The sequence below is a fragment of the Rhyacophila brunnea genome, unplaced genomic scaffold (genome assembly GCF_057557595.1).
Source record: "Rhyacophila brunnea isolate RB1 unplaced genomic scaffold, BYU_Rbru_1.0 scaffold_22, whole genome shotgun sequence".
NCBI classification, from domain to species: Eukaryota; Metazoa; Arthropoda; class Insecta; order Trichoptera; family Rhyacophilidae; genus Rhyacophila; species Rhyacophila brunnea.
Window position 1 is genome coordinate 28824170 of NW_028232882.1, and position 118377 is coordinate 28942546.

At 34.5% G+C, this 118377-nt stretch overlaps 5 protein-coding genes across 5 annotated transcripts; 2 read left to right on the plus strand and 3 right to left on the minus strand.

The window, feature by feature from the left end:
* The first annotated feature begins 13681 nt into the window (after positions 1-13681).
* Positions 13682-15632, plus strand: LOC147070311 (chymotrypsinogen B-like). Its single transcript, XM_085949394.1, has one exon. It carries the CDS (start codon positions 13818-13820, stop codon positions 15126-15128), a length of 1311 nt encoding a protein of 436 aa, XP_085805520.1. The 5' UTR covers positions 13682-13817; the 3' UTR covers positions 15129-15632.
* A 3113-nt stretch (positions 15633-18745) lies between these two features.
* On the minus strand, positions 18746-30880 carry LOC147070312 (alkyldihydroxyacetonephosphate synthase, peroxisomal-like). Its single transcript, XM_085949946.1, has 4 exons — positions 30736-30880; positions 26466-27607; positions 21142-21225; positions 18746-18829 (listed from the first exon to the last, which is right to left on the minus strand). The coding sequence occupies exons 1-4, from the start codon at positions 30878-30880 to the stop codon at positions 18746-18748; spliced, it is 1455 nt and encodes a 484-aa protein (XP_085806072.1).
* Positions 30881-45697: 14817 nt separating this feature from the next.
* LOC147070313 (alkyldihydroxyacetonephosphate synthase, peroxisomal-like) lies at positions 45698-105460 on the minus strand. Its single transcript, XM_085949385.1, has 5 exons — positions 105430-105460; positions 51718-51800; positions 49471-50668; positions 48785-49067; positions 45698-46327 (listed from the first exon to the last, which is right to left on the minus strand). The coding sequence occupies exons 2-5, from the start codon at positions 51750-51752 to the stop codon at positions 46140-46142; spliced, it is 1704 nt and encodes a 567-aa protein (XP_085805511.1). The 5' UTR covers positions 51753-51800; positions 105430-105460; the 3' UTR covers positions 45698-46139.
* On the plus strand, positions 76127-100626 carry LOC147070314 (cytochrome P450 9e2-like). The gene is made up of 9 exons (XM_085949393.1): positions 76127-76419; positions 78578-78741; positions 83089-83232; positions 89302-89507; positions 93988-94195; positions 95696-95911; positions 97010-97110; positions 98127-98295; positions 100395-100626. The coding sequence occupies exons 1-9, from the start codon at positions 76205-76207 to the stop codon at positions 100568-100570; spliced, it is 1599 nt and encodes a 532-aa protein (XP_085805519.1). The 5' UTR covers positions 76127-76204; the 3' UTR covers positions 100571-100626.
* On the minus strand, positions 104194-118137 carry pyd3 (beta-ureidopropionase pyd3). Its single transcript, XM_085949395.1, has 8 exons — positions 118126-118137; positions 117833-117962; positions 113593-113855; positions 112822-112916; positions 111261-111578; positions 108178-108384; positions 107663-107843; positions 104194-105539 (listed from the first exon to the last, which is right to left on the minus strand). The coding sequence occupies exons 2-7, from the start codon at positions 117937-117939 to the stop codon at positions 107664-107666; spliced, it is 1170 nt and encodes a 389-aa protein (XP_085805521.1). The 5' UTR covers positions 117940-117962; positions 118126-118137; the 3' UTR covers positions 104194-105539; position 107663.
* Positions 118138-118377: the final 240 nt, after the last annotated feature.

Below are 118377 nucleotides of genomic sequence, written 5' to 3' on the forward strand. Positions count from 1 at the left end.
TTATTTTTATGAAAAAAAAAAACATTGATTTTATTATGTAAAAATCTTCAGAAAACTGCCGAGCGCTCCGGTTCGTAAATTTTTCCATTTCGAGCGCTGTTTACAAACGTTTTCAGTGAATGCGAATGACAGTCACGCTATTTTCATTTGCTTTGTAATCGATCTCAAATTAATAATGTTTTTAAAATTGAACCATGCAGAATACCCATACGCATTCAATGTTTTGTTTCAAGTATAAGTGCTTACCTAAATGATAGTAACATTATGTAAACTGAAACCGCCATACAAATTTTGTTAATAATTATCATTAAAATCGATTTAAAGCCCACTGATCCCCTTTGATATTGTGTCCGGAAATTTGTACGTATGCAGTTCACCGTATCGCACTTCACCGTGAAATATTTATCGGAAATATGGTCGTATATTAAAGACCGTCCATCCTCTTTGGGCCGTATAGTACTGAAATAATATTCATGTCAGGGCTCGAAATGGACCGGAGCGCACCGGAGCGCTGTTCCTGTTCGTGAAATCGGTAAAATTATCGCTCCGTCTTGTGGAAAAAATAATTTGACCGTCTGAGTTAGATAGGCCATATAATAGAAAATCTAACACACTTATTTTTATGAAATACACATAAAATTTGATAACTATGTCTTCTAACTATGATCACTATGTATTGTTCTTCAGAAAACTGTCGAGCGCTCCGGTACGTAAACTTTTCCATTTCAAGCGCTGATTCATGTCTAAATAAAACATGGTTCTTGTCGGTTTACAAGAAGCCATCGGCAAACAAACTTTGAAAATAGCCGATATACTGGATTATTTATAGTTTAGGATAGGTTAAGGTAGGTTAGGTTATGTTAATTTAGGTTAGGTTAAGTTTTCATTCTTGAATTCATGAATTTTGCTAAAATAGGCTATGAAAATTGAATTAATGTCCATATTATTGAATCTAATAAAATATAGTATACGGTTATCTCTTTCCGATAAGAAAGCTCACGTCGAACTGTGCTATGCTGAAATGTAGTACGTACAATTTACATGTAACCCTCTGATATTGCCTGATAATGTCATAAATTGCAACCTGAAACACACGATTTGTACACACTCTATCACAGGGTTGGCGAACCCTTTTAGGTACGCGTGCTAAAATTTCCCAAATATTGTTTTTCAACTGTCTGAGGTGCCGAGCAGTTTTTCATGGGGGGCAAATATTTTTTTAAAATGCTGTTAAAAATGAACTCACAGAACTTCTACAACGTGCAGAACTTAGCACACATATAGCTTTATCACTTCTTTCAATCATGCCATACATTCCGGTCCACCAATTTTGAAACTATCAGACAGAATTAATTACTAATAGGTAGGTACTAGCTATTGATTGCAATACCGAATGAAAATGTCAATACTGGTATTTCTTAAACATTAAACAACAGAAATAGGTGCTTATCAATAATAACATAGCTATTAAAATCTTTTTAAAATATTATTTTATAGCAAAAACCTCCATACCTTCATGTATTATGGTGACATTCAAAAAATATGTATTGATCATAATTGTAGAACTAGTAATGTTTTTCGATTAATTTGAATATATTGATAATTTTAATTAAAGCCCTATTAAGTTCATCAAGTGCAAATAAGTCCCGGTTGAAGGAAAAGGTTCTTAAATTCAACGCTTGTACAGTCATCAATAAAATTATAGAATAAATGATCATTTTTGTCACGGATGTTTTCTATTTCGAAATAATATTATGATAATTCATCACGACAATTACTTAATATAAATATATTTGATGAAATTTGTTTTATTATTTTAACACCTCAATGTTGGATTCACTCAATATATTTGCATTTTAGCAGCACATAACTTACAATTCATTTTCAAAAACTTAAACGAGTGTGGTTTTTTAATACCAAAAATTCCGGTATTTTTAAAACCGGTATTTAAGTATATATAAATACTGGAATACCGGTTTTGAAATACCGGTATTGCAATCCCTAGTACTAGCTTCACCAAGTTTTTGTTTCTTATTTGGTGCAGTCATTTTTGTGGGTAGAAATCAAATTGTTTGTTAGTGTATTATAGCAGTTAGATTGGTTCTTAGTTAGTTGGTTAGTGTATAAATTGACACCAGAATTTTTCCGATCAGATGAAGCATTCTCTCGTTAACAGTGGTCTCAAGCATTGTAAATCGATCAAAATTAGAGGTTTGCGGCGCTGCATCCCGATGAGTTAGTGTGATAATATTGTATGTGACTCATAAAGTCTAAGGACTGACCCATCCAATCATATAAATATTTACATTCAACGTAATATTTATTTTTAATGAGTATTTGTCTGCTATTTTTTATACAATGCGATCTGTCATTTATTATTATTATAGGTATTTTATTTCTTCAAAAGCGTGCCATGCAAAATTATCTCGCGTGGCACAGGTGGCACGCATGCCCTAGTTTCGCGACCACTGCTCTATTATTTACTATTATTATTCTGAAATTGTAGGGATGCACAGATACGTTATGAAGACAATCCCCAATGGTCTGATAAACAAATTCACAAATTTTCACAGTTGTTTGGTATTGGAATACATTTTTGGGTTTTCATGGTGTGTGCTTCCTCCTTCTTTCTTCGACGTTTGAGGCGTTGCAGAGGCCATTCGAAAAAGAGAATGTAATGATGAAGTAGGTAAGTTCTACGAAAGTATATAGCAATGCAAGGCACAGTGCTAATAGGATTATAATTAGTCATAATTTGTGCATAGTTAGAATTAGAATTAAATTCATATGCACTTTTCCAGCATGTCTTCATTCGAGACGACTGGCGAGTGACAGGGATTCTTGGAGGTACCGTGTGGTGACCATACTATTCTCTGAGGTGCAGATGTGGTCAAAGAAGATGAAAAATTTACACTGTACAGCAGGGTTAGCGAATCTTTTTACGTACGCGTGCCAAAATTTCCCAAATATAATTTTTTGGCTGTGTCGTCCCGAGCAGTTTTTCAATGGAAAAAATAGTTTTTCGCATATAGCTTTATCACTTTTTTCAATTTCGCCATAATAATATGGCGAATAATACGTTGTTAACTCTAATTACATATAATAAAGACTCCATATTAAGCGAGTTTATATGTATAATTTTATTTTTGTTAAAAAATAATGTTATAAAAGTAGGTACCTTGTAAGAGTATTATTAAAGACTAATATCTCATTAGTTAACCCAATTAATTATTTTTCTGAGAATTGACGATTTACACCTCTGGAGTGTAGTATTTTTATTGATATAAAGAATTTTGGCCTATTATTAGGTTTGACAATTTATTATAATACTATTCTGTCCAGTGAATTGTTATTAATAAGATAGGGTTTTTACTAATTAGGTTTTTTACTGGCACTTCAGCTATTCATAATTTGTTTATTGTATTTTTTGTTGTAACCTCTGACTAAATAGGTAGGTAATAGAGTTTTTACCTACTTTATTGTATTGATTTACTATATAAGGTAGAGTTAAGGGTGTTCGTTGTCAGTATGTGTTTGCCTTTGGAGAGTGTACACGACGCCTGAAGATGCCGAAGGGCGAAACCCGGGTCGCAAAAAACGACTTCAATGGAATAGTACAGAGCTTGAATCTATTAGAATTTAAATTCAAATTACATCAAGTACCTTCGGTCGAAAGTATTAATACCAATAAACTAAGATTACATTATTTACTGTAAAAAACCAATTTCACTCAAATTTTTCCGGGCACAGGGGTAGATTTTTAAAAACTGGCCGGAACGCTGTCTCCAAGAATTTTGCGAACCGGAACGGCGCTCCGGTCTTTTTCGAGCTTTGTTATACTCTCAATAATGAAGATAATTATTAATTTGTTTCATGAACCTTGAAATAATGGAGAACTCGTGTGAATATAAATGGGTATATTAAAAATTATAAAAAAATACACAAAGTAAGCTTGTAAGTTGTGACCGGTTATACTTGAAATCTAATGCTAATAGCTAAACTTGTCATAAAATTGAATTGTGTGTCTGATCTGTTGGATTTTTCTATTCTTAATCAAATATCAGTTTTTCAAATAACACGTTCTTGAGGTGTCACGATAAACGTCAAGCTTTCATTAATTCGAAAAACGTGCAGTTTAATTACATTACATTGATAGTGAATATTAATTCAATCATGGCCACAGTACTCAAGCCGGCAGTTTTGTTTTTTATGATAATACTATGTGAAATTATTCTATGTGATGGGCTAGCGGTCGTCGATAATCCAGAGATTTTTTTACATCCCTGTCCCAACTCAACTGACGTTAGTGAAGTACACGAAACAAATCAACCACCGGATCAATATAAATATACACTATCCTTACATTCAACTTTTTCATCCGGTTCCAAAATTCAACTTAAATTTGACTCTGATGCTAATGTAACTCTGCAAAATAAAATTGCACGTATTACTTATGATGGTGTTGGGAAAGTATTTAACCTAAGAGTCAATACACACAGTGATCATCTTTATGTCGATGTCCAGAGTGTTCCCGGTAAATTGTTTCCAAGTATATTAAGTGTTATTGTCGACGGAGACGAGCTCTGTTCTGGTGCATTACCAAAAAATTGGACCCAGTTTGTAGACAAACCAAGCGAATTCGCAACGTCTCTAAATACGTCGTCAAAAACGACATAAAAATTATATCTGAAATACTACATGTCGCGTTAGGAAAGCACAACATTATCGGAGGTGATATCGCACATCAAAAAAAGGGGATTTATGAAATTATATTACACATTGGATTATCAAGGAAAACACTAACCAACGATATAGCACTATTGAAACTTTCTTCTGAAGTAAGTTTCGGTGAGTACGTACAGCCGATCTGCATATTGTGGGATAAGTCTAAAAAAGAAAAAACTGTTATTGTTGGAAAACCAGGAACTGTTTTGTCGGGTGGGGTTTAACTGAAACCGGTGTTCTCTCTACTGAATTGGGACAAGCAACAATGCCAGTGGCGTCCGACCACGATTGTTTTCAAAGTTATCCCATCTTTTATGAAAGATTCTTGAACGAAAAGACATTCTGTGCGGGCTTCAGGAACGGAACCAGCGTGTGCAACGGTGACAGTGGAGGTGAAAATGTACATTTCAGAAGATGCTGACGATGGTGATGTAATTTAAAGCCTTCGAGGTCTAGTGTCAGTCAGTGTTTCCCAAAAAAACTCTAAAATGTGTGACCCTTCGAATTATGTTGTATTCACTGATGTTGCCAAGTATTTAGATTGAATAGAAAGTAAAATTCAATTACTTTAAATTTGATTGGTGGGTTATGAACGTCTTTTTCGCCTTTTCCTTTCTTTGATGATTGATATTAGAATGCAAACGTTGGCAACTAAATATTTAATCGAAATCCTTAATTAACTGATTTTATCCAACAAATAATATATTTATGTAATATTAGTTATAGAAATGATAAAATAATAAAATACAATTTGATATAATATGTGACTATTTAATTCGCACACTTTAATAATATCCTGAACCGGTTTCTTCGCTTTAGGTGACCATTTAAAAGAGCGATTTGTACAAAATATCATTATGCAAAAATATAGAAATATAACATCTTTACTTTAAAACGGGTTAATCATATTTTTATTAGGCAGAATATTATTTGATATTCAAAAAAATTATATTATAATTCTTTATCTTAATATTTTATTATGAAATGTTGCCAACAATAGATTTATATAATATATAGGTTATTAGTTTCTGTCATGACATCTAAGTTATTGTTAACTGTTTTTATTCAATAAATAATACATACTGTGAAATATTAATTGTAGAAAATAATGATGAAACATTGAAAAGAGCGAAAATTATATTTTTTGAGACAGCCAAAATTATGCTTAGATTTTCAAACAAATAATATCATATTTATCTATTTTATCTAAATATATTATTAATTTATATATGTAATTAGTTTCTGTCAGATTTCATGACATAAAATGATATTTTATAAAAAATAATTGTTATTAATTAACCTATTACAGTTTTTTGTTTTTGTTACTGGTTATTTTTCCCAATAGAATAAATTATTTTTAATAATAGTGAATTGTATATAACAATTCATAATGTAAGAACCTATGATGTATTAATTTCAATACAGTGTATTATGTATTTCATTGTTTAATAATTGTATAATTAGGAAAATAATAATTTAAAAGAAGACACAAATTTCTATTACATCATTGTAAGTTGGTTAATGATTTACATAAAGAAAATTTTGGATACTTTGGATATTTTAGATACACAAATAAAAAACAAACGTACCTACGAACAAAAATATATGAAAATAAAGATATAAAAAATGTTGGGGAACAAATAAAATAAATTTCAATCCATATTTGTATATAAGTAGACTTTAGGTATGACTCGTTATCAGCATTTCCATTAGGGAACACAGGTATGTATAATCTATGTAGCTGCATCTGATTATACACGTATTATAGGCATTTTTTTTTGTTTTTAGTAGGTACTAAGTGTTTAAAGCTAGTGATTTTAAGTTATTACTATACTAACAGCTGGAACGGATTAAATTTCAAATTACACTTATTATCGTAGGCAGGGCTCAAATTGACTGGAACACACCGGAGCGCCGTTGCGATTAATAAAATCTAGTAGGAAAATAATTTGACCATCTGAGCTAGATCGGCCATAAAACAAAAAAACCTAACACTTATTTTTATAAAATACTCATAAATTTAGATAACTTTGTTAATATTTTCGTAAAATCATCGAGCGCTCCGGTTCGTAAAATATTCCAATTTGAGCGCTGATCGTAAGTATGTAAATTTCTACAGATACGAAATTCGAAAAACCAGAAAACCACTTGTTTTATATGTTTTTGTACTTTTAACGGGCAGATCCAGTGACGTCCTATGGGGGTAGGCAGATTTAGTGTCGCTTGGGGGCGGCAGTTGCTCGAAGAGAGGAAAATCGAGGAGAATCATTAGGAATCCATAGAAATAGATACCTAAACTTAGTAATACGGGAATATCTTTCCATTAAAAAATTGAGCTCACTGGTTGGAAACAAGATGTAATAATTAACATGAAAGTTTTAACAGGGGTGTAATTTTTTTTGTCGGGTTCGCGATGTCTGGTTTATTTTTTTTGTCCTTACACGTCAGGCCCTAGATGACCAGCAATGACACGTGCAGATTTGCAAATTATATTGGAATTATGGGCAGGTAAGTATATAAGGTGGCCATACACGTACAGTTTGAGTAGCAGATTGAACATGAACAGAAAATAACTGTACGTTAGTGGACACACCACAGATCAGTTCAAACTACCCCATTTAAATCTATCGAACTATCAACAGACGTGCACATATACGTACAGTTATTTTCTGGCAGAGCAAGTGTCAAAAACTATGGAGGTTAGGTTCGTGGAGATAATACACAGGGGTAGTGTTTAAATTAGTTTTAAGTAGGGTATACTTGAATGATATTGATACACGAATAATTTTACTTTGAATTTATTATGATTATAATTGTTTTTATTAGAAACAAATTGACATAAAATACACACCGATGACGTTGGTAAAATAAATCATTATTTCACTAGTGGATTGTGTATTTTATCGATTCACCGAAACAATATTATACACATTCGTGTAAATATAAAATATTTTGATCTATAATCTTTTCTTTTGAATAAATTATTCCCTGCTTAACCCTCGTAAAAATAAATAAAATATAATATTTGCGATCTCCGCGTACATATTATTACACTATTAAGGGCGGACGTGCTCAGCGTTGGTCAAAATTGAGCTTTTATTGTATATTCAAAGCATGATCCTGGACATTCCTTAAACGTTGTAGATAATCTTTTTATATAATTTTGAAGCCTTACTATCTTTTATATTTATTTAAATATTTGTCGACTGCATAAAGTATTTAAGTAAGTACATAAAATAGTATTCTTTTAAACCTCTCGCTCTTATGTTTTAGAAAATAGTCATATTTCAGTACATACATGTGCAGTGGTGTTAAGATTTTTTACGTTTATTAATTTTTCAACGCACTTACAAAACCATTAGTATAATTTATGTTGAAATTATTTTAGTGAAATATTTACGATAAAAAATTATATTGATAATCTCTGTGATCCCAAATTTGACAAGAATTAGGCATTTTATTATTAAAAAAATGTGCAAAATTAACACATTTGAAGATAATTCTAAAGATACTCATTATAAGCTATGTTTTTAAACATTCAAGTTTAATAAATATCCTACGAATATTGATTGCCTTATAATAATTATTGACCTAAGAATAAGGTAGTGTTTTTTTGAAATATGCCATTTCTTTGGCATTCCCCAGTAGTTAAGCTACAGCATACGGCCATGGCCATAAATTGACTAACTATAATTGAAGTAGGGAGTAAAATGATGTTAACGCGCGTGTTTGAACATGTACCGTTTAAAAAAAAAAATTTAAAAAAATCGGTTAGGTATGCCAGTCATTCAGTTTTGAAAGTTGTCAGATGTATTTACAAATGTATCTAAAACCGCGAATCTGCAATATTATCTATTGAAGCAAAAATGGGATTTAGATTTTACATTTAGCGGTATATATTTTGTTACTAATGTATCCATAAAACACATTTCCTAAATATTTCAGTCATGAAAAGATGATAAAAAAATTGGTATGTGTACTTATGTACGCGCGTTAGAAGTTATACTTCTTTGGCGTTACCAAACAAAAACAAAACTTGAGATAAACTAGATTATTTAACTAGCTACTAATTATATTGTTAAATTACACACTCAAGAAAAGGGACCGCTTATTGGAACGCCGTTGGTTTATTTCTATACACTTTAACTTATACCTATTACTTCTTTTCTAGGGATTTTAAACTTTTAGGGGTAGTAATCGATGACAAACTAAATTGGTCAAAGCATGCGGACAGAATCTGCAAAAGAGCAGCGGTGACTTCGCTCAAACTAGCAAGAATGGCCAAACCCATATGGGGTGTATTTTCTGAAGCTCTTAGAATTCTCTACACTTGTACAATTGAGCCTATGATCACGTATTCTATGATCACTATGATCAGCATATGGTATGAAGCTGCCAAACGGAAAAACATAGCAAAAAAAACTCAATATAGTTCAGCGAGCACTAGCGATACGAATATGCAGAGCTTACCGCACAGCTTTGCTAAATTCAACGCAAGCTCTAGCAGGACTTATGCCTCTAGATTTACGTTTAAAACAAATCTCTCTCACTTACAAAGCTAAGAAGGGTGAGGAGGGCCTCGCAGGTTTTCTGCCTGACGATAGGTTTTTGGTGGACCAGCGCTCGAAATGGAAAAATTTACGAACCGGAGCGCTCGACAGTTTTCTAAAGATTTTTACATAGTAGAGTTATCAAAGTATATGTGTTTTTTTCATAAAAATAAGTGTGTTAAATTTTCTATTATATGGCCTATCCAGCTCAGACGGTCAAATTATTTATTCCACGAGATGGAGCGATAATTTTACCGATTTCACGAACAGGAACGGCGCTCCGGTGCGTTCCGGTCCATTTCGAGCCCTGTGGTGGACTAAATAAGGCTGTCACATCCGGCTAGACTATTTTCTGAAGTGGTTTCTCATCCTGCAACGTTGGAAAGCAACGAATGCAATAACATGCCGATTTTCACAGATGGGAGCAAAATTGATGGCGGTACTGGTGCAGGGTTTGTGGCATACATTACTGGCGGTGAGATAGCGGCTCATAAGTACCGCCTTGCAAGCTATTGTACGGTAATGCAGGCCGAACTCTATGCCATCCAATGCGCTCTGGAGTGGGCAGGCTCAGATCCAATCTAACGAAAGCTCACCGAAAACCATGGTATTTGTATTTATTCAGACTCCAAAAGCTCAATCCAAGCAATTGGAGATCCCTTTGTCTACTAATCCGATTGCCTTTTCTATTCACAGTGAGTCCGAAATACTGAGACGGCGCCACCACGAGGTGCACTTTAAGTGGATAAGGGGACACACCGGGATAGAAGTAAATGAAAGAGCCGACAAACTGGCTCGGCATGGTGCCTCTGAACCCAAGACCGCGATAGCTTATGACAAATTTCCTCTGAGCTACGCAAAAATTACAATTTCAGATATAGTGAAAAAAGAATGGAACTCACGATACATAAACTCATCGACAGGGGAGTTGACCTGAAAGTTTTTATTAACTTAATTTTGTTAATTTAAGGAATTGCAAATGGCCGACAATAATAAATTCGATGCCTAGGCAACGGAACAATTCTAAACTTTAATATTATACTCTATAATCGTCACGATTGTATTATCATACTGTGGCGTAAAGGTAGTGCGTTCGGCTGATAACTGAACAATTAGTGGTTTGAATCCTATTGTGTTTTTTTTTCGTGTGAAAAAATAAATCATTTGTTACATCTCACACGCCAAAAATACCCTCTGATCTGATTTTCCATACGCGTCTAAAGAAGTATAACTTCAACAATATTGTGTAAAAAATAGGGCGTCATTTTGGCGCTGTTCAGGGGCGGTATTATGTCTAGGGACGTCGCTGCTTCTATTCTCTCTATGGAGCATCCCATTGTGTGTATCGTGTATCCATAATATCTTTCTGTAATTAAACTGGTATTAGATTATACAATTTCACATAAATGCTGACCATATTAATTATCGTTTGTGTTTTTTAATTATTATTGTTGGTATTCGTCAGTATACCTTTTGTGCTCAGTTACGTTAATTAATATGATGTTTTAATGATTGCATTAATTTATTATTTTAAAAGTGAAAATAAGCACTTAAGTATGTTCCTACCCAACATTGTAATATTTATTTTTAAAATTTAAACAATCGCATTCGTTGGTGAGTGCGCATAGTGCCTGTAGATTCCGATTGGTGAAACCTATGTCGCAAAAAAATGCTCAAATTGAATCTCTTTGGGATATAATTATTAATATAAATTATCATTAAATCACTAATTCGTTTTAACTTCCAAAATTTTGCTTTACTGCAGAATATTTTGTAGACATCTGTGAAATCTGTTTCTAAGTCCATTCCTGTAATTATTTTGTCTGTGACACTATGAGCTTGCGTCTTTGGTTTTAAACTTGCATTTTTCTCTATTTGTTACTAGATGTCTGTAGTATAACTACACTATTATTATTACATCTCCATATCCCCAGATATAATACCTATCAGTGTTCTTTATAAATATACATTCATTCATATTGCTTGTGCAAAAAGGGATATGAGTATTTTTCTTTGGGCAACCATTTATATATGAACAACTGACATCATATTATTACATATATTTTTAAATCTAACATTATTTGAATAATAAATCTAAAAAGCTAGATAAACAGGAAATCTTCGAAATTAATTGATATAAATATAATATGCCCAATTTACAATAATATGTTGATTGAGCAATTGAATTTCGCGCTCTTCCATTATTATGTCCGATATAATGATAGATATATTCCCAGGGCTCGCAATGAACCGGAGCGCAAAGCAGCGCTCTTCCGGCTCATAAAATCCCAAAATTATTTGCTGCGTATTGTGGAAATATTGTTTTGACAAACAAAAAACTTAACACACTTATTCTTATAAAATACTTACACATAAAAGAAGATAACCATGTATCTATAATATATATAATATATCTATGCAAATAATATTTTCGTAAAATTATCGAGCGCTCCGGTTCGTACAATTTTTCATTTTGAGTGCAGGAGATTCTTTATACGTAGGCTTAGGGTTCTTACGTATTTAAATATTTTTTTTGAGCGGCCCCACAACAAAGTAGCAAAAATATCTATCTGTTTCGGAAAATTTTGAAACATGGCCTATTTTTCAGTAATTATTTTTAAATATTTTTGGATAATTTGTACATATTTTTATATATTCTACATTTAAGCACATATTTTCACATAAACACAAAATTTCAATTTCAATCACTACCCTCTCAACCCGTGATAAACAAGGTGGGGGACTTGGCTTAGTGCAGTAAATAAAATTACTATACTGCGAATTTGGAAAAATTACAAGAAGTTATGGAGATGCTTGATGAGGAAGATTCCAACTCTATTTCAATAGCAAAAGAAATAATTGGAAACCGTTACATAAAAAATGAATTGGCATTCATCATCTCAAATTATGGTCATCTGGTAAGCATAATTAAAATGTTAGAATAATCTACAAATTTACTAGTGGAGCAAATATATATTTTAAACAATACTGCTGCTGAAATAAGAAAGGTTCAATTGGAATAAAAATATGTACAAAGTTAAAATAAACAGTGTTTTAAATAAAAGTATTGGACTTGGAATGCTCCAGAATATAATAGCTGTTATGGAAAATCTAACAGATGCCTCAGATGTTTCAAATTTTTCTACTTCAGAAATAGGTTCATTTACATACGCAATAATAACATCTGTAGAAGTGGAAAGAAGTTTTTCGATGTGTAAAAATTAGATAGTAGATCAAATCGTCAAAGAGAAAATTTGAAGCATTATTTTATTATTGATTGTAATAAAGCGTTTTCTCTTTGTGAATAAATAATAAATTAAGTTGTTGAAATATATATATATTTATATAATTTATTGTAATAGGTATATCAATTTTTAGCTCCTATTTTTGTTTTTTATCACATAATTATGAAATTTTATTAACATTTTTAAATTATATTTACATATTTTAGGTACATATTATTCATTTTTAGCACCTAAAAATCCTAAGCCTACTAATAAGTATTCATTATGGAAGTATGAATATTCATTTTATTTAGCTAAGGGACCTAAATTCGATTAAAATAATGTTTTTCTGATACGCTAGGACGCTAGGTAAATGTTAATGGTATATAAGGTTATGATAAAAAGGTAACAGTTAGCCATTGTCAAAAGCAGCATCAGATATTCTATAATGCAGACTGTAGGGCAGCGCTTGAAATGGGAAATTTTATGAACCGGAGCGCTCGATTTGGTTAGCTCGAGTTCTCTGGTAGATACCGATGTCGCCTCGGGGCGTCATGTGATGCTGGATTTGCCTGTCAGATTATCTGAAAACATATCTAGACATATCTCTTACAGGCGATTCCAGCAACAAAGAAGAAGTCATACCCGTCAAGGGTATGTAAGGTATGTACCAAAATGAAGAAATGAGGCGAGACTCGGTACATGTGTTAAAAGTATGATGTTGTTGATGATATAAGGTTATTGGTAAGAATGTTATTGAAATTATTAAACTGTTTTCTGTTGTTTCTGAAAGTTTCATTTAAATAGTCCCATAAATAACCCAATAAACTAAGATTTACACTATTTACTATAAAAAACCAATTTCACTCAAATTTTTGTCTGGGCACAGGGGTAGATTTTTAAAAACCTGCCGGAACGCTCTCTCCAAGAATTTTGCGAACCGGAACTACGCTACGGTCTATTTCGAGCTTTGGAATACTCTCAATGGTGAAAATAATTTATAATCTATTTGATGAACTTTAGCATAATGATGAACTCGTGTGAATTTCAACGGGTATATTAAAATTATAAAAAAACAATACACAAAGTAAACTTGTAAGTTGTGACCGGTTATACTTGAAATCTCATGAAAATAGCTAAACGTGTCATAAAATTTAATTATGTGTCTGATCGGTTGGATTTTTTAAATTCTTAATCAAATATCACTGTTTCAAATAACACGTTCTTGAGGTGTCACGATAAGCGTCAAGTTTTCATTAATTCGTAAAAAGTGCAGTTTATTTACATTGATTATTATTACAGTGAATATTATCCAATCATGGCCACATTAATTAAGACGGAAGTTTTGTTTTTTATGATACTAATATGTGAAATTATTTTAAGTGATGGGCGAATGTTTAGTGATAATCCACAGAATCGTGACCATCCCTGTATCAACACAACTGACGTGAGTGAAATATACGAAACAAATCAACCACCGGATGGATATGAATATACACTATCCGTATCTACATTTTTTACATCTAGTTCCGATATTCAACTTAAATTTGACTCTGACGCTAATATAACACTGATAAGTAAAATTGGACGTATTACTTATGATAGTGTTGGAAAAGTGTTTGACATAAGAGCCTATACAGGTGGTAATCGTTTTAATGTCAATGTCCAGAGTGTAGGTAAATCGATTCCGAGTATATTAAGTATTATTGTCGACCATGACGAGCTCTGTCCTGGTGGGTCACCAAAGAAAAATTGGAATGATTTTGTAGACGAACCCAGCGATTTCGCTACGTCTCTAAACGCCCCAGAACGACAGGCAAAGGCATGTGGCAAAAAACAACTAGAGTTTAGTGAGTTGATAACAAGCGCACAAGGAACTAAGCCAGGAGATTGGCCGTGGCATGTCGCCATTTTTAGAACAAAAACTGTTTCTTCAGCAGAACAATCTTACATTTGTGGAGGGAGTTTGATCTCTACAAGAATTGTTGTAACGGCCGGGCATTGCGTCGTCGAAAACAACATAAAGATAATACCAGAAAGACTACACGTCGCACTGGGAAAGCACAACATTATCGGAGGTGATATCGCACATCAAGAAAAGGGGATTTATGAAATTATATTACACAGTGGATTTTCAGGGAAAACACTAAGCAACGACATAGCACTATTAAAACTTTCTTCTGAAGTAAGTTTCGGTGAGTATGTCCAGCCGATCTGCATGTGGGCTAAGTCTAAAAAAGATAAAACTGTTATTGTTGGAAAACCAGGAACTGTTGTTGGGTGGGGTTTAACTGAAACAGGCGTTCTCTCTACTGAATTGGGACAAGCAACAATGCCAGTGGCTTCCGACTACGATTGCCTTCAAAGTTATCCCGTCTTTTATGAAAGATTCTTGAACGATAAGACATTCTGTGCGGGCTTCAGGAACGGAACCAGCGTGTGCAACGGTGACAGTGGAGGTGGAATGTACTTTTCAGAATATGCTGATGATGGAGATGTAATTTGGAGTCTTCGAGGTCTAGTGTCAGTCAGTGTTTCCCAAAAAAACTCTAAAATGTGTGACCCTTCGAATTATGTTGTATTCACAGATGTTGCCAATTATTTAGATTGGATAGAAAGTAAGATGTAAATACTTTAAATTTGATTTGTGGGATATGAACGTATTTTTCGCCTTCTTTGATGATTGATATTTAAATGCAAACGCAACTAAATATTTAATCGAAATCCTTAATCAACTGATTTTATTCAACAAACATTTATGTAATATTAGTTATAGAAATGATAAAATAATAAAACACAATTTGATATAATATCTAACTATTTAATTCGCACACTTTAATAATATCCAGAACTGGTTTCTTCGCTTTAGATGAACATTGAAAAGAGCGATTTGTAGAAAATAATACCATTATGCAAATATATTATAATAACAACTTTACTTTAAAACGGGTTATACATATTTTTATTATGCAGAGTATTATATTTAATTATATTTTTTGAGATACAGCCAATTTTTGGTTTTGATTTTCAAAAAAATTATAATATAATTCTTATCTTATTATTTTATATAAAATGTTGCCAACAATAAATTTATGTATATAAGTTATTAGTTTCTGTCATGACATCTAAGTGATATATAAAAAAAAATGTTAATAATTTAAGTTTTTTATTTTCCTATGTTTTTGTAACTGCTTATTTTCTCTAACAAAGAATAAATTATCAGTAATAATAGTGAATTGGGTTTTAAAATTTATAATGTACCTATAATATATTGAATTTAATAAATGTTATTGCGTTGTTAATTTTAAACATAAGAAAATAATATGGTAATTGTGCCGCAGCTGTCATGAGCTTTTATAATATTTTTTTTTATGAAAAGAGTTTATTTCATGTAGACAATTATAATAAATACCTTTTTCTGTCGGCGCATAGTAAAGCGAACTAAGATTCTATTAGGTAAAATTAGGTTCAGGTAGGTTAGGTTAGGTTTGGTCTAAAAAGAAAGCTATAAAATCTCATGACGGCATCTGCGGCACATTTACCAAATATATTTTTAATATTAATGGCATAATATAAATGTGACCTTCGTAGTCCGATGCTTAAGGCATAAGCTCATCTTGGGGCTATTCTGAGTTCGATTCCGGAGGTGTTCCAGCGTTCGAAATAGAAAATATTACGAACCGGAGCGCTGGATGTTTTTTTTCCATAGAAGTTACCTATTTTCAACTTCATGTTCCTCTCACTTAACTGGTCGAGTCACCAGGCCACCCCCTACCAACGCCAAACCCACCCCCCCTCCAGGTAAGAGCCCTATCAGTGCCAATTTTTTTTAATAATTTACATTTTAATATATTTTAATTTTAAAAACACGAAAAAAAAATACTTAAATAAATACTTACTTTATGTTTAAAACTTTCACGATTGTATGCTATCGTAATAGAGTATTTTTGGTTTGAGGACCCAAAAATTTATTAAGATAATAAAAAAGAAAGAAGAGGATGAACACGCGGTTACAACCCACAAATTTATCACGATAACTGACAATCGTAAGTATATTAACATTATAATACAATGGAACTACTTTAGAAGTGAGATGGAATAAGGAACAGGCAGGATAGGTTGGTTTGACACCCTAATGAATAACTCAGAATTTGGTGCGTGAATGAAATGAACCCTGGTTTTATTATCTCCTTCCAAATAAATATCAATTCAATTATTACAGGTAAGTTTACAGATTATAATTTACATGAGTGAAATCACGGGAATGCGTTCTGATGAATTGCGATGTTCGATCGGGCGAGGCGTAACGATAACCTTACGGCTTAATCTTTGATAACTGAAAGACCATGTTGCTTTCTTCTACTGAGTGTTTTATATTGATTCGATACAATAGAAAATGCTGCTATCAACTACTTGAATATTTTTGATAATCGTGCATACGAGGTATAATGTGCAATGCATGACTCGTTTCGTATATTGTAAACAATTAATTTTAATTTGAACAATTATGCAGTTTTTAATAATTGAGCAAAATTGATTTTCATACAAACAACTTTTGTGCATATCACATAGCATTATTTCCTTATTTGCGATATTATTGATTGATTGAATTATTATATTATTTTGTTAAATTAGCTTTCTGTTGAAATTTGATTGACTCACATAAATCGCTTGTTTTGGAATTTTAACAATATTATGTTGCAAGTTATATTGTAGTTATAAATTAATAGTTTCCTGCCAAGTCATGCTGGATGGTAGGGTATTCACTCTACACTACGATCTACCGTTCTCGCATAGATCGTTTATTTTTTAAAACCCGCCAAACACCCATAAGAACAATTAAACAATCCCGCATTAACCGTTCCCCGATTTATCGTTTTCCTCAATCTGTTATCTAAATATTATGGTCCCATCACCAATATTACCCCGATTGACCGTTTTTGATAAATAATTTTCATTTCATTTTCTTAGAATTGTTTATGATACTTACAGACCTTTCAGTCGCGTCGCTTTGTTTGCACAGGTCAGTCGGCGCTCAGGCTTGCCTCGCTCGTGATATGAGATGCGAATAATTATTGACGTCGCAAATAAAATGTCCCACATGAAGAAAACTAGAATTCTAGCTGAGAAACTGAAAATAATTCAAAACGTCGAAAAAAATCCAAGAGAAAAACGAGTTTTTTTTAAAATTATATATCCCGCATTTATCATTTTTAGGGTCCCTTGAAAACCGTAGAATCGGGATTTCACTGTATAGGTAACTTTTTTTATATTTCTTGTGGAATCAAAATTATAATATTATAATTTGTTAAACGGTTGGTAACACTGGTTGACAATGACATTTAATATTTATACATAAAACAGGTTAAGTACGTTAAAATCATGAATTATTACGTACTGATAATTAATTAAAACATTTTATAATATTGTATTTTTTTTTATCTAAACGAAAAATTCTAGATATCTGTTTGACAATATCTATTATCGTGAAGCCTTTCTGCTATGCTAACTTGTTGATTAGTTTCTTTTGCGGTCGTTCCACGTTATATTTTCTACATATTAATTAATATTTTCACCGATAATATGAAACAACCGATATATTAAGGACTGGGAAGGGTAAAAAGTACTAGGTACGTAGTAGAAGCCTTCATATGGCAGTAGATCAACGTCCAATGATGACCCTGACATAAAACTCATATTTTTAATAAACCATTTCGTTTATTCAACGAATAATTCACAAGATTTTAAGAATGTAACATTCCATATATTGAACATAATTATGTTACTTGAAAACACCTCAGATATACCCACTAGAAAAAATCATATTTGAAAAAAATACGAAGCTCGACTAGATTTGAACCCGTAAAACCACTGATATCGCGCTAACTGTTGCATTAACCAATTAATTAAAGTAATTAATATTCATTGATTTAATACACAAAAACAGATAGTCAATAATGATGGAATTTGATAGGCATATCATGTATGACCTACTAGTTTAAATTATCGCAATTAGACAGGACGCTCGTAGCATAATTGGTTAATGCGACAGTTGGCGCGATACCAGTGGTTATACGGGTTCAAGTGTTCTGAGGTGTTTTCAAGTTATGTATGTAAAACTCATATACTTCGATAAATGCTTTCACAGTTTACAAAGTGTTTTGTTGGCTACTTCCATAGTATTTTCAAATAGGTTCGAGACCGAGAAGATATTATTTGGATCTAATATCGTCTTGGATGATTTCATCAGCTGAGCACCAGGAGAAGAGACGAACTCCTCGTAGAATTGACGACGATGTTTTCCCACGCCGTGATGATGAGAAATAGCACCTGAAATCATAAAAGCATTTTATAATCATTATAACCTTAAATTAAATATATTATACACTAGATATTGTACATCTATGTAAGTGCTTTTTACATAATACTGCATATAGTGGCGAAGGCTGCCTGTTGGAGGGAGGTAGACAATTCGTTAGAGTTAAAAACCATCGCTCGAAATGAAAAATTTTACGAACCCAACGAAGTGTTCGATAATTTTTCACAAATATTTACATACATAATATGTATATTATTTTATATAATAGATATATATCAGGGTTGGCGAAACTTTTTACGTACGCGTACCAAAATTTCTCAAATATTATTTTTCGACTGTCTGACGTGCCGAGCAGTTTTTCATGGGGAACAAAATGAAAACACATTTTTTTAGAATTCTATTAAAAGTTTAAGAATTACAATTGAGTTCATGAGATTCTATCTTTCACAATGTTTCTAGCCGACAGAAGACATATCTTTTATTTTTTGATTATTTTTTTCGTTGTTTTCAAAATTTGATATACATTGATCGTGTGATCATTTTAACAATGCTTCTTTCATAATAATATATTAGGTAGGCACTGAGGGAACTGAGGCAAGTAGCTGTTATATTTGAATGACGGACAATACATTTCATTAGGTTTATTGATTGAATATTTTTATTAATAAAACCGAAAAAATACGCATTGCTATGTTGTCATTATGTTTTAATATTATATACATAATATTATTATAGGAGTATATTATAATATTTGTGTATTATTGTGATTCTTAAAATATTATTTAATTAATTTAAAGTATTTCATGTATTCAAAATAAAACATTCGCGTGTCATGCAAAATCATCTCACGTGCCACTAGTGGCACACATGCCATAGGTTTGCCATCACTGTTATATATCGTCACCTCAATAATTAATACTACAACTAGATAACTCTGATTTGGTCATTGTTGGTAAAATGAAATTTAAGCTTTACTTGATTAACATAAATCTAGGCTATAATTATTATAATTTAAAATAAAAATGGAAAATTATGCTTGTCTAAATGGGAATATTTAAATAATGTTCAATTGTATGAAAAAATAAGAATACTCGAAGAATTAATAGATGATCGCTGGACTTATCTCATCATCTAGTGGTACTCAAGAGATGTTAAAGTACCTACATATTGTCTACCGAGACTCCGCTTGAGCGATGAGATAATCAGGAATAGCAAGAGTAGGTACCTAAGTCGCAACAAAACACTAAAAGGGTCGCATGCATGATATTCCCAAATACTTTATAAGCTAAATACTGCTCATTTGCATGCATGAGTGCAAAATGTAATCCGTTGTTTAGCGAAGTCACGATGTGACGTCATAATGTGTCATGGCGTCCATATAATGAGAAACTTTTAATGAGAAATTTCATTCCCCGATCATTAATTTAAAATTTTGAAATTGTAAATGAGTCTGACAGTGTGCGAACGGTACCATATAAATTTAATAATTATAAATGAATAATTATTATGAACTTTAAATAATTTATCAGTTATTTTATCACATTTATTTTATAATTCTACTGTACGATAGAGGATAAGGATAGAGTATTCCCAGTAAACATTTCCATATGGCATTTGGTGGCAATACACACAGTTATATTATGACTAACTTCACTTATTTTATGAGATGTCAAAACGGCATACTATCGGAAGACTATGGATCAAAATTATACGTATTTTGTAAACAGCTAGAGGAGGAACTGTTTTTAAAGTTCGCAAATAGTTTAGAGTCTACAAAATGAACGAGGGCCTCAAGCAAACGTTTGTTGTAATGAATGCATTATTAAAATTACATATAAAGCAGCCATTTTGAATGAGGTGTGACGTCAGATTGCTTACGTCACAAACAGTGCTTTAACGCTATACTATATTATAGTGGAATATCGATTGATTAGCTTATAAAGAATTTGGGAATCTCATACATACGGCTCTAAGAACTGAGAACTGTAGAGACAGTAAAGAGAAGCCATCATCAAGGGTAGGATTAAGAGCAACTGGGAAAAATGCGTGAAAGCTATCGCTTATCTAAAAAAAATAGTTTCAGTCAATTACATATGTAAAAAAAAATACAATAATAATTCTCACCTCCAACTTTTAAAACGATTTTCCTCAGAAAAGAATTCATTTCCGTGCAAATGGTTAAGTAACATGCTCCAACAGGCAATTGGAATGCATAATAAACATATAGACAGCATCCTGCATCATATGTCTGTGCAACACGCATCATGACCATCGACTTGGTTGCTCCCATTCTTCGGCATTGACGATGAGTTGCCTGTCGTACCGTGACAACCATTTCTTGGATCTTGTCCCAGGATATTGAGGTCTCGAATGAATCTGCTACGATATCAAGATCCAAGGCGATGTCCTGAAATGATACCTCAAATAAAAAAAAAATCATCTCGAACTTATATAGGTACGTATTATAAATTCGACCTATCTATGCGTTAATACAGTTGTCGACAACCAGCGCCCCACACTAAAACAACTAAAATATGACAAACTATTTTTTTTATTCAACGAATAATTCGCAAGATTTAAGAATGTAATATTCTAAGTAGGTATCGAACATACAAAATTTTTGAAAACACTTCTGAAAAATGTATTATAACCAATAGAAAATATCTTTTTTTTCTTAATTTTTTGAAAAAAGTAAGACAACCCGCAGGAATCGAACCTGCATCTCTCCAGGTATCGTGCCCGCAGCGCATAGGCCACTATGCTAAGGCTGCCATACTAATTACGACAAAATTTTAACTGTTTGCTGTTATAATACTCTCTGAAGCGCTTCCCAAATTGAGCTACGATTTTTGTATTTTAATGCATGAAAACTAAAAAAAATCATGAAAACTATTTTCCAAATATGAAATTGGTAGGTATTCTGCTGTAAGTATGCATGTAGTTCTGTATTAAGATTTGTCAGAAAGGATACCTACTGATTCAATTAAACCGTGTTTGTATAATTAATAGAAAATAATTGTGTTTATGTGCAGTGACAACGTGCAAAAGTGCATTTAATCAAGCATACGCGTGACGTAGGCCATTCGAAATAATTTCGTTGTTTCCACACGATTAGTCCGTGAAAAAATTCATTTATCCCCTCCCAAAAATAGCTGAGTGTGCGCTGGCTAGATTGTTTCACCTTTTATGAATTCTCCTACCCTCAGAGAATCATTGGTTTATCTGTGGTATTTCGACAAGTTTCGCGCGTACGACATATTCATATTTTGTTTGCGAGCTGCAGATTTCGAATCCATGCACTAATCAACAGTGACGTCCCAAGGCAAAGTGCCGCCCTTAAACAGACAGAATGCCACTTTCTACATTTTTAATCTCAAATTAAATGCAAATTTATTGGGTACCTACCGACCTAATTTATAGGTCATCATCTACTGAGGATTAGAGCATTTCCACAAAAAAAAATGTCTCAAACAACGGTATTTTAGGTAGGTGTATGTTTGACGCCCTGACAGGTTTGGATGCCCCCCCATGTAAACAATTTCCTGTATATTGTTATGGGTATGCGATGTCATTGGGTATTACGATATAAAATAATTACAAGATAAAAATAACTTTTTATATACCTACCACGTTTTTAAATTTTCTGTTGAATAATATAAACTTGGCAATTCTATGTATTAATAATTTAGGACAAATAAGGCAATTGTCAACAAATCATTTTTTTGCTATTTTGCAACAAACAAACAAATATATAGAATACTGAAATGTCATTTTGATTTCCATAGTAACGCACGTATATATTAATAATTTAGTTGCTAGGACCACCCACTTAGCAACCAATAATAGTGGATTGGATTACGGATTTCTTCCGAAATAACTCTTCATACAAAACAGAGTTAACTGAAAATGAATTCAATTCTACTTAAAGTTGGCTAAATGTAATAAAAAATGCATTGGAATCGTGTTCTGATATATTCTAAAAGTTTCAAATGTCTAGCTAGTCGGGAAGTTAGTTAAAAATCGATTGCAAGATTTGAACTGGATAAACAACCACCGGAAAAACAAGATTAGGAGCTAAGAAAAACGTGGTAAAATGAATAATAGGTAGGCTACCAGGATTTTGAATGATTCCATTATTTTTAAACTAAGATGTCGTCACTTTTCAACGAATCAACTGCATCGTCTGCTTCACGGAACACTGCTACTGCTCTCAAAATAATATTCGAATTCTCTCTTAGCTCTGTTCTAAGCATCACATGACCTGCATATCCTCACGGGACGTCCCTGCTAATTTATATACTATTCAATTATTGGGCTTGCATATTCACACTTTGTAAACGGTAACGTATTTTGTGATATGTACCAGAAAAAAAAACGACTGCGATCGGTATAAATACAGATCAACATTATTTCCCGAGGAAAGTAATATGGAAAATGGAAATTTTTGTAAACTTTTGTGGCAACACAAATGCACGTTCACGAACATTTTATGGGGATAAACAACTCAATCCGTATCGGCATATTGATCGGCGATATTAAATACATTTCTGCAATTACAAATTATTTAACATCCATTTCTTGTGGTGTCCAATTATGCCAAACTCAGTAACTAGCTTACTGCAATTAATATTTCAACGATATTCATTTATCTACATAGTCAGCTATATCCGATGACGTAAACTCTATATAGAGTAGCTGACTAAATTATATTAATTATTTCCTAAATATTATTTTGATTGTGAGTACCATTCGAATATATTAAATTCCCGGCCTATTAGAATCTCAGTCTCTATATCGCTCCGCACAACATATCATTCTACCGAGATTTGAAATGAAGCTTTTATGGTATTTTCAGAGCATAACCCTGGACATTTCTTAAACGTTGTAGATAATCTCTGTATATATAAAAATCTCGTGTCACGATGTTTGTGGTCGCACTCCTCCGAAATGGCTCGACCGATTTTTATGAATTTTTTTATGTATATTTGTTAAATATGAGAATAGGTCAACAAGTATATTTCATACCGCTAGGTGATTAGAGTATCTCTATCCAGAAAAAAATTTCTTTTATTTTTTTGACAATTTTTTTTTGTATTTTTTTTATTCAAAAATCATCAAAAAATACCTATAACCCCAAATATTCACCCTCCTACCCCCACCCTCCCATTTTTTAATCGCGATTTTATTATTTTTGTACGAACAAATTTAACCGTCGTTCGTATTTCAAACAGAACGAAATTATTTATGTTGTTGAATGACAGAAGGCGCTACGTCCGAGAAGAATTCAAGAGAAGCATCGCGTCATTTTGATATTTCATTCGGCACATCACAACGCAGTGCGTGCAAAATTTGTACGATTTATTTTAATTTATCTATTTTTGTGTGCGTGTATTACAGTGCATAATGCCAGCAAGACGCAAGGGGGGCCATTTGGGCCGTCGAACGAATAAAGCAACAAACATGCGAAATAGTAGAGCAGAAAGAACAAACGGACAAACCCAACAAGATAACAAAAACGTGCGTGTGAGCATGTCGCAATTGCGTGCATCTCAATCACAAGAGGCACGAGCTGAACGAAATCAACAACGACAATTGGAACGGAGCCAAGCGTGCCGGTTCGTAGTTAACAAACGCAGAGCAAATGACTGACAACGCCAACAAGTACATCGAGCATTTGCATCCGCTTCGTTCCTTCGTCTCGCATTCGAGTACGAGCCAGATATTGAATATTCCGCTCATCCGAAAGTGCTTATTGGTGCTATGGACAAAGAATGTCCTTATTGTCATGCGCTCAAATTCAAACATGAGTCAGCCGGGATGTGTTGCGCATCAGGAAAAGTGCAACTACCAGAAATTGAGACAACACCAGAACCATTGAACGGCTTGCTCATCGGCACGGTTCCAGATTCAAACCTGTTCCTGAAGTCCATTCGCACATTCAATTCATGCTTCCAAATGAGTTCGTTCAGAGCAACAGAAATAGTTCACAATACTGCGGCAAATGGTCAACAATTCCATTCTACGATCAAAATCAAAGGCCAAGTATACCACAAAGTAGTCTCATTGCTGCCAATGCCAAACGAACCACATACTTTTTTACAAATCTACTTCTTGGGCGGTGAGGACAACATTCGTGTGGATGCACGTTGCGGCTACAATAATCTCAATTTGCCTAATGCCAGGCGCATCATCGGCAAACTGGACGCCATATTGAATGAGCACAATGAATTATTGAAATTCTTCAAAGCACACATGCACGAATTGCAAAGTGACAATCACGCTATTGTTTTCAATCCTGATAAAACACCAGCTGGAGAGCACGTGCGTCGATTCAATGCGCCTGTTGTTGACGACATTGCTGGAATCATGGTTGGCGACCGCACATCGACGCGAGAAATCGTGATTCGAAGAAGAAACAATAATCTGGAGTTCATCGCTGACGCACACCGTTCATACGACGCTCTCCAATATCCGCTAATTTTCTGGAAGGGACAAGACGGATATTACATAAACATTAAACAACGAGATCCTGTCACAGGTAATTCATTCATTATGAACATCATTACTCATTTCGAATTGAGAAAATGAATGGTTGGTGTTTTTTTGTTTTTATCAGCGGTCATCGTCTACAGCGCTCCATTCCTCGATAAATTCGTTATTTTTTATTTTACAACCAAAATATTCACTAGAAATAATTTATATGGCAGAACAACGTTTGCCGGGTCAGCTAGTCTATTTATATAATTTTGTAGCTTTATTATCCTTTATATTTATTTTAAACATTTGATAACTGCATAAAGTATTTTTATTTCGTAAAATAGTATTTTTTTAAACCTCTCGATCTAATGATTCTAATGTTTTAGAATATAGTCATATTTCAGGACATCCATGTGCAGTGGTGTAACCTAACCGAAAAAAAAATTCATTTTTTAAGCGGCACATGTTCAAATACGTGTATTAACAAGATCTTAATCCCTACTTCATTTATCGTTTGTTAATTTATGGCTACGGGCGTATGGCGTAGCTTAACCACAGGGAAATGCCAATAGAAATGGCGTATTTAAAAAGAATACTACCTTATTCTTAGGTAAATAATTATTATAAAACAACCATTATTCGTATGATTCACATTTGAATGGTTGAAGACGTCATAACTTATAATCAGTGTCAGAATTATCTTCAAATGTGTTAATCGTGTTCATTTTTTGAATAATAAAATGCCTAATTCTTGTCAAATTTGGGATCATAAAGATTATAAATTATATTTTTTTTATCGTAAATATTTCACTATATAATGTTAACATTCATTTTATTAATGGTTTTGTAAATGCGTTTAATAATTAATAAATCTAAAAAATCTTAACACCACTGCACATGGATGTACTGAAATATGACTATATTCTGAAACATTAGATCGAGAGGTTTAAAATAATACTATTTTATGTAATACAAATACTTTATGCAGTAATCAAATGTTAAAAATAAATTTAAAGGATAATTAGGCTTCAAAATTATATAAATTGATTATCTACAAAGTTTAAGGAATGTTCGGGCTAATGCTTTGAAAATACTATAAAAGCTCAATTTTGACCTATGTTGGGCATGTGGGCCGTTAATAATAAGTAAAAACTTTTTAAATATACATACGCGGACATAAGCGATGGCAAATGTCATCATATAGCCATTCTTCCCATTTGTTGCTCCAGCTGAAATGCCTCCAAACTTTGCAGCAAGTAGATTTAGTTTCTTTTCATGTTCAAACACTTCTTTCTTTCCTCCTTCATAGACCAATGTTGCCATACACGTTTCTTCCAGATCAAACCCTTTGACATTCCTTAGTAAAAACAATTTAATCTCTTCAACAACGGATTGCAATATCGTAGTCTCTGCGCGCAGCGCCATGCCAAAAGCAAATTGCCAATGATCCAAAAGTCTTAAACTCGCAGGTTGCAATTTTTGATAAGCGATTTCTCTCAAGAAATCAATCCCCACTTCGAAGTTTGGAAACATGATCGATCCATAATGTACCAACTCTGGTAAGGGACGAATTTTGACCGTTGCTTCGGTAATGACTCCCAAAATACCTTCAGACCCTAAAATTATATGATTGAAATCAGGCCCGGATGAAACTCTTGGTGCACAAGATTTACGTTCTAAAACTCCTTTAGGTGTAACTAATCTTGCACTTACTAGCAAGTCTTCAATATTTCCGTATTTATTCTTTTTCATTCCACTTGCACGAGTTGAGATCCATCCTCCAAGTGTGGAGAATTCTGAAGAATCTGGATCATGTCCAACGGTAAATCCCTTTTCTCTAAGTGTCCTTTCTAAATCTTGTCCAATAATTCCGGCCTCACAGCAAACAATCAGATTCTTTTCATCTAGTGATAATATTTCATTCATACTGCTCATGTCCAAAGATATTATTGGTCTTTTTTCTGATAGTGGACATTGTAAATTACTTGCCACTGACGTACCACCACCATATGGGATAATAGCAATATTTTTTTTATCTGCATATTCGACAATTTTAACAACTTCTTCGTGACAAGTTGGCCAAAGTACAATATCCGGAATTCGCTCAATAATTGGCTTGTTTCTCAATCTTAATATACAGTCAGTACCTTGTCCCTGCGATCGGACCAGCCTGTCAATTCCTTCAGTGGACAACTTAATACCCAAATTTTTAATGTCCAATACATGTTCTGGCAATATCTTTGAAACCGGAAAATCTTTTTCATCTGGATAATCGACTACTTGGAAATCAAAGTTGCCTTGTCGGATTACTCCTAAGTGTTCGGACAAAAATGTCATCAAATGTGGAAACTTCTTACCTGCGATTGGGTACCTGCAAATATATTTTAATCAACTATTTATTTTATACTATCGACCGAAGGTGCTTGATGAAAATTGAATTTAAATTGTAATGGATTTAAGTTTTGTACTATTCCGTTTGAGTCATTTTTTGCGACCCGGGTTTCGCCTTTCGGCATTGTCATGCACTATGTGCACTCACAAATAGGTAAATACACAATGAAAACAAATATAATTAATTCTAACTTATAGAATAAATGTATACAATAAAGTAGGTAAAAACTTTATCACCCATCTATTAAGTCAAGTACTTACTTACTTCGACTATCTCCGATCCTAATAGAATCATATTATGGGTCTCCACAGAGTGGATGTTTGTATTAACAGATTTTGTGTTTACGAGAAATAGACATCAGCCACCTGCTTAACCTATTAGGTCCATACTCTGACGCATACACAAATTGAAAAACAATATGTGTACTTGTCAGACCCAGGATTTGAACCTGGGCCCCACGACGCTATAGGCCGATGCTTAAGCCGCGCGGCCAACGTGGGTGTCAAGCATCAAGGATCAGAATAAAAATATATTTCATTCTATATATATATATATATATATTTATCTTATCTTTATCTTTACTTTATATATATCTCATTAGTTCACTACATTAAATTCCCAATAGGTTGCCATTGTTTCCCAGTATTGATAATTTTACACCTCATAAATATATGTAATTGTTGGTTATTATTAAATGATCTATTATTAGGTTTTGACGATGTATACGCCTATTGAATGTTTTATTAGTGATAGGGTTTTTTACAAATACTATATATAATTTATTTGTTATATTTTGATTGTGATCCTTGACTTAATAGGTAGGTGATAAAGTTTTTACCAACTTTATTGTAGTAATAATTTATTATATAAGTTAGAATTGATTATATTTATTATCATTGTGTATTTACCTGTTGGTGAGTACACATAGTGCCTGAAAATGCCGAAAGGCGAAAACCGGGTCGTAAAAAACGACTCAAATGGAATAGTACAAAACTTGAATCCATTAGAACCTAATTATTTATTTATAAACGGCGCATGCACCTTAGAACGTCATTATACATACGTATAGTATGTGATAAAAACGAAAATAAAAAAATAAGAAAATGTCAAATAAAATTAACATTGAGTTGGTAAATTGCCTAAATGCTTGAATATGTCAATAAGGAAACTATTCGAGAGAGATTGAATCAAATCTTTGCTTTTGACGAATGCATTGGAAATATCAATAGGTATCAAGATTTACAAAGATCAATGTCAAATGGTTCACAAGTCGTATGTCTAGCCCGTACATGAATTATTATTGGATCATAGACAAGAGATCGAGGCCTTCAGTGATTGGATTAATTGTTTTAACTATAACCAAAACTTCAATTTGTTTAACAATGATTTTTAGCATAAAATATGTTATTTATAATATTAGGTTATTGAAATGTAGTGCTACAAGACTGTCTAGTGACAGAATTCTAAAGTTTAAACAGGTAACCTTCAACCATGTCCGATCCTAATAGGATCATGTGGGCCTCCATAGAGAGGAGGTTTGTATGAACATATTTTATTTTTATGAGACTTTTACCAACATTTACCTATTAAAAAAATATCCAGAAGGATAAATTTATAATATTATAACGAGCGTTCATTGAGTACGCTCATATTATTATTATAACGTAGGTATTATATTATTTAAATTTAGTTTCACAATATCTTTCAAAGATGTCGTTTGGGTTTTGAATAATTTCATTCATTGTGTAAAGTTATTATTAAATTTAAAAGAATATTCACGATTCGGAAATAATTTTTTTGTTGGCTAGAAATCTTTATAATCTATATTGAATATAGCTTCGATATTGTTGCCATACATACGGTAATATACCATACAATGTTAAGTATAGTATTATTTTTATTATAACCTGTTTCCTTTGAACTCAACCACATCGTTTTGTAAAAAAAAACCACTGTCTTTATATCCCCAACCTTGCCATCTTAACAGCTCTTGTCTGAAAATATAAAAATACATAATTGCGTTAGATAATACTAGTCACATTTCTTTTAGGGAGATTTTGTATTTTGTGTAAAACGTAAACATAATATACTTTATACACACGCGAAATAATCTTAGATGAAATCATTAAAAAAAAAATGCATTTTTTTAATATGAGAATATTAGCTATCCTTCATATTCTTCTTGGTCGTACACTTATGGCTAGAGTTGGGTATTTCCCGAGAAAATCTCAATCTCGAGATTCGGGATTTCCCGAAATGATGAAATTTTGAATTCTCGAGAATTCTCGAGATATCGGGAAATTTAAAAAAAAAACCTGTAAAATTCCTAAAATCAGTGTAAAAATAGATAAAATCCAAAAAAATATGATTTTTTTATTTATGTAAGAAGACAAACAAAATAGAAGTAGGAAAACAAAAAAAAATCAAAACATTACTTATGTCAATTGCTACGTCTGACAATCGCGTACGCTTTTGTTATGTTTTATGTTAAATTTAAATTATGTAATGTTGGTGTTGCAAAAATTGCGCTCGTTTTGAGTCGACGTTGGCTTAATTGTGTTAAATGCCCCGACCAGTCTTTGAACATTTTGTGTTTTCTGTCCAATTATTTCATACAGAAAATCGCTTTTTTCAATTAATATTTGATAATAAAGAATTCCCGAATCCCGAGAAAAGATTCTCGAGATCCGGGATTTGCCGAAATGTTAAGAATTTAAATTCTCGAGATTCGGGATTCAAAATCTCAAAAATCTCTTGAGAATTCCCGTCGGGAAATTCCTCATTTCTCATAGCTAAGGATCTTGACTTTTTAATTTCGTCATCCTTTGAGCGACCGAGACTTTTCATCCCTCTCGATCTTCCGCTTCTCTCAGGGCAGAATAAATGGTCCCCCCAGTCAGCTCTTTTACTTAGTCGCTCCAGGGCGCAGACGCTCTTCCTCTGCTTTGCCTTCCCTGTTGGCCACTCAAAACCACCTATCTCTCCAAGTTATCTGGTCCGCGCCGGACAATATGTCCAAAAAAACTGCAGAATTCGTTTTAGACATACTGTCGAGAACCGTTCCTTTATCTGCAGTCTCTGGATGATTGACTGGTTCATCCTGTGTTCCGTCCAAGAAATATGCAGTATTTGACGCCAATACCACATCTACAAGGCATCGATTGCCTTCTGCTCCCTTGCCTTCAGGTTCCATGACTTGACTTCGTATAAAAATATAGAGAACACTAATGTTTGCACAAGCATCATTTATGTGGTAATCTAAATTCCCCAATCATTCCATAATATTATAGTGGTAAGACGTGTCATCGCATTTTTCACAATCTGTGTGCGCCTTCTTATTTCCGCTTCACATCCGCCCTTTCCACTGATGGTCGATCCCAGATATACAAACTCGTCCACTGTTTCTAAGTTTCGGAGTGTACTTGCTGTTGGTAGAAGGTCATAACAGTTGCAATATTGCACATGAGTAGGCCGGATGGTAGTCATTGTAATAATATGAACAATCATTTTAGTTAAAACGGTTTGTCACCGTCAAGTAAATGTTGACAGTCGTATTGAAATAGATTTTTACTGGAGCATTTTTAAGTTGTTAAATTTCTAATAAAACAAGTGAGTGTCTGATGTAATGTCAGATGTCACTTGTCATGAGTTTCCTCACCAGCATCGTATTTTTACCACGTTTTTATTAGCTCGTATTTTTGTTTGTCCAATACAGATCTTGCAATCGATCTTTAACTAACTTCCCGATTAGATAGACATTTGAAACTTTTATATGCATGCATAAACAATGCATTATTTTTATACTTTTTAAGCAGAATTGAATTCATTTTCAGTTAATTCTGTTTTGTATCGAAAGTTATTTCGGAAAAAATTCGTAAAAAGTAAAACACTATTATTGATTGCTAAGGGGGTTCTAGCAACTAAATTATTAATATATACATACGTTACTATGAAAATCAATATGAAATGTCAAAATGACATTTCAGTATTCTATATTTATTCAGTATTTCTATCAAGTACGACAAAAAGTATTTATTAATAGAATTGTCATGTTTATATGATTCAACAGAAAATTTAAAAACGTGGAATATAAAAAGTTCTTTTTATCTTGTAATTATTAGATGGTTATATCTTCTACTTGTAAATTAATAAATATCGTATTTGTTGCGACTTTTCCTCGGTATTTTCAATGAATATGTATGTTTAACTGGTTAAATCTTCTGCTTGTATAAGAACAAACAATTCACTTACTTGAGGTTTCACCAATATAAGTCATAATAACAAATATCATATTTATAATTGATTTATATATATATATATATATTTTATGGAGACGGTAAGGCGGAAATAAAAAATGTACATTATTTCCTTAAATTTATAATAATCAATTAATACTACAAATAGACATATAATGCGGTTCCTAATTTACAATTTACCCCGAATATTAGCCATTGGCACACCACTCATCATTACAATTATTTTGGAATGTAAGCATAAAAAGGTTAGCCATCGCTGATCCAGTATCTACGTTATATCACCAATTTTTTGAATATGTATTTAATTTTAATAATAAATACTCCACACGAAATAATTATCAACATTAAGAGCCTGTTCACCGTGGCTTAGTACTAATCATTAGTACCAGTTACTCGCACTAATACCGACAAGCACAAACATGCCGAATATTGATGCTTGTATTAATATTAGATTACCAATAATTCGGCATATTTACACGTGGCGAGTAGTCACTACTAATAATTAGCACTAAACCCGTGTAAACAAGCCATACAGGAAAGTGTTTATTTATTAAGTCAGCGATTTTCAAACTGGGACGCGCGAAAAGTTTAACACAAATGTAGCCACAGGTTTGCAGTATCAAATGCATAGTTTATAAAGAGCCTGGGGCCCGGGCATAACAGACATTACAATTTTAATCTAACAGTTTTAAAAAATTTGCCTGCGGCGCTAATTTGTTTCAAGACTATTAAATATTTTAAATATGTAGTTGTGCATTGCAATTTGATGTGATAGCTATATGATGATTGCTATAGGTACTTAAATGATAACTCCTGTGTATAATTTAGGGTACACTACTTTAGAGCACCACACTGCCCTTAACCTCAGCGATATGTAGGTGGGCCTGCCAAAGATTTTGGCCTGGGGGCCCACTTCAGGGTGTAGGGTCCATGGTAGAATCCATTTGTCAATGAACGATGATGAATTTTGATGGACTACTATTGAAAAGGAAAAATATGATAAAAAACCCTAGTTCAATTTTGATTGAATCGAAGTGAAGAAATAATATGATACTTTGTCAAGAAAAGCAATGCAAGTTGTAAGTAAAGTAGGTACTGCTATTATACCATTCATAACAATTGTCTGCATTAGCTGCAATGAAATCCAAATTTCGACCCATTTTAGTAAAAAAAGAGCACTTTGTGCTAAGAAACAAGCATATCCATAGCATGAAAAACAAATTAATTTACAAATTAATATAATAAAAATACCTACTGTTACCAAATATCATAATGTAAATGCCCCATCAACAATCCTCCAATCGACAGAGTTGAGAATATAATGATAATATTATTGTAACTGTAAATGAGTCAAGGCTAAACGATGGTCGATGATGCACAGCGAAACAAACAAAAAGAACGTTACCGTTATCTGTTTCTGGACAAACGAAGGGTCGAGGGTAGGTGCGGTCAGTCGGTTGTTACAACCCTTGAGCCTTGGAAATCGCCTCTAAATACGATTTGCTACCTTTTCTTCGCGCCAAGGCGTGTGTTTACAAAAAAATGTTGTTAATCATAGACTATAGATACATATAGACGCCACCCGTTGCATTGCTAAATAAAGCTACGTGCTGTGCGTTTGGTTTGTGGGCGAGCGAACGCATTCGCCTATAAATGTTCTAGACCATAGACCATTTCGCTAGTGCTCGCCCAAAGTGCTCGCACTAGACGCTCAGAATTAAAATATAATTTTTTTACGTTATATAGTATTTTTAAGCGGTCAAAATGTAACCAATTAGGTAAATATATCCATAATTTAAGTTATTTTAAAGAAACACTAGGTCACTGATATTAAAATAAATAATAATATACAAATAAATTGTCACGAACATGTATCAACTTATCTTTGAAACGTAATACCATCTTCTTGCTTATCAGTACGGCTACCATATTTTAATACAACATGCAGAACCACCTTTCCTACTTAATTAACTAAAAATATTTACCACTGACTTTATGTTTAATACAAAAAATAGCAAATTTAGCAACACGAACAACACGCTACGTGAAGCGATTCAGCACGATTTACCGGCGATATTTTTGGAAACCAACTTAAAAATATGTAGACCTTTTATCTTACTCTAGCGCGTGTCGCAGAGATTATAATGGTGCCGAATACTTTCTCACTCGCACTCATGCATCGTTTTTGTTCAGGCCTTGTTGTTAATAATAATTAATTGTAACTTGTCAAGCGAAATATACTTACGTAACTTTATGCCCCTGAGTCAGTGTTTTTAATAAGTGAAAAGTATAAATCAACACCCTACGTAAACCCATACCTATCACTACTTAGTAAAATCTTGTTTATTTTTATTCTTAATTAAGTTTTTTCTTTGTTGTATTAAGTAATACATATTTGGCTACTTAAAAAGGTGTCTGTATTATTTAAAGAAATAAAGGAGGGGAGGCGCCAAGATTAGATTATTTTAAAAGGGAGGCGTAGTAACATAAAGTTTGGAAATCACTGTATTAAGTAGAGGTCAAAATGAATTATCAATATTGTTTTCAGGAAAACAAACTGTGAAGAAATAATAATTATTTCACAATACTAACCGATAACTCATACAAGGATAAATAAATCCAGAATTTGGTCATCACCTGACGTACCAAGGCAACCCACGGTGACAAAAATTGGTAGATTTAACTAGGGATTGTAATACCGAATGAAAATACCAATATCGGTATTCATGAAATATATGGAAAAATCTACCAATAGATATACCCAAATATAAAAATACCATTAAAATATTATTATTTTATAGAAAAAATATCTAAATAGGTACTCGTACATATATTATTAAGGGATCTTTATTTAGCTAGGTCAGCGCTCGAAATGGAAAAGTTTACGAACCGGAGCGCTCGACAGTTTTCTGAAGGACAATATTTAATTACCATAATTACAAGACATAGTTATCAAATTGTATGTGTATTTCATAAAAATAAGTGTGTTAGATTTTCTATTATATGGCCTATCTAGCTCAGACGGTCAAATTATTTTTTCCACGAGACGGAACGATAATTTTACCGATTTCACGAACAGGAACGGCGCTCCGGTGCGCTCCGGTCCATTTCGAGTGCTAAGCTAGGTATTTTGTCAACTTATACGAGGTACCTATAAATGAGAGCTCTGCCATCCAGGGCAGTGTTGACCTGTGTGTCATTGATCATGTCATTGATCTTAGAAAAAGAGAGCATCAGTTGTTTATTCTCTGTTAAAAATACGTATATCGAATATACATACTTTGGAGACACCTCACATACAAGGTACGGATATCCTAATTAGTTACGGCGAAAAAAAGATTTTTTTTTAGTAGGTATAATATCAGTGGCGAAGGGTGGAGGTAGGTTGTTAAGATATGACATAAATAGTGCACACTAAACTTTGTCGGTCATATTTATTCAACTTATAATACAAATTGAAGGTGGTGTTGGATAGTTTTCAAAATTCAATTAAACCCTGCCTAAGCCACGGTGGCCGCGCGGCTTAAGCGTTGGACTTTCACGCCGTGGGTCTCAGGTTCGAATCCTGGGTCTGGCAAGTACACATATTGGTTTTTAATTTGTGTCTGTCAGGGTATGGACCTAATAGGTTGAGCAAGTAGCTGACATCCATTTCTCGTAAAAAACAAAATCTGTGAATAAAAACCTCTACTCTGTGGAGGCCCATATGATCCTATTAGGATACAACATTTTATACAGTGGCGAGGGGTGGAGGTAGTCTATTAAGATACGATATAAATAGTGCACACTAAACTTTGTCAGTCATACACATTTGTTTTCATTGAACTAAGACTACAATGTATAGATAGTGTTTGTTAGTTTTTGAAATTCAATTAAACCAAGCCACGACGTGAATCCGGTGGTAGCAAGTTCATGTCCCGTCGAGCATCGTATTTACGTTGTTATCTTGGTTTCAAATAAATAATAACTTTGTTTTGATTGTTTAATGTGATTGTAATTAAATAATTTTCTTCTCTCTTTAAAATATAATAACAAACAATAATTTCAAGATAGAAAGAAATTTCTATATACAACGTTTTTAAATTTTCTGTTGAATCATATAAACTTGACTTGACTAGCTTAAACGATCAAAAAAATTTGTACTTGATAGAAATAATACTGAAATATAATTTTGAGATCTCATATTGATTTCCATAGTAACGCATGTATATATTAATAATTTAGTTGCTAGGACCCCAGACCCCAGACCCCTAGCAACCAATAATGGTATCGAAATAACTTTTCATACAAAACAGAATTAACTGAAAATGAATTCAATTATACTTAAAGATGGCTAAAAGTATTTAAAAAAATGCATTGGCATCGTGTTCTGATATATTCTTAAAGTTTCAAATGTCTAGCTAGTCGGTAAATTAGTTAAAAATCGATTGCAAGATTAGTACCGTACAAATAAGAATACGAGCTAAGAAAAACTTTGTAAAAAAAATATTACCTTTTCATAGGTACAGTACCCTCAACTTTAAGCGCCGATTGTTTTCTGGATTGTTTTCTAGGATAATCTGAAGCCATGTTTATTACTCTATCACTTTGAGAAACAGTCACAATTTTACTATCGGTCATGGTCACATCTTGACCATCATCATTTAAAATACAAGACATTATCTCTTTAGGTACATTCCCGCTCGAGTTAGTTTTTCAAATGACGCCACAGTCTATTTTCAATGTACTTATATGGTAATTGAAAATTGATACAAAACCAGGCGTCTGTCTAAAAAAGTGTTAGTAAATGAACGGTGAAAAATTTACGTAGATAAAGAAAATTTTCCAAGTCAAATGAAAATTTTATAGCAATGTAGGTACAATATATTTTTTATTGCACCCTTCAAGAAAGGGTTCCATGAAAAAACAGAACGATGACAAAACAAAACAGTGACTATACAGAACATTCAGGGGAAAAATAAAATATTCATTTTTGTGGAATCTATTTATTATCTTACTTTGAAAACTTAAGTTTATAAACGAAATATATACTTACTGGATTCTACTTTATTTTGTTAACTGTCAATTCATGGGTGGAACTGCATTGTATTGTTGTTTTTATTTAATAAAACGCAATTTTTTTGTAGTACTTATTCCACTTTTAATCAATAGATTAGGACCGGTTTCGCCCGCCTCAGTTGAAAATGTCCCACTGAGGCGGACGAAACCGGTCCTAATCTATTGATTAAAAGTGGAATAAGTACTCCAAAAAAATGCGTTTTATTAAATATAAACAACAATACTTATAAATATTTAATATTTTTAAATTTTTAAGAGAAATCATCAACTGTTTATTAGGTATATATATACATTTTTTTACAAAACTGTTATTTTAAAAATAATGCATCCATTTTAATAAGTATTTATTATATGTATAAAAATGTTAAAAAATAAGTTATTTTAAAATAATCGTCATTTTCATTATTAATTCTATTAAACAAAATTACTGCCAGCAAATCGTCTCTCATTATTTGCCTCTTCTGCCAAAAAAGGGAGGCTATTTATCACTCGGCAGTGTTGCCATATTTCAATTATTAATTCCAGTGTTGCAAAGTGTCAAAATATACTACATATTTTCATTGGATTTTAGGACGAAAATTGAATAATAAAAAAAAACATCCGGAGCAGTAGAGCACCACAAATGTTCGGTGCTCCGGGTAAAATTCCATTGCTCCAGTGCTCCGTACTCCTGCTCCGAGTTCCGCTCCAATGCTCTGGTATATTTAAAGATTTTTTAGTTAACATCTCAAAAAAAAAAAAACAATCGTAAAACATATTTTGGTTCTTGTCGCCTCAAAATTAAATACCTATGCAATGTGTTAATTAAATTACTAGAATCCTTGTTAACAAGTTGAACGAATAGGTACCAGCATATTATAGATACGTGTTTTAGTAGGAAAAATGAGAAAATATGAATTTTCAGCGAAAAAATCATTCGTTTATTTACACGCAGAAACATTGCATGCAATTAAACATATTAATATATATTTAAAAAAATAACTGTGTACATAGATTTTTACATGAGATCTTCTAAGAAGTATGTTTTTGTGGTTGTAGTAGACGTTATAACTAAATATTTGGCGAGAGCCGGATGTTGGTTAGTCTAGTCTAGACCAATAGTCAATAATAACGCAATTAGATTCAATTCATGTAGGACCTACTGGTTTAAATTATCGCAATTACGTAGGGGGCTCCTAGCTTAACTGGTCAAAGCATATTGGCGCGATACCAGTGGATATACGGGTTAGAATCTAGTCGAACATCGTATTTTTTGAGATTTTTTCTGAGGTGTTATAAGTTATATAGGTATGTTCAATAGAATATGACATTCTCAAATTTTGTGAATTATTCGTTGAATAAAAGAAATAGTTTATTATATTATGTCGTCACTGTTCTGGCAGAAGACACTAATTCTAAAAAATGACATATTGAGTTAGTTATGCCAAAATGTTCCTTATTTCAAACTTTACCGTCTGGAAACCTTGTAATAAATAAACAGTCTTTATTTTAAAGTCGTCCTTTTTACTTAATAAACTCACATGATAGACCATTTCAAACATGTTAACAACTTCAAAGTCAAATTACTCAAAACTAGTATTCTCCAGTTAGTGTGTTCTGCCAGAACAGGGACGATGTGTATTAAATAAATGTACTTCTCACGATGGCCAAGCGGTAGCGTGTCGGCTTAAAATGTCGCCAGTCTCTAGTTCAAGTCCCGGTTCTGGCAACAATTTTAATGTTGTTTTTTTCAATGTTGTGTATTTCTTTGAACCCAGAGTATATACCTAATAGGTTGAGCAAGGGTTTGGTAGGAATTTCTCGTAAAAACAAACATCTGTTAAAAAACCTTTTACTCTGTTGATCTAAACATGAAATACATTTCCAGGGAATACAGAACTATGATAATTCTTGTAAAGTTACTGCCGAAAGTTGGTAAGTATCGAAATCATGTTATAGAGTAGGTAATAATTGAAATTTGAAAGTTTGACATACCCTCTAAAATCAGGCATAATGCTAATTTCTGTGTGCTTTATATGTATGTTCAGTATATCGGATAACCTTGAATTTATTCTAGCATACATATTTATATATAGAGACATACTCCGCTGTTAACTCTAAATACCAAAATTATTGACTTATCAACTTTTGGCAGCGACCCCACTAGTGGGGTTGCTGTCAAAAGTCTCGAGATCATGTTATGGAGTAATTGCAATTTAAAAGTTTCACATGTCCTCTAAAATCAGGCATTATGCTAATTTCTTTGTGCTTTATTTGTGTATGTTCTAGATTAATGGATGGATACTAGCAAACATATTTATACGTAGACAGATAATCTGTCGTTAACCCTAAATACCTAAATTATCTACTTACCAACTTTTGGAAGCAACCCCATAACGTAGGACTACTGCCAAAAATTGGTAATTCTCGAAATCAAGTTATGGAGTAATTGCAATTATTTGAAGTTTGACATGCCCTCTAAAATTTTAGCATATTAATGGTAAACTCTTTGTGCTTTATGTGCATGTTCTATCTGTCGGATTACCTTGTATATTTTTCTAGCATACATGTTTATATATAGACACATAATCCGTAGTTAACTCTAAATACCTAAATCATCGACTTACTAACTTTTGGCAGCAACCTATTATTCTAGATGCATTTATTTTAACCAGTAGGTACCTGTATGGGCTTGGGGCATAAACATATGTATTAATGCGGGCACCAATAAATGGATATCGATTGGCCGGTCCTGGATGCTGGATGGATATATTATTATTTTGCTGCAACGTCGACGTGATTTTTACCACGTTTTTATTAGCTCGTTTTTGTGTTTGACCAGTACAAATCTTGCAATCGATTTTCAACTAACTTCCCGACTAGATAGACATTTGAAACTTTTAGAATATATCCGAACACGGTTACAATGATTATTTTAATACTTTTAACCATCTTTAAGCAGAATTGAATTCATTTTCAGTTAATTCTGTTTTGTATGGAAAGTTAGTTCGGAAAAAATCCGCAAGGTGGCGCTTCGATCGAATTCAATGCTTGCACTTTTGCGTAACGGCGTTCGACGATTTTGAAAAAAGAATTAACTCGCTTTCTTGTTTTTTGTTTGTTTGTTTTTTACTTCATAATATCAAGTACAAGTTTTAAAAATCTCATATAATTATGTTATTCAATTAATAAATGTTTGAAAATTCCTTATAACTGCTCTCTTTATTACGCATTAGATCATTTTCTTTCAAGTTGATGGGATAATTCATCAAAATTTAAAAAAAAAGTATTTATTAATAGGTACCTACATAGAATTGTCAAGTTTATATGATTCAACACAATTTAAAAACGTAGTTTATAAAAAGTTCTTTTTATCTTGTACTTAATTATTTCATGCTGTGGTCCAATATTCTGCTCCGAGGCAAGATAATGATAAAATGAAGACGTAGGTTTTATGTTTACAGTACTGAAGATTGCATTGGGAAGCCACTGTTTTCTTTACTGGTTTAAGTCAATAACGATAAAGCAGGAAAAATCATTCATACAAATACAATAAGGTGAAACTCTATCTAATTAGAATTTAGATACTAACAAATTATTGTGATGAATCGTGTCGTTTTCATTAATAAAATAACGAATGAACTGTTAGTACAATGCTAGTACAGTGTATGGTGATAAATTTAATACATGTATGTACGTATCGAATATATGTAGTAATTATAGGGATTGCAATACCGGTATTTTAAAACCGGATTTATCGGTACTGAAATACCGGTTTTAAGTATCAAAAATACCGGTATATTCGTAATTAAGTATGCAGACATTATATTTACTTTTTGGAAAACGAAGTTACTAATGTTTGCAACAAATTTGTTAAAATCAACAGTTTTATAATTCATTATATGTATAATTTATTTCCAAACGTCAACAGAATATCTGTACCTCAGAGGCAGACGGATGCAACTCCGTTTTTGGGGAAAATGAGTTTTTTAAGAATCGTCATGCTAAAGGCTTTATTTATTAGAGGCAGAGAGATGAAAGCCCTAGTTGCTATAATAAAAAAGATGTGCATAATATCATAAAGATGCAAATGCCATAATGCCTTACCTACCTTAGAAGCAGAAGGATGCAAATCCAATAATCCATTAAGATAAAATTCTCTCAAACTGTCTGCAATATGTTCTAGACGAGAACAGCCAGAAGAACAAGTTTTAGAGGAGGATACAGCACTATAGACCATATCCAAGTCATCAGAGAAATCATAGCGGTAACAGGAATACAAGCTGCCGCTATCCATGGGTTTTATAGACTATAAGAAAGCGTTCGATTCCATAAAGAAATTTTCAATACTCTATGCACTTAGAAATCAATGAATCCCCGGGCGCTATATAAATATTTTCAATAATATATACAGTAGCGCAACAACATCTCCATAAACCATCGCGCATTTCCTATCAGCAAAGGAGTCCGACAAGGTGATGCAATCTCACCTAAACTATTTAAAGCTACCATTGACGACTTATTCAGGCAACTTGACTGGAATGACAAGGGTCCCCATAAATGGAGAATACGTGAGTCATCTGCGCTTTGCCGATGACAATACATAGTAGTTTGCAATACTGAGAATACCTTCAAAGCAGAATGCAGGAATTCGCTGAAGTAAGCAACAAAGTAGGCTTAAAAATAAATGTATCAAAGAAGAAAGTCATGTTCAACTGCTTTGCGGGCCAAAAAGAGATCCTTATTAATGGCATTCAGCTCGAACAGGGGAAAAACTACATCTATCTGGCACAACAAGTGTCTATAGATGGATGTATATTTGATGAAATTGTTCGCAGAGTAAAGCTAGGCTGGAGTGCTTTTGGTCGTCTGAATAATTCCTTCAAAAATGACCTCCCACTGTGCCTAAAGCGCAAAGTGTTCAACCAGTGTGTGCTTCCCGTAATCACATGCGTGTGAAACATTGACCCTTAGTTAAAGAGAGATCCAAAAACTTAGAAAAGCACAACGCTATTGGAGAGGTGCATGCTGGGCATAACGCGAAAGGAAAAAATGAAAAAAGAGGAATAAGTGAATAAGGAAGCAGACAAGGGTTTGCGGTGTAATAGAGTTCATTAAAAGCCTCAAATGGATATGGGCTGGACACACAGCTCGAAGAAGAGACAATCGTTGGACAAATTTAGTCATCCAGTGGTATCCAAGAGGTACAAAAAGTCCGCAAGGTAGACCTAGAGGCCGCTGGATCGATGAAATGATAAAGTTCTGCGGAAGTACTTGGCAACGCAACGCACAGGAACGAGAGAAGTGGAATCAGCTTGGAGATTAGCGAGGCCTTCATCCAGCAGTGAATAGATTCAGGCTGATGATGATGATGATGTAATAATAAGATTTTAAAAAAAAATGTGTTTTGCTTTGTAATATTTATACCTATAAATGTTTTTAACTTATAAATTGTTTTATTTTGGCTAGGTAAATAAGATACAAATCCACATTAACAAAATATCTTTAGAGGCAGAAGGATGTAAATCCACACTACGTTTTTTATTTTTTAGATATAAAATTGTATTATATTTATTCTTTTCTTACATATTCCAGAAGTACTTTAATTGAATTAGAATACAAAAAATAATGAGCATTCTATGTATATTTTCTTGGAATTTATTCCTATTATTGGATTATTCGTTTAAAATAAAAATTGTTTTTTGGCTCTCCTGAACAATTGGGTATTTGGCACTTGCATCCGTCTGCCTCTGAGGTACAGATATTATGAATGTTCTTAGATACATTTCCTATAAATATCTAATATCAATATTTTAAAGAATTTTCTATAGCTGTATTTGAGTCGCCTAGCTAGACTCTAGAGTCTAGAGTCCTAACTCACATTTTGCAATTCTGTCATTTTTTAGTTAAATATACCAATTGATTCTAAAGGCATCAATTAAATATATAGAGAAAAATAATTTGCTTCAAAAGTCACTTTAAACCACGTAAAAATCGTTGACAAGGTTGACTGATGGTGTCATAACTCACATTTTTCAATGAATAATGTGAGTTCTGTCATAAAGGCTTTTCTAACCAATCAGGAGTTCTATTTCTTACAGTGTCTTATATGTCTGCAGTCTTAGGAGTATTATATATGTTAAAAAATATAAATTACAAAAAAACAGTGCTCTGGTGTTTTTTTTGTTGCGATTATCTCAAAAGTCGATTCTTGGAATATCTGAGTTATGACTCTAGGCAACTCTTTTATTGATAGATACTTCTATATATACCGGTATTAAAATAAATAAGGAATACCGTTATACCGGTATTGATATTTTTATTCGGTACTGCAATCCCTAAGTAAGTAAGTATTATAGGTACTATAAATTTGAATAGGTACGAATTTAAATAAAAAAAGAGTTAAAGTTAAATCATACATGACGTGATACACTGATTACCAACCCTTGGGTCGGTACACCCTGAGGGAATCGCAATGTGCTTCTTCGCAAGGGACACCAACTATTAACTTTACAATGATTACTACAATTCAATATCAAAATTAATTTTCACCAGCGTCTCGATGTTTGAGACGTGTAGATATATTTTATTTTCACAATATTAAAATTAATTAAAATGTCTTTTCATGATAATGTAGCGGGCGTAGCGGGTTATTATCTGAGCGTTGGAGTGGAGCTCGGAGCAGGATCACGGAGCAGTGGAGCAATGGGATTTTACCCGGAGCACTGACAATTTGTAGTGCTCCACTGCTCTGGATGTTTTTTTTATTGTTATTAAATTTTTGCCCTAAAATTAATTCTAAATGACAGGAGGCAGATAATGAAAGACGATTTACTGCAGGCAATTTTGTTTAATAGAATTAATAATGAAAATGACAAATAATAAAACTTATTTATAACTACATAGTACTTATTTTTATTATTTTTTAACATATATTTACATATAATTTACCTATTAAAACTTTCTACCCGGAGCGGAGCAACTCAAAAAAGGGTCCGCTCCAACCTCTGGTTTTTGTAATACGACGCGCATTTTTGAGTAAGTATTAATAGACAATTTTGAATAGTTTTTAAATTTCAACTGCCAGACTTTGGTACTCAGTGGCAAGTATTTATTTTGAAGCGTCGATATACGGATTCCAGTTTTAGCATGGAGGAAAAAATAATGTTTGATCAAGCGATAATATTAAAAAATCGGTTGTAAAACTAAATAATCATTATTTAAATCACGTGTGTCAGTAGATAAAACATATATCCATTATCATTATGATAGTTTGACAAGTAAACAACTTTATATTTGCACGTAAAGGATATTAGCCTATGCTCGCGTGCCAAATTCATGAATATTCGGTACAAATAACTATAAATGTGATTAATAAATATTTTCTCATATGTTATTTGAATACTTACCAATGAGCATTTTCTTTACTTGCTGTTGGTATTAAATTATTCCAAAAACGTTTAAAAAAATACTTTTATTAAGATACTTCCTGCTTCGCATATTTATACTTACCGAATAAGTAGACGCCTTATAATATTATAAGCATGGCCCCCACATCCTGAAGCGGACCCCCAGGCTAGGATATTTCACGGGCCCCCTACCTATCGCTCAAGATAAAGGCAGTGTGATGCTCTACAGTAGCGTTTTCCAAATGGTGTACGCGGTAAAATTAATATTGTGTATATTAAGTGTTTTTTGTATATTTGAATTCATCTATTTGAATTATGGAGTTGTCGAGTATCGATACACAATTAAAAATTGTATCGTACAACCTCATAATTTTAAATAATAATAATATTGAAGATAAATAGTGCCGCAGGCGACTTTTTTTTACTATTCAAGAGAATTTTTGATGTGTTTAAATCACTTATCTGGTCGATTCGCCACGCCGGGCCCTTCCTGAGCCCGAGCCCCCAGGCTAGAGCCCTATCAGCCCACCCTTTGTGGGGGCCATGAATAAGCATCGGGTACCCGTGGTATAACGTCATTCTGTTCAACCAAATCACTTCGGATGTTGATATTTATATTCCTCATAGAAGATACGAGAGCTCAAGTTAGACATGAAAAAAAAAACAAAGATAATATCTGGATAATAAAATAATGATGAGTACGTCGCGTCCAAAGCTCTGGAAGAGGGCGAACTTATTTCGTATTGCATTTCTTATATTATCTTATCTTGTTGAATCTGGATTTAGTTGTGTTAACTGGCTTCCTATTAGGTATACTAACATACTGTAGTTTAAACACTAGACGATATTTATATTTGCCTACGTATTTTTTCCGACTTGCACGCGGTGAAAATTAGGATTCTACCAATCTTGGTAGTATTGACCATTGTGTGCTTGACTTATAAATCGGTAGCATCAGTTGCTTGTTCTCCCAAGGTGCAGAACTAACCAAATCACTATGGATATTAACATATTCCACCTGCGTGAGGATGAGTATAGATGGGCATTGTTTTATAATTTTTCAAAATAGGGTCTGCTTAGCTCATTCGGTGTACTTTCTTGTATCTAATATATATATTTTTTTATTTACACTTTTCTATTGTTTAATAACTTAATACCTACTGGTCTATTTTTATATAATGCTGTTTTAATAATAATATTTCTTTATCATGTTGTGAACGCCTTAAATTAATAATTTATAATGTTCACTATACTCATGTAAAAAAAATTTTTTTTATTATAGCTGATATTAATAAAAACGAATAACTTAATTTCCCACAAAAGTTAACGTTTATTTTTTTGCTGGATATACATTTTAGGAAAAACATTTAAGAAAAAAAAACAAATTTACAGACGTATATTTTAATATTCACTTTCATTATAACATTCCTTCTATTAGTTTATTGTCGTTTCATTCATTCAGAAATGGACAAAAAAGGACAAATCAAATTGATTGAGTAAATTCAAATTATTTAAAATTATCAAGAAGACACTGAAATATATATTATTCAATGTTATGTATGGTGTCAATACGCAATTAATTATCGTTTAGTACTGCCATGTTGATAACTATTTTTTCAATATCACAGTAGATATATAATTTTTCAATACAACTGTGAATCTATCCTCGAGGCCAATTTGTCCATATACGCGACTGATAGATATTCGTAATGTTAATGAATTAAATTTAGTAAGTGTGATTTCACTGCTTTCATAGCTTGCTGGAGCCATTCGCATTTCCCGTCGTCAAGTCTTCGAGGAAGTTTGCCGCTCCGAATACGTTCCTTGGGTCGAGCTCTGCCTTCGCGGCCCGGAGTATCCTGGCTGCAGGAGTGGAAACGAACCTCTCGTAGAATTGACGGCGATGCTTCCCAATGCCATGGTGATGGGATACAGCACCTGGAGAAAATAATTAAGGTGAATGCACTACCTAACAGAGGCACCTAGCGATTTGAGATCTTTTTGTTGATAATTTATATTTTAGTGTTTTAATTAATAAAAATGTGTCCAAAAATATTAAAAAGAAATATTTTATTTTATTTAAATTCAAAGTCAAAGATAATATAATATATTATAATATAATTAAAAGATAATTATATTATAATATTATACATATTATTTTGTGGTCATGTTTATTATTAAAATTTAGTTTTTTTAAGTTTTCTCTGATGTTAAGATTTTTTTTTTAATAAATTTATGGTTTTAAGGGTTTTTATTTTTATTTTTAAAACATCGTTTTTTTGTTAATTTTTTTATCATGTATCCTAATAAGATTATATGGACCTCCACAGTGTGGAGGTTTGTAATAACAGTTTTTGTTTTTACGAAAAATGGATGTCAGCCACTTGCTCAACCTATTAGGTCCATACTCTGACTACACAAACATACACAAATTGAAAAAAAATATGAACGTGTACTTGCCAGACCCAGGATTCGAACCTGGGACCCACGACGCTTAAGCCGCGCGGCCATTAAGGTGTGTTATAAACAATAAAAATGAAATCATACATGAAATCTTTCTATTTATAAATTATAACACTTTAAAATTTTAATTATCCAAAAAATGTCTGAAAATGAGAGCTTCGTATTTTTCCGCTTGGTTCATATGGTAGGTAGAGTGTGTCTGAAGATGCCGAAAGACGAAACCCGGGTTGCGAAAAATGTCGGAAATAGAAGAAAACAACTCAGTTAGAATATTTGAACTAATTTTATAAAAAAATCACGATTCATTAGATGTACACTATTTTGATATTTTTTTGTGCGATAACACATACATTGTGTCTGAAAATATCCTTTTTAAGTTAATGGAGAACCTCAGATGGTAGGTAGCTGTTTGATTTTTTCAAAGAGAAACCATCAATTAAAGGCAATGGGTGTCCTTGGAGTGCATGGCGGAGGAGTGAGAACACGCGACCACTTCCGCAGACGACAACATGACATTGCATGTTGTGACACAAATCGTTTCAGTTGACGATCACAAAAGAAACTGCGTCACGCACATTATGCACACGAACATCTCCGTCGCACTAATAAACGAAAACGATTATTCTACATTTAAAGTTCGAGAGAAAAGAATTTTCCGACAATATTATTATGATATCGCAAAAACGAGGTTATTTTAAATTACATACGACGACATCTCTCTCTATCTTCACTGAACCAATGAATAATTGTTGTTTTTTTTTTATTTATTTCTTTTGCTATAAAATTATTTCTTGGTTTGCTTTTTTTCTACTAATTTGATTCACCTACCTCTACTTTTTACCACGTTTTTATTAGCTCGTATTCTTATTTATCCAGTACAATTTTTTTCTTGTTTATCCAAGATTTGTATCGGACAATTGAAGATTTTTAACTAACTTTCCGACTAGCTAGACATTTGAAACTTTTATAATATATCAGAACACCATGGCAATGCATTCTTTTAATACTTTTAGCCATTTTTAAGCAGAATTGAATTCATTTTCAATTAATTCTGTTTTGTATGGAAAGTTATTTCGGAAAAAAATCGTATAAAGTAAAACACTATTATTGGTTGCTAAGAGGGTCCTAGAAACTAAATTATTAATATATACGTGCGTTACTATGGATATCAATATGAAATGTCAAAGTTACATTTCAGTATTATATATTTGTTCAGTCAAAATAAAGTATTTATTAACACATAGAATTGTCAAGTTTATATGATTCAACAGAAAATTTTAAAACGTGGTATATAAAAAGTTCTTTTTATCTTGTAATTATAATTACAAATGTCATATTGTGAACGTCTTGAATTAATCATTTGTTATGTGCTCAATGAGCCTTTTTTTTAAAAAATAAATCGGTAAATAAATATTTGGGACACCTGAAAAATATATGAACTATAGTGATAATGTTAATTTACCATAATTTAAGATGATTTTTCGAATGAATAGGGTGGGAAACTCAGGGCAATAACCATGATTTTCCCTCTCTCTTGGCTAACAAGTCGATCGCACACACACTATCATGTGTCACAATGTAATTCGTGGCTTTAGAACGCACGGTCTGCACAGCGCGGTCACCCTGTAAGTCTGTTTATTGGATTCTTCTTCTTTAGCCATATCCACCCCTTAGTTGGAGTATATGGATACCGCAAGGTGCCTCCAAGAATCTCTGTCGCTCGCTAGTCTTCTTGCATTGTTCCAGGTCAAACCAGCATCCCGTAGCTCTGCCGTACACACTCTATAGATAATATTTAACGGCCTTACAGGACAATTCAGTTGGGTTAAGTTAGGTTAGGTTAATAGGTTAGTTATTGGATTGGAATTAATAATTTGTAATGAAATGTGTGTTTTGTAAATAAATAATTAATAAGTATTATTCAATACATACCTCCCAACGCAATGACGTCCTTTCTCAGTATATCTTGAAAGTGGGCGTAGAGAGACACCATATCCCGTCCTGCAGGATATGGGAAGGAGTAGTATATATATACGCATCCCCCTGCGTCGTATACTTGTGCCACCCTGAACATAATGGAGCACTGCAGAACTCCGATTGCAACGCTCTCTCTCTGAATCAACGTTCGTAAGTGTGATATTGCATCCTTAACTCGACTCCATGGAAATGAAGTCTCGAGCGAGTCGCCGAAGATGTTAAATTCGATGCATATATCCTGCAATGTCAGTTAATTTGTTTTTATTGATTAGAACGAATATAATTCTGGTTTAAAGCACCAGTTTGGTACCCACATTTCATATATTTTTCTATCTGTATGTATATGACAGAATCAGAGGGTTCCATGACAAAACAGAACATGACACATACTATATCACATAATATATCATTCTCCGCTTGGGAGTAAACATGATAATTGACAGAAAGTATCTACAAAATAAAACGGTGGTCCTTCAACTATATTATGCTTTTGGGAATGTCCCAAATTCTCATTGTACTCATTGATGCAAGATAGTTTTTTTTAAATTTTTTAATCCCTCCAGTCATATACTTAAATCCTATATTAAAAAATCGTCCACCATATTGTCCTATTTATATTGATTGGGGTGATCTAAACTTACCCGTATGTAAGCAATTACAAACGTCATCATGTAGCCTCTTTTCCCATTTTTCTCTCCAGCCGGAACTCCTTCATGCTTTATGGCAATTTCATTTACTTTCCTCTCATGCTCCATAACATCTTTCGCATCTCCTTCATAAACCAATGTTGCCATACACATCTCATCAGGATCAAACCCTTTAGAATATTTCAGATACATCAATTTAAGTTTTTCTATAAAATCGTGAAAAGTACTTGAATCAGATCGAAGAGCCATTCCAAAAGCAAACTGGTCATGATCTAAAAGCCTCAAACTAGCAGATTGCAGTTGTTTGTAAGCTATTTCTCTCATACAATCAATACCCGTGTTAAAATTCTTAAATATTATTGACCCATAATGAACCAACTCTGGTGCTGGCCTGATTCTGATAGTTGCTTCAGTGATTACTCCAAGAATTCCTTCTGAACCCAAAATTAAATGATTAAAATCAGGTCCTACTGATACTCTTGGGGCATTCGATTGCCTTTCTAATACACCTCTAGGCGTAACCATTCTTGCTCCAAGAAGAATATCTTCAATATTGCCGTATTTGTTTCTTTTCATTCCACTTGCTCGTGTGGATATCCATCCCCCGAGAGTAGAAAATTCGGATGAATCAGGGTCATGACCACTCGTAAAACCCTTACTTTGTAAAGCTCTCTCTAAATCTTGTCCTACAATACCCGCTTCACAACATGCCGTCAAATTAATTGGGTCTAAGTCAAGAATTTCGTTCATTAAACCCATGTCTAGAGATATAATAGGTCTTTTTTCTTCGAGTGGACAATCCAGAGCACCTGCCACTGAAGTTCCTCCACCAAATGGTATAATAACGATATTTTCAGCATCTGCTACTTCTATTATCTTCTCAACATCTTCGTGACACGTGGGCCAAACAACGGCATCAGGAATTCTGTGCATTATCTTATTCTTTAGAAAGTATGCATCAGGCATTCCCTGTCCTTGTGATCTTATAAACCTGTCAATCCCTTCCAAAGAGACTTCCACTCCTAAATATTCTAAAGATTCTTTTTGATGTTTGGTTAGTAATGATCTTGGATATTCTTCTTCTTTTGGCTCTTTCATAACAGGAGGAGTATAGTCATATTCAACCTTCATACCATAGCTACGTTCAATGTACTCAGTCATGTAAGGTAGACTTTTACCACTTATTGGATACCTGTAAAAAATACAATCACATGAAACAATATATTAATCGCTAGATCTACAAGTAAGACTAGTATCAGTTGTTAGTTATTCATTCGTTGATAAAAAGTTTGTAATTTTTTCACTGAGAAATACCTAAGTATCCAAATAGGCACCAACCGCTAACCTCTACTCCGTGGTGAAGAGTGCGTATCGTTCATTTCGCTATCATATAGGCCAAGCTAAGCGAACCTTTTCTCGCACGCGTGCCGAAATTTCCCAAATATTATTTTTTGACTATCTGACGTGCCGTGCAGTTTTTCATAGGAAAAAATTAAAATAAATTCTATTAAAACAGTTCAAAAATTATAATTGATTTCTTGAGTCTTGAGGTTCTAAACGCACAAATTGACACCGAATTGCTCCACTTAGGTGTATCATTCTCTCGCTACAGTGGTCTCAAGCATTGTAAAATTATCAAAATCAGAGGTTCACGGCGCGGTTTCTCCCGCCGCCCGATAAGGGCAGTGCGATATTAATATATGTGACGCATAAAACCTAAGGACCCACCTATGCAATTTAAAATTAAATGTAATGCATTATTCTTGAAGAGTATCTGCCTGCAATTATTTTATACTATATGATCTGTCATTTACACATGAATTTTGTCGTTTCCGTTTGCGCATGGATTGGTAAATATTATTGGTAAAAATATCATTTAAAATCGAAGATAGTATAATAATATAATATAGTATAATATACTTATATTTATTTGTATTTTTTTTAAAATTATTATCTACTTAAGTAGGTACGTCGAATTCTTTTTCTCTTGAACATAAAATATTCGCGTGCCATAAGTTCGCCATCACTGATATAGGCCATAAATGGTGTATATATGTAGAGACGTGATGGATAAAAGAGAACAACATAAGCTAATGTTATGGTAAGGATTTGGTGTTAATATATACCTATTATATTTTAATTTAATGCATCCAAGAAGTACGACCCTAATTACTAACTACGAAAACGATGAACCAAATACCCTCAACCATGATGGTATAGACAGAATCTAAATTGTCTCACCTGTCTCCGGTAAACGTGCTCATTCTGTCCTTCATTGCGAAGTGTGAATCTATATAGCCCCAACCGTACCATTTTATCAGCTGCTGTCTGAAAATAATTTATTAAGCTTATTACTACTTTTCATCAGGCGAAGCATATAGCCACCGCAGTGTGGAGGATTATTAGAGACAGGTATGCGTCAAGGGTGTCTACTGCCCGGGTGTCAGTCAAATGGGTGCCCAAATTGAACAATATTTTTAGTGGAAATATGACAAAAAGGTCAAAGAATAATAATTGAAAAAATAATTTATTGTCATGTAGTATTCTGGTTCGGCGGAGGATAGGTATTGCAGATGGAAGATGATAGTAGTTGTTCATGATGATGGAGGAAGCTAGAATTTATTTACTGTTTCAAATACGAGTAACTACAAGAGTACAATCGATGCAATATTATAATCTTAAATATAACGGTAATGCGGTGCGATATGACGTCTTTAACGGAAACTTATAATCGAGTAAGATGTCCAATCGATTCTGACCCGCTATTTATTGATCGGTGCACTATGAAATAATATGTTGAAATTATTATGAAATCATATTAATAATTCTTAATGTTATAAAATTGCAGATCCGCTACGTCATAACATTACGCAATCATATTGTATATAGGTCCTGACTGATTGAACATGGAAAATGAATACTTAATAAATAATATTATAATTATTGAGATCTGGGTTACAGGAATTCGATGACAGCCACATTTATCAAAATTTGACATATTTTACCTACGTATTAAATAATACAACATTCAACATAATGGAAAGTGACGATCGATATGACGTGTTAAGGAATATCCGTGAAAAAAATGTTTTTTTCTTGTAACGTTGCACCTTTATGACAGTTAATTTTCAGGTGACTGGTTCTTGGGAATTTTGCCACCCGTATGTTTCGCACCCCTAACACTATCGCTTGACGCGCCCGTGATTAGACAATGTTTACGAGGATAATAATGAAACTTGTACAGTTTATATAATACATTGTTGGGATTAATTTAGTAGACGTCTATCTCGATTCTTGGTATAAGAAAATTTTCTAAACTAACGCACTTGCAACAATATGAGGCCAGGAGCGGACTAAAATTTGCTCGTTTAGAAATCAAACAAATGTCATGTCAACAGCTTGCAACCAGGACTTCGTTCCGGTTCAAATAAATAATATAATATATCGGTTTGGTTCCGGTTCCGGTTATCGTTCCGAAAAAATTAACGGTTTTATTAATTTGTGTAGAAAATATTGTATAGCATAATTTAAAACATCTTATGGTACTTGTAGGATCCGCACGCTCCTAAAAGCAAAGGTTATGATGCACCGCATGAAAGTAAACATTTTTTTTTAAATAACATACAGTCGAACTTGGTTATTACAAGGAAGATGGGACCGATTGAATTTGCTCGTTATATCGTTATATAACATTTTTTGCGCCACGTTATATTTAAGCATAGAACATAAAAAATCTGAAAATCATCGTAAAAATCCCCGAAACAAGCATGGCATTCACAATCTACAAAAGTAGTTGTTTATTGCAATGAAGTGCTGAGCCGCCGGCGCTGGTAGGTACCTACTGATTTCACAAAGCTTGGATTTTTCACATGCAATTTCAACCATATGCGTGGATACTTTTTTAATGTTGTCTGCAAAAACACCAATTAAGTACTTAGACACTTAACTACTGTTATAAACGTAATCCAATCCCGGCGGCATGCTGCCTGGTCTGATTTTATTGCTTAGGGTCGAAAATATTGTTTTTAAACGGTCGACACGGTAAGTTTTAAGACAATTTTTGACGATATTTTTGCTCGGTATACCCGATAAGTGGCTCGTTATAAAAGTGAATAAATATACGGAGAAAATGTCAACGAATGTTTTCTCATTACATCCGAGATCTCGCTATTGACGTGATCGTAATAACCGAGTTCGACTGTATTATTATTATAAATTATGAGAGTTATGTTGACAACTGAAGTGGGGAGTAAGATCTTGTTAACGCGTGTGGTTGAACATAAACCGAACCGAAAAAACCGATATTTTTTTCCGGTTTTTGTTCCGACAAAAATAGTGGTTTTTCCGGTTTTCGGTTATTGCTTCAGTTCCGCTTCGAAGCCCTGCTTGCAACTCTACGCAGTGTGGAGACACACGCGTCTAGAAATCAAAGAAACCATAATACGAATCAGTCTATTTCCTCATTGTATGCATTTTCTAGAGGTATTTCTTACAGATAAAATCATGGGCGATCGCTAGTAAAAAATAAAATTATGGAAAAAAATTAAATGTATTACTTCTTATGTGGCAGAGTCGCATTTACTTTAATTGATGTCGGTTTTCTAGACTGTTTTCTAGGGTAAGACGCAAACCTAGGCTTTGTTTGAACGTCATTTCGACCGACACTACTTTCTTGTTTCAACACTTCTCCTGGTTCGGGAGACATTTTAGAAATCACACGACTTCGAACAATTGATAAGAACTGTCAGCAATTTGTCAAAATCACAAATAATATATTATTTGAATAACACGTAAGTATGAAAATAATTCAAAAACAGTTTTTTTTCTTGACGGAAAAAAAGCTATTGATGACTCCGTTTCGTCATATTTTTATATTATGAACAGGGCCACATTTGTCATGCAGGCTGAATGGGTAATAATTTGAGAGTGCTGCATTTCGTAGTGCGTCATAATAATACATATATGGCGATAAACAGCTCATTACATGTGTCTGTATCTCAATAACAAATTATTTTAATATCTATTTCCATAGTATCAAACTATATGACCGCAATAATAAATTCCCAGCTACTCGTATGTCCATTGACGCAAATGCCATTTAGTCGCTGACTCGATCAATATAATTATTTACCAAATTATAATGTTTACATATTATTTTGATGTATTCTTCTTCTTATTGTACCATCTCCTAGCGGAGGTCGGCCACCATCAAGGCGATCTTATATTTGTCGTCTGCAACCCGGAACAGTTCGGTGGAGCTGCACTCGTACCAATCACGGACGTACTTAAGCCACGAAATGCGGAGCCGTCCTCTGCTACGCTTCCCATTGATCTTATTGATCTTTCCTTGAATGACAAGTTGGGGAACGCTGTATTTTTGTCCTCTCATAATTTGGCCGAGGTATTGTAGTTTCCTGGTTTTGATACTACGTAGAACTTCTCAGTCCTTCCCCATTCGATTGAGAACTTCAACATTTGTCACCCGACCAGTCCAAGGAATTTTGAGGATGCGTTTATACAGCCACATCTCGAAAGCTTCAAGTCTCCGTGACATCTCTTGGTCATAAATAGCGAATAATAGTTCATCAAAAAGTTCACTCGAATCTAAGTACCTGGCCCGTTACTATCTCAGTTTATTTATATTATTGTACCATTGTACTTATATAACCATAAATAAATTCTCACTTCTCCATCATCACAAATAACCACGATCGTCTTTCATCTACAATTCTACAATACCATCTACCCTCACATCGACCACTCCTACACATACTATTAATACTATCGACTGAGGGTACTCGATGGATTTTGAATTTAAATTCTAATGAATAATGGATTGTTATATTTAAAACAATAATATTATAAAACGATAAAAAAACAAAAAAAAGTAGGTATCATGTAAGAATACTAATTGTTTAGAATGTTTAGATATTATATCCCATTAATTAGTTAACGCTATTAATTTCCCAATACGTTGCCATTGTTCTCAGAATGTACGATTTATACGCTTATCGACTGTATTTTATAGTAATAAGGTAGGGTTTTTTGTTTTGTTTTTTTCTTATCCTTGACTTGATATGTAGGTGATAAAGTTTTTACCTACTTTATTGTATTTATTCGTTATATAAGTTAGAGTCAATTGTATTCGTTGTCAGTATGTATTTGTCTTTTGGTGAGTGCACATATTGTCTGAAGATACCGAAAGGCGAAACGTGGGTCACAAAAACCGACTCAAATGGAATAGTACAAAACTTAATTGGTGCATTATAATAGTAATACATACGTTTTCACATGTACATTTTTTAATGCCAGATGCTTCGTCATATCCGCCACTTTATGTTATTTGACCGAGATCAGCTGCTTAGTGAGTGGCTACACCACTAACTAGTGACCGAAATTGAGTATAGAAAGTATTATAATAATAAATTTTATTTTACTTTCAATCGAAATTTACGTTTATCACTACTTTATCACATTTTTAAACTCTTAAAAAATAACCAAAACCATTTTTTTATAATATGCAAACAGTATGAAATAATAAGGACTATTACACTAACAATATATATGTAAGCATGTAAAAATGCTGACTGTCTCGCTAATCTCATTCTTCAAACGTAACCAAGACGCGCTCTTGTCGTTGTATGGTGCTATTTATTTTGATAGGTTGTGAAAATTGGTATACGTCGAAATGTTCTGCGCAGTGTAGTTCGTATTTTTTCCGGCAGATTCACTACTATCATTATCATAGCGCACTAGTTGCAACTATCGCGTGAAAATTCAGAACCCGCTGAACTTTTTTGATCAATGCATGCAATCTTGAAATTTGTTTTTACACGTGCATTTTCTTTTTTATAGCCGCGATAATACGTACTATCAGCAGTGAATTCATACACGTATTAACAAGCTATACTGCTTTAATATCAGTATTATAGTTTATTAAATAGAGAGAAAACACTTAATTAAAATTGTTTTTATTAGACCATCATTAAAATAACGATAAAGTTAAATTATAGCCAAACCATTATTTTATTAAAGATTTATGCTTATGATTCTATGCTTGAAAGAGCTATTCTTAAATAAATTCTAGTCGAGAAATTTTAAAACTCATCATTAAATAGGGGTACAAATAATTTGTATGTCGATATTATCGTATGTTATTAGGCGTTTTCAGTAGACGCTTTAGTTTTACTGTACGCATCAATATCTTGCGGCATATCAATTGGGATGTACGTGTCTAGACCCATCCATCTTGGGACCCAGGTCTTTCATTAAAGCCATCAAATACTGAAATATGTTCAGTGGTTTTTGCATAATCTCAACCATAATATGGACTTCATCATCATCAGCCTGAATCTATCCACTGCTGGATAAAGGCCTCTTCAAGCTGCTTCCACTTCTATCGGTCCTGTGCATTGCGTTGCCAAGTACTTCCACAGAACTTTATCATTTCATCGATCCAGCGGCCTCTGGGTCTACTTTGCGGACGTTTTGTACCTCTTGGATACCACTGGATGACTAAATTCGTCCAACGATTGTCTTTTCTTTTAGCAATGTGTCCAGCCCATCTCCATTTGAGGCTTTGAGTGAATTCTATCACATCGCTAACCCTTGTCTGCTTCCTTATCCACTCATTCCTCTTTTTGTCATTTCGCGTTATGCCCCGCATGCACCTCTCCAAACCGCGTTGTGCTACTCTAAGTTTAGTTATACTTACTTACTATATTTTATTGTTAATTAATTTATTGTTATACTTTTACTTATATGTTTATATTAGTCGTAATGTTCGATTAATTTTAACTCTTGTAGCACTTTACCTTAAAGGGCAAACAAATTATTGGTGAACCTAGATAGTATAACCAACATGTCATGAGTAATGCCAACCAGGAGATTTATAATAATTCCACTTAAGTGAAAGTGGATTATAATGGACATTTTTTTATTAGGTTTTTTTTTAAAACGACCATTAGCTACTGGCTATCTATATAATACTATCTATATAGTACCTATATGACATTTCCCCTATGTATTGTAATTGTCTTAAGGGGGGACATGCTCGTCGAAGGTCAAAATTGAGTTTTTATTGTATATTCAAACCATGATCCTGGACACTCCTTAAACGTTGTAGATGATCTATTTATATACTTTTGAAGCCTTATTATCCTTTATAGTTATTTTAAACATTTGATGACTGCATGAAGTATTTTTGTTACATAAAATAGTATTCTTTTAAACCTCTCGCTCTAATGTTTTAGAATATAGTCATATTTCGGTACATAACTGTGCAGTGGTGTTAAGATTTTTTACATTTATTAATTTTTAAACGCATTTATAAAACCATTAACATAATTTATTACGAGATAATTTTTGTAAAATATTCACGATAAAAAATTATATTGATAATCTCTGTGATCCCAAATTTGACAAGAATTAGGCATTTTATTTTTCAAAAAATCGGCAAGATTAACACATTTGAAGATGATTCTAAAGATACTTATTATAAGCTATGTTTTTGACCATTCAAGTATGATAAACATTTTATGAATAATGATTGCTTTATAATAATTATTGACCTAAGAATAAGGTAGTGTTTTTTTGAAATACGCCATTTCTTTTGTCATTCCCCAGTGGTTAAGCTACAACATACGGCCGTAGCCATGAATTGACAAACTATAATTGAAGTAAAGAGTAAAATGATATTGACGCGCGTGTTTGAACATGTACCGTTTAAAAAAAAATAAAAAAAAATTCGGTTAGGTACATGTTCAAACACGCGCGTTAACATAATTTTACTCCCTACTTTAATTATAGTTTGTCATTTTATGGCTACGGCCGTATGTTGTAGCTTAACCACTAGGGAATGACAAAAGAAATGGCGCATTTCAAAAAAACACCACCTTATTCTTAGGTCAATAATTATTATAAAGCAATCATTATTCATAAGATTTTTATCACACTTGAATGGTCAAAAACATAGCTTATAATAAATATCTTTAGAATCATCTTCAAATGTGTTAATCTTGCCGATTTTTTGAATAATAAAATGCCTGATTCTTGTCAAATTTGGGATCACAGAGATTATCAAAATAATTTTTTATCGTGAATATTTTACAAAAATTATCTCGTAATAAATTATACTAATGGTTTTATAAATGCGTTTAAAAATTAATAAATGTAAAAAATCTTAACACCACTGCACAGTTCTGTACCGAAATATGACTATATTCTAAAACATTAGAGCGAGAGGTTTAAAAGAATACTATTTTATGTAACAAAAATACTTCATGCAGTCATAAAATGTTTAAAATAACTATAAAGGATAATAAGGCTTCAAAATTATATAAATAGATTATCTACAACGTTTAAGGAGTGTCCAGGATCATGGTTTGAAAATACAATAAAAACTCAATTTTGACCTTCGACGAGCATGTCCCCCCTTAAACATGTATGTTATAGTGATCGCTTTATCAGGAATAAATTTGCAATTAAACGTTCGTTAACTCTGGGTGCTAAAATGCTCTAATGTGACTCTGCTCAATGCATTTAATTTACTTTTCTACCATAAAAATCATAGTTCCAAATATGTTTTTATTCATCTTGAAAATATGTCCTATTAATAACAAATTATTGTGGTTGCTGCAATTCCAAAGGTCTCTATTATAAAGGTAATTCATGCCTTTTGTAATTCACAAGTACTTATTATCTGGTTGAATGACAGATTTTTTGTACAGCTACCAATAATCTATGACTCAGTGATGTCCAAACTTTTTCATGTCGTGGCACACTTTTCAAAATATAAAATTTTCAGATTTAAAATTACTATATTTTACGCACTTCAATTGAAACAGCAAGCAGCTCAAAGAGTTTGCAATATTTTTTTATTATTAATAATGTTTGATGAAAAGACATATTATAAAATCCAGGGAACGTATAAATAGCGAGAAGTGCGTTACATTGTGGGTGTGGTTGTTAGAATTTTTGAGTGCAGAAAAATATGGGATCAACATAGTTCCACACAACATCCATTCACTCCGGTGGTCACAATATAGTCAGGGTTGCCAAATAACATTAATAGAATAATATTCCACAAAAATAGTGAATTTTCAATATAAAATATTATTAACCAAGTAAAAGGCGCTAAATTACTAATATATTATAGTAACCGAAAAACTTAGAAAATTATATTATGTAGTAACCAAAAATGTGCCTTGAAACTTTTTTGAAATCTAATTAGCTATAAGTAGATTAAATAGGTTAGGCTTTTTATTATAAATTCATGATTTATGAAGGAGATGAAACCCATTCCTGCAGCATACTTACCAATATCACATGGCACACTGGTTTAGAATCACTGATCTATGTAATAAGAACATAAACCTTTGGTCCGTGGAGTGCATGTGAACGTTTTATTAGGTACCTACTTATTTATTCATATAAGTTTAATTTCATACAACATTTCATACAGTGACGACGGGTGGAGATAGGCTGTTAACCCTTATCATACCGGACCCGGAAATTTCCGTGATTAATGTTTATTCCTTTTAATACCGGACCCGGAAATTTCCGGTTTTTTTTCCTGGCCGTAAGTAATTTAATATTTTCAGCTATCTATAGAATTTTTCGAAAAATTTTGTTTTCTGAAAAATTCGGAGAATTCCGAATCGGAGATATTGGAGACAGTTGGCGAAAGTTGGAGACAGTTGGCGAGAGTTGGGGACAGTTGAAGACAGTTGGCAAGAGTTGGAGACAGTTGACGTGAGTTGGAGACAGTTGAAGACAGTTTTAGACAATTGGAGACAGTTGGAGACAGTTGACGTGAGTTGGAGACAGTTGGAAACATTTGGAGACAGTTGGCGAGAGTTGAAGACAGCTGGAGACCGTTTTAGACAATTGGAGACAGTTGAAGACAGTTGGAAACATTTGGAGATAGTTGGCGAGAGTTGAGGACAGTTGGAGACAGTTGAAGACAGTTGCAGACAGTTGGAGATAGTTTTAGACAATTGCAGACAGTTGAAGACAGTTTGAAACATTTGGATACAGTTGGCGAGAGTTGGGGACAGTTGGAGACAGTTGACGAGAGTTGGAGACAGTTGATGAGAGTTGGAGACAGTTTTAGACAATTGGAGACATTTGAAGACAGTTGAAAACATTTGGATACAGTTGGCGAGAGTTGGGGACAGTTGGAGACAGGTGACGAAAGTTGGAGAGAGTTGAAGACAGTTGGAGACAGTTGACGAGAGTTGGAGACAGTTGAAGACAGTTTTACACAGTTGGAGACATTTAGCGAGAGTTGGAGACAGTTGGCGAGAGTTGGAGATAGTTGCAGACAGTTGGAGACAGTTGGCGAGAGTTGGAGACACTTGGAAACAGTTCGGATACTCCGAATCCCGAATTAAATGAATTCACCGGCAATAATAGATTGTCTGGAATAATGTCCAGACATACTCTGAAGGTGATTCCACAGATTGCAAAAAAAAACAGTATCCATCGCGAGTCTGCCAAGTATGTGCTGCGCATAAGAGGCGAGGAGAGACCAGATACCTTTGTCAAAAGTGCAATGTGCCTCTTCACAAAGGATCATGCTGGCAAAAATACCACACAATAAATAAATATTGATTTATTCCAATGTCTCCATAAATATATCTTTTGTAAGCATTTTCGTACAACACTATGTAATGAAAGATTTTTCTGAAATCATGCCGGTGTGGGAGGGTTTTCTATTTATTTTTTGCCGGTATTGAAAAGGTTAAGATTCGGCATAAATAGTGAACTAAACTTTGTTAGTCATACTATAACTATAAGAATACAATTCGCAGATGGTGCTGGTTAATTTTTAAAATTCAATTAAACCCTGCCTAACCAAACCATAATAGTTTAGGTATGCTAAAAATAGTGCACACTTTTTAAGTCGTCCTTATTTGTATTCGTTTAATTAAGAATACACATTATAGCATAAAGTACCTACCTATTCGTTAGTTTTTTAAGACATTAAGCACTGAATATGGCACACCATAATCGATGAAAAATATTATAATATCTATAAAATATGTACCTAGGTATGGTTTAATCTTAATGGCATAATTTTAGAATTTTTTTGACTATTATCTACTATGGCTTAGATTAGGCTGGGTTTAATTGAATTTTATAAACTAACAAACACTATGTACACATTGTAGTTGTTAGTTGAATGAAAACAAATACATTTGACTGACAAAGTTTAGTGTGCACGATTTATATCGGTTCTTAACGGCCTACCTCCGCCCTCCGCCACTGATTTTATATTGTCATGCATGTCAAACACAATAATTATGTGATCAACCTTTTAGCTTCCCTTTGCCACATTGAAGAGAGGTTACCAAAAGCTATATCGATGTATGACTATTCGAACGCCTTCAAAAAGAGGATAATATTATATATTTGGGAAAATTTCGACATTATCACAATTCTAGACGCAACTTAGTAGCTTCGGTAGTATTTTTGCTATTCCAAAATGGACATAGTACCTATCGACAAAGCATTTTTTACCCCAGACAAAACTCCTCTATTCGGCGCACTTGTTTAAATTACAATATTTTTATTTTTCCACCGTTGATCCTTTTAATAATTCACCTGTTTCATTTAAACGCGCTATCTCCGAAATTTTGTATAAATAGATATATATATATACTCATATATTTTAAAAAATATTACTTTTTTGTATTTAATTAATTATTCATTATTCTTCCTCATTTTTCTCATGTAATTTATTGATTATTTTTTTTTATTCTTACTTTATTATCTTGTTAGTAACTATAGGTATTATAATTTATATTTTATTTATAATTTATATAGGTTGCAATAACTTTCCATTATTCTATTTTTAATTTTTGTAATCAATATGTAACTGTTTGTTTCCTTAATAAATAAATAAAAAATCCATGACCACTTCTATGTATTTTACGTAGCAGAACGGATTGCTCCATTTGGGGGCTTTGGAAACAAAAGTGACACTTTCCGTTCTCGTAAAATCGTCAAAAAAAAATTCTTATTTCTCTATTCTAAGCATAACTTCTGGAAACACTATTCTGAAATATTATTTATACTATAAACGTATTGTAATCGTCAAAAAGTATTTAAATGTTCTAACTAGGGGGAAAGTCTCGAATGATTCGACATTGACAAATAAATTATTATCTATCCTTTTTTAATAGCCCTTTGTATGACTGATAAGAACCTACCTGTGCACTATGGCACATATATGCGTCGAATATAATTATTATCATCACGTTATGTACTGTCACGGAAAAAGTGTCTAATGTTGTGACTGATGCTCCCATCCCGTAGTAAAATTTGAACCTTTAAACAAACATTGTCAATGGGGTCACCTCACGCGTATCGCGCTTTATCATAAACCGCACTAGTCAGTGAACGATTTTTTCTATTTTCTCAAGGCCTACACATTTTTGACTCGTGTCAAAATCGCGTGTTCTTTGTTTTTAGTGGTTTTCTCTGTGGATTTTCTATTAAATTATTATCTAGTCTGGTGTTTACGTCTATTGTCTATAGTCTTCTGGTTGGGTTATATTTTAAATATTATTTATGGATGTAATATTGCAAGTAATTTTAACGTACGCAGACGTATAATAATTAAAAATACTAATATAATATTAGAGTAGGCACTTTCCATCATTGAATTTATAGAGATAGTGATCTACGGAATGACAAAACCATAGACTAAATTTGTCGCCATAACAGCAAGTGACAGTATGTGACGTGACATTGCCCACTGAAGAAGGAAGCCGATACATTAAACGACTGGTCCTACTTTTCGCCCCTCCCGTTGTCTATGGATGACTTGTCATTGCCTGTCATTGTCTATAGAGTGCTCATAATGACGCGTCTGTCGTGTTCACTTATCGGAGTATTCTTAGTTTCAGATTTTTTTCAGATTATTTTAACGTATCTTGGAGACTTTGGAGTTCATCTGATTTAGTGGTTATGTGTTATTAATAATTGGAAGTGACGATCAAAGTAAGTAAACTTCTTCTGTGTATAATAATATACACTAGGACGTTTGTCAATGTGACAGTCGATTCTAAACGACAATAACCAATAACTTATTTATACTCTTAAGTCATTATAAAATACCAAACTCTGCTTGCAAGTACGTTATCAATAAATAGTATGGCAGTGGACCACTCGTTGCTTGTGCAAAAAATTATGCTCAGACTTTATTAATCTAAAGATGGCGGTGGACGTGATCATAATGCAGCGCTCGAAATGGAAAAGTTTACGAACCGGAGCGCTCGACAAATTTTCTGAAGATATTTACATAGTCATCAAACCGTATGTGTATTTTATAAAAATAAGTGTGTCAGATTTTCTATTCTATGGCCTATCTAGCTCAGACGGTCAACATATTTTTTCCACGAGACGGAGCGATAATTTTACAGATTTCACGAGCCGGAACGGCGCTCCGGTGCGTTCCGTTCCATTTCGAGCCCTGTCATAATGTAATGGCAGCATAATAGCCTGCTTACTTCAAAAAGACATTCAGTGCCACTGTTATACGCATAGTAATCATTTACGTATATCAATGGTTATAATAATAAAAAAATGTTATTTTATTAATAAGACAGCATGTACGATTTATTGTGAATATCATTAATAAATATGGCTACAATAACTAAAAATAAACTAAAAAAATAATTGCGACCTTGAAAATACAATTTGAATGAAAATTTAATAATGTTGATAAAAATTATCAATCACGCGATGGCCGGAACAATATAACTAGCAGCGTGCACGCCTGCTAATCGAAAAGTTTGATCCCAACTTTTGGCTGCACTTTATTTATGTACCGCTCAAAGTCCAGCCTACTAGAAAAAAATTGAGTGACGGCGTTGTATATGGAGGAAATCAGTTACATTCCTAGATAGAATGCCGCCCATAGGCAGCGTCAAAATTCCGCCTCATTTTTTTTATACTCGTACATTATTTTTATCATAATTTCATGAGTCCAATATCTAAGAAATGTGTTGTATGGATACATTACTAACAAAATATCAGACTAATTATTCGCAAATCTGCACATGTCGTTTCTGGTCACCAATGACGTCGAAGGGCAACGGAAATAAACTAGCTATCGCGAACCCGACAAAACCAGTGAGCTATTTTTTTTTAAAGGAAAGATATTTTCGTTATTACTGTAACAAGGGATGGTGTGATGAGGGGTAGGTGATGAATAAAATCAGAAGGTTTTGATGCGTATAAAAGTAATTCCCCAAATTTATTATCCCTTAAGGGGGGACATGCTCGTCGAAGGACAAAATTGAGTTTTTATTGTATTTTCAAACCATGATCCTGGACACTCCTTAAACGTTGTAGATAATCTATTTATATAATTTTGAAGCCTTATTATCCTTTATAGTTATTTTAAACATTTGATGACTGCATGAAGTATTTTTGTTACATAAAATAGTATTCTTTTAAACCTCTCGCTCTAATGTTTTAGAATATAGTCATATTTCGGTACAAAACTGTGCAGTGGTGTTAAGATTTTTTACATTTATTAATTTTTAAACGCATTTATAAAACCATTAGTATAATTTATTACGAGATAATTTTTGTAAAATATTCACGATAAAAAATTATTTTGATAATCTCTGTGATCCCAAATTTGACAAGAATTAGGCATTTTATTATTAAAAAAATCGGCAAGATTAACACATTTGAAGATGATTCTAAAGATATTTATTATAAGCTATGTTTTTGACCATTCAAGTGTGATAAAAATCTTATGAATAATGATTGCTTTATAAGAATTATTGACCTAAGAATAAGGTAGTGTTTTTTTGAAATACGCCATTTCTTTTGTCATTCCCTAGTGGTTAAGCTACAACATACGGCCGTAGCCATAAAACGACAAACTATAATTAAAGTAAGGAGTAAAATTATGTTAACGCGCGTGTTTAAACATGTACCTAACCGAATTTTTTTTTATTTTTTTTTAAACGGTACATGTTCAAACACGCGCGTCAATATCATTTTACTCCCTACTTCAAATTATAGTTTGTAAATTTATGGCTACGGCCGTATGTTGTAGCTTAACCACTAGGGAATGACAAAAGAAATGGCGTATTTCAAAAAAACACTACCTTATTCTTAGGTCAATAATTATTATAAAGCAATCATTATTCATAAGATGTTTATCACACTTGAATGGTCAAAGATATAGCTTATAATAAATATCTTTAGAATCATCTTGAAATGTGTTAATCTTGCCGATTTTTTGAATAATAAAATGCCTAATTCTTGTCAAATTTGGGATCACAGAGATTATCAATATAATTTTTTATCGTGAATATTTTACAAAAATTATCTCGTAATAAATTATGCTAATGGTTTTATAAATGCGTTTAAAAATTAATAAATGTAAAAAATCTTAACACCACTGCACAGTTATGTACCGAAATATGACTATATTCTAAAACATTAGAGCGAGAGGTTTAAAAGAATACTATTTTATGTAACAAAAATACTTCCTGCAGTCATCAAATGTTTAAAATAACTATAACGGATAATAAGGCTTCAAAATTATATAAATAGATCATCTACAACGTTTAAGGAGTGTCCAGGATCATGGTTTGAATATACAATAAAAACTCAATTTTGACCTTCGACGAGCATGTCCCCCCTTAACACAAATTACAGATTCAATTTACAGCTTGAATAATACAAAGTTTATAAATTAGATTACGACGATAGTGTTTGTGATAAAGGTTATTTTAACGTTGAAGCGAGCGGCGTGTTATTAAGACGAGCGAATTTAAGGTACTGAGTTCTTGTTGGATTGCCACGTCTGTTTTTATATTGAAAGTAGACAAAGAAAATGCTATCCACAGCGTGGGTAAATTTATTGTTTTGTTCCCACATTGCGGATAGATTCCTGGGATTTTGTCTGCGAAATTTGATTAAGGTACACACGTTATCAGTCCAACAATGGATTTCACACGACACAATGACAGGAATGCACTGTTTACTCGTTCATTCCTGTGATGGACAACTGACACCCGGCACTTAAGCATTTCTTCAGCCGGCGGGAGGTGATCATATGTCCGTTCTCACGGCAGTGTTTTGCTGATTATTAAAAATATTGAATTATTAAAATGTTGTAATTTTTAGGTTTTAACTGCTATCTACACATTGCACTGTCTGCGGACTACTTCCACCCTCATACCCCCCTTCCAGCGAAATGCGGCACGCAAATCGCGATGAAAGTAGGTAGAGGTGGTCGCTTGAAGGTCCAATCAGATCTGTCTCGGTGGATGCTGCGGTGGTCTGCATCCCGGGACGTCTGCTCTCATGTCCTTGATGACTCTCTTGGTGATGTGCTTTTTGCAATTTGTCCATAGCAGGTAGCTGGAAACTGCGGCAATGATGACGATAATCAAGGCAAGCGTTGCCCACGACAGTTGGCCTGTCGACGTGTCGTTGACAATTGCTCCGCCCGACGCAGTCTGTGCGACGATGATCTCTTCCTTTGTCTGTTGTGCACCCATTTTCGTATGCTGGTGTCTCTTGGTGATGATGATGGTAAAATACTGAATAATCCAGTTGAGTTATCCGCATTTATTGTGAATAAATTGTTTATGCCTGCATTTTAAATATTGCGTACACCACTGACCTACATTCTAGGTCGATGTGTGTTCTTGCTATCGCTAACGTTGCTGTTTTGAAATCGGAAACTCCGCGTGCTGTTTTGAAACACGACCCCGATTGCATTGTTCGGCTCGTGCCTGATGTTGTTGACCGATATTTGTCCTATTGACCTAGAGACGGTCTGGAAAATGGACACGTCTGCCGTATCGGGTAACACGAGCTCCCACGGTGTCAGGATTTTTCTCAGGCTGTTCCATTGTTTTATTTTCCTTGAGAATGTACGCTGGTTTTAAACGGTCGATGGAAACGGTGACGTTTTTTCCTCTCTTGCAAATGACATATGTTCGCGTATTGCGCGTGATGACCTCATATGGTCCGGTAAATGGAGATCTTAGCGGAGTTTTGACTGTATCATCGCGTAAGAAGACATGTGTCGATTTGTTAAGGTCTTTGAAAATGAAAACGCGTTTTTCGCCGTGTTGCTGGCTTTTCACAGGTTGCAGTTGTTGGAAATGTTTTTTCAGGATCGTGACGTAGTTGCTTGGGTCTTGGTTTGTGCTGGTTTGATGGCACAAAAATTCCCCTGGTAGGCGTAAGGGTTCGCCGTACACAAGCTCAGCTGCTGTCGTCTTTAAATCTTCTCTCCAAGCTGCTCTGATTCCCATTAACACTGTCGGCAATGTTTCAGTCCATCTCTCATTCTCGTGGCATTTTATAGCGGCTTTTAATTGACGATGCAGTCTTTCGACCATACCGTTTGCGGCTGGGTGATATGCTGTCGTGTGAATCCTCGCCGTACCAGTCAGACGATTTAATTGTCTGAAAAGGTTCGACTCAAATTGTTTGCCTTGATCCGTTGTCACTCTCAAAGGCGTTCCAAAACGGGCGATCCAACCATTGTAGAATGTACGGGCGATCGTTTCCGCTTCTTGGTCTTTAATCGGAAATGCTTCCGGCCACCGCGTGAATCTGTCAACGCAGGTGAGGCAATATCTGCAGCCTTCAGACATAGGAAGGATGACGATGTCGATGTGGACATGCTCAAATCGTCCTGAAGGTGCAAAGTTTCCGAGTGGTGCTGATATGTGACGTGTGATCTTGTTCTTCTGGCATTGAAGACAGTTGCGGGCCCAATTTCGACAATCCGTTTTAATCGACGGCCAAACAAATCGTTGTGTGACAAGTTTGACGGTCGCATTAATTCCGGGATGTGAAAGTCTGTGGATATGATTAAAAGCTGCTTGTCGGTGCGGTTTGGTTATGAAAGGTCTTGCGATAGGTGTTGACAAGTCACAGAATACTTTTATGTCTGTGTCGGGAATAAGTACTTGTTTCAACTGAAGTACCGATCCGTCACGTAAAAATGTACTCATTTCGTTGTCAGTTTCCTGGTCGGCTGCGAGGTTGGCATAATTCAGTGTGTCTTCAACGACTTCTATCCTAGACAAGGCATCAGCGACGATGTTGTCTTTTCCAGCGACGTGACGTATGTCGGTCGTGAATTGTCCGATGAAATCGAGGTGTCTGAATTGTCTTGGTGAGCACTTGTCCGATTTTTGTTGGAATGCGAACGTAATGGGCTTGTGGTCGGTAAATATGGTGAACGTGTGAGCTTCTATCATGTGTCGAAAATGTTTGACAGCTAGATAGATAGCTAAAAGCTCGCGGTCGTAAGCGCCATATTTTCTCTCCGCTGGACTTAGCTTCTTTGAAAAGAATGCCAGCGGTTCCCATTGATCGTCAACTCGTTGTTGAAGTGCTGCGCCAACGGAAGTATCGGATGCGTCACTAATTATCGCTAAGTGAGTCCCCTCACTTTTCGGATGTTTCAATAGCGTTGCTTCCGCCAAACTCTTCTTGCATTCCTCGAAGGCCTTGATTGCTTCTGGTGTCCAGATGATAGGTTCTTTCTTGGAAGTTTTTCCTTGCAGGAGTGAGTTCAGTGGAGCTTGCGTTTCTGCGGCCTTGGGGACGAATCTCCTATAGAAATTCAAAATTCCCAAGAACCGTCGTAGTCCTTTTTGAGTGTCTGGGCGGGTGTATTCGCGAATAGCGCTGACACGATCTGGAAGTGGTCGAGTTCCGGTGCTGGAAACCAGGTAGCCAAGGAATTTAACTTCCTCTACTCCGAAGTGGCACTTCGTGGAGTTGACAACCAGGCCGTACTCCTGTAGGCGTTTGAACAAAATTTCCAGGTGTTGAAGATGCTCTTGTTCTGTTGTGGAGGCTACCAGGATGTCGTCTATGTAGGCGTAGCAGAAGTCCAGACCCTGCAGAACCTCGTCAATGAAGCGCTGAAAAGTCTGGGCCGCATTCCTCAAGCCGAACGACATAAATGGAAACTCGAACAATCCAAAGGGTGTTGTGATGGCAGTCTTCGGAATGTCCTCTTCAGCCACTGGGATTTGGTTGTATGCTCTCACCAGGTCGATCGTGGAGAAAACTTTCCTATCACGCAATGTTTGTGTGAAGTCTTGGATATGACGCACGGGGTACCTGTCAGGTACGGTTCGAGCGTTTAATCCGCGGTAATCACCACATGGCCTCCATTGATCTTCAGATTTGGGCACCAGGTGAAGGGGTGACGCCCAAGAACTTTCAGATGGTCGTGCTATTCCAAGTCTGGTCATGGTTTCGAATTCCTTTTTGGCGATGTGAAGTTTGTCGGGAGCTAGGCGTCTAGGACGTTGAGCTACAGAAGGTCCTTCGGTGGTTCGTATGTGATGTCTCGTGTTGTGGATGACTTCTCTACCAGCTCCATCTGGGCGCGTGAGATCCGGAAACTGCTGCAGTAATCCATGATAAAGGGATTTACCTGCGACAGTTTTGACAGTTGCTATCTCAGTGCTGCTGTGGCGTCCAGAGGTTGTAAGTTGAGTCGTCTGATCCAACAGTCTGCGATTCTTGACATCGACTAATAATCCGAAATGGATTAGGAAGTCAACACCAATAATGGGCTTGGTGACATCTGCAATCACGAATTTCCAGGTGAATTCTCTTCGTAACCCCAAATTCAGCGTCAGTGAGATACTTCCATACGTAGCAATGACAGATCCGTTTGCTGCTGAAAGTTCGTACTGTGATTTTGGTCGGCGCCCCTGTACTTTCGTGCGTGGGAAAACGCAAAGGTCCGCTCCGGTGTCGATAAGGAATTGTATTTTCGTGGCGTGGTCGGTGACGAAGAGGCGGCTGGAGGTAGGGCTGTAATCGCTGGCCGCGCTTAGCGACTGCCCGTGGCGTTTCCCTTGTCGAAGGTGCATGGTGTGACGCACTTCTCCGCATCTTGGCCGAATCTACGATGATACCAACACATGCCAGGTTTGCTGTGGCTTTGGTCTCGCGGTCGGGAATGGTTCCTCCTTTGGCTGGCTGATCGTGACTGGTGACGTGGCCTTGATGGTCGGTTTCCTCTTGCGAGCTCTTTGGAGAGCTCCTCGCGAAGAGTTGAGATTTCCTCCCGCAAGGTGATCACCAGCTTGCTGATGCCGCACAGGTCTTCCATCGTGGTTTCAGCAATGGATGCCTTTGATGTGGAATCTGCCATGGCGTCAGCTAGGTCTGCAACCTTGTTGAGATCCGCGTCCTTCTGTGTCGCCAGTACCAATTGCATGGTATGTGGTAAGCGACCCATCCAAAGCGTGCGTAGGATGTCATCAGTAACGGCTGCTCCTGCGAGAGAACGTAGGTGGCGCAAGAACTGTGATGGTTTGCGATCACCAACTTCCTCGTGCTCCAGTAGTCGTCTGGTCTTCTGCTCCTGGGTAGAGCTCAGCCTTCTCGTCAGCTCCGTCCTGAGGTGCTCGTAGGCTCCTTCACGAGGTGGGTTAAGGATGATGTCTCGAACCTCTGAAGCGTAACGAGATTCCAAAGCTCCCAGGATGTATCCAAATTTGGTCGCGTCAGTCGTGACGCCAGCTGCTTCGAAGCTTCGCCCCACCATGCAGAACCACATTTCCGGGTCTTCTGGACAGAATGGTGGGATCCTCACTGCCACGCGGCTGATCTGAGGTGTGGTCTGCTGGGCTGGTGCTGGTGTTGTCGTTTCTCCTCCGGCATTGCTGCCATACCCGCTGGAGAACTGTCCATTGGGCATCTTGACAAGGCAAGTGAATTTAAGAAAATTAACGCGGGAAAACGGATGTTGAAAACTGCGCGGGAAAACGAGCTCCAACGAAAAAATAATTCTCTCACAAACACAGTAAAATAGTAGTTAATAAAAAATTAAACGAAGTCTGTAAAATGAAAATGAATGAATTGAATTTTACTTTACGGGTCACCACTGTAACAAGGGATGGTGTGATGAGGGGTAGGTGATGAATAAAATCAGAAGGTTTTGATGCGTATAAAAGTAATTCCCCAAATTTATTATCCCTTAACACAAATTACAGATTCAATTTACAGCTTGAATAATACAAAGTTTATAAATTAGATTACGACGATAGTGTTTGTGATAAAGGTTATTTTAACGTTGAAGCGAGCGGCGTGTTATTAAGACGAGCGAATTTAAGGTACTGAGTTCTTGTTGGATTGCCACGTCTGTTTTTATATTGAAAGTAGACAAAGAAAATGCTATCCACAGCGTGGGTAAATTTATTGTTTTGTTCCCACATTGCGGATAGATTCCTGGGATTTTGTCTGCGAAATTTGATTAAGGTACACACGTTATCAGTCCAACAATGGATTTCACACGACACAATGACAGGAATGCACTGTTTACTCGTTCATTCCTGTGATGGACAACTGACACCCGGCACTTAAGCATTTCTTCAGCCGGCGGGAGGTGATCATATGTCCGTTCTCACGGCAGTGTTTTGCTGATTATTAAAAATATTGAATTATTAAAATGTTGTAATTTTTAGGTTTTAACTGCTATCTATACATTGCACTGTCTGCGGACTACTTCCACCCTCATTACCAAGTTTAGGTAGCTATTTCTATATATTCCAAAGGATTTTCCTCGATTTGCCGCCCTTCGAGTATCTGCCACCCCCAAGCGACGTTCAATCTGCCTACCTCCACGGGACGTCACTGGAGGAAATCATTGTACTCGCTGTACATCATAAGACCAGGGCTCGAAATGGACCGGAACGCACCGAAGCGCCGTTCCTGTTCGTGAAATCGGTAAAATTATCGCTCCGTCTCGTTGAATAAATAATTTGACCGTTTTTGCTGGATATGCCATATAATAGAAAATCTAACACACTTATTTTTATGAAAAAAAAACATAAACTTTGATAACTTTACTATGTAAAAATCTTCAGAAAAGCGCTCGAGCGCTCCGGTTTGTAAATTTTTCCATTTCGAGCGCTGCATATGACCCATGACTGGAGTTAGTTCGATTGAAAACGATTGAGAACTCTAGAGAATAAAGAGCATTTCTAGGAAATACTCCACCAGAGTCAAGAAGCTGATTTAATTACAGAGCCACTCTCAGCATCATAAGAAGTCAGTACCTGGCATCCTTGATATAACTTCCCATCATCTGAATCATTCCGTCATAATATTATAGTCCACTAAAAAGCGCCGCCAGTAGCTCCCAACCTCAAAAAGTTTAGGTACACTGTACGGTAACCTTAGTAATATGCGACATCTATTAATAAGACATCGTATCAATTTTACAATATTTATCAAGATAACTTTAATATTTTTAATAGAAGATAATAATCTACTGTATTTTTATATGTATTACAAAATAAATTCGATTAGAATATTCAATGAAAAACATTATTCTATAACTCAACAGATGTCTATTATTGAATTTTCTGAAATTAAATGTTATGTAAGTACAAAACGATCGCAATAAAATAACATTAATTATTAACAAAGTTTTTGCAACATAGCTAATAATAATTATTGTAATATTTATAATTTTTTTAAAAAAAATGGTATTTATGGAACCTGTACGTAAAACATCGCATTCCATAGTTTATTAATTAATTTAGCATACAGTGGCGTCCCCTTGAAAGTTAGATTGAGACGATTCTTAAAGATATAAACTTACCAGAGAGTCCAGCATTCTAGCTATTCTAGCACTATTACCCTTTGGTGGTTCTATGCTGGCAAACATTTAAAAATAACATGTAAATAATAATCAATTGAAAACCTTAGTCATGTACCTATGAATGTGATTCATATTAAAAATCGCTACAAATGTATCTATATATTTTACTTATTATTCTCTCTCTCTCTCTTTTCAATTATTAAATATCATAAATTGTTTTGTTTTTTAATCCATCGTAACATGGGAATTATTACATAGTATGTAACATTGTTTAAATAGCCGTCTAGGCTCTTATGATTAGGGATCGGATTTATATGCAACAAAAACATGATTATATGCATGCACATATGCACTTAAAATCATTGATATATGCACTAAAATCAAAGAAATATGCAGTTAAAAATTGACATTTTCATGTAAATACCAACTTCACCCAATATTACTGATGAAAATCGAATAACAAATTAATGATCTTAAGCAATATAATACAATAACAAAAAAAACACAAATAATCAATATAAAGTTAATCAATTACAATTTTCAAAAAAGTTTGTTTACAAGTAAGTGGGTACAAATAATTAAACAAGAAATGCAAAATGTAAATGTAAACTATGGAAACTAAACCCAACTTAAAAAAACAAAAACGACACACTTAACTATTCCTAAATACTATTTGCTGTTTTTTGTCAGAAAAAATAAGTTAAATTTTTTTTTCAATATCCTCTGGCATTAAATTTTCCGCATATTTGTCAGTATTTTGTTTATATGCGGAAAATGATCTCTCAACGTCTACAGAGGTGATAGCGTAAAATTTAAATGAAGGTGCCCGAGTTGATTTCACTTTTTCTGATAAATTAATGAAATGCTCGGGGATCCCATTAAAAATGCAAATACATCTACCTGATTTAGTTATGTTTCGATAAAATTATAAATGCAAAACCCCAAAATATGCATTTATTAATGAAATAAGCACTAATGTCTCAGATATGCTCTAACGTCTTAAATATGCATTTATATGTACAATAAAATTTTATTTTTGGATTCTGCGTTTTTCGAAACGTATTTCTGTGCAACTCCCATAGCTGTGCATACACCCTAACAAAACATGCACTAGCATATAAATCCGGGCCCTACTTATGACTGATGATCATTTTTTTGGCCATGTTTTCCATGACTTTTGCACATAAATCCGGATCTATATATCGCCGATGGAGATAAGGAATCGCTTCTGATTATTTATCAGCGTGGACTTTATTTGCCAAAATGGAAAAAATATACGACCAGGAAACATGGTCAGCAATTACTACCGTGTTTCGAACGTATTATGACAGGTGGTTCCATCATGCTGAAACTAGATATTTTCACAATAAAATTATTATTATTAGCAAAATTCCAATAGCATTTCCAAAAAAATACGTCTCGATGACACATTCTGCCCAGAAACTACACCAAGCCATAATCTCTACGGGATGTATTGGCTTCTCATAAACCACTTGAAGATTTTCAAATCCTCAAATCCGACAGTTTTGTTTATTAAGGTAACCGTTTTGTTTGATTATTGAAATTATCACGTACTTAACGGCCCAACGTAGGTCAAAATTGAGTTTTATGGTATTTTCAAAGCATTCGCCTGAACATTCCTTAAATGTTGTAGATAATCTATTTATACAATTTTGAAATCTTATTGTCCTTTATATTTATTTTAAACATTTGGTGACTGCATAAAGTATTTTTATTAGATAAAATAGTATTCTTTTAAACCTCTCCATCAAATGTTTTAGAATATAGTCATATTTCAGTACGTCCATAAATGTAGTGGTGTTGAGATTTTTTAGATTTATTAATTTTTAAACGAATTTATAAAACCATTAGTGAAATTTATGTTTACATTATTTTAGTGAAATATTTACGATAAAAAATTATATTGATAATCTCTGTGATCCCAAATTTGACAAGGATTAGGCATTTTATTATTAAAAAAATGGGTAAGATTACAACATTTGAAGATAATTCTAAAGATACTAATTATAAGCTATGTATTTGACCATTAAAATGTGATAAAATATCATACGAATAATGATTGTTTTATAATAATTATTGACCTAAGAATAAGGTAGTATTTTTTTTGAAATACACCATTTCTATTGGCATTTCCCAGTGGTTAGGCTACAACATACGGCCATAGCCATACATTGACAAACTATATCTGAAGTAGGGAGTAATATCATGTTAACGCGCGTGTTTGAACATGTACCGAACCGAAAAAAAACTAGCGTTAACTTCAAGTGAATTTATTAAAAATACAAAAAATTGTTAAAAAATACACTGAATACCCTTAGTGTACGTCCTGAGTAACAGTGTTCGGCGCAGCGTTGAGCGTTTTGCGCAATTCAACAATGTCTTTTTTTGGTTATACATTTATACGGTTATACTCAACGCTGCGGCGAACGCTGGCACTGAAGCCTCACACTTAATTGTACCTGCAACACCATTTGGAAAAGGCCACTGTTAACCGTCACACTATCTTTAATCCTAGCTATAGGTAGGGGGGACCGTCAAAGATCCTGGCCTTGGGGGCGATGGTATGGGCCTGATCGGTTGAGCAAGTGGTTTACATCCATTTATCGTAAAAAAAAAACTCCACACTTTAGAAGCCCAATATGATCCTATTAGGATAGAAAATGGCCAAAAGAAAAAAAAATGTTCATACGCCACTGACATTGTGGTAATTGATAACGTATATAGACATACAGCATATACAGTACGTAGATAAACGCTGATTGGTCAGACATTGTTTGTTAGGTTATTATAATATTAAAATATTGTTTTTCCCGCATGACAACTTCCAATTTTATCTAGCAATAAAAATTATTGATCGAGTAGGTATATAATATCAGTTTTTCATGCCTATCTGTAGATTAAGTCATTACTTATGAATTATGTTTTATCTATATGATATTATAAATAGGCACCATCTGTCGTTTAAAAAAACTCAACAATATCTAGTGTGTCACTGACAGCTGATTGTACCTATAAGTTTGTTCTTTTTATGAAAAAGTGTTGCGATTTTGTTTTAAGTAAAACAAAAAAATGTCGTTTACAATGTGGGATTATTTAATTTTGTTTGGAACTCTTGGAATTTTACTCTATGTATACGGCGTGTGGAACTATGGCTATTTTAAAAACAAAAATATTAAGTCTTTTAAACCAATTCCGCTTTTTGGAAATATGGCCTCGGTTTATTTAAATATTGAAACATTCAACAGCTTGGCACTGAGACTTTACAATCTTTATCCGGACCAAAGGTGAGTGAATTAAGAAATAGGTCATAAAAAATAATAATATGCTACAAGTACTGTATTTCATACTTGCAGAATGCATTAAGTCATGTCATGCTTTTCTGTCAGAATAAAAATATAACAATACAACTTAATAATGTTTTTATTTTCAAAACTATACACCCTATCTATGCCTTAATGCGTTTTACCAGGACGTAGTGAGTAAATTTTTATACATTTTGGCATTTAAAACAGAAAACCACCAAAAACTGACTTACTGCGTTCTGTCAGTATACCCTCGATATGTACCCTTACCCAGTGGCGTATTGTGGGGGCCCGAGGCACTGACTGATTTTGACGATAAAAAATTAAATAAAAACTATAAATTACCCAGTAAAAATAGCAATGTATCTCTTTTCTAAAAACACATCTTGCAACAAAAAAAAAAATATTATTTTTGAACGTTATTTTATAGGCCCTTGTAAAACTAGTTTCGGGGGTTTTTACTTCGGTAATATTTTTGGGTAGATACCTACTCAATTTGTAAGAAATATGCATTTTTTGTTATACATTTTTGCCTCATCTATTAATGTTGTGACTAATTTGAACTGTTTCGAGGCCCCCATTTAAATATTCCGAAGAATCGATCGCGTCATCTGCGTCAAGGCAAATCCTTCCCAAATTAAAATATTTGTTGTAAAACCATGTTTCACTTTATGCACTTAAATCATATGTGCGGCGCCCAGTCATCTATGTGTCCAATCGTCGGCGCCGAATCGTCATAGACCCAAGAGGCGACCGTCGGCACCATTTTACACGACTTCTTAAATGGACACTTTTGTCATCATGACTCGTTCCACTATTACTAATAATTGGTACTTCATCCTATCACGAACCAGTATGACAGCATAGGGCATAGGGCAAACACAAGATTACGCGTTTCCTATCCGAATAATTTATAATTTTCTGCCACGAGTTTTAGAAAGAACAGCTAATTTTCTTTTCTTCTGTCTAATGGACACAAGGAACACAAAAATAATGGAAAGTGCGTTACTCTCTGGGTGTGGTTGTAAGAAGGTAGGATTCTCGAGTGTGAAGAAATATGCGATAAACTAAAACACGTTATTTTCAACTGAATATTGTTAGTATTGGGTCTAGATAGATTCTGCGCCGCGACAACTGGGCGCCACACAATCGAATGAAATTCGAAAATAAACAGACGTTCGTGAATTATAGGTACTTTATTATAATATATTATATTTAATATTATTATTTATATTTAAATTATTTTATTATATTATATGATATTTTATTATATGTTTAAGTTCCAACGAGAAGAGAGTTCTTTTATTACAATGTTTTTATTAGGTCGTATTCTTATTTGTCCGGTGATTGTTTATCCAGTACAAATCTTGCAATCGATTTTTAACTAGCTTCCCGACTAGCTAGACATTTGAAACTTTTAGAATATAATATATCATAACACGATGCCAATGCATTCTTTTAATACTTTTAGCCATCTTTAAGTAGAATTGAATTCATTTTCAGTTAATTCTGTTTTGTATGAAAAGTAATTTCGGAAAAAATCCGTAATCCAATCCACTATTATTGGTTGCTAGGGGTCTGGGGTCCTAGCAACTAAATTATTAATATATACGTGCGTTACTATGGAAATCAATATGAAATGTCATTTCAGTATTATTTCTATCAAGTACAAATTTTTTGATCGTTTAAGCTAGTCAAGTCAAGTTTATATGATTCAACAGAAAATTTAAAAACGTTGTATATAAAAATTTCTCTTTATCTTGTAATTATTTTTATATAAAACGTCAGACACAATAGGCAAAATGAATTAAAAATACTAAGTAGTGGATACAAACTGAGTAAAATTCCTCGTCTACGATTTTGTATAAAATCGTAAAGAGCGTCTATCTATTTCATTCGACAGTGGGGCGCCCAATTGTCCTGGCGCCCAGTTGTCCCATTCCCGTAGATTTGAGAAATTTTAACAGTGAAGTATTTGGTTTTTTTTAATCGTGTTTATTTCATACCGTGTACTTGAAATACAATATTTTGATTGAAATAATAAAGATTGATATATTTTTATACGTGTTTGGTAAAATCGGATTTACGGTACAGTGCTCCTGATAATATAATTCAATAATATCATTATTGTATCTTTTAGATATATTGGAATATATGACCTTAGAACTCCGTCTATTTGGATTCGCGATCCAGAAACAGTTAAACAAATAACTGTAAAAGACTTCGACCATTTTACGGATCATTTGACCATCACTTCAGAGAACTCGGACCCCTTTTTCACCAATAATTTGTTTGCCCTTCAAGGTAAAGTACTACAAGAGTTAAAATTATTAACCGAACGTTATTAGCAATATTTTACACATATAAGCAGTGGCAGCTCGTCCATATGCACTGCGGTACTGCAGCACCCCCAAGCAAATTGAGACAATGTAATATTATAATATACATGAATTTATGTATAATATGAAAATATCAATATTATTAAGCGTGTAATCAGCTCGCCCGCGCATCGACACATCCAATGTCCAATATTATCATATACCACGGTAGGTACTTGATTTTGCACAGTACCGATTTCAATAGAATATTCTCGAGTGGGGCGACGGAGGGGCGCGGGCAGCGGTGCTCTTCGCTTCGTACTGCCTGTCAGACAGTCCGATTCAGTATTCCTACGTTTCTGCGTCGGAAGCGAGGAAAGAAATATAGCTATAATGATTTATTAACATTGTTCAAATTTATTTCTGCAAGCAATTTATGCAAAGTTTTTTATTTTAATTATTAATATAATTAATTATTTATATTTAATTTTGATGTTAATAGTAAAATATAATCCAAATAAACATTAATTTTTACTTTTAATCAACCGCAGCACCCCCAAATATCTTATCCACGAGCCGCCACTGCATATAAGTCCATATCGTCGCTGTATATTAAATACCTCCTATGTGGTGATTTTGACGAAAATGTTATTGATACCACGTGATGAGCATTTTTTTCATCTACCACGTGTATTATATCACTTGTGGAAAGATCACAATTAAAAATTAACTCACCAAATAAAATTCATACTAAACTAATACTATGTGAGAGCATCCAAAATCTTGCACCGTAACAATTAATCCTATGTGACCGTCCACCGTAATAGATCAGTATTAAAATAATCTTATGTGAACATGGCATAGTTACACATAGGGATTGCAATACCGAATGAAAATGTCAATACCGGTTTTCGGTATTTCTTATTGAATACCGGTATTAATAAACATTAAAAAACCAGAAGTATGTGCTTATCAATAAAAATATAGCTATTCCAATCTTTTAAAAATTTTATTTTATAGCAAAAACCTATATACCTACATTTATTATGTTGACATTTAAAAATATGTATTGATCATAATTGTAGAACTAGTGAATTTTTACAAATATATTGATAATTTTAACCAAAGTTCTCAAAAGTTCATCGAGTGCAAATAATTCCGGCTACAGGAAAAGCTTCTTAAATTCAACGCTTGTACAGCATCAATAATATTATTATATAATAATTGAACATTTTTGTCACGAATGTTTTCTATTTCGAAATAATATTATGATAATTTATCGCGACAATTACTGAATCTAATATTTGATGAAATTTGTTTTATTATTTTTTCACCTCTGTTGGATTCACTCAATATATTTGCATTTTAGCAGCACATAACTTATAATTCATTTTCAAAAACGTAAATGAGTGTGCATTCTTAATACCGAAAATTCCGGTATTTTGGATTTTTAAAACAGGTATTTCGGTATCGATAAATACTGGAATACCGGTTTAGAAATACTGGTAATGCAATCCCTAGTTACACATGATTCAACGTATTCAACACGGTGTATATAGAATTAATCCTATGTAATAAAGACACGTAAAAAGCTACGATCTTACCATTTAATAATAAATATATTATTAAAAAAATATTATTATCCAATTTTAATTTGTAATTGGAATCTACAAAAAATGTTAAAACATAATATAATATATCATTTACGATTATTTTTTAAAACAGTTCGATTATCTCAGAATGACTCAAACCAAATATAATATTGTGGTTGAAATTATGCAAACACCACTAAACTTATTTCAGTATTCGATGGCTTGAATGAAAGACCTGGGTCCCACGATGGACGTGTCTAGAGCAGGGATGGGCATACATGCATGTGGTCAACGAGAGCCACATTCTAGATTTTCATATATAAAAAGAGCCACACCATAGTCATGTTCTCGCGTAGTATTAAATACACAAATTCAAATTTAATTAAATTAAAGAAAATTAATAATTTATTTAAAGGAAAACTCTCAAAATTATAAGAAAGAAAAGGAAAGTATAAAAAAGAACGAAAATACCTATATTTTTATCAAACGAAATTGGGAGTAACCCAACGAAGAGCCGCATTTGCCGACGTCTAGTCTAGACTCAAACAGTGATTTCCAAAGCAAGTGGTATCGCCCCCTGCATTAGATTCTAACTGTTGACGTCTCAAGGCCATATTCCATTGGCAGACGCACAGACCCAACCCGATCCAACGATCGACGCCAACCGTCGTCGCTAGCTATTTGCAATTACACGCAACGATTCAATCTCGTTGGTCCTTGATTTGATTGGTAAAATAATACTAGCGTTGCTATTATTAAAAATATAGGTTGAGTGAAAACTAGATATTTCTTAGATTGGTGGCTACACTGAACGCATTCCCGCGCAATTTCACGTCAACAAAACTGAGCTGTCAGCTGTCAAACCTAGCGAGCATCAGATCTGTTAAAATTTATGCGGCCGTTTGACATTTATAGAAAGTTTGTATACTTATTGTTAATTTACATCATGAATAACTGGGCGAGCTTGAATCTCCAAACCAATTGAGTAATTCGAATATCGAAAGCGAATAATCCAAAGACTAATTTATTGTAGCGAGTATGGCTATATTTCAACTGGCTCAGGCGGTCAGGACTCGCCGTAAACGAAAACACTGGGTCAAAAGTTGGCTAACTGAAGAACAGCGTGATCGCCATTGAATATGGCGGATTTTTTTACGTTCTACACTATATCTTTGGCGTGTATTTATTCGGCGAGGACTGTGTCCTCGGTGATACTCCATATATATTTTTTAAGTTTTCGCCATCTTGTAGTTGTTCAGTTGAAATCGACCAGTAGAATGAAATGAACGACCGTTTGCATGACTCAGGCGCATATTCGGCTATTTTCGTACGCTTTCGGCAATCTTCGCTTGATAATGAAAGGATCGCACGACGGATAATAGAAAATTTTCCACTTTCGACCCGATCGCTCACGATCCTTGAAAACCATAGAGAATAGAGTTTGACAGTCGTGACAGACGATCGGGCCAGACGCAATCTGCCAATGGAATATGGGCTTCAGAGGCTTACTTCAATATAGTACTGACGTACGTATCTGATGATACGGGGACGACCCTAGACAAAATGTCGCCACATTTTTTTATACAGTACCTACTTTTATCATCCTTTCATGACTCCAATATCTAAGAAATGTGTTGTATGGATACATTACTAACAAGAAATATGTATACCACTAAATCTAATTTAAATGCCATCTCTGATTCAATAGACAATATTGCGAGTCTACGGTTTCAGATAGGTACATTTAAAAATACACCTGACAACTTCCAAAACTCGCGAGTGACTGGCAAACATGTTTGGATAACTTTTAAATTAGGTATGCACGTGTCATTGCTGTTCACCAAGAACGTGACGTCCAAGGAAAACGGAAGTAAACTAGACATCGCGAACCCGACAAAAAGAAAATCCTGTTAAATCTTTTATAGTCCTAATTAATATATTTTGTTTCCAACCAGTGAGCTGAATTTTTGAATGGAAAGATATTTCCGTTATTACTAAGTTCAGGTAGCTTTCTATGTATACCTAATGATTCTCCTCGATTTGCCGCCCTTTGGGTAACTGCCGCCCCCAAGCGACGCTCAATCTGCCTACCCCCACGGAACGTTACTGTCTCATAGAGATTGCATGGCTAGATTGCGAGGCGCACGATTGCATCCAACAGTAGCTTATCTGATAATTGACTTGGAATCAAATCCTTTTTTACAACGTTTTTATTAGCTCGTGTTCTTGTTTGTCCGGTGGTTGTTTGTCCAGTACAAATCTTGCAATCGATTTTTATCTAACTTCCCGACTAGCTAGACATTTGAAACTTTTAGAATATATCAGAACACGATGCCAATGCATTCCTTTAGTACTTTTAGCCATCTTTAAGCAGAATTGAATTAATTTTCAGTTAATTCTGTTTTGTATAGACAGTTATTTCAGAAAAATCCATAAAAAGTAAAAGACTATTATTGGTTGCTAAGAGGGTGGTCCCTAGCAACTAAATTATTAATATATACGTGCGTTACTATGGAAATCAAAACGAAATGTCAAAATGACATTTCAGTATTCTATATTTGTTTGTTTTTTATTTACTTCATATCAAGTACTTACATTTTTGAGCATATTGAGCATAATAATTCAACAAAAAATTTAAAAAAGTTGTATATAAAAAGTTATTTTTATCTTGTAATTATGTTCAGTTTGTTTATCTGTCTACTGTTAGTAAAAAAAATAAGAGAAACTTTAATTTGTTTCAGGACAAAAATGGAGAGATATGAGAGCTACATTAAGTCCGGCATTCACTGGATCAAAAATGAGAAATATGTTCCCGTTCATAAATGACTGCGCTAAACAATTGGTTTCATATGTCAACAAAGAATGTGACCTCCCCTTAGAAAAAGGTCGGTAGATTATAAGTATACAGTTGTCGACTGCTAGTAAAACGAATACCCACCGTAGGGTCAAAACACACGGCAACGCAGGCCATACTTCATTCTAATTGTATTCAATTGGAATGGTCTTATTTAATTCCAATTTAATAGGGGATACCAAGGTGAGTTGAGACAACGACGATATCTCAAAATTTATAACCGTTCAGAGTACATATGTATAGCAATATTGCAGTTTGAACTCTTTTGACAAGTGCACTGACCTGTAAGTACATGACAAGGCTGTTTGGCTAGCAATAATTGTGATCATATAATTTCTGTGCTGCAAAATCAAAAAAAAAGTAAATATTCGGCCACATTTTCGATGAACTTCATTTTTCTATAAAGTATTTGGCAATATGAGTATACTATTTTTGTACCATAATTATTTACCTTACCTCGTTACTAGGAGGGTTGAAGGTCAAGCCTTTACTGAACCGTTTTTAAAGAGGCACCTAGCGGAAAAATACGAAGCTTGCAATTTGACATTTTTTTTTTTGATAATTTACAATTTCAACTATATTCATTAATAAATATGTATCTGAAAACATTAAAAAGAAAAATATTTTTTATTTTAAGTCAAAGATAAACATTTTTTACGATTGTAAAAAATGTAATAAAATGTGAATTTGTTGAATCGGACCGCACCAATGACATTAATATGGACGAAGCATCTGGAAAAAAAATGACACTAACTTTTTCGTCAGGTCTGCTGAATGGCATAATCTGTTCTAACGCCATTACAATAAAGGTGATATTGCTATAAATTCTCGAAGCTTCTTGTCGGGTCTGCCGAATGGTTCGGTTCGAACGGGTTCGCTCAAACGAACATTGATACTAGAAACACTGTTCTAACGCCATTACAATAAAGGTGATATTGCTATAAATTCCCGATGCGTGATATCGCATAATGGATATTGCGTGACGTCTACCTATGCACGTGCGAATTTTACGTTTGAATTTACTTGCTAGCTACTGTACTGAGCGAGTCGTCCATTAATAATGTCATTGAACCGCACCCTATTATTACATATATTTTATCGTCATATTTATCATTAAAATTTAGTTTATTAAGTTTTCTAAGCATCACGTAAGAGATTTTTGACTAATTCATAGTTTTAATATTTTTTATATCTATTTTAAAAAACATCGATTTTTATAAAAAATATAAATGTGTTAAACTTGAAATCCGTTTTCCACATTCCTCTTTAAAAAAGGCTCAGTAGAGGCTTCACCTTAGTGAAAGCTACTGTACTTTTTAATGCAAGTGAAGGATGAAAAATATGATTTTCAAAAAGTACATTTTCATAGTCTTATGCTCAGATTACATTGATAGATTCTGTCTTCCCCGACCGTCTGTCACGATTGCGCAAAGCTATTTATTATCTATGGTTAAGTCATTTTTCTGGAATCGTGGACAGTCGTGAGCAAATTGGAATAATAATAATAATAATAAATGCGACGGAAAACTTTTCAGTGTAGCCGCCAATTTAACGAAGAAATAGTTTTTGGTAAACCCTTATTTTTAATAATAACAATACCATGTTTATGTTAAACCAATCATAAGCAAGTATCAACACGATCGAATCGTCGCGTGTAATTGCTTATTGTGTAAAGAAGATTAGTCACGACGGTCGACGTGGATCGTTGGATCTGCGCGTCTGCTGGTGTAATTAAGCCTTAGCGATAGCGCCCATAGAACGCGTCGAGCGGGCGAAGTCGGCGTATGAAGCGTTTATTCAAAACCATAATCACACGTCTCTTGCCGCGCATTACCCTTCACCTATGTAATAAGCGGCCCAAGCAGCACAAAATAATTATTATTACAGCGTCTCTCATAACAAAGCAATAAAAATATTATATTATTTCGGGGCTTGTAATTAATATTTCATCATCATCATCATCATCAGCCTGAATCTATCCACTGCTGGATGAAGGCCTCTTCAAGTTGCTTCCACTTCTCTCGGTCCTGTGCATTGCGTTGCCACGTACTTCCGCAGAACTTTATCATTTCATCGATCCAGCGGCCTCTAGGTCTACCTTGTGGACGTTTTGTACTTCTTGGATACCACTGGATGACTAGATTTGTCCAACGATTGTCTCTTCTTCGAGCTATGTGTCCAGCCCATCTCCATTTAAGGCTTTTAATAAACTCTATTACATCGCAAACCCTTGTCTGCTTCCTTATCCACTCATTCCTCTTTTTGTCCTTTCGCGTTATGCCCAGCATGCACCTCTCCATACCACGTTGTGCTACTCTAAGTTTCTGGATCTCTCTTTTACTTAGGGTCCATGTTTCACACGCATATGTCATCACGGGAAGCACACACTGGTTGAACACTTTGCGCTTTAGGCACAGTGGAAGGTCACTTTTGAAGACATTATTCAGGCGGCCAAAAGCACTCCAGCCTAGCTTTACTCTGCGAACAATTTCATCAAATATACATCCATCTATAGATACTTGTTGTCCCAGATAGATATAGCTTTTCACCTGTTCGAGCTGAGTGCCATTGATGAGGATCTCTTTTTGGCCTGCAAAGCAGTTGAACATGACTTTCGTCTTTGTTACATTTATTTTCAAACCTACTTTGTTGCTTACTTCAGCGAGTTCCTGCATTCTGCTTTGGAGGTCTTCTGAGTCTTGCGAGAAAATTACTATGTCATCGGCAAAGCGCAGATGACTCAGGTATTCTCCATTTATGGGGATCCCTTTGTCATTCCAGTCAAGTTGCCTGAATAAGTCTTCAAGGGTAGCTGTAAATAGTTTAGGTGAGATTGTATCACCTTGTCGGACTCCTTTGCTGATAGAAAATCTGCGCGATGGTTTATGGAGATTTACAGATGCTGTTGCGCTACTGTATATATTATTGAAAATATTTACGACGACATTATTCAACCAGCGAAATATAGGACACGGAATAAAATTAAACAAAGACTTCTCTGTTATTAAATAATTGCTTCTCGCCCGTCGATCGACGACGCCTCGAGCAGCGTGATTTTGGTAGCCGTGTTCAATGAATGGACTTCTTTGTATTTTCATTAAATCGTATCGCCGAGAAGCGAAAAACGGTGACTCATGCGGCAGGCGGGGCACAAGGCATCGTCAAGTCCAGTGTCCGATTTTAATTACAAGCCCCGAGAAATAATATAATATTTTTATTGCTTTGTTATGAGAGACGCTGTAATAATAATTATTTTGTGCTTCTTGGGCCCCTTATTACATAGGTGATGGGTAATGCGCGGGTGGGAGGGGGCCTACTCAGTAGTGAGCGCGTCGAGCGCTTTATTGGTGGGCTTTATGCCTTAAGAGGAAGTTATGACCAAACATGTAAAAAATGTTTCAACCCACCTCGGTCTACCCTACATTTGGAAGCATGTAAGATCTGCGTTGTCGTGTGTCTTGACCCGTAGATCAAAGGTTAGCATATTCGACTCCTAGTTGGTAGATAGCAGGTTCAAGTATAAAATAATATTTTCGGTTCATGTAATAAGAAATTGATCTAGAAAACATCAAAAGCAATATTATATAGATGTTTAAGATATCGATTTTTTACTATTTAATAGGTATCTGCTGATACCTATATTTTACGGGGGCTCACAAAGCAAGCCAGAACGGCATTTGATAGCCAAAAAAGTGGAATTAGGATGAAATCAGCCGCACAGCGATCGATCGTGAAAGAAATGTGCGAATGTACCTACTTCTTAAGAATAAAAATACTTACCTACTCGTGAAAGTGGACGATGGCCTGGTGGCGAGAATGGAAACCAAAATTAAAAAAAAAAAAAACACTTCTGTCTTATTGATCTGCCCATTTTTTGTATAATAAAATGCCTAATTCTTGTCAAATTTGGGATCACAGAGATTATCAATATAATTTTTTATCGTAAATATTTCACTATAATAATGTCGACATAAATTATACTAATGGTTTTAGAAATGCGGTTAAAAATTAATAAATGTAAAAAATCTTAATACCAGTGCACATGCATGTACTGAAATATGACTTTATTCTAAAACATTAGAGCGAGAGGTTTAAAAGAATACTATTTTATGTAATAAAAATACTTTATGCAGTCATCAAATGTTTAAAGTAAATATAAAGGATAATAAGGCTTCAAAATTATATAAATAGATTATCTACAACGTTTAAGGAATGTCCAGGATCATGCTTTAAAAATACCATAAAAGCTCCATTTTGACCTACGCGGAGCACGTGGGCCGTTAAATCCAGCAATTGCGTTTCAAAATTTCAAAGTTGCCAATGTCGACATTAAAAGGAGAAAAAATTAATTCTGTTCTGAAGAGGTTTTTTTTAACAAAGACTAACGTCGCTTTGCTGTTTCTGAATTCCTGAAACCTGTTGAGAAAAGCTTCCCTCATATTTAAAATTGTTGTTTTGAAAAAGCAAATGTCAATATCAGAATTATTTTCGTAGCGATGTTTCAGCAGGCTTTGAAAGTGAATCGAAGATACTCTTTCGAAATCTTAAGCGAAAAGGGATAATTTGTTTTCGAATGAAATAACTTCTTCTAACATCGAAAAAAATGTGTTTCCTTTCCCCTGCAGTTTAAGATTAAGCTGATTTAGATGAGACGTAACGTCTCCCATGAAATATTTTTTTTGGATCAACTGATTGTCCGTTACCTATTTCTGAATAGTGAACACCATTCTCAATCTTTAATTTATATTAATAAGGAAGCGAAACGTTTTAAAACGTTTCCTCTTGATAACCAACGCACCCTGTTATGCAGCAGAAGATCTGCGTACTAAACTAACTAAAAAAAAAAGGCGATGATTAAGAGCTAACTTTGCAAATTTCTTTTGGAAATGTCTGCGCACAAAGCGCTTTTTGACGAATGATGCAAGGTGCTTATTTTTTTCTTTCAAAATAGTAACAAACCGTTTTCCTACACCAGTCATACTTTTCGCCCTATCTATTGAAATTGGCACAATTTTATCGAGTGGAATATGATGTTTTTCCATGCACTCAATTACAGCATTTTTTGCAATATCCCCTCCACGTGTTTGACGTTTGAGTGGCAATAATCCTAAAAGTGCTTCTTTATTACCTGTAGATGAAATAAATTGTACAAATTTGTCCTGTATTATTTATGTCACAAAACTCGTCAACTACTATTAATAACGCTGAAACCAATTTAAGATCTTCGACTTGCTGGTTTGTTATAAGACACTGTTTTATCTTTCACTGTTTTAGTCTGTACGTGGTCATTTGTGGAAGAGCCACGTGTGGCTCGCGAGCCGTGGTTTGCCGACCACTGGCTTAGACTGATGACCACGTTATTGGCTTTAAACATATCATCGAGGGTGTAGCTGGTAGTGTTGCCAACTGTCGTTGACAAAATCATGCCAGACGGGGTACGAAAACGAGCTATTTGGCAGGAAAAAACGCTAGATTTTATGAAAATAAAATTTAAATACATTTTTTGTGAAAAAGTGCAAAAACTGAACAAAAAAGGGTATACAGGTAAAAATATTAAAGATTACACCACATTAAAGTTATGAGTCTGGCAGGATTTTCTTCAATGGTCAGTTCTAAAGTAGCTGAGAAAATGCTAGGTACATTGTCACTGCTCAAAATGCTATCCCAAAGTTTCAATCGTATCCAGAGAGTGGAATCCCCGATGATCGTCACTTATCATGCCAGGTACCGATCTACCTTCATTCAGTACCTATCTGATGTTCAGAAATTTGATGTACATGAAAATAAATAAACTAAATATCTTCCTTATTTTCAGCACATTTAAAGCTGTTGAAGGCATTAAAAAACGCCATAAGATAGATGCCTATCGAAAAATGCTAGGCCTGGCAAGAAAAACGCCAAGTTGGCAACTGGTTTCAACGAGCGAACATGCAATCACGTGTTCCATAGTTTCTTCGGCGCCACATTCGCAGTTTGAAGAATCGTCGGAGAATCCTCATTTCTCACATTGTTTTTAGCTTATAGTCTGGACGTGCGCCACTGCCGGGTGGGCTGCAATAAAATGGCGTGGTGTAAAATTTAATAAACTATCTTATTTTAGGCCAGAACGCGTTAGAAGTTGAAATCAAGGAGCTGTTTACCAGATACACAAATGACGTCATAGCAACGAGTGCATTTGGAATAAAAGTTGATTCCTTGACAGACAAAACTAACGAATTTTACATGATGGGTAAAAGAATTTCCAATGTTAGTGCACTGGCTTTAATTAAGTTGCTGGGATTTGCTGTATTTCCTACAATTATGAAGGTATTTTGAATATTAATTATTTTTTCAACATTTATAATTATGTAGACTGGTGATTTACAAGCTTTTTGGTTCGCAAAACCCTTGCAGAATTTTGTAAAATCTCGGGGAACCTCTACCTGGAGATGAAGCAGCCATTTTGAATGTCGCGTGACGTCATATTGCTTACGTCACAAACAGTGCTATACTATGTTATAATATGATGGGAAATCAGTTAAATAGCTTATAAAGAATTGGGGAATCTCATACATAGGGCCCATATAATAATATTTTTTCTGACCATGTCCGATCCTAATAGGATCATATGGGCCTCCACGGAGTAGAGGTTTGTATTAACAGATTTTGTTTTTTACGAGAAATGGATGTCAGCCACTTACTCAACCTATTAGGTCCATACCCTGACTCACACACAAATTGAAAAACAATATGTGTACTTGCCAGACCCAGGATTCGAACCTGAGACCCACGGCGTGATAGTCCAACGCTTAAGCCGCGCGGCCACTGTGGGTATAGATAATATAGATTATATAATGATTAAGGGGGTTGCTTATACCAGCAGAGGCACCTAGCGGAAAATACTAAGCTTGCAATTTGAGACATTTTTGTGATAATTTACAATTTCGACTGTATTAATTAATAAATATGTGTCTTTAAGATCAAAGATAAAATTACAATTATTGTAAAACAAATCAGAATTTGTTACATATTTATCCCAGATACGTTATTATTACATTATATTTTATGGTCATATTTATTATTAGTTCAATTTAATTTATTAAGTTTTCTATTTTTTCTCGTGCAGATTTTTTACTAATTCATGGTTTTAATATTTTTTGTGTCTATTTTAAAAAACATCGATTTTTATAAAAAAATAAATGTGTATAACTTGATATCCTTTTTATTTATATCAAATCGAGCTTGAATATTGGGACCATACCTAAATAAGATTTTATATGAATAAAAAGGATTAAGTTATAAGTACTTACACATTTATATTTTTATAAAAATCGATGTTTTTTAAAATAAATACAAAAAATATTAATACCTCTGTGATAAAAACTATGAATTAGTCAAAAATCTGACCATGATAATGTAATAATAAGATGTGGTCCTGTGACAAATTCTCATTTTTTACAATTACTGTAAGGTTATCTTTGACTTAAAATAAAAATAAAAATTCTTTTTAATGTTTTCCGATATAAATTTATTAATTAATACAGTTTAAATTGTGAATTATCAAAAAATGACTCAAATTACAAGCTTCGTATTTTTCCGCTAGGTGCCTCTGGTAGGTAGAGAGGTATCGTCTTAACCGGGGGAGGGAAACACTACCGGTTAAAGTTCAGATTAAAAAAATATGCTGCTTGTTTAAATGTAATATTATTTTTATTTCGATCCATAGTATATCAGCTAAAATAATATCTACCTGTACAGTGGCGCACCCAGGGGGGGGGGGGCAAGTGGCCCTGGCCCCCCCAAAATTATCAGAATGATTTTAAACATTGAAATTGAAAGCCGATAAACCATACCTTTGGGCGTAGACAAATAAAAACATGGCAAAAAATGATTTGGAGCACCCTTTTTAGAAAAATTTCTTAGATTTTAATTTCTAACATAAAAATTTCGAAACACTAATGTCAGGGTTTTTTAGAAACCTAATCCCTAATGGAACTGTCAAAAAATTCTCGGTGTCCACCCGAATTCCGGAGTGGTGTAGGTCATGGCTGGGGAGGGCTGACAGGGTTCTAGCCTGGGGGCCCGGGCTGTGGGGGGCCCGGCGTGTCGGGTTGGCCAGATAAGTGAGATAAACACACATATCATAAATTAGCTTTAATAGTAAAAAAAGTCGCCTGCTAAAAGGCGCTATTATATTTCATGGCCATGAACATTTTCAATTATATAATTGTGCAATATATTTTTTGATTATTATGTGTCGATACTTCCACGAACGACAGTTCCATTATTAAAGTAGATGTATTAAAAATCGCCAATAATTCACTGTATGAGTACCCTTAATTTGAACTAAAACACAATTTGAAAAACGTTAATGCAGTGTCTCACACTGCCTTTAATCTTCACGGTAGGTAGGGGGCCCGCCAAATATCCAAGCCTGAGGGCCCGTTTCAGGATGTGGGGACCATGGTGTAGGTACACGGAGTGCAATAGACAAAAGACCGATAAACGAGAAATTAGGCTGTGAAGAAGATAAAGATCCTATGGGACTAATTTACATTATCCTCCTTGGGCCCCACCCCAATATTAAATCCTGGGTGCGCCACTGTACCTGTATATCTATCTGCAGGTAAGTAAGTAGGCTTATTTTTTAAGTTCACAACTGGACATGGGATGTGATTTGGATCTTGGGTATTTGGGATTTGGGGAAATCCTATTTGCATTTCAAAAAGGTTTCATTCCTTTTTTTTCCAATTCAATTCAATTTATTTATTTTACATATTGTGGACATTCGTTCACAACATGACATTTAGAAATAAAGAAATATTATTAAAACAGTATTAGGCACATAAAAAAAGAGATAGATCAGTATTAAGTTATTCTACAGTGGAAATGTGTAAATACAACAAAAAAAATAATATAAAGTATATAGGTTCAAGGAAGTACACCAGATGAGTTAAGCAGACCCAATTTTAAGGATTTATAAAACAATGTGCTTACATAGATGGAATATATCAACATCCGAAGTGATTTGGTTGAACAGAGTTATTGCCCTCCCAATTGGCATCACCAATGGCAGGTAAGTTCTGCTCCTCAGGAGAACAAACAACTGATGCTCCCGATTTCCAAGATAGTTATCAGGGACACACAAGTCAATACTACCAAGAATGGCAGAGTTCTCATTCACACCACGTATAAGTCGAAAAAAATACATGGCCAAATATTGATATATTCTAGCACTTAAACTACAGTATGTAAGCATACCTAAGAGAAAGTCAGTTGGATAAAGCCACGGATAGTATCCATATAACCTCAAATAAAGGAGTCTCAAAAATTTCTTTTGAACTCACTCCACCATAAGATCATATTTCAACTGATGCGGGGCCCAAACAATCGACCCACTCTCAACCCGGCTTCTCACTAAGGAATTATAAAGAATTTTTAATACAGTAACATCTGAAAAAACCCGGGAAGTACGCAAGATGAAGCCCAACATTTGTAGCGCCTTTTTACAAATGATAGCTATATGATCACTAAATGACAGCTTACTGTCAAACGTAACGTGTCCTTGTGTTACACCCCCGAATGGTCCCCATTTGGGGATGTCTCTGTGTATCTGGAGAGGCCCGAGTTGGTATCAAAACCAACAAATAGTAAGGGTTGATCACGAAAATAAATAATAATAAAGCCGGCAATGCCGTAAATCATGACCGTTGAAAAATATTTGCAACGTCGCCGTTTTTCGACAACGCTCTCATTGAAAGCGAAACACAAGATGGCGGGTAATACGTGCCAGACGGCCAAACAGAAAACATCGTTAACTCGCGATTCACATAAAAGAAATTGTAACTGTGACAAAATGTAACCATTGGATAATATTAAACGTAAATACATCTCGTCGTTTCTATCACAATTCCGGTGTGTTATTTGTCCACCTCCAAGTCCTGAATCCAGACGAAAATCCATGCAACGAAACAAAGTGACAGCGTGCTTATCACTTTCGAAAATGGAGGGAAATGACACTTGACTAGCTTACGGCAATGATAATAAGGATTATCAGTGTATTGCAGGGTAGTAAACAAATTTAGTGCCTATGCAATATTTTATTTTTGTCATCCCACGCTGCGCAGTTGTACATGTGTATCTCTACATTCGTATAAATACATACGAATTTTGTCAGTTAACCGCATAAAATTACCCATTTTTAGTTATTTTAGAAACTTCCGGTTATCCAGTTAACCGGTGTCGGTTAAAACCAGTTTGAATGCTCTAATATTAGTGTAATAAACTCAAAGTGAGAAAAGTATTACATTATAGGTATCAACTATTTCTAATTTTGTTAATATTTCATAGTCAAGCATTTATTTACAAAGTTTTACACTCTGAGTAATAATATAAAGAGAGTGGGTATTCTTCGACAAAATGAAGCCATGTTTCTTGCGTATAACGCTCAGTAGATCCTCAATTTTTATTATAATTATCTTAATTATGAAACGTTATACCATCATGTTGCTTCTCAGTACGTCTACCAAATTTAAACACAACATAGTTAACTACATGTTCTACTAAATTAACTAAAAATAATTACCACTAGTTTTATATTTAACACAAAAACAATTAATTTCAGCAACACGTGCCCGCAGTTTTTAAATGACTAGTCATCCATACCAATATTTATCGGCAAAGATAGAAATTCTATCTTCCTCTAATGCATATTATGCAGATATAAGCGTGCCAAATGCTTTCTCACTCGCACTTATGGTTCATTTTTGTTCAGGCCTTAGTTTTACATTATTTTCTATTTTGTCAGTACTTGAGAATAAGCTTCATGGGAGCAGACGTTGCTGATTTCTTCAGGAGCCTGGTGAAAAACACAATGGATAACAGAAAAATGAACAACATCCATCGACCAGATATGATAGAACTACTGATGCAGGCAAAAAAAGGATCGTTGGAACACGATGGCACTTCAACTAATGCAACAGATGAACCAGAAAAAGAAATTATACAAAAAAGACGTAAGTAGATACTGTTACCAGATAACGATAAAAGTCTGCCACCACTGAGCAATTTCAATTTTATCCAGTTTTAAGTCAACTCAAAACATAATAATTCTGTTTGTGCAAAAGTATCTGAGGCTGCGAAACCTCATTATGCCATAATAATCCATCCTTGTCTCTCCGGATACCTGTTATATTGTATTTGCAATTTGTTGTGCATACTTCATTTTTGTCCCTCGGACGTATCCTGTATCTGATCGTTAATAGTTCACACATGTTGTAACTACATAGCATGCACATAACCTGTGACGTAAAAAGTGGTAAAGCAAAACACATAGCGCTTAATATAATGATAACTTCCAATAAAATGTGATATATAATATATAAAGATAAACATCCAAATTTGTTATATTACTTACTGTTTTACCTATTAAATAATTCGAAAGTGACATTTTGAAGCTGAATTCAACATGTCATGCAACACGCTTGACAGCTTAGAGGCAAGATACGGGCTATTACAGGTATATGTCCGCAATGTTCAGATATGGGAAATTACTAAAATGGCTATATCATTTTTGTTAAAATAACTACAGAATTTCGCAGTCGATAGGCAGTATTTTTGTTGTTTTTAGTACAACAAAAAGTAATTTTCGTCATATAGGTCAGATACGGGGTATTGACCATCGATATGTGTTTACAATTGAACAATAATATTAATATATGTATCTCCGTCTTAACTCTCTCGCCTCTTCTTCGCCGAGTGCCCGAGAGCGTGAGGTACCTATCAATTAACATCAATCATAAAGGTAATTCATTGAAACATTTATTATGTTCAGTTAACAAAAATTGTCACATATTTTATATCATACAAGACTAGAAATTTTTCAAATAATTTTATTTTAAAATTCAGTATTTAAGCAATCAAAAAAACAATATTATTAATATACTAAAAAAAACTATATTAAAATTTTTCACCATGTGATTTATGGAATATTGTTTATTTAAAACTAAATCCTGCATTCTAGGCTCAAATTTTGTGCTGTGAATACGCAGAACAGATGCGGTATGATTGTCCGTTAATTTTGATTTATTAATGCTCATTCTAGAAAATATTTTTTCACAAATATTTTTATCAGCATGTTTAACTATATTTGGATATACCTCAAGTGAAAGTCCTTAATAGAATTCAATTAAATTCTTATCACGATAAGATGCTTTTGCTTCCACGTTCTCTTGCAAATCTATTCATTCAAACTGCATAATTACGGGAACAGAACTTTGCGTATCCGCATACACAAATATCAAAGTGTCTGACCATTCATTCTTGCCAGAGGATATTTAATTTAAAATGTAAAAAATCACGCGGGACACACTTTGTGAATCCCTGGTTTAGACTATAGAATTAATGGTTCATTCGATTCACCCTCAATACATGTTTGAAAAAGCTGTAATTAGTAAAGATAGACGTTATGTTCTAAAAGTAAATACTATAATAATATGTAACATACTTCTTTCTAGAATGGAGCGATGATGATTTGACAGCCCAAGCCTTCGTCTTCTTTCTGGCTGGTTTTGAGACGACTTCCACGCTAATGACATACGCCGCATATGAACTTGCATCAAATCAAGACGTACAAGAGAAACTAAGAAGGGAAGTAGATGAAGTTATTGCAGAGGGTGGATTGACATATGATGCACTGACCAAAATGAAGTATATGGACATGTTCGTGTCGGGTAAGATAATATAGATTTTGTAGGAAATGATTAAGTAATTGAAAGAATGCCAAACAAGATGAAGTGCTGAAGATCATGACTAGGTGGCAGTAGCGAACACTCCATACTAGGCAATTATTTTAAATAAGCTTCTTAAGAGAAATATTTTTTAATTGCATATTGATATATTTATATAATCACTTGATTATTTTAAATTCTATAAAAATAATTTGATTTACCAACAACAGATGTAGGATAAACAAAGTTTAAAAAAAAATATACCACAGCGCGCCATCTGTCTTGACGTAAATAAATGTCGGATTATTTCTCAAGGAATTATGATATTTTTTCGTATGGACTTCACGTCACGTAACCTCAGTCAGTCTACCGAATTATATGAAATATAGTAGGCTCCTATCGCAGAGCCTAAAACCTTCACGCATAATATTGTTGTCCAAAATAATTAATACATAGATAATTTAAAAAAAATATTTTTATGGCCTTCAATTGCATATTAATAATTAATGATATAGTTTGTTATTAAAAATAAAAAGATATTTTATCTAATGAGTTTTGATGTCTATTAATGTAAAATATGTAATTTAAACTCATCGCTCAATTTTATGTCGTCAGTGGATTTTTGAAGTTTCATTGAATTATAATGTTGTTGTCATTGGTGTGTAGCAATTCATTAGTAGTAATATCGTATTATCTTATTTCCTGTAAGTATACCTTACAAGTATGCTCTTTTTCTCAGATCTACACAGCCTACCTCTTTCCAAAAGTCACCCTTCGCCACTGTCAGGTGGATACCCCAGCGATTAATCTAGACGCAGACCTTGAAAGAGGTGGATTGACTGTGGAGAAGGGCGGAAGTAAAAACAATAACTTGTGAAGGAGACCAAACCTCGCCTTGGGACGCCTCGTCAAATTAGGATTTTGTGACACAATATCAAAATTGTTTAATTAAAAAGACCTGCTCAAAATATCACTGTAGCACTTTTGTAATTTTCGAAAAAATTTCACAACACACTTGAGTTATTCCCGTGACACGCTAATTGGCAAACACTGATGTAATCTATTGACCAATGATTTACTTTAATAATCCTGGTTTTTCAGAAACTCTGAGGGTATGGCCACCTGTTCCTGGTGTCGACAGACTCTGCGTCAAGCCTTACACCTTACATCCACCCAATAAGGATTCTACAACTGGTATTGAGGTAACCTGAGAACTTTTTTCACTTTGTTCACTTTCGATTTGAAATAATTCATCTATGAAAATAGTTAATCACAGTCAAAATGATCAAAATAGGGTTTGCTAATTTTTTTAATAATACGTATTGGGTACCTAATGAATTAGATACATTTGGCTTATTTTTTTTTTCATTCATCAAACTTTGCAAGGGTATTACACAAAAAAGCTTGACGTTGTAACCGTAGGATATTCAGAAACATTCTACAAGGCAGAGATTTTATATCACTGTATGTAGTATAATACCCCGTTTACACGCGCATGGATTTACTGCTGACAGTACGTAATATCGCGGCCATAACATGAAAATGCACCATACAAGTTGCAAGATTGCATGCATGAATCAAAAAAGTTTAGATACTTTTGAATTTTCACATGACAGTTGGGATTTGTTCTACATCTGCGCTTGCGCAGTAGAACGATAGTGGCGAACCTGCCGGTAAAAGACGAATTACACCACGCACTCATTTTGAGGTTAACCAATTTTCACTACCTCTCAAATAGTACTATAAAATTATGACAACATAGCGTTTCGCTTACTTTTGAAGAATAAGATTAAACAGTTATTAATGCGATAGTTTAAAATACACACTATTACTGCAAGTAAATCCATGCACGTATACAGGCGCTATAAATGATGGAATGGATGGATGGTTATTGATATTGACATGGAAGAGCGGGGAGATTTGGCGTTTTGAAGAACACCGTCTAAAGCCGCATTCAGACAAAGCGAGCGAATGTTTGTTCTTCCCCCACTCCAGCGAAATTCTTATGCTCGCTCAACAAAAAGAGTTTACATCAAGGGAATTTCGCTGGAGTGGAGGAAGAACAAACATTTGCTCGCTTGGTCTAAATGCGGCATAAGACGTCCCAAACATTTCCTAATAGTAACTAAGTCTACAAGGAGAGATGCTAAACTCGCTTACAACTTAGTTAAAAACTTGCTTACATGTAACCAGTCCTATTTGTAATTATTATTTCCAGTTGAAAAAGTCCTTTAGAGTTTTCATCCCGATACATGCTTTTCATAGAGACCCGAAATATTTTGAAAACCCGAATGTATTCGATCCGGAACGATTCTCGGATGAAAACAAGGATAAGATTCAACCATTCACCTACATGCCATTTGGAGCTGGGCCTAGGATATGCATCGGTAAGTTTAGGTTCCTCCATGTTTAATGGAAATACAGGGCGTCAAATGATATTCATCTTTTGACACCCAATCGTCACAAAATCTTTTACCATCTGTCTAAATAAAGTCACATTTAAAGCTCCCCCAACAAAGAATTTTAACCTATGTCGAGTGAGTCTTATACATTATTTTTAATATTAGGATATTTTGAAGCGTTCTATTATTGGCATTGTGATAGATTGTTTTTTCCTAAATTGAAATCTAGCAGTAGAAGTGTGAAGTTCTCTTCAAATCAACACGTAATGTAGTCACTCATAGATAGACCAGTGCGTCTATTCTATACACAAGACGGTTATCGAGGGTAGTTTATTGAGGTATTAGTAGAATTGTTACCAAATCGATACACCAGTTCAATAGGGGAACAACTCAAAATTTAAAGGTTTTGAGTTAAGAATGCCATTTGATGTAGAAAGGTCTTCTCTTTATAATTCAGCAAAAAAATAATTAAAAATTTCTTCAATGTGTCATAAAATCGAATAAACCTTTCTAAGATTAATCAGTAATTCCATTATATAATCAAATTTATTTGTTAATTCGTTATTAAAATGTACAATTTAATTGTGCATTGATGAATTCCACTAAATCAAATACAAAAAAATATACATTTTCATCGAAATCAAGGCTTTAAAATTAAAATAAGAATTACTGCAAAAAATTCAAACGCCATTATCTCGGAACACGGTTTTATGAGTTGTTCTCCTATTGAACTGGTGTATCGAAATTTAAACACAACATAGTTATCAATATTATGTTCTACTAAAATAACCAAAAATAATTAAGTACCACTAACTTTATATTTAACACAAAAATAATAAATTTCATCAACACATGCTCGCAGTTTTTAACACGTTGATCGCCATGGGGGTCACCGGTGACCGGCATTGGATTACGTTAAGAGGGCCATGGGGGTCACCGGTGACCGGCATTGGATTACGTTAAGAGGGCCATGGGGGTCACCGGTGACCGGCATTGGATTACGTTAAGAGGGCCATGGGGGTCACCGGTGACCGGCATTGGATTACGTTAAGAGGGCCATGGGGGTCACCGGTGACCGGCAAAGAAGACAACCTTAGAGTTGTTCTACAGCGCCGGCGGGCACCCGCGCAGTGAATTTTTCGATACGAGGTGACCGGCATGGCCCTTCTGTATATTACTGCCACTTGGCCTGAAAATAATGTCTTCCCAGTCACAAAATATAGACTCACTAATGTAAAGAATATACATAATGAAAAAAAAAATTCTCCTCTTAAATTGTAAATGTGTTTTTATTGATATAAAAATAAAAATTAAATAGAATATAAAAATGTAAGTTATAAAAATTATGTAAATAATAAAAATTTAGAATTATAAAAATGATTATAATGTATGTATACGTATATTTCCAGTTTATGTGTAACCAGGTATTATACTACCCAGTTTGAAAACTTTTATTCCGTATTTGTGCCTTTTCTGTTTATTATACTATATAGCTAAATCTAAATATAATTCGACCTCAAAATGGCACCATGCTCTCGTCAACACATATGGACAGGTGACCGGCGAAATGGCCGACCCGGCGCAATATAATCAATTAACTTGTTGGCGCCGCGACGGACACATGTGACCGGCACATCATAAAAACCAATATTTACGTAAAAAAATCATCAAAATGAAAAAAAACATTATATTTTTTCATAACCTATCAAATAATACCTTAGAAACAAATAATCATTTTTTAACTATTTTATGTAAAACTAGTTGGCGATCAATGTGTTAAATGAATGTAATCAGTCTAATCCATTTTTACTGTTGACGTTTTGAAAAAATAATTAATTCAGCCGAATTTACTCTAACGCATAGTGCGGAGATATAAACGTGCCGAATGCTTACTCACTAGCACTCATGGTTCGTTTTTGTTCAGGCCTTGGTTAAAACCATACGTTTGATACACAAAAACCTTTTTTAGAGTGAAATATCAAATTGTTGACATGGAAGTTGAAAATATGTCTCATCCGTTATAATTTAATAGCGATGCACATGAACTCTTGGCAGACACGCTGTAATATTATTTCCATTTCTAGGCTCCAGATTCGCTCTGATGGAAATGAAAACTGCTCTTTTCCACATGGTTTCAAAGTTTTCGTTCGTTCCGTGTCCAAAGACCAAGGACCCGTCAAAATGGAAAATGAAAAACACAAGCAGTATTCCAGTCGGAGGGATGTGGATTGGTCTACAGAGAAGATCAGATTTAGAATGATAATAAAAAAATTGCCCTTTTCTTAATGTGTAAGAATAAAAGAATGTTAAAATAAATTGATCATCTTATTTATTTCGAAATGCCAATTAACAAAGAAAAAAAAACACATAACACTTAAATTTAATTTGAACATTGATAACATCATTACGATCAGAAAAATATAATTTTTTATTGTCCAGATTTTTTGGTATATATACAGTCGAACTCGGTTATTACGATCACGGATATAGCGAGATCTCGGATGTAACGAGGAATTATTCGTTGACATTTTAGTTTATGATTTTCTCCATACATTTATTCACTTTTATAACAAACTACTTATCGGGCTAAAATATTGTCAAAAATTTTCTTAAAACTGCTAATGTGTCAATCGTTTAAAAACATTTCAACAGGATGCCGCCGGGATCGGATTACGTTTATGACACTAGTTAAGTGTCCTACCTAATTGGTGTTTTCGCCGACAATATTGAAAAAGTATCCACGCATATGGTTGAAATTGCATGTAAAAAATCCAAGGTTTGTCAAGTCAGTAGGTACCTACCAGCGTTCATTACAATAAACAACTTCTTTTGTAGTTTATGAATGACATGCTTGTTTCGGGGACTTTGAATTGTGACTTTTTGTGTTATGCGCTCATTTAAAAATACCTATACTCTGATATAACGAGTAATGCTTATAACGAGCAAATTCAGTCGGTCCCATCTTCCTCGTAATAATAAAGTTCGACTGTAAAACATTAATAATTTAACAAAAAAATAGTCTAAAATAAACATAATTAACAAATAATTAAATTAAATTTGATCAATAGGAACCTTAAACAACCTTATTTTATTTATCATTTAACACCTTTGCAGATAGTCTGAAACAACTATTTGGACATAATAATATAATATCAATCTGTCATACATTATTTGGTTGCATTTCTTGTTTACTTGACTGTCTTTACTATCGGATAGGATTTTTTAAACACATGATAATACACCCCATCTTCACCTCTTTTTGCACGGTTTTGAAATAACACGGTTTAAAAAAAGTACCGATTACTTTTTATTTACACTGATTTTTTTGCTTTTAACACTGCTTAAAAAAACTAACAAGAATAAAAATACGCATGTGTGTACATATTTATCAAAAAATTGGGTCGCAATGGACCGCACGCCACTGGCGCATAGATATGTTGTCACAGGATGCCGCCCAGACATACATACTACATACATCACGCCACTAGTCAGTCGCTTCGGGTTCGATACAAAAGACGCGCCGCGTGCTTCGGCGTCAACGTCATTAAATATTTCCAGCAATGAGTGATTTTTCGCCAGCGAAAATAGCAGGAAACGGGCACATTTATTGTCAAGGAGTGACACTGAATGAATATGCATTTTTATATATAAATATTTTTATGTATAAATAATAAATAAATTCGATTTATATTTGAGTTCAAGAATTTCATATTTTGAGTTGATTTTAAGTGATGGAATCTATCTACCATTTTTGTATGGGCACCTTATCTTTTTTTACACGGTTTTGTTTTGCACGGTAGTCTTTGGAACGTATCCCCCGTGCAAAAAGAGGATTGGGTGTATATTTATATTTTATATTGACCATGTCCCAGTGGCGAAGGGTGGAGATAGGCTGTTAAGATCCGCCATAAATAGTGCACACTAAACTTTGTCAGTCATATGTATTTGTTTTCATTGAAATAAGACTTCAATTTACAGATGGTGTTGGTTAGTTTTTAAAATTCAGTTAAACCATGCGAAAACCAAGCCATAATAGAAAATAGTCAAAAAATTCTCATCTATCTATAAAATATCTAAAATTGAGGAGCAAACATTCAAAAAGTGATTTGTCACAGTTGAGCTGAGATAATCAAGAAATACATATTGTACTCAAAATGTTTTTTTTTTATTATAAAACTGTTTAAGGAAAGAATTTTAATCCTGGTATTTTGTATAATCCAAAATTCGCGGAAGTGGTTCATTTTTTGATTTGAAATTTTGACAAAACACGATTTGCATGAAACTTGTGGGCAAAACACTATTTGAATGAAAATCAAGGCATTATATTTTTTTATAGGATAAAAAGTTCTTTGAACACTGATTCTGGTTTCCTTTCATAGATTTAAATATGGACTATCAGAATTAACAATAAACGGCATTTTTCAAAATGTGTGACAAATCACTTTTTGAATGTTTGCTCCTCAATTATGCAATTAAATCGTACATAACTTTGGATATTTTATAGAAAGAAAAATATTTTTTATCTATTATAGTTTGGCTTAGGCAGGGGTTAATGAATTTAAAAAAATGAACTAACAACAATATGACAGATTGTGTAATATGTATTCTTAAGGCCATGCATTAGTTGAGGCAGGGTCTAAAAAGATCGTTGCTAGGCGATGTGCGGATTGCGGGTCGCGGGTGAAAATGACGCCTGTCAAACGAAATATTATTTCTCATATAAATCCAACATACGTCCATTTTATGTTCTGTTTATTATTCTATTAGTAACAATAATAATATATTCATTGACATGTTTTCTTTTTAAAGTAAATGGGTAAAGTTTTTAGTCATCTTTACACGATTTTAGAATTAATTGGCCCGTCGCCATCACGCAGCAAAGTGACGTGCGTCTGACTTCACGTTCTCTCAATGAATGCGAAGCAAGTACAAAATTTCGTCGCGCGTACAGTTGAAAGTTATTTGGCGTTTCACTGATGCGTCACCTTAATCCAATGAAAACAAATATGTATGTATCGCCCAAAATATACCAAAACAATTATGGTTTGGCTTAGGCAGGGTTTAATTGATTTTTAAAAACTAACCGATACCATCTGTAAATTATCTTAACAGCCTACCTCCATCCTTCACTACTGCCATGTCCGATCCCAATAAGATCATATTATGGGCCGCAACAGAGTACAGGTTTTTCTTTCTTTCAAGAAATGGATATTAGCCACTTGCTTAACCTATTGGGTCCATACTCTGACTCCAAGCACAAATTGAAAACCAATATGTATATTTACCAGATTCAGGATTGAAACCTGGGACCCACGAAATTATAAGCCGTTACATAAGCCGCTCGTTAACGTTGTTGAAAATGTATAATTTTGAAAAACGTCAAAAACATACATACTTATTAGAAAAAATCCTATAAAATATGAAATCTTATCGTAACATAATGTTGGTTATCAACGACATATCCGTGAAAGTGTTAAAACAAAATAATCTAAACTGAAACATTAATTGTACTCAAACAATATAAAAATTTTGGAATAAGTAGGTACCTACTAAATAATATTATCAATGGATTAATAAATTTTATTAAAATATTATTTGGCACCTACATCATTTATAACATATATACTAATTCATTAATTCATTAAAAAATTTAAAAAAATTAACGCAAAGTTGAACATTAATGGCAACAAAGGACGATTAATAAACATCATAAAAACAATTTTATTTATGTACCTATATTATATTTTATCATTTAATATATTTGGAGACTTGAATGCGAATAGTTTAACTTGATGTGCGGCAGCTTTGTGTACTAAAAATCCTCTCTCACAGTTCCATATTCATTTCCCACACCATGAAAGTATTTGAAGTTTCTTTTTTTTTGTGCTGTAAGTCATTTAGATCTGTTAATAATGCAAAAAGTAGTGAAAAGTGATGGTAGGAAGACAATAAATCGTACTGCGAAGAAGAAAAACGATAAAACGAACTAATTCGGCCCGTAAACAATGTTGGCCAAATCATTTGACATTTCAATGTTGATAATATATATCTAAAAATATCTCAACTCAATAGAGAAAAATGCCACATGTCATTATATAATATAATATTTCATATTTCTGTTTTTATCGAGGAAGTGGGGAATAATATCTTCCAATCCTGGCAATACTTTGTCAACAAAACGAGTGCTGCCGGCGAACCTCAAGTTAAACTTGTCGCATTCTACATCCGTCAGTCCGTAGTTGAATGCATAATATTTGCTAGTAATTTTGATAACGGTTAGCTAAAAATTAACGAAAGTCAGACTCCTAATGGGGCGAACACATTACCATCACGTCACATGCTGTCAACTTAAACCAAAAATGACACTTTCAGTACATATATAATTTTATCGATGTTTTACTGGAGACGAAAACTTCAAAAATAGCGAAAAAATAAATTCAATGGGAAAATAAAAATCATTTGATATTTTGAATTATTATTCATTATTCATTATAATTTTAATTAATTCAAACAGTTTCTACGTGTGTGTACGTCAAACTACTTTACAATATTACAAGCATAGCGAATATTTTAAACGGAACCCAACCAGCAGACCATAGATAATATTATACGTAAACACCAGTCCATACCAGAAAATTCATACAAAAATAAAAAAAAGTTAACTGACTCGTGCGGTTGGTGATGTAACGTGATACGCGTGAGGTGACCTCATTGTTGTTCTGGCCATTTCGGCAGATTTTGCTAACTTTACTGACAATATTCGTTTTTGGTTCAAATTTGCTACGGGATGGGAGAAACGACATTGCATTATTTTTTTCTGCAGCACGAGCTTTCCGTGAGAACACGTAATGTGATGGTAATGTATTCACCCCATAAGTTCCACTTCAAGGTAATTTTTTATATTGCACGAAGAAAGCTATACATCATCTGACACCATTTTGAACATTGTGTGATGTTAACTTACCCTTAACAAAATTGACAAAAGTAATAAAATTATACATAGTATCTTTAGCATTAAATTTTTTGGCTTACAAAGCTTTTTGGAGTAAAATTTTTGGTGAATGTTTTTATCAAAAAAATATGTTTAACAAAACATTAAAACAAGAGTTTGAAACTTACTGACTACGTGGTATATTTTGTTCAGACCATGGATTTCCTTCAAAGGCAGCTTCCATGTATCATATTATCATAATATGCAGGTGGATGATAAGTGGATAACAGTTGTAACACTACGAAAAGAGAAACATGTAATTAATACACAAAAATAATCTGATATCAAAAATATAATATACAAGTCTCTGGTCCTGACAAGAGTAAAATAAACACCAATATACTTTGATAATTTATTACTTCAAAAAGTAGTTATCTCTAGATCAGTAGTTTGGGCTGTTATACTCACGTTAAAGTTGAATTTTGTTTCATTTTCAGTACGTATTTACTAGTAAAAGTAAAAAAATACAACATGTACTTTAATTTTCAACATACTCAAACCAAACTAGACACTAACGACAGACAGACCAAACTAACAGAAAGATAAAACCGCCATTGGTAGATTGTTACTCTCATATCTTTCAATTCAAACATCCAGTTTGTTTTTTTGGTTCTGCAGAGTAGGCTGGTTGCAATCTATTTATCTCTTTGTATAGGAAAACGCATAATTCTTTATGACCAGTAGGTACGACATCACTACCCAAGTATTTTTAACTACATAATCAAGTTAAAAATTAAAAGCCATATACAGCATTATATGCTACAATAATTCATTGGTTCAGTGGAGACACAGAGATGTCACTTTACGCACAATAAAGTTGCCAAGTTGTGTTATCATTCTACTTACAAGTCCATTGCTAAGTATTCAAGCTATTGTAAAGAGTCATCATGGTAACATGTTTCTGTTATTCTTATTACTTCAAAATAACACGGATATAACTCCGAGCAATTCCACAAACAATGCAGTTATCTACAATAACTGTGTTACTCAACGACATTATTTGACAGCTCGCGATTAACGCGGGTGGCCGTGTTAAAAACATGCCTAACAGTTAACTTCCTGGGGCAATTAACTGCTTGAATACGACACATCACATTATCACTTTTTATATTGATTTTGGAGTTAGGTGATATGTTAAAAAAAAGGTGACCCTCTAAGCTGCGACAATTACCGAGGCATTATGCTACTCAGTGTACCGGGAAAGATTTTGGCAAACATCATTTTGATGAGAATAAGGGACCCAATAATGCACGTCCTCAGGAAAAACCAAGCCGGGTTTCTACCTGGTCGAGCGTGTGCAGACCAAATCCACAACCTTCGATGTCTTCTCCAGCAGAGCCATGAGCTGAACAGTCCGATGGCTTGCTGTTTTGTGGATTATGAGAAGGCTTTCGACAGTTCGCACCGCCCCTCCCTCTGGATGATACTGGGAGCATACGGGATCCCTCCCAAGATCATTGCCATAATAAAAAGCCTGCACGAAAATAGCGAATGCTGTGTCAGAATTGGACACTGTCACGGAATGGTACCGGGTCACGACCCGAGTCAGACAGGGTTGTGTCCTTGCACCGTTTCTCTTTATCATTCTCTTTGACTTCATACTACGGAAGGCAATACCACCCGACCGAGGCATACCTGTTACCCCCACGGTGAATCTATGCGACCTGGAATACGCCGATGATGCTGTCCTATTCGACAACTCAATCGAGGGCATTCAAGAGACAATCGACAGGTTGCATAACAACTCCTCTGTTTGTGACGAATACTGGGTGTGCGGGTGGTATGACTTTAGCAGCTACGAGGAGATAAGAGAACGCACCAAGCAGCCTCTCATCACGCTGAAAGTGAAGAGGTGACGTTGACGTCGGATGCCAGAAGAGAACTTTAACCTGGCTTGCCTGTTCTTCAAGCCGACCGGATTCCGGCGACCTGGAAGGCCGCTAAATACAATCTACAGAGTGTATACGGCGGAGCTACGGGATGCTGGTTTGACCTGGAACGAAGCAAGAAGACTGGCGAGCGACAGGGATTCTTGGAGGCGCCGCGTGGTGTCCATATGCTCCAGTTAAGGGGCGGATATGGCCAAAGAAAGAAGAAGAAGATATGTTTATGTTAATTTTTTTTCTAATAAGTCTTTCATGGGCATTTATTAAGGTAAGTGCTGATAAATTGACTATTAAGGAGTTTTTGATACTAGTCTCTGTAGCGTCTTGAACTGACACCTACAATACAGCGATTCCATTTTGCAACTGTCTTAATTTTATGCCAGTGACGCTGATGTGAGTGAAAGTTTCTAGGGTTGAGCTGCAAAGTATAATTCATCCAGGGAATGAATACATCTAAAAAGAAAACATCACTTACTTCAATTGAGCGATAGGTCCTTGATCAGTGGCAGTTCGTTTCTTTGGACAGCTTCAGTAAGGCTCTTAGCGTAAAGATCCAAACGCTGGGTCATCCTGAATCCCCATTTATCCTTGACCTGGCGGCACAGGTTCAAGTCGACTTCTGCTATCAACAAACCATCAGAGACCCTGGATAGACCCTACACAAGAAGATGAACATATAATAGAAAGAATCACAGTTACCACCTAATCTCATGAAATGTGGCAATGCACAGAATACTTACTACATTATTCTGACAAATTAAATAAATATAAAAACATCTCCACAAATTTTAATAGAAAAACATGCGAAATTGTTTGAATTCGGAATTCGAACCCAGACTTCATGCGCGAACATGTTACCTCGCATCCACTGTCAATCCATCGCAAGTCGATAACATTATTAAATATACATAATTATACTGTTCATGTCACATGTTCCTTTTATTTTCTTACAAGTGGAAACTGTGAGTAGCGACTAGTGTCTTCACTTACAGGAGTTCTGGAGCCATCAGGAGCGGCCACATAGGAAGACCCGTAGAAGTGGCCGAATGTCTTATGAGCAGCTTTGCCGTCTCCAGAGGTAAACTCGTGAGGGAACTCTTCACTGCCCACTCGGTTTATGGCAACTGTGAAGTAGCTATTGGCAATCGCTGCATTTCTTGCTTCTATCCCCCACAACGGTTCACTTAAAGCGCCCACCTTAAATTAATAAAAGATTTTTAATAAATGGCAACGCTGCTTCTGAATATCAAATTTTTATTTAATATTTTGCAAATTCTCGAAACTCAAATTTCTGAATTTTTTTTATTGACATGAGAATCAAGTTTTCTCATTATTTCTTAGGAGTTCTTTAGATAAGAAATCTCAATCAAAACCTCTATGCCAAATTAAGCATAATAAAATATATGTGTAAATGAGAAAAGGGAAAAATTATGACTATGTTGGAAGTGAGATGGAATAAGGAACAGGCAGGGTAGGTTGACTCCAAAATGAATAACTCAGAATTTGGTGAGTGAATGAAATGAACCCTGGTTTTATTATCTCCTTCCAAATAAATATCAATTTAATTATTACAGATAAGTTTACCGATTATAATTTAGTAGAGCGAAAGCAGTTTATGCGTTATGAGAAATTGCTAAGTCGATCGGGCAGAATTGAACGATAACCTTACGGTTAGATCTTTGATAACTGACTGACTATTGATTTCATGTAATTGAGTGTTTTATACAGATTCGATACAATAGAAAATGCTGATCATTATTTGGATATTTTAATAATCATGCTTTGTTGTGCAATGCATAGCTTGTTTGTAAATTATAAATAATTGATTTTAGTTTTTAGGCAATTAAGCAGTTTTAATTATTAGGCACGATTGATTTTCATATAAACAATTTTGTGCATATAATGTTGTTTTGTAATTTATAAATAATTGATTAATATAATTATTTTGCTAAATTAGCTTTCTGTTAAAAAATTGATTGATTCACATAAATCGCTTGTTCCACTATTTCAACATTGCTATGTTGCAAGGTACATTGTAATTATAAATTAACTCATGCAGATGGTAGGGTAATGACCCCTACAGGACCCCCCTTCCAGTAATCCGAGTGGAGGATTGCGATACAGGTAGGTGTTGAAGTGGGTGTTGACTGGCTGATGGTGATGGATTGATGTGAAGATCTGGTTGTGTGTTGTCTTTATTCGGTACAGCGCTCGCGTTTCGTGGATCAGACTGTACTGACAATTTTTTGCTGAGAATGCGTCTCTTAGTTCATTGCTTGGCACATTGGCTTTGCTTCTATGTTGAATTGTGCTTACAATCATAATGTCGAAAATAATATTTGTCATTTGAGATGCTTGATGTAGGTCAGGTTTGAATGTTGTGAAACATGATGCTTGCAGTGTTTTAATTCAGTTGTTTCATAACTGTATTTGTTTGCAGGTGTCGAATTGCTTCGTTTTCATGTTTTGAAATTGTAACTCATCAGGCTCGCTTAGATTTTCCTCGATATTTGTGATAGTGATGTATTTACTTTTATTGAGAGTTGTAAAAGTGATTGACATAACGTAGGTAGTATGAAAATAGCATTAAGTTATAATGCAGAAGCTGGGGTTGTGACTTGAATTATTTGATAGAGTGTCCAATGTAGTTAGGCTTGTAAGTTCAACCAAGGTATTTTGTTTGCTGGCCATCAGAAAACATTAAGTACGAGGGAATATGTCATTCGGCTGCTCGTAAGATGAATTCTTCTGGCGTTTCCGACTTGCAATGTGTGCAGAAGTGTGGAAATGGTAGCTTAGCTTGTGAGTGGGTCCACAGGGCTAAGAGAGATATAAGCTGTCGAGGGCATTTCGCGTGTGCCTTCGGACGAGCTTAGAAGCTGCCCTGTTAGTACATATAGTCTGTATGTACGTAACAGGCACAGTGGGTAGTTCAAAAGTGCGTTATTGAAACTACGAAGGATGTGAAAAATAGTTGGCTGAGTTTTGAGAAGTCTAAAGTTGGAGTATCAAAGGTTGCCTAAGACAATAGTCAGGAATCTATCTAGTGTTAAGAATAGATCCATCGAGTAAGAATGTCTTAGTGACAGAAGTCAAAGGTTGCTGCTTCTAAATGTAGCTAGAGATGCTAATTTCGTGGGTTGACGCTACGTTAATGTGTGTGTGTGTAGGAAAACCTTAAGCTTGCCTGAACGGAGTGGAGTTAACGTGTCGTCTGGATGCATCTGGTGGATGACGATGGCCAAAGCGGGTTGCTTGGTGTCCTCCGTCGTGACGCCTGTGATGCACTGGTCAGCTTCTGGCTGCACCGGAACTGCCTCCTGATTTGCTGCGAGGTCCATGGTACTCCGGCGATTTGGCTGCGCTGGCGGTTGGATGAATGTGGCTGATGAGTGCAAAGATGAGAATCATTGGTGGCTTTGTGGTCTGCGTGGTCCGGTGTCTCGTTCGACGTGTTAGGACTCTGAAGTGGGCAGAATCTGATTGGATTGTTGTGGCTGGCCTCTGATGATGAAGATGGACTGTCGGAATCGTGGAAGTTGTCATCGAACCAAGGAATTGGTAGTGCCATTAGCGTGCACTGTAGTAGATCCTGGTGTGTTGTAGTTGTAGTTGTCTGTATGTGTCCAGATGATGCGTCTTCTTCCATGGTGAGTTTGGCTGAGGCTGATCTGATGATGATAGCCATTGTCGTCTCAAAGGTTCGCGGAACTGCGTTATAGTTGAACGCGTTGGCTGAGCGTGGAGATGGCGTTTGATTTTCATATAAACAATTTTGTGCATATAATGTTGTTTTGTAATTTATAAATAATTGATTAATATAATTATTTTGCTAAATTAGCTTTCTGTTAAAAAATTGATTGATTCACATAAATCGCTTGTTCCACTATTTCAACATTGCTATGTTGCAAGGTACATTGTAATTATAAATTAACTCGTGCAGATGGTAGGGTAATGACCCCTACAACTATATAGCGTTTACACAAAGAAATTAGAACTTTGCTTGAAAGTGATCCAAACCCGGTTATTTTCGCATTTCAATTAACTGATCCACTGGTACTAAGTTCACTCACAGTTGCCGATGGATTGAAGACTATTTCCGCTCCGTTGATTCCAAACATCATCCAGTTCTGCGGATGATGTCGTCCGTAGCAGATGTTCACCGCGATGTTACCGTACTTGGTAGCGAAAACGGGATGCCCCGTATTGCCTTCCATGTAGTAAGTGGATTCATTGAAGTCTCCCACTCGAGGAATGTGATTCTTGCGGTGCTTTCCGATCACGGCACCGGTGTGGCTCAAAACTACGGCTGTGTTCCAGATGGTCTCTCCGTGGACAGTGTCTCGCTCCAGTATCGATGAAATGATGACCATATCATATTTCTTGCAGTACTGTAAACAATGGAACAGTTTGATAATATTATTAATGACAATTACATTACATTATCGTTTGATCCTGAAAGTGTCATACGGGCCTCCAATGAGGGGTTATATTTACACATTTTTGATTTTACAAGAAATAGATGGTATCCACATACTCAACCTATTAGGTCCATACTCTGACTTCTAACACACATTGAAAATAATGTGAATTTGCCAGACTGGCGATTCGAGCCTGCGACCCATGACATTATAAGCTAACACGTTACCGTTCGGCCATCGTTAATTGAGCATGACAATAACCCAACTGAATTGCACCACTCTCCTGGAAAATTGTTTCTACTGACCGATCCTAATAGGATCATATTATGTGTCTCCACAAAGTGGAGGTTTGTATTAACAGATTTTTGTTTTTACAAGAAATAGATGTTAGCCACTTGCTCAACCTATTAGGTCCATACTCTGACTCAAAACACAAATATATGTATTTTCTAGACCCAGGATTCGAACCTGGGACCAACGACATTATGAGAGCAAGCCGCTCGGCCATCGTGGGTGGGAATATGTCATTAGCCTAAAGTATTTGTTTTGAGACAATAACGATAAAACACGATGCGCCAGTTCAAAAGTATGTGATAGGTACATGCCGTGCGTCACCACTCTAAAACTTTAACTGCCATCTACTGTTGAGCTTAAATAATTATTTTTGGCTAGTGTGTAGATAAACGTATGGCACGTCATTTGAACTGACTTACCGAAACCTAACGGATAAGGCACAACAATATGTAATAACCTTTCAAATTAGTTAATTAAATTATATCAAAAAAAAAACAAAATAATCATGTAGTTTTGTGGCTTTAAATCTCCACAACCTCAAGGGTTCCGTCGCCATGGCCGGCCCTCCGTCACCCAACAGCAGTGCTACAAAAACGATCTATGCGCTGCAGGTCTTGCATGATGGGAGCCGCGAGATTTTGCAATGGACCGAGGAAAATGGCGTGACTTTGTAATCGCCCCTTGCCCCAATAATGGGGCGTGACAGAGTCAAGTAATTAAGTAAATCTTAGGAGCAAAAGTCATAAACAATGATATATTTGAACACCTTTGAATAAAATTCATCAAAATACATTGAAGAATTATAAGAGATTAATGTACTCAAAATCAAATTTATGTAATTGACACAGCATGTATAGATTCACAGAATTCTACTGTGATCTACTGTCTCATTTACAAGGATTGGTTGATATCGACTCACCTCGCTCAATAGCTTCGTTGTTGGACCCTCCTCAGCCGATTCAGCAAATTCACACCACGGTTGCCGTTCCCGGGTACAAAATGCGAAAGGCATTGCTGTAAACAAATCATCAAAATAATTACAACTATCAGATTTAACTATTGAAATATCAGAAAGATTCTACTGTACTTTTTAGAAAGAGAATTAATTATATATTGTTCGATTACACTATGTCATTAAAGAAATACTTTGGATTGTGATTATGAGTTGTTTGAATGTAATGAATATTTTTGGGGAATACTTTCTATGGCACTATCTTTTATCACATTAATCTTTTTTTTCTGTCGTATCCATGTGAGAGATTTGCCTAAACTCTGGCTAACCACGCCATGACCACCATGATGGCAACGTCGTTGACTTTAAACATGTCTATTAATAAGTGAACTGGCATATATGTGGAAGAGCTCCATTATAATGATTTTGAAACAAAGTTATTTTTGTTAATTCTACTAGTCATTTATGGTCACAGCTGTTTCGGGCTATAACACCATCTTCAGAAAACTTGAGTATAACTTACTAAAGATGAAGAATTCGGACAACCAGTTTCCAATTTCAGACGACTGTGAAAGGGTATAAGTCAGAGTATGGACCTAATAGGTTGAGCAAATGGCCGACAATCATTTCTCGTAAAAACAAAATCTGTTAATATAAACCTCCACTCTGTGGAGGCCCATATGATCTTATTAGAATCAGACATGGTCGAAAAAAAAAATGCATAAGTAATATACATACTCCATGCCTCCTGCAAGCAGAGAATATTAACTCCTTCATTTCCAGCGATATCAATGATCGCTCCGATCTTATCATAGATGGCTTGTCGCTGGGCTGCTACACCGGCAGTTGTCGGCAACACGATGGAGTTCTGGACGGCGCCAATACTGACAATCCTCGGTTTGCGAGTTTCCTCATTGTCCGCGTGGAAGGAGTAACCGGATATGTCGGTGTTTTTGGCGACGGCGAATGCTTCTGTCTCATTTCTCAACTTCAGCTGGTGGCTGTAAAACAAAAGATAAACAATTCAATGCCATAAGAAACATAAACATTGCATCACCATGACACAAACCATACCATGCAGACTGAATGTGACATGTGTGCTGCATTTCCACTTACTATTCTTATTAGTGTTGATCTGAACCGACATAATGATATCACAAAGGAAATTAATAAGAGAATCACAGAACAGATTATTAAGACAGACATACGAAAGCCAGCCACCATCGACTTTATGACTTAATGACAGGTCATAAAACGCAAGAAATACAAAGCCCGCAGTGACCTCAAATATTACCAATATTGAATGCGCGTTTCGTTTATGTAACAAAGTTTTATGCATATTATGGGGGAGTTATTGAAAATAACATATTGTTTAACATGTATTTAAATTAATCCCACATTTCTCCACATTCAAGAATTGTATCTTCTTACAGCTACACTCAGAAGGTAACCCACTTCCCTTATTTGTGTTCCCTGAAGCAGTGATGTCCCTAAAGCGTCAATTACATTGAGCTTCTTTACGAGCTGTTTGTTGGCGAATTTATAATCTGCCTATATAGTCGCCCAGTGTAATCATCGAATAAGCTAACAAGCAGGTTGTAAACACTCTACCGAGAAAAGTTGAAAGCCGGTCAACTTTACACGCTACACGCCAGCGTGTGGGCCTACTGCGTCTGCGCAGTAGAGCGCAGTAGCAACCTCCCGGTAAAAAAACGAACTACGTTCTGTCAAAATAGTCACTGGCTTGTGGCTTCTCAGCGAATGGAAAGTTTTGTGTGTAATCATCAAATCGCAGTAGCTGAATCGCCAGCTTTTAAATTCGCCAACAAACAGCTCGAAAAGAAGCTCAATGTAATTGACGCTTAAGCAAAGTGCCGCCCTTAGGCAGACTTAGAATGCCGTCTCCTTTTATTTTTAGTCTCAAATTGTGTGCATAAATGTGCACACCGACCCATTTAGGGCTTGAACAGACAGAGAGCGGTCTTCAGCATTCTTTGTAGTGTATGGACTTCATCACAACTGTGCACACTGCAGGCAGTCAGACCGCGCCGGTACACGCAACACAAAGAACACTGAACGCGGAACGCAGAACGACTGACCGCTATCGGTCTGTTAAAGCCCTAAATTATCCTAAACAGTAAACAGATATAATATCTGACAAATCCAACAAATATCTTAAAAAAAATGAATATTTAAGTAAATCTACTGAGGATTAAAGCATTTCTATGAAACCTACTCTAAAACAGCGGTGGTTTTGGATACATAAAGTTTTGAGGCGATGACAAGTTTGGAGGCCTTCTTGTGAATTTTAAAAATTGAGATGTCAGTACTTTCTAATGAAATGAACGCATCGTCCACTTTATGGATAACCACCACTGCTTTCGAAAGTTGAAATATTTGTATTCGTTCCATTTGCCGCACTTTATAATGTGCTGCCTCCAACCTTCGCATGACCTGTCTACCCCCATGAGATGGCACTGCCCTGAAATGAATCATCTCAAATATTATCTATGAGCTAATCTACGATGGTAAGAATTAGACGACAATACGAATCTGCGGCCCAGTCTATATGATGATTCCTGCGCAGTTCAATAAATTTAGATTAAGGCATAAAATAAAGCCCACCAAAAGCATCGGATCGGGGCGACCACTGCGAAGTAGGCCTGTGAAGCGTAAATACAACCAAAATGACACTCCTCCCACCCGCGCATTACCCTTCACCTATCTAATAAGAGGCACGAGAAGCACAAAATAATTATTATTTTCAGCGCCTTTCATAACAAAGCAATAAAATTATTATTTTATTTCTCGGCGGCTTGTAATTCATATTCACGATGACATAATTCTACTAGCAATATATCGCATACCCAGCGACTAAACAATAACTTCTTCGTTATTAAAATAATGGAGGCGCCCGTCTATCGACAATGCGTCCAGAAGCGGATAAAATAAAATAGCGCGCGCCCCTTTTGCTTGCCGTGTTCAATGGGCTTTGACATATTTAGCAACGTAGTATTTTCGTTAATTCGTCCCACTGAGAAGCTAAACAACGCGTGGGCACAGCGCTTCGTCAAAACCAGTGTGCTCTGCCATATTTGATCATTTTGTATTTTTGATGATTCACATTGAATATGAGCGAGTGCCCCGCACGCCCGATTATATGTGCCCGGCGCTTAAGAGACTGCACTGGTTAGGTCATGCACACTGTATGATAATTATAGATAACTAACTCTTGGAATATTTTATAGATATTTATGACTTTTTTTATTGATTTTAGAGTTGAGTGTTAAGATGATAATAGCGAAACATTGGGAGAATATTCAGTTGCCCTTTCACCCAAAATGATCAATTAATTTATCATTGATACCAATTACAGATTTGAGAGGAATTGGGAGTTCGATCAAATTGCTTCAAACATCAATATTCTATTCCACTTAAATATGTGGTCAATAATAATTATATTATGGGCGTTATCTTAAAACGCTTGAAATATGACCTGTTCGGTTTACTCGGTACCAATTGTATTTGTAAATAATTACTATCATAAGTAAGATATCACATTGTGAATGTCTTAAAATTAAGGTAAATAAACAGTTTATCATATCAGTTTATCATAGAAGGTGGGCTTTAAGATTTGACATACATAGTGCACACAATTCTCCGCAGTATATATGGACCGATCAGGGATGGCACCAATTGGAGGAGAAGATATAATGCTGAGCTCTACGGGCTGTACGAAGATTGCAGCGCAGTTCAATCAATTAAGATTGGGAGACTGCAATGGCTAGGTCATGTGCACCGTATGAATGACAATGAACCTACTGTAACACAAAAATAATAAAATTGTGTTAGCTTTGGTTTATTTTACAACGTTTTTATTAGGTCGTATTCTTATTTGTCTGGTACAAATCTTGCAATCGATTTTTAATTAACTTCCCGACTGGCTAGACATTTGAAACTTTTAGAATATATATCAGAACAAGATGCCAATGCATTTTTTTAATACTTTAAGTAGAATTAAATTCATTTTCAGTTAATTCAGTTTTGTATGAAAAGTTATTTCGGAAGAAATCCGTAATCCAATCCACTATTATTGGTTGCTAGGAAATTATTAATATATACGTGCGTTACTATGGAAATCAATATGAGTGACAAAATGACATTTCGGTATTATTTCTATCAAATACAATTTTTTTTGATCGTTTACGCTAGTCAAGTCAAGTTTATATGATTCAACAGAAAATTTAAAAACGTATATAAAAAGTCCTTTTTATCTTGTAATTACTAGCGAGACAGACTGGCGAGAGCCAGCTGGCTCAGCTAGTCTTGTAATTATTTATGTTCATGTTAAAGTATCTACTGACATTGAAGCCATAAATGGTATAACTACCTACTTACCTACTGCACTTACATTAAGAATAATTCTGTGTATGGCGTGAATAATAATATTAATAAGTCGAAAATCATAAATTTTATTCTCAGGGCAGCTATTTGTAAGGTTGGTTTTCTGGGGTAAATCAGAAATGTTTTTAAATTTTAGTTTTTACAAACATTTTACTAAAATTTAAAAATATCCAAAAACATGGTAAGTAGGTAAGTACTTACTTAATATGATTTACCACAGAATCCCAAACGTACAAACAGCTGTCCAAAAATTGATATTTTTCGACATAATATCCATAATATTACAAATTAAAGAAATCATAAGCAGATAGGTACCTAGGTATATTCGACAATTTTGTTAGAAACCAAACCTACCAATGAGATTGGACAGTCTTTCAATCTCTTTGAAACCTACACAGATTCCACCAGATATAAAAATAACAATTTAAAAATACAAGTTCATTCTAAGCATACGCGAATCAAAACAAATAAATTGTTTTATAAATAATTATGGAATATTTTTGGACTTTTGCCAATAAAATATTCATGTACCAATGTCCTATGATACTTTTTTTAACTATTTCAGAAGACTTACTCATTCGCCCTTCCATATAAGATACGTTTCACTTCGTCTTTCTCCACACCATTCAATTTATTGTTAATTACATCTTCAATTGACGACAATTCACTATTCGCTGCCATTTTTAAACTAGTTAATCTATATTCTATAAAAAATATTACCACTAAAACTAAAAATCTTTCCGTCAGTTATCAGACTAACAGATTAAGTTGTTATCAAGTTAAATATTAAACAATATTCGTGCCACGAACTTCGTGGAGTGATGCTGCGTATTTTCTTGCAGCGTAAACAGAAGATAAGATACCCACCTACTGCTAACTGACACTAATAGTGGTTTTAGAAAAATGATACGCTCGTCGTGAAACATACCTAGTTACGAATAATTTACGAATGTAAGTACTCTGATTAAATCAATGGCGTTCGAAATTTTACTTCCTTATTTATTATGCTCGCAACATACTTTGAGCATGTATCCATCTAATGTTTTTCATTTAATTAATTGACAAAATTGAATGACAATAACATAGATATTAATAGTTTTAAACATAGACTAGTACCTA

Excerpts from the sequence above, each read along its gene's own strand:
- LOC147070311 (XM_085949394.1), top strand. The coding sequence starts at position 13,818 with ATGGCCACATTAATTAAGACGGAAGTTTTGTTTTTTATGATACTAATA.
- LOC147070312 (XM_085949946.1), bottom strand. The coding sequence starts at position 30,880 with ATGGAACCTGAAGGCAAGGGAGCAGAAGGCAATCGATGCCTTGTAGAT. Across the intron at positions 27,608-30,735 it reads TAAAGGAACGGTTCTCGACA|GAGTAATCCGACAAGGCAAC; the intron begins GTATGTCTAAAA and ends CCGAACACTTAG. Across the intron at positions 18,830-21,141 it reads TCCAAGAAATGGTTGTCACG|GTGCTATTTCTCATCATCAC; the intron begins GTACGACAGGCA and ends TTATGATTTCAG.
- LOC147070313 (XM_085949385.1), bottom strand. The coding sequence starts at position 51,752 with ATGAAGGACAGAATGAGCACGTTTACCGGAGACAG. Across the intron at positions 50,669-51,717 it reads AGCACGTTTACCGGAGACAG|GTATCCAATAAGTGGTAAAA; the intron begins GTGAGACAATTT and ends TATTTTTTACAG. Across the intron at positions 46,328-48,784 it reads GGACGTCATTGCGTTGGGAG|GTGCTGTATCCCATCACCAT; the intron begins GTATGTATTGAA and ends TATTTTCTCCAG.
- LOC147070314 (XM_085949393.1), top strand. The coding sequence starts at position 76,205 with ATGTCGTTTACAATGTGGGATTATTTAATTTTGTTTGGAACTCTTGGA. Across the intron at positions 78,742-83,088 it reads TAATTTGTTTGCCCTTCAAG|GACAAAAATGGAGAGATATG; the intron begins GTAAAGTACTAC and ends AATTTGTTTCAG. Across the intron at positions 95,912-97,009 it reads TATGGACATGTTCGTGTCGG|AAACTCTGAGGGTATGGCCA; the intron begins GTAAGATAATAT and ends CTGGTTTTTCAG.
- pyd3 (XM_085949395.1), bottom strand. The coding sequence starts at position 117,939 with ATGGCAGCGAATAGTGAATTGTCGTCAATTGAAGATGTAATTAACAAT. Across the intron at positions 112,917-113,592 it reads CTGCTTGCAGGAGGCATGGA|CAATGCCTTTCGCATTTTGT; the intron begins GTATGTATATTA and ends ATTTGTTTACAG. Across the intron at positions 111,579-112,821 it reads CAACGAAGCTATTGAGCGAG|TACTGCAAGAAATATGATAT; the intron begins GTGAGTCGATAT and ends CATTGTTTACAG.